At 48.4% G+C, this 121,896-nt stretch overlaps 2 protein-coding genes across 8 annotated transcripts in view; one reads left to right on the top strand and one right to left on the bottom strand.

Annotated features, from left to right (window-relative positions):
* The first annotated feature begins 2,983 nt into the window (after positions 1–2,983).
* Positions 2,984–76,657, top strand: CD247 (CD247 molecule). Of its 2 annotated transcripts, none has more exons than XM_042975418.1 (8): positions 2,984–3,227; positions 69,679–69,782; positions 70,753–70,809; positions 71,324–71,404; positions 72,599–72,634; positions 73,431–73,487; positions 74,157–74,198; positions 75,430–76,657. In XM_042975418.1, exons 1-8 carry the CDS (start codon positions 3,119–3,121, stop codon positions 75,493–75,495), a joined length of 552 nt encoding a protein of 183 aa, XP_042831352.1. In that variant the 5' UTR covers positions 2,984–3,118; the 3' UTR covers positions 75,496–76,657. The 2 variants fall into 2 exon arrangements, with proteins under 2 accessions (XP_042831352.1, XP_042831353.1); XM_042975419.1 differs by having other exon boundaries at positions 2,985–3,227; positions 72,602–72,634.
* Positions 76,658–89,147: 12,490 nt separating this feature from the next.
* The window catches only part of POU2F1 (POU class 2 homeobox 1), a 179,602-nt gene continuing 146,853 nt past the window's right edge, over positions 89,148–121,896 (bottom strand). For all 6 annotated transcript variants that reach the window (XM_042976643.1, XM_042976638.1, XM_042976639.1 and 3 more), the window contains 8 exons: positions 117,022–117,195; positions 112,696–112,837; positions 111,130–111,275; positions 109,418–109,597; positions 107,833–107,938; positions 96,196–96,538; positions 95,118–95,206; positions 89,148–91,640 (listed from right to left, as the gene is read on the bottom strand). In XM_042976643.1, the coding sequence (XP_042832577.1) occupies positions 91,330–91,640; positions 95,118–95,206; positions 96,196–96,538; positions 107,833–107,938; positions 109,418–109,597; positions 111,130–111,275; positions 112,696–112,837; positions 117,022–117,195 (1,491 nt within the window). In that variant the 3' untranslated portion in view covers positions 89,148–91,329. The remainder of the gene's footprint in view (positions 91,641–95,117; positions 95,207–96,195; positions 96,539–107,832; positions 107,939–109,417; positions 109,598–111,129; positions 111,276–112,695; positions 112,838–117,021; positions 117,196–121,896) is intronic.

Raw genomic sequence — 121,896 nt, 5'->3', positions numbered from 1 at the left:
GAGCCACCCAGGTGTCCCTGAGCGTCCCAATTTCTGTATACCCTCCCAACACTAATTGTCTTTTTTATTTTAGCCACCCTAGGGGGTGTGAAGTAGGATCTCACTATGGGTTTTTCTTCTTCTTCTTCTTCTTTTTCTTCTTCTTCTTCTTCTTCTTCTTCTTCTTCTTCTTCTTCTTCTTCTCTTCTCTTCTTCTTCTTCTTCTTCTTCTTCTTCTTCTTCTTCTTCCTCTTCCTCTTCTTCTTTTCTTTTACCCAGCCTCCAATTCCCCTCCCCTCTGGCAACCACCAGTTTGTTCTCTGTATCAGAGTCTGGTTTGTTGTTGTTGTTGTTTTTTTTTTTTTTGGTCTCTTTTTCTCTTTGTTCATTTGTTTTATTTCTTAAATTCCCACATACGAGTGAAATCATATGGTATTTGTCTTTCTCTGGTTGACTTATTTCACTTAGCGTTATACCCTCTACATCCACCCATGTTGTTGCGAATGGCAAGATGTCACTCTTTTCTGTGGCTGAGTAATATTCCGTAGTATATGTATACCATATCTTCTTTATCCGTTCACCTGTGGATGAATACTTGGGTTGCTTCTGTATCCTGGCTATTTTAAATAATGCTGCTGGGGCGCTTGGGTGGCTCAATCGGTTGGGCGGCCGACTTCGGCTCAGGTCATGATCTTGCGGTCCGTGAGTTCTAGCCCCGCGTCGGGCTCTGTGCTGACAGCTCGGAGCCTGGAGCCTGCTTCAGATTCTGTCTCCCTCTCTCTGACCCTCCCCTGTTCATGCTCTGTCTCTCCCTGTCTCGAAAATAAATAAACGTTAAAAAAAAATTTTTTTTAAATAAATAATGCTGCAATAAACATAGGGATGCATATATCTTTTTAAATTAGTGTTTCCCTTTCCTTTGGGTAAACACCCAGTAATGGAATTACTGAATCATATGGTAATCCAATTTTGAATTTTTTGAGGAACATCCATGTTTTCCACAGTGGCCTCATCAATTCACATTCCCACCAATGGTGCACAAGGGTTACTTTTTCTTCCCATTCTCGTCAACACTTGTTTTAATTTTAGCCATTCTGGCAGATGTGAGGTGATATTTCGTTGTCTTTTTTAAAATTTAGTTATTTAATTTTATTTTAGAGAAGAGAGAGAGCAGGGGAGAAGGGCAGAGGGGGAGAGAGAGAATCTTGAGCGTGGAGCCTGACACAGGACTCGATCCCATGACCCTGGAACCATGACCTGAGTTGAAATCAAGAGTCGGATGCTCAACTGACTGAGCCACCCAGGCGCCCCTCATTGTGGTTTTAATTTGCAATCTCCTGATGATGAGTGATGTTGAGCATCTTTTCATGTCTCTTGGTCATCTGGATGTCTTCTTTGGAAAAATGTCTATTCAGGTCTTTTGCCCATTTTTAATCAGTTTTGGGTGTTGAGTTGTTTAAGTTCTTCATGTATTTTAGATATTAACCCCTTATTGCATATGTCATTTGCAAATATCTTCTCCCATTCAATAGGTTGGTTGCCCTGTCGTTTTGTTGATAATTTCCTTCACTATGCAAAAAATTTTCATTTTGGTGTATTCCCAATAGTTTTTAAAAATAGTCCCAATTTTGTTCCTGTTTCCCTTGCCTGAGGAGACATCTCGAGAACAATGTTTCCATAGCCAATGTCACTGCAGTTTTGCTTTGCATTTATCTAATAACTAACGATGTTGAGATCCTTCTTGTGTGCTTATCTTCTTTGGAGAAATATCTATTTTGATCTTTGGCCAATTTTTTTTAATGTTTATTTATTTTTTAGACAGAGAGAGACAGAGCTTGAGCGGGATAAGGACAGAGAGAGAGAGGGAGACCCAGAATCTGAAGCAGGCTCCAGGCTCTGAGCTGTCAGCACAGAGCCCAACGCAGGGCTTGAATTCGTGAACCGCGAGATCATGACCTGAGCTGAAGTCGGCCGCTTAACTGACTGAGCCACCCAGGCGCCCCATCTTTGGCCAATTTTTAATTGGGTTATGTTTTCTTATTGTTGAATTGTAGGAGTTTTATTTGTGTGTTGATACTTTTAGTGGAATGGATTGATTCGTTCACAAAGAATTGTAGTCTTCTTAAGATTATCAAAGACCATAGACTTTTCCATATACCCAGGTCCCTTCTGCATCCTTCAGTAATGTTTTAAAATTTATTTCATATAGATCTAACTAACGCTTTTTATTACATTTGTTTGTAGGTATTTATCTTTTTATTATTGTAAATTATGCCAATGTTTCAATGTTGACGACCAGCAAAAGCATTTGAAATACTATGTGGTTCCAACTCAGGCCAAGTTTGGATCTGTAACCTCAGATCTACTCCAGCCATTTGCTTTACAGGTAAGGATGCTGATGTCTAGAGACGCTGAGTGAGTTACTGAAGGCCACACAGCACCTGGGTGGTAGAGATAGGCACCAAAGCCCAGGTATTCTGTCTCTGCATTTCTCCTGGATCCAGAGCTCTGCCGTCTCACCAACATCTATAAAATATGTAAGTCCAGGGGCGCCTGGGTGGCTCAGTCGGTTAAGCGGCCGACTTCGGCTCAGGTCATGATCTCGCAGTCCGTGAGTTCGAGCCCTGCATCGGGCTCTGTGCTGACAGCTCAGAGCCTGGAGTCTGTTTCAGATTCTGTGTCTCCCTCTCTCTCTGACCCTCCCCCGTTCATGCTCTGTCTCTCTCTGTCTCAAAAATAAATAAACGTTAAAAAAAAAATTAAAAAAAATATGTAAGTCCAGGAAAATGTCCTTACACGCATTGGGAACTCCTGTTCGCCTAGGGACTGGCTTCACCCATCAAGATAGGAGTTAGATAAAAATTAAACAAAAATTAGGAGAAAAGGAGAGTAAAACAATGGTTAAATGAGAGAAAAAGCAAGATGTAGACACACACACACACACACACACACACACACACACACACACACACCTCAAACCCTCAAACCTCCAGAGCTTCCTGCCTATGAACCGAAAGGGGGAGTGCGTTTCTTGGCCTTGCTGGCAGGTGTCTGCCTTCTCAAAGGCCCCACAGTCCTCTACTTCCTGAGGAGGCAACAGCACAAAGCAGAGACACCGTCTCTCTTCTGGGTCCCAGCCATGGCTGCCACAGCCTCGGCCTCCTGGTGCCACCCTGGGGGAAAGGACAAGGTGATGTGGAAGGTGCTTGTCATCATGGCCCTGCTGCAGGCACAGCTCCCAGGAACAGGTAAGGCCGGTCAGATGGATGGCAAGGAACTTCCAGAAACTCTTCTTGCGTGTGTGTGTGTGGGGGGGGGTATGTAGCGGAGGGGTAACGAGGAGCTGGCGTCTCTTTCGAAGCTGAGCAGGTTGGATCTGCTCCCTTACAGCCAAGCTGGGCATCGGCTCAGACCCAGCTGCTTCAACGCACACCTGCCCCCAATACAGGTGTTTCTAGTGCTAACAGAAGAGAGGACAGTCCATGGAGGGGAAAGGACAGGGAGGAAGGGGGCAGAGGAGCGACTGAGGCAGGCCCAGTGCGGAGAAAAAGAGAGGGAGTATTTAACAGACGCTGGATGGGATGAGAACACGTCAGCCAGGCCACTTTTCGTACTGCGACGCTCGTCTCGTCTCTGCGTCTTCTCCTCGTACCCCCTGGCTGGCTCCGTCACTTGGCCTCTTTCCTTTGTCCTTTGCCAACAAAAAACACTTCTCTCGGTCAGACAGGGTCACGGCTGTGAGTCCGGCTGACTTGAAGCACCTGGACGGGGCAGGGACTGAGCAGCGATGTCCACGAAGGACGGAAGGGGCCTTCCTCGGGGCCCGTGTCTACACTCAGCTCTGTCATGGGTGTCCCTGCCCCCCCACGGCCAGGGGCTGCCCTGGGACACACCCATCGTGGCTCAGTGACTCACCCACCACCCTCACTGCAAGCAGCCCTCTATCTGAGGCCAAAAAGCTAGAGACGCTGACAGAACGTAGGGACGGATGAGAGGATGTGACCTGTTAAGTCGCCGTCGTGCATAACAACCGACCAGTGAGAGAACTTACTCCTCACCTCATTTTCGCTCGCGGGAGCTGGGCTTTTCTAGACTCCTTTCACTCCCACCGTGTTGTCTAGGCCAAATTATGAGGACCACATGTGAAAAGAAAGACAAAATAGACTGTCTCAGGAGATTGGTATCATGGCATTTTTACCAGAAACAGGAGCAGCTGTATTTGAACCTAAAGAAACAGGAAGACAGGTCACAAACACATGTCCCTTCTCCACGTCACCGGTCACCTCAGTGCGGGAGAGCGTTTGGCGACAGTGCTGAGAGGGCAGGGGAGGCCCCTGGTGCTTCTGTTCCTGACAGGGAACATGGCACAGCCCCAGCCTGACACCTCAGGGGTTCTGAAAACTCTGTAAGGTCACGGCGTTCTTCTCGGAAGAGCCTTGTTCGGTGTGAGTCACACGGCCATGTGAGGTGAGGGCCCCAGAGCAAGTCCCGGGCCCGTCCTGCGTGCGGGGGACAAGAGGGTCCCTGATGCCACAGTAGCCAGTGGATTCAGTGATTTCAGGGGAACAGCTGATGGCAATGGCTTCAGACCCTGGGCTTCAGGCCACGAGGTACTTCTACGTGGTTTCCTCACCGGTCTGTTTGTGTTGGCCTCGGGGCCAAGGTAGCAGCAAACTAGAGTTAGATGAGGGGAAAAAAAAAAAAAAAGCTGCTTGGGTGACGGTGGCTGCCACGAGTGACAAACAAGACCCCACCCAGCAGACGAGATGCGGGCCTTGCCCAGTTCCACACACAGCGGCCAGGAGGAAGAAACAGGATGGACAGGATTTTCCATCCTGCGAGGCCCCTTGCTGTGCTGGTGTGGGGACGGCCCTTTCAGCTACTCCCCCGAGAGGGTTCTTCCAAGCGTTCAGCCCAGTTGAGGTGAGGTGAGGAGAGACTTGGGCCTGTAACCCCCAGGGCTGCGAATGGCATCGTGTTGCCTTTACAACTTTGCTCCGCGGAAAGGCCGCTGACAGAATTTGAGCTGAGGTCTCTCTTTTCTTGCTCAGTGAAGTCACCTATCTCCGAACTCTTTAAAAAAAATTTTTTTTTTAATGTTTATTTATTTTTGACAGAGAGACCGAGCATGAGCGGGGGAGGGGGAGAGAGAGGGGGAGACACAGAATCCGAAGCAGGCTCCGGGCTCTGAGCACAGAGCCCGACGCGGGGCTCGAACTCACCAACTGCGAGGTCACGACCTGAGCCGAGGTTGGACGCTCCACCGGCTGAGCCACCCAGGCGCCCCTCCAAACTTTTTAAAAGTCTGCCTTTTAGAGATCTTTCCATTTGCCTTTTATGGAAATGCCCAGATCGTGAGGATCAAAGCAAATAATGACCGAGCGTCTCTACGGGAGGAGGTCTCCCTGGGTGAGAGTCTGCCAAGCCGGTCGCCGGGGTCTGAGGCTAGTCGCGACAAAGGTGGTGTGCCTAGCGGCAGGGGCACGCTTTTGCCTGCAGGGCCCTCAGCTACTCAGTACCCCTACCTCCCTACCCCACTGTGGCCAAGAATGCTTCCAGCTGGTCAGTGTGGCCACTGTCCTTTCTCCAGCCAGGAGATGCAGCGCGGCCACAAACCCTCAGGAAAAGCAGGCCCCCAGGCTGGTTTGCAGCTCTACTTTCAAGGAGATGGCTGGATGTGGTGGCAAAAGTCAGGCCAATCATAGATGGAGTCCCGGTGTTGCCACTTTCCTAGCTGTGCAACGGTAGGCAGGTTACTTAACCTCTCTGGGCCTTAGTTTTCTCCCCTCTAAAGTAAGGATAACTTTCCTTGCAGAACTGTAAAGATGAGAAATGAATGTAATATGCTCGACACAGAGCAGACAGCCAATACATGGAAGCTGTATTAATTATTACTATTATTACATCACGGTCTGTTTTCTTGTTCTCAACATCTAGCAACAGGAAATGGAAACCCATGGTTAGAATTCTTAATTTGCTCTCAGCTGGGTTGTAAACAGCACTGGACATTTTCTCCATCTGTTGAAGTCCCACTCATCCTCCTTTTGATTTCTGAGCCTACAGCACAGGCACATGTGAGCGGTGGGGGGGGGGCAACTGTGAACAAGGATCAAAGCTTGGGCAGGTCACCGGATGAGCGTTCGAACCGCCATTTTTCTTTTTTAAGACACTTATTCTGTAGGGGATACTCCCCCAAAGTGAAAACATGCTCCCAAGTGTATAATCTAAATAGTTAGGGGGAGGAAATTAGAGGGCAAAGTCCACCAGCTCGTCACTGGTCGGGATGGCCACACGGATCTCGAAGCTGAATGCTTGGCAGGGGTGTCCAGTGACTGGGTATTTAAATGCAAACGTCTCGAACGCCAGATCTCTGCTTAAGCTGCTCAGGGCTGGACATGAGGGGAACTCCTAAGCGGTGCCAGGACAATGGCATTTTCACCAATATTTCGACGTCCTGTCACTGGCACTGCTCATCCAGATGAGCTGCTTAAGTTCTCTCCTTTGGCATTTCTCCCACTTGCTGGCTTAGAGACCCCACTGCTGTGAAATGTCCCCCAGAAACAGTTCTGGGAAGCTGTCGCTTAGGTAACTGACCACTGCTGTATGTTTTGAAAAATGTTTTTTTTTCTTTTTGCCTTTGTCTTTAAAAAATAAGATTTAACTTTTACTGGATGTGCAGTCTTACTTTCGAGAGTCCCCCAGGCATCGTGTCTTGTGTTTTATTTAGAACAGTTAAGGCACTTCTTCGGGAACTGTTTTGCATTAGAGCTGTCCAAAGACACCCTTCGGGAGTCTTTTTCTCCTGAGCCATATGTACCTGTGGTCAGCTAATGGATTAAATAAACAGCAGGGACAGCTCAATATAGACTTCTTCTCTGCTCGGGCCAGGGCGAGTTCTTATTAACACTGACCTGATGGTAGATTAAATCAATTTGAGCAAACATTCAATCTGCTTAATAAAGAATCCAAACCAGTCACTTGGCACGTTAGTTGAAACAAACTGATCTGGTGAGTCACCACCTTTCTTAGCCATCCCTCCCAGCCTGCAGAAAGGAGTCTATGTTCCCCAAGGGAAAAGACACCTCAGTCTTGTTTAGAGAGGTGCCTAGCGCTTAGCGCACTGCCATGAGTTGAGTCCACACGCAATAAATACGTGTCAAATGAATTAAAGTGGGTGAACGAAAGAATTCTAGATGTTTCCACGTAATTATGTTAACTTTAATGGTTTACGAGGAATATATTGGAATGGTGTTATTTGGACTTCCCTTCTAGAGAATTTAGCATTTATTTTTTTATTTTTTTATTTTTTTTTGAGAATTTAGCATTTAAATCTAAACCCACCTACCAACCAACCAAACAAAATTTGGCTGGTGGAGGGGACAGGACAGTTTGAGGGAACAGAGTGACTCAAAATGAGTTGCTGGGATGGTTTAAGATACAATCTGCTGTTATTAAAATTTTTGATATAAAATTTCCGCTATTTGTTTTTGGACCTACAAACAAGATAATTTCATATGATTCAAATAATATTATATCTCAAACATAAACGAATGAAGAAAGACGTTCGTTTTTCTGACTTGGCTTAAACCCTAAGGAAAAAGCAGAAAATAAACAAGGCTATGCACTGTGGGAGAATGTTAAGTAATAAACTTAAAAAGGAAAAAAAAACTCATTAATGAGAGGCACCAGGAGAAAAATAAGAGTTTGTGGATGATGGCAAAAATCACAGTATACAATTGCCTCAAAATATGGAAAGAAGAAAAAAGCAGTTTAGCCGGTGTAGTCTGATTTGGTCTGAGTTACCAACTAAACGTTCCAAGTAACTATCGCTTCTCTTAATTTGAGGTATTTTCACAAAAATATCACAAACTCATTGGAGGAAGTTACGCATTTTTTAAATCCAAAATCTTACAAGCTAGCCCAATAACTTCAATTTTCCTTCTTTATGTTCCATTCCAATATTTTAAAAAGAGTGTACACGAATCTTTTTATGGTTGCCATCATAAAAGCATTTCCGTGTGCTTATTTTTCTTAATAATCTATCGTGAGCATTTTTTTTTTAGGCCTAGCCTTCACGATGGTTTTTAATTGCTATGTAAACTTCCAGAGTTTATGTAACGTAGTTTCCTACTTCTTTATTGTTGGACATTGGGCTGTTTCTAATTTTTGTTATTATAGCTAAGCCTGCAAGAAAATCTTTACATACATAGCTTTAAAATTGTCTTTTGAATTATGTCCTTGGGCTAATTTCTCCCGGGTTGACAGTTAAAAGAGTAAGTTAAAGAACATTTCGCAGGATACTTTAGGCTTCTGTTGAAAACGATCCAGTGGAGGAAAGAGAACTGTTTCCTAACTCTGACCGTCTGCAAGTGTCCTGTCTTCTCTGGGGCAGCTACACAGTGGAGGGAGAGAGCGGGCCGTGGAGCTAGAAAGATCTGGATTCTGAGCTGCCGCCCTCAGAGCCTGTCCTTCCTCTATAAGATGGCGGCAGTCATGTCTGCCTCCCGCAGGGTACTGGGGAGCAGAGACGCCACTCAGAAGTGCCGCTCACAAAAGGTTCCCCGAAAAGTCGTAGCCAGTCAACATGTGGGCCCCAGTCTCGCAACCTGCAAAAGACAACAAGCGTCATTTTTCCCAGGGCGACAGCTGGATAACATCTTTCTTCTTCTCTGTCGCTAAATCGCGGGGTGAACTTGGGCAGACAGCTCTCTCCGGGCTTTGGTTTCTCATCTGCGAGATGAGAAAAGGAGAGAGTCGAACGTGCCTTGCGCCTAGCAAAGGAATTGCATGTGGTCTTGAAATCGCACTTTTTGAGAACATTTCCTTATCGGCCCCCACCGCGCTGGCATTGGCTCCCAGGATTCGGAAACTAAACTTCGACTCCGTGCGGCTCCAAATACTTTTTAGGTCTGGACTTCCACCTTTATCACAATATCTCTAACTCTCTCGCGGGAGCCTCTGGCGTGAAAAATCCAAGGACGAGGCCCAGCGTTTTCTGGCTTATTAAAACCCTTATGCTCGTGCCCTGACTGCAGATGTATCGGGGGCGGGGGGGGGGGGGGCACCCAAGGACTTGGTTGGTAAGAAGTGACTTGAAGAGAGAGCAGATTGCTGTCTGAAGCAGCGGGACTGCAGTGGGGGAGGTGTCAGGAGTTTCCACCAACCACTTTGCTTGCCTGCTATGATTTGTGCTCCTCAGCAACTGATTTTCAGCTCAAGGTGGGGGGGAAAACTAAATAAATAGAAAGCATTAGAAAACAAGGACAGGCAGGATCCCTGCCCCGTCCAGACCGCCGCTCTCTGAACGCAGTCATCCCTTTATAGTTACGAAGTGACTTCCTACACCCTTCCTTACTGGGTCCTCGTTGCCATCCTATGCGGGCAGCACATGAAGCGGTAGGATTCTCTCTTTGTGAACACAGACAACGAGGCGCCGAGCTTTGATGACCTGGCCTAAGAGTAGAGCGAGGCCCCAAAGCCGGTTTCTCTGACAACCTTGTCCCGTGTATACATTCTCGAGTGTTCTCTGCAGCCTCTTTCCCGGGTGCTCGCTCGTCATTTGACAATGTCATACCCCTGGTGACTGAACTCTGAGGCCGACCTGTGAAGGCGTTCCTTTTAATAAGCATCCTTTACTGTTTTCCTCTCAATTTTGGAAGAAATAATAATTTTGATGCTGTATGTCCTCGTGTAATAGGCTTTTTTTTTTTTTTTTTCTGCCGAGTGTACGAAATATTCGGTAGTTGATACGGAATTATGCTTCTCTCTGGCACGTTACTACAATTCTGAGCTCGGGTTTCCCACAGATTTGGTAAAATCCTTCTTCTCTGTTTCACTGTTAAGAAATAGAGCCGTTTGGGAGCTTGTCTTGGGAGGGATGGCCCTCAGTTTGCAACCGACACAGGTCTGTGTGTTCGCCTTCCGCAGCCCCGCCGCCCTACGTGTATGTGAAAACCAAACGTGTAAAGCTAAATGAGGTTAAATCGTATTTGAGAGGTTTAGATTCTAAGTAATAGCCTGTAATTCATCTGTTGGATAAAAACGTGTCTTCATACAGTGTGTAAGGTTTTACGTGTGAGATTTTAAAGAACAGTACAGTGTTACACACAGACTGAGTGGAGATTGGTTTTTTGGCTTGTTTGTTTTTGTGAAAATCCTCAAGGAGTGGGGGAATTGCCTTTGAATGACAAACGTCTGTGAGCAGTCTTCAATGATTTCTGCCCTGAGTCCCTTTGCATTTGCTTGAGCTGAGCTCAGGGAGGGCAAACCCTTTTGCTGGTGACTGGAGCAAAACAAATCAAGTTAAGAAATCCGCTGCAGAGAAAAGTACGTGAAGCATTGAAGAACCACCTATGTGAATTTCTGGTACCTTCCCAAAGCTGGCCGGCAGGACGGCTGGGACAGGAGTGTTCAAGAGCTTCCACAGGACATTTGCAGGGCGCTGGGCTAAGAGTGCATTGCCTTTGCAAGCCTTGGGGTTTGGGGAGGACAGCCCAGAATGTAAGCCGACGCCACCATTTAGGATATAACAAATGCCTACTTCTCTCTGTCGCTGTAGATACTAGAAACTCAGCGCTGCGTTTCTGTGTTTCGCCAGGTCCCCTCCATGCGATACCCCCGCCTGGGTCTAAGACATAATGTGACGGCCCCTGAGTTAGAACTGCCCTTTCATCATGCGGGCTGAGGGTGGTGATGGAGAATTGGAGAGAAGAGGTGTTAGGGGGGAAAGAATAGAAAAAGACAACCTGGGGCGCCTGGGTGGCTCAGTCGGTTGAGCCTCCGACTTCGGCTCAGGTCACGATCTCGCGGTCCGTGAGTTCGAGCCCCGCATCGGGCTCTGTGCTGACCGCTCAGAGCCTGGAGCCTGCTTCGGATTCTGTGTCTCCCTCTCTCTCTCTGCCCCTCCCCCGTTCATGCTCTGTCTCAAAAATAAATAAACATTAAAAAAAAAATTAAAAAAAAAAAGACAGGGCCCAGAATGGCCAGAGCGACCTGCTCCGGGGAGAAGGCAGCTGTTACCAGGTGACTCCACCATGGGAGTAGCCTGTGCCCAAGCCCGGTCCTAGCAAACGCGTGTGCCAGTGCGTGCTGACCCAAGTGCTCTGGTGGGGGTGCAGGCGCCCGTGCCCTACTGTGCATGTGCTGGTGTGGGATGCCATGTGCGAGTGTGTGTTTGTGTGTGTGTGTGTTCTGGTGTGTTCCAGTGTGTGCGTGCATGCACTGGTGTCCAGCGTTCACGCACTGCTGTGCCTGGTGTGCGTATGTGCCCGTCTGTGCACTGACGGACACGTCCCGGGCACGTCCTATGTGTTTCCGTGTGCACCAGGGACTGGTTTGGTGTGCCTGGCACGTTGGTCGGACTCACAGTTGGCAATCTAGGGAGGTGCACACTAGAGCTGAGACGTCTCTGCGCACCTTCCAGAGATTCTGTGCCGGAGGGGGCGAGAAGTCCAGACTAGAATCGCTAGGATCCTGGAGAGGAGGGGTGGCCTCCTTATAGATGCAGAGTCTCCAGGTCCCCCAACTCCCCTCAGAACGTCCCCACCTCCCGACGTGAGCCTGCTGTCTTTCCTTCACGCCGTCCTGTCCTTCTTCCTCCCAGCTCCCTCCACTAAGACGCTGACTACCTACTGTGGAAACCCGTAGGCCCCCTTCCAATCAAGCCCAGATATGCGTGACTCTCCTGGGCCCGCTCTTACCCGTTTGTTACCAGCAGTCAGGTGACAAAAGAAGGTGGAAAATGTACTGTTCTCAGAACTCAGAATTAAAAACCCAACCCAGAGAGTTCCCGATGGTGAGTGTTTCGCACAGTGGAAGCCCAGTACGAAAACAGTTTCAGGAACTTCCCCGTCAGCAGAAAGCGTCGCGAGCTCCCCCAGTTCTCACCAGTTCTTTCCACGGTGGCCATCTTCTGTGTTTTGACTAAAGTTGTCCAAATGCGTGTGGTGCTTTTCTTTGTTTATTTCTGCCCTCGGAATAGAATGGCAAGCAATCCAACCAGGTGGGTTTGGCCTACTTTGGCCATCGAGAGTTGGTGGCACCAGACCGACAATTATTTTTAATATCTGATTGTTCAAACAGATACTTGAACAATCTGATGGTTCAAACTTTTGATTGTTCAAAAGTCCAGGTCAGCTACTGGACTTAGCAATGAGTAAATAGTAACCAAGCACATCTCCTGCACCCAAAGTCAAACAACCAGTCCTACAGATGGTTGGCCAAGCAGCCCAGTGACCAGGCCAGTGTCTTAGAGATGCCCACTGAGTCACTGAGAGCCCATAAGTAAAAGAAAAGCTTCCCTGGCCCAGTGGGTCACGTTGTCTCAAAGTCTTAATTTACCCACAGGCCTGCTTCTGTACGGTCTGGCCTAATTGTCGTCATTTTGTGAGCCTGTGCTAATTTCCACGCTGAGTTTAGTAGCAAAGGAGGGGTATATCGGGAGATACCACCCAGGGCCGTTTTGAGTTAGGCCAGAGCGCTTCAGAAATTCCCCCTTTGATGTCCTCAGATTAGAGAGAAATCTTTGTCTTTTCTCCCACTTAACTATCAATGCTTCAAAGCTCAGACCTATATAAAATACACACATGCTTTCTGGACAAAATGAATCTTGTCCGTTTTCTTTGGATTTTAGTGGGAACAATAAAGATTGAGCTACAAAAGGTTGGCAAAGAGGATTATTCTTTTTCTTTCTATTAAGGGTAGAGGCTTCAAAAAGAACAGCTCAGAAAGTCAAATAATTGTATCCACTGCAGCTCACCTATCCATCTCCCTGCTGACCTGGTGTGTGAAATCCCCTTTAAAAAGTTGGCCAGCTCTCACCTGCCCATTGCAAATGCTGTATTGTTAAATGCTCCCATACATAATTCCACAAGGGAGGCTGCTATAAAGCAAATTCCTTCCGTTTCAACAGAGCGCGCCTCGTCAAGGATAGCTCTTTGGGGTGAGGGGAGGGGTGCCTCTAATTTTCAAAGCTTTGTCATCTCATCTTGGGGAGGGAGCTGCTTGGAAACCTCAAATGGGTTGTGAATAAAGTTATAATCACGAACTCTTGCAATCTAAAGGGCCCAGCAGGGGAGAGAATGTGGAAGGGAAGATTTAGAGAACAGTTTTTATCTTCAATTTCTTGATTTCGTTTGTTTGGAAAAAGCAACATCCGTTAGTTTCTAGCTATGGTTCTAAACACAAAGTCTCAGCCTTGAAGTTGATCGAATCCCTAGTTTGTTCTCAGACCATAGCTTCCTCAGAAGATTCCTGTCAGCCATTTTGAAGAGCACAAAATGTCTCCTCTGCACCAAAGAATAAAGAGAGGATTTGGCTCTTTAGGCATTTTTAATTTGGGGGTTGAACATCTTTTAGCAGCATTCAAGCCGGGAGTGATTTCAATTAAAAAAGAAGAAGAAGAAGAAGAAGAAGAAGAAGAAGAAGAAGAAGAGGTGCCTGGGTGGCTCAGTTAGTTGAGCATCCAACTCTTGATGTCGGCTCAGGTCATGACCCCAGGGTCGTGGGATCCAGCTCTGCATCAGGCTTTGCACTGAGCATGGAGTCTGCTTAAGATTCTCTCTCTTTTTCCCCTCTGTCCCCTTTCCCCCACTCATGCTCTCTCTCTTTGTAAAAGAAAGAGAGCTTATTCTTGCGCTTATTCTTATGAGAAATTAATTTCGCAAAGTCGTCAAGCATGCGCCTCGCATGTTGTTTAACTGCCTTGTAATCAGAAGTGGCTTGTGGTAATATGATTAGGTTGGGGTGGGGGGGGGTCCAACGCTGCCAGTGAATTTTACCTTCAGTGACAGGAAGAGTAGATGGAACCTCTCTGGGAAGTCTTTCTATGTGTGGCTGGCCTGATGTGACAGAATCACAGAATATTTGAGCTGGGGAGGATAGATATCTCCAAGTTCCACTTGGAGATTTTACCAGGGAAGAAACGCTTGCCTAAGAAATCAATAAACCAGCTGAATGTCACATAGAAAGTATGTGGCAGAGTCAGCACTTGAACCCAGGACTTTTGGATTCTTACTCCAGCCGTCAGTCCTCTGGGCCTTCAGGTTGCCATGTTGTAAGTAAATGGAGCTTCCTGAACTGGCCGCTTGGGTCTTAGGTGCCCATGAAGATGCATGGCACGTTGGAATGGCGACCACCAGGAGCTCAGGTGACTGGGTGGTGTTAGCTCAGCCTGCCTATGAGGCCCTGATGGTGGCTGACCGGCCACCTCTATGAGCAGAAAACATGCTTAGAAGCGTGTTATCAAATCATTTAGGAATGGATGGATTTGTTTTCTAATTTAGCAATTTTCATCAGTGTACGTTTTCACTTATCGGATTTCCATAGAACGAACATACCTATTTAATTTTCTTTTTAAAAAAACGTTTACTTATTTTGAGAGGGAGAGAGAGCACAGGTGGAGAGGGCAGGGAGAGAGAGAGAGGGAGAGAGAGAATCCTAAGCAGGCTCCACGCTGTCAGCACAGAGGGGCTCCATGTTGCGAACCGTGAGATCACGACCTGGGTTGACATCAAGTTGGATGCTTGGTTGACTGAGGCACCCAGGCGCCCCACGTTTAATTTTCTTAAAGAGGGACATGCCCAGATTTTCCTTTCGGTTGTTCCCCAACCTAGTGTGAGCAGGACGGATTCTTAGGACTTGGGAGGATTTCCCTTCAAGGGTTTTCTGCTAATGCCATTTCACCCGGGATTCCCACCCTCCTGCCGGGCACCCCCCCTCGGGAGGGAAAAGAAAATGCCTTTGTGTGGCTGAATCAGTGGCATCTCTGACTTCTCCGCTGAGGTTGTCCAGGGCCTGCGGTGACCACAGGGACAGTGACCCACTGATAGAAGATTCTGGCAGCCAAACTTACCTCTTATAGTGACAGGGCATCTGTTAGGTTAACCTGGTTGGGGAGAGAAGATTAAAGCTAATGAGAGACATTCAAGTAATTTTCCTGTTTAGTGAAGAGAGTGTGTTTTAACGATATGTTTCATTGTCAGAAACATTATCAGAGGTTGAAAGAAAATTCAGAGCAGAGTCATGCGCCTTACTTCATCCTGAATGTGTTTTCTGTGCAAGCAAGACAATGCTGCTTGTAACAAGTCCCAGCCGCCGAGCTCCAAGAACTCACAAGGGCTGATGGATGTCTGGCTGGTTTAGTGAAGTGACAAGCAGCAAGAACAGCTAACACCTGTTGAGAGGAACTCGCTCGCTGTGTGTTTTTCACATGTTTTAGGTCAACCAATCTTGTGGCACTTTTATTGGTCTTCGTTTTGCAGGTGGGGGGACGGAGGCTCAGCGGCGTGTGGGTAGCACAAACCGGAGCTGGGCTTTGACCCCAGGCAGCCTGCCCCTCCCCCTCCTCCACAAACCGTATTGCTTCTGGGTGGGGGATAAGAGCCTGACATTTGTCATGAACTTCAAGGGAGGAGCTGAGGGCTGCTTGCCACCCTCAAGGGTGATGGATGGAGAAGGGAGTTGCAAAGGGCAGGTCCGGTGGAGGCAACACAACGTCCCCACCTGAGGAAACCAGCAAACACCTGCGAATGTTCTCGGTAGCCCCCCACCCCAATCCCTGGACCCTCCTTCCCCACTCTCAGGGTGGGTCCTGGGGTAGAGAGCCTGGGGGCATCTTCCACTCAGGGCCCTCGGGACCCTGACGCACAGCCTGCCCCCACGTCCTGCTGGCCTGGTCTGGTCCTGACGACGCTTCTCAACTTCTCCTAAGACTATCTGGCAAGGTTCTCTCTACGATGGCTCAGTTTATTTGTTTTGAACGCTAATTGCCATTCGCCATGATGCGGCTCAATGAGGAAAGGGAAGAGGCATGTTAACATGCGATAAAGACACGGGTCTTTGCCACCAGGCATCATTAAGGGAAGGACACTTGCAGCTTAAGACATTCATTTCCTACCTGGGTGACCGTCGAGCCCCTGCTGAAACGGCCGGCAGAGATGCCGATTGGGGGGTTGCCGAGCCAGCTCTGTCTCCTCCCTCCCTCCGGAAAATGGAAGAAGTCTGTCAGAAGGGAGGGTACCTCCCATCTCGGGAGCACCGGGGTTGCCCTTTAGAAAAACATCGCCAGCACATTCTGCGATCTCGAAATGAATCTGAATGGTAATTCAAGCTTCGGGGCTTGTTCTGGACTTTAGACAGTGTCTCTGTCTGCTCCAGAGCCTCCTTTCTCCTGCTCCAAATCTGACATCTTGGCTCCACCATAGCAGTGGCCTCCATTGGCAGGAGGAGAGGCCACGGTGGCAGCTGGGGCTGGCCCCTCCTGCCCTCCGTGTGGTCTCCTTGGCTGGGGAGGGAAGAAGAAAGAGTTATGTTTCCAGGTCACAGCTGCCAGGGGCCCCAGCTGTGAGGCAGGGCGGTTCTGGTTTTGTTCTGAGTAAAGAAATGCTTCAAGCATGTTCTCCTGGGGAAGAGTCACTAGAAATTGGCCACTTCTCTCGGTAGCTTTCTGCAGTCAATGAGCTTTTGAGAAACTGGATTAAGGTCCAGCCCTGACTTGCCAGGAAAGTGTGTTTCAGTCAAGAATACATTCTCCTTCTAGTGAGACCTGTTTGTTTACACACAGGTGGATAGGGGACTAGGGATGACCTTGATTTTCTCTGTTGTTGCAAAAAAAGTGTGTGTGTGTGGTTGTGCACGTGTACACATACGTGTGAGAGAAAGAGGGGGGCAGGGGTGGGAATTAGGAGTCAGGGAAGGTACAGGAAGATGTACCCAAAGGGTATTCATGAGGGGCACTTGGGTGGCTCAGGCGGTTGAGCATCTGACTCTTGATTTCAGCTTAGTTCCCGATCCCAGGGTCGTGCGATCAAGCCCCGCATCAGGCTCCGTGCTCAGGGTGGAGCCTGCTGAAAATTCTCTCCCTCCCTCTCTCTCTGCTCCTTCCCTGCTTTCATGCATTCTCTCTCTCTCTCTCAAAGTAAAATATTACAAAAAAAAAAAAAAAGCCTAAACAAATAAATGAAAGGGCATCCATGAGAGAAAAAAAATACAATCTCACGATTCCTTTTCTTTTTGTTAGCAACCATTAATCTGGCACATGGTCTTCCTTCAGGTAGGGGCCACTGTCTCTTTTTGTGAGGAAGCGGCCCTGTAATGCGTGAGAAGGACTGGGCTTGGTGCCCAGGACCTAAGTGCCCGATACATGCCAGCTCTTAAGGTCGCTGCACTGTGCTCTCCTTGATTGCTGGCCCATGTCGTCATCCGACTCTTGTATTATTAATGAACTGTTCGTGTAGTGACACGTCGCTTTTCCAACGGAAGGATTCTTGACACAGGGATTCGGGCATTTGTTTCTTTGTGCTCCCCGTACGCCTGAGGTGTGAACCACTGGGGTCCCTCCGATGACACCCAGCGTCAAGCAGTGCTCAGCAAACTTTTTCTCGAAAGGACCAGATAGTAAACATCCTGGGCTTTACGGGCCACGTGGTCTTTTTCACAACTACTCAACTTGGCTGGCAGAGCGCAAGAGCGGCCACGGACGATATGTAAACCCACGAGCGTGGTGATGTGCCAACCAAACTTTATTTACAGAACCCACAGCCCCTCAGATCTGGCCACAGGCCACACTTTGCCAACCCCTGGTTAAGAGCAATGATCAGAAGTCAGATGCTTGGGCCCAGACTCACCTTCACTACGTCTTAGGCCCGGTTTTCCATCTCTGGGTTTGAAAGGAGACCCCAACAGTAAAGGTCTGCCCCCCCTCCCCCCGGAGTCTCTATTCTCAGGATCTCAGCGCATCACAACATGTGGCTCAGCCGTGCTCAAAACAGTTCTGCTCTGCGCAACAAGCCTTTACGGGCAAGAAAGGCGAGCGGTTACGCGAAAGCATGTGTGTCTGAATCGCCAAAAGTGCGTCGAGATCAGCAGATACAAGTTCATTAACAGCACATGGACACGTGGAGGCCACTTCTCTAATTCACGCCAGAAGCTCGGGTCATAACGAAAGAGTGGCAGATGGCGTTTTAAACCTATCGCCCTCGGAATTGGGTTGAGTTTGGAAGTGAAAATCCAGCGTCCTGTTACTTAAGGAAAGACAGAAGCAGACAAGAATTAAAGACCAACAGAGTTTGGCTCCAAGTGGGAAGAATTATTGGGGGACGATAAAGCATTGTGTGATGTCCAGCTTTTGTCCCTTGGAAACCGGAAAGCTGTATCGTCGATGCTGTCTGCCTGATCGTCCTCGCCTTCTCGTTGTAACGGGAGGCACCGTCCTCTCAGAAGCAATACTCTCCTTTGGGCCATGAGTAAAATAAGTCGAATCCAATCTTTCATTTCATGCCACGGAGAGTATTCCTCCAGTGTGGCATAGGAGATAGAAAGTCACCCAGGGGAAACCAACATAGGCAGTGATCATGGGGGGAAATGGGGTACCAAGAACCCATGCAGCCCTTGAAGGAGAAGCCCTCTGTGGGTGCGTGATCATGTGGACGATTAAATCATACTTGGCCGTTTTGCCAAATGCTTTTACGTAAATTCTTCGTGAAAAATCTACAGCCCTCTGGGATGTTCCAGCAGAGCTCCCTCTTACTGGTAGAGAAGCTGAAGCTTAAAGAAGGCGATTTGTTCAAGATCGGTGATTGGTAGATTTGGACTTTGAATTCCATTCTTCCGGATCCAAACCCAAGCTCTCCTCCTACGAGTTCATGTGGGTGGGTGATGTATGTATATACCTGTGGCCCGGAGGGGTGGCATGGTCTCTTCTATAAGAGACCTTATATAAGGTCTCTATATAACCTTATATAGAGAGAATGCGTGTTACTAAAATTTGCACACGAGCTTCCATTATTACACATATTTTTCATTCTCTGATTCTTCTCCTCCTAGAGGCTAAATTTTCCATTCCTGGTTTTAACCCAAAGAAAAGCTAAGTAAATTCCATAGACCACTCTTGAATAAGACAAACTGGAAAAAATACACAATGCCCACTGACTGACCTGATAGGATGTGGACTCCCTTAGCCACAGCTAACCCTACCGACGATTTCCCAATTTCTCTTTCTGACATTTAATTAGTGTCCACTTGTGTCAAATCCCTTTGGATTGAGTGCTTGCCGCAGGGTTTCTCAACCTCTGCACATCTGGGGTCAGATGGGTCTTTGCCCGGGGTGGGGGGGTTGTCCTGTCCATTGTAGGATGTCTGGGAGCATCCCTGACCTCTAACTAGATTCCCATTAGCACCTTCAAGTTGTGACAACCCAAAACGTCTTCTGATATTGTCAATATCTCAGGGGGCAAAATCTGCTCCTGGTTGAGAGCCAGTGACTGAGGTCATAATTTTTGTTTGTAATCACTGGGTGATGGGTTAAGCTGTGATGGGCCATCCAATCTGACTTCATTTTGGCCATTAAGTTGACCAGCACAGGAGGCGGCCAATTACTCCATTGCTAGTCACTTCCCCAACAGCGGTTGAAATGACGGCTTCGGGGACGCCCTGTGAGCATGGCTTTTGGAATGGCTCTTCCCAAGGGGGACAGCCGTAAGCCGTGCAAAGCCCTCACTTGACATTGGGCATCCACGGTTGGCAAGTGACTCCTTCGTCTTTCATCTGCATTTCCATCTAGGTGGCGAGATGGAGGGAGGTCGGTTTCGGTAGAAAGTGGAAGCAGGATAGACTTATGAGGCAACCAACCCTAGACTGAAATTCTGGCGTTAGTACTACCTAGCTATGTGACGTCAGGCAAGGTGCTTGACCTCTATGAAACTGCCTTCTCTTTTATAAAATGAAGACAACTCTGCCTGCCTTGAAGGTTGCGGGGGAGAACTGCAGATAATGCGTTATCTAGCCCAGAGGGCACACAGTAGCCCTACAATAAATGTTTTCTGTTACCATAAATTAAAAAAAACAAATGCCTGAACAGATGAGTAGAACTACCAAACGGAGTGCCTGAGGCACCCCCATGGAAATGCCAGAGGCCATGTCTGTCTGCTCCTGACCTCAAGGGTCTTCGGTTGACCCCTGAAGCATGTGCTCTTCTCCCCCAGCCCCTCAAGGCCCTCTGCACCTGACCTCACCCCGACGTCCCTGCTCCTCTGACTCTTGGGGGACCTGAGCATTCCAAAATGGAGGATTGGAAGATGTGGACTCATGTAGACAGAGCCAAAGCATTGTTAGTTTTGCAGCTCATCTGTCCCGGGGCGTAACCAACCCCAGTTAGGAGCCACAGAGTGACAGAAGTGTGACCAGATGGGCGGACGGGAAGGCAGCTCTCTGAGGGCAGCTTAGAAGCTGCTGCCTTTGGCCGGGGGCTGGAGGAGGGGCTAGAGGGCAGGAAGTGATGGCGGAGAGCCGCACAGGCCAGGCCAGCCCTAGGTAAACGATGAAGGAGGCTTTTCTGGAACCATCTCTCTTCCCCTTCTGTGTCACGGAGTCTCTGCTTGGTAAAGGATCTCCTACGTCCCAATCACTATTTCACCAAGAAAGGAGCTCTGAGAAGGGAGGTGGCCGTCATGAGGCTGGTGGCGGACCAGAAAGGCGCTGCAGGTGCAAGTCAGGTCACGGATGGGGGGGAGGTGCCCCTTAAATGGGGGTCTGAGCTTGTTCCCGGTGAGAGTTTGTGATTCTAGATCTGCAACCCAGGACCCACTCTCAGTCCAGTGCTCCTGCTATGCCAGGCTATTTCCCTCATCCTCGCATCTTTTTTATTTTTTTATGTTTATTCATTTTTGAGAGAGAGAGTGAACACGAGTCAGGGAGGGGCAGAGAGAGAGAGAGAGACAGACAGAATCCGAAGCAGGCTCCAGGCTCTGAGTTGTCAGCACAGAGCCCGACGCGGGGCTTGAGCTCACAAACCATGAGATCCTGACCTGAGTCGAAATCCAGAGTCGTGCTTAACGACTGAGCCACCCGGGTGCCCCCTTTCCGTGTCTTAATTTAATTCTAAGTTCCAAGCTAACAGGTATTCAAAAAGATTTGTTTCCAAAACAAATACCAGCAGCACTTACAATCTTCTTGTCTTTATTTATTTAATGTTCCTCCTAAAAGTAGTAATTTACCACCAAGAACGTTCCCCGCCCTGTAGACAATGAGAAATGAGCAAAACATGACCTGGAATGAAATCATTATTGTACTATATGCTAACTCATTTGGATGTAAATTTAAAAAAAAATAAAAAATAAATAAAATAAATAAAAAGGAAAAAAAAGAAAACAACATGACCTGGAAGTCAGCCATTTCACCGCCCATTCTATTTAAAACTGGGATGGATTTTAGTTTTTGCTTTTAGAACCTAAAACCCACACGGTTTAAAAGAAAATGGTTTTCATATTCTAATGATGACAGGGTCAAAGCACACTTACCGTGGAAAACTTGGAAAATACGGAAAAGGACAAAGCAAAAACAAAAATCATTTTGTCAAAGTTTGCCACCACGACTCGTTAGTATGTTGGTGACTGTCCTTCGAGGTTTGAATAGGTGCATTTAGTTTTGCAGCTGTGTTTTTCACGGAACAATCAATCCTGGCCATCTTTCCCTGTGGTCAAACGTTTCTCCACATCAATTTTAGTGCCTAGAGAGCTACCACTGCCTGTTGTTGGACGTTTAGATGGCTTCACATTTCGACACATGATGATGGTGCTGCTGTGGACATTCCTCTGCATTCATCCGTGTCCACAGTTGGGGTTATTTCCTCGGAATAAATCCCTGGCGGTGGAATTGCTAAGTCTCCCCTCGCCCACGTCCCTTCTCCTTGGGACCGATCTCTGGTGTCATCGTTGACGGTGATGTTAGAGTCCTGACTTCCCTCTGATGGTCTCACGTGGGACAAGGTATCTACCACACCCTTCCCGGCTGCTCCCAAAGCACGGAACTGGTGACCATTTGTGGTCATGGTGGTCAAGTCCGAGACCCGTGTCGTTCCTCCCAGGCATTCATGACGGTGACCGAGGACCGCAGTGGACACAGCGTTCTCCTGCAAAGACGTCTCTCAGGGAATGCAGGCAGACCGTCTAGAAACAGTCCCCATAGCTTGACCTTCCAACCAGCTCGGTCCCCGTTTGGACGGGCGGTATCCCTGCTTGTGATTTTTGGCCTCCCGCCCTGTGTCCGCCTCTCAGCCCCACTCAGGGGGTCGTGCGTGTCAGCCGGTCTGGTTCTTTTCTTTCTCAGCCCAGCACCCCCTCAGGTTCTTTCTCCCTACTCCCTTCCCGACTCCACAGAGAGCGGATGGAGCAGGCTTCAAGGCCAAGGTGGTGCAAAATCTCATTTCAGTGTTCGGTGGTGAGCTGTTGCTTTAGAGCAGACCCATAGCCAGGTGCTAACCACGGGGGGAGGGGGGAGTTGGGGGTTTGGATGGCACACGGGGCTCCCGTGGTCCTGCTTCCGCACAGGCAGGCCCAGCTAGGCACAGCGGTCAGAGTCAGAAGTGACTTCAAGGTCATCAAGGCCAAACTCTTTTCCAACATGGCTATCGCTCAACAGAGTCCCGGGTGGGTGGAAATCCAGATTGGATTGGATTGGAAACACTTATGTGAGGAACAACTCACTACCCGCCTACTTTCTGCTTTGTTCCACGATTCTTGCCGTGTGAAACAGAAACGAAACCCACCGTCAATGTTATTCGTTCATTGATTTATTCAACAAATATCTACTGGGTCTCTAGTATGTGTCAAGAACCGTCCTAGGTGCTTTGGGAACAGCCGTGAACATACAGATCAAAAAAAAAAAAAAAAAAGCCTAGACCTCACAGAGCTCGTTAAATATTTAAAAATAGTTTAAAAAGATTTTAAAGATGGAGACAGATAATAACCGAGGTAAGTGGGTGATGCGTGCAATGGTCGTGAGAAGTGCTAAGAGGAAAGGTAACACAGGGAAGGTGCACAGGGAAGGTCAGGGTGGTGGTGGAGGGGATGGGCGTACGGAGGGTGTGCAGGGATGTCCTTGCTCAGAAGGGGACACGAGAGTCCACCCCAGGAGGAAGTGAGTGGACATCTGGGGAAAGCCTGGCATGTTCCTGGAACTGGGGAGAGGTGGGCCAAGTGAGGGGAAGGCCAGTAGGACGTGGGGTCAGAGATACTGGGTGCCAGCCGGGACTCCAACGAGAGTGGCAATTGCTTACGGGCTTGAAGGATGCTTCATACCCAATGAGATGGAAGTTAAGGACCTGGACGGGCAAACAGATGCAATTTTGTGTTTTAGCACCAACACTCTAGCAGCTGGGCTGGAGTTTGCTGAGGGGGAATAAGAACGGAAGTATTACTTAGTGTCATTTGTTCAACAAATAATTATTGAGCTCTTGTGTGCTAAACACCGAGCTAGATGACTTCCGGCATCTAATGAGCGCTTAGCCAGTGCTGGGCTCGAGGCCAGGCCCGACCCATCCATAATTGCAACTGTGTCTGTCTCCCCGTTTTACAGATGAAGAAACGTAGGCTCAGGGAGACCGCACGGCTAGCAAATAGCCAGCCTGGATGTAGCCCAGGGACTGTCCCACTGCAAAGCCTGCGATCCTGACCACTGTGTCATTGCTGGGAACTTTTTCTCACACTGGACGTTGCAAGTCTCTCTACGACAGCATAAGAAGTCCAATTCCAGGTGGTCACCTGGGCCCCCTGTCCTCTCCTCTCCTCCCACTGTGTCTGTGGAGGGCCCCCCCCACCCCACGCTAGGCAGGGACACAAGACCCAAGCGGGCGAGAGCTGAGTTCCAGCCGCACTGGGGCAGGCCACTCCCCCTCTCTGGACCCCGGACTTCTTTGCTCTAGGATAAGGCCTTGGAATAGGTCTCTAATCCTCCCTCCAGCTTTAGCGTCCAATGAGTACAAGATCTGATGTGATCGTCACCTTACCCCCTGTATTTGATTTTTTTAAATGTTTATTTATTTATTTATTTATTTTTGAGAAAGAGAGAGAACATGAGCAGGGGAGGGGCAGAGAGAGAGAGGGAGACACAGAATCTGGAAGCAGGCTCCAGGCTCCGAGCTGTCAGCACAGAGCCCGACGCGGGGCTCAAACTCAGGGGCCGTGAGATCGTGACCTGAGCCGAAATTGGACGCTCAACCGACTGAGCCACCCAGGTGCCCCTCCTCATATTTGATTATCGACGAGACCTTCACACTCAGCACCCATTGCTTGAATATTCTCCCCCCACCCCACCCCCCACCCCCCATCTGCTCATCTGACCCTCACAGCAGACCTGAGAAGGTAACAGGTGAAAAACTCATCCCCGTGTCATAGGAGGGCAAGCTGGGGCCCGGTGGGCTACACGATTTCTCCAAGTTCCTGCTCACACTGGTGTGGAGGAGCCACTCCAAACCCTTCAGCCAACCCAACAGTCTCTAGAATGTTCCAAGTACCTGGCCATTGCCCACGCAGAAGGAGACCATCTGATCCTTTCCAGAAAAGATGGAACCAGTCCCTAAATTGTTGGCAGAGGCTTTGCTGCAGTGGCCCCAGGGATCTCGACTTAATGGTTGGTGTGATACAAGAAACAGAGAGCAAATGGCTCCCTAGAAAGCGAGTTTTATTTGCCAGCCACACTACCCCGACCCCTTCCATCCTCCACAAGCTACTCCTGACCCACCTGCATCTTCCTGCTTGTCCTGCTCCCCTAATGACCCCTGGGGAGACTCAGCCCGCATCACCCTATGATAGCCCTAAGCCATGTCCTCATTTTTCAGCCCTTAGTGCCCTCACAGCTGAGCCCCAGAATGTCCAAGGTCCCCGAGGCTGCACCTGCAGACACAGATTCGGCGAAAGTAAGAGCATACCGGTAGGCTTTACCGCTTCTAGGCCTGAGCAGGATGAGTGCTTTTGTAAACGTGGGATGAGTTAATGATTCCATATAATGATTCCGCCCAGCAGACACCCATCTATGGAGAAAGCCTCTAGAACAGAAAGAGTCTCGGCCTTAGGCGGCCACCTTCTGGGGCTGGGTTCTGCCACTACCCCGCTGTGCGACCTTAAGCATTTCACTTGATGTCTCTGATCCTATTTTCTTCTGTATGCTATGGAAGGTTTGGACAGAGATAATTAGTAAGTTTCCTTCCAGCACTGGAACTCGGCTGTTCTGGAAAAGGCAGGCATGAAATACATCTACATTCACGTCATGAGCTGGAGCCTGGTTGCCTTCTGTGCTTATCAGTCAAACTTCTCCCCCGTTCTCTGATGACACCATTATTATCAGACTTACTGCCTTAAGGAAGAAAAATGAAAAAAGGAATCTGTGGAAGGGGAATGGTAAGAGGAGGGAAGAGAATTTGTAAAAAAAAGAAAAAAAAATGGCAACAACACTGGGGTGCCTGGGTGGCTCAGTCGGCTAAGCGTCCGACTTCAGCTCAGATCATGATCTCACGGTTCGTGGGTTCGAGCCCCGCGTCGGGCTCCATGATGACAGCTTGGAGCCTGGAGCCTGCTTCGGATTCTGTGTCTCCCTTTCTCTCTCTGCCCCTCCCCTGCTTGCACTCTCTTTCTCTCTCTCTCTCTCTCTCTCAAAAATAAACATTTTTTAAAAATTTAAAAAAATACAGCAACACAATGACAAGCCTGAGTTCTGAAGGCAGACTGTCAGCATTCAAATCTCTGCTCTACCGCATTCTAGCTGTGTGGCCTTGGACAAGTTACTTAACCTCTATAAGCCTCAGCCTTCTCGTCTGTAAAATGGGCAGCATAACACCTATCTCACATGGCTGCTGTGATATGACCCATGGTGCCCTTGACACTGAGAGAGGGCTCCCCTTCGAACAGCTGTTTCTTATATGCCGATGCTTTGCTCTGTGAGGCAGACGGGGAAGACGGACAGAAAACAGACGACAAATGAAGAAAATGGAGGGCGGGGGAGGAGGCGGGAAAGGTTTGAGGGGGACCGTGGAATCATTTTCACCTGCCCAGAAGTGGAGTGAGATGGACCCCCAAACATCCCCCCCACAATGCCTTCCTCTGTGCCCCCAGCAGACCCGTGCACCGCCCCCCCCACCCCTCACTTCCATGACTGTGAGGCCTTCTCCTCTTGGCTGACACCCTCCTGGGTGCCCCTGGACAAGGCCTCCTTCCCACACACGCACACACACACACACCCACACACACCGGAGGGGTCCCTTTGAGATGGATCTGAGTGGTTTCTCACCTCCTACTAGGGGGACCTGTTAGTTCAAGAAGGAGGTTTAGGGGAGCAGGGTGTCCCCCACCTGGGGCTAACCCTGGCTGGGGAGGTTGTTTATGATTTCAAGCTGAAGACAGCCTACGCGTGGAGAGGAAAATTCCCCTCCTTGCTAGGTAAGAGGCTTCACAGACCTCGCCAGCCTGTTGCTTTCATTTTATTTTTCTTCGTGCACACCTAAGCTTCTAAATTTTATAAGCCACGGCTTACTTTTATCTCTGAAGGCGGTGGAGAATGTTGGACTCAGCAAAAGTCAGTAATGGCCAACTGGGAATAATCAAGTGACAGCGGTGAGGTCTCCGCTTTGCTTTGGTGCCGCGAGGGTTAAGCCCTCCTGTCCACAAGCAGCCTGCCCCAGCCATGACCCCGCTCACCTCTTCTGTCCGTCCCCCTCCCTCACAAATGCCATCGTGAACATATTCAGAATAGTGACCAGACAGCCTTCATGTGTCAATTGGTTTATTTATTTATTTATCAAAAAAGACCTTTTTAAATGTTTATTCATTTTTTTGAGAAAGAGAGAGACACAGAGCACCAACCGGGAGATCATGACCCGAGCCAAAGTCAGACGCTTAACCGACTGAGCCACCCAGGCACCCCTGCCTCAGACAATTGTGAGATAGCAAATTACAATTTTAATCCTCCCCCACTCCCCACCCCCCCCCCCCCCCCCGCCGCACCACCACCGATGTTTTTATTGTGGGGAAAAAAAGCACATAACATTTACCATATTAATAACTTCTAAGTGCACGCTTAGTGACATTAAGCACATTATATGGTTGTGCAACCCCCGCTAATGTCGAAATGTCCCTTTTCATCTTGCAAAACTGAAACTCTGTACTGGTGAAACACCAGCGCCCCCGTCCCATTCCGCCCCAGCCCCCGCGACCACCGTTTCGACTTCTGCCTCCGTGAATTTGACGACCCTAGGTACCTCCGACGGGTGGCCATATAAGATACTGGTCCTTTTGTACCTGGTTTATTTCACTTAGCATTACGTCCTCAAGGTTCACCCGTGTTGTGGATTGGTCAGAATTCCCTTCCTTTAAGGCTGGGTGATACCCCACTGCCTGGGGGGCGCGCTTTGCTTAGCCCTGTATTTATTGGTCAGGGTTTGCCTGCACCTTTTGGCCAGTGTGAATAATGCTGTTAGACACATGGGCGTACAAATACGTCTTCAAGACTCTGCCTTCAGTTCTTCTGGGCAGAGCGCTAGACGTGGGATTGCTGGATCACATGGTAGTTCTGCTTTTAATTTTCTGAGGAATCTCCATTTCCTTCTGAGGAAACTGCTGGATGGAGGGAAAAGGCAGCAGAGGTCCGAGGGTGGGCACCTGGATTGTTCTCGGAATTTGAGGCCGTGGGGCCTGTGCGGCACACGGGTCCTGTATGCACGTATTTGCCCGAGGGACGTTGATTGCTTTCTACAGTGTAGCTCTGTGCTGGGAGGGACGCTAAGAAGGGCAAGTCACTTTCCAGTGGGCCCAGAAGGCCCGAAACGGGTCCGGATGGGGCCATAGGCAGCGGACCCTCCTGTGCACAAGGCCAGTTTCCTCACCGGGCCTGGCTGTCCCAATACCTGGGGGCGGCCACAGGTCAGAGGCAGGGCTGGGTGGCATTAGGCCTTGTGTTTCCCCGCATTTCAAAAGCCTCTTGAAGGAACAAATGCATCCCAGTTGGAGCCTGGAGGCATCCCCTGGGCTTCAGGCAAACAAAAGCCCCCCTCCTCCTCCCCAACCTCTTCTTCCTCCTCCTCCTCTCCTCCCTCCTCCTCCTCCTCCACCGCTAGGCTCCTGCTCTTTAAAAACCAGTGGGCCAGGAACCCGTCGGCCTCTCCTGTGGGCCAGTCGCATCACATTTTATGGATCTCAGTAAAGAGGGCCCAAGTCCCTGTCTGGTGTCACTCTGGGTTTGTGTCCCTGCGTCGCTGCTGTATCATTTTTCTGGGCAAACAGAACCTCTAGGTGAGCAGCCCAATTTTGCTCCTCTCATCCCTGAACGGGGGTGGGGGTGGGGGGGATAAGGGGATACCCCTGCGCGGAACACCACGGCCAAACCACATGGATCGAAAGAAAACGAACAGAGTTGACTGAGTAGACGGCATTGCTGGTGTGTCCAAGGGAGTATCACCGATTCACCAGGCAGGCAGGCCATCTTTAACTGACCCTGTTTCCAGACCCAAAAGCCCGTGGTAACATTTCATATTTGCAAAGAGGGTGAAATGTGGGCGCTTTTACGGTTGCTGTTGGTGTGCTAAGGGAACCTCACGGATATTTGAACCTCTCATCCGAGAACACAAAATCTGTCCCTGTAAACACGGAGTATGGAGGGGGGCACAATCTGAAGAACCTATTGACTGTCCCCCATTTGGGTACTCCGTAGTGACACATCCCTCTTGGGAAAATCCTGCCCTGGGTTCGGACTGGTCTTTTGCAGGCTGTCGGGTATGCAAACCTCACCAATCCATTCTGTGCTTCTCGGCCCTGCTTTCCAAGTCGCCTCAGGTGTGGATTCCGGAAGCAGGAACGGAGCTGCCCTCGCCCCAAAGACAGCCAGCCGGTCCTGCAGGAGACCCTCGGGGCCGGCGTCCTCCCTGGTGTCCACCAGACTCTCACTTTCCTGAGTTTTTATTAAGAGCCACTTGAACTTCGAGAATATGCTCCTACATGCGGCATAAAAGCACGCGTGCACACGCAGAAAGGGAAATATTTATTGGCTCCTTCAGATAAGGTCCCCCCCCCCCAAATTCAAGGAAAGTCTTAACCTGATGGCATCTTAGCACCCGAATTATTATTTTTTTTAATGAAAAAATTTTTTTAACGTTTATTTATTTTTGGGACAGAGAGAGACAGAGCATGAACAGGGGAGGGGCAGAGAGAGAGGGAGACACAGAATCGGAAGCAGGTTCCAGGCTCCGAGCTGTCAACCCAGAGCCCGACGCGGGGCTCGAACTCACGGACCGCGAGATCGTGACCTGAGCCGAAGTCGGACGCTCAACCGACTGAGCCACCCAGGCGCCCCCCGAATTATTTTTTTTTAGCTTTCGTTAGAACACGTGATAATAATGGGGCCATACTCTGGTTTCCACTTTACAAAGCTTTCTCATCGTTTCATCTCCTTTGTGCCGAATCATAGACCCTTTGAAAGAGGTGATGATCATTCCCATTTGGCAGATGGGGAAGCTGAGGTTCGGGGAGGCTGAATGGATCACAGCTAGCAAGTGTTATTGCGGGACCGGGACCCACATCCTCTAACCCCCAGATCGCTCTATTCAGCCATGCTGCCTTGTCACAAAAACACACTCCATACGGCACCGTTGGAAGAATGGTATGTGGCACCGTTAGAGTAGGAGGTCGGGGACCAGCTGGCCAGGCTTGGCCATCCGTTTGAGCGTGGGACCAAGGCGCCGGGCGGAGACCGCCAGTGGGTCCCGGGAGCTGCCCGTGCCCCTCACAGCGTGGGTCCAGGAGCAGCCACCTGGAGGGGGGGCTTTGTCGCCTGGGGCCCGTCCTCCACTGAGCTACCTTTTTCTACTTCACGCAGAGGCTCAGGGGCGACTTGTGGTGGCCCTGCATGAAGTGGTCGGAGTGTCTCACGGGGGCGGGGGTCGGGGGGGACGATTCTGTGCTGACCCTCTCGGCAGGCAGCCGGGCCCACAAGCCAGAGAGAAAGGATGTGGTAGCGGAGACTGGCCTCTGTAGCGTGGGAACCAGCGGCGTGCCAGCGGCGACAGGTGCTGCGCCACCGGGCAGGTGCAGTGCGGGACGCGGGGCGGAGCCAGTGGGGGTCTGCGCCCTAGACCCAGCCCTGCCGCGCACCCCGTCTGCTGCATTCCCGTTCTTCAGTCTGCAAAGTATTTTCACAGCGGCGATCCCCGCTGATCCCCGCTGATCCCCGCCACGGGCCTCAAGGCTTGGTGCATCCCCGTTTCGCTCCGGTGCTCAGAGAGGTCAAGTGACCCGCCTGTGGTCCACAGCCCTCCTGCCTCCAAGGCCAGGACACTTTCCACCTCCCCGAGACGTCACTCGTGAGCTGTGGCGTCCCGCGTCCCCTCTGAATTTGGTTTCTCATATGAAAAATGAGGGGGTTGGTGCAAGAACCAGTTTCTTGATTTTGCTGCGATGAAAACATGTTTTCTTTCCGCTGACTTTTCCACGTTGCTCATTTCTTCGGCCTGGCAATACCTCTTCTCTCGTCGCCTCTCAGGAGCGGCCGAGCTGCTGCCACCTGCCCCTCTGGGCAGAGGGTGTGTCCTTGAAGGGGTCCGAGGGGCAGTGTGGACAGGGAGGGAGGGGGAGGGGAGGAGGCCCAACGACAAATTGGCCCCCTCCCCGCCCCAGCCCTCAGGTCATTTTCTTTTTGGTTAATGACCTTGTTGTTTGACCTTCTGGGCAGCCCCATGGCTTCTTTCCCCACCCCCATCCCATGGCCATCTGGTCTGCTGGGCTCAGCCAGAGGGAAGCAGGGAGCAAAATTCATCTTGTCCTTGATGGGGAATAGCTGAGATGAGCCGGACCCAGCCAGAGGGCATGTGGGGACTTAGGCTGGAGACAGCCTTGAAAGGAGGGCTTCCCGAGCTCTGCCCTCCATGTCCCCCGCCCCTGCCCCGGTGTCACCCGTCAAGGAAGCCCTGACCAGCGGGCCACTCCTTCCCTGTGCCTGCCAGCACTGCGGCTGCAAAGAGACAGACAGGGCACCGGTCCTAGGGAGATCTTGGGGATTCAAGAGAGGCAGGTGCACACCAGATCACCTCCTTCAGCCTCCAGCAGGGCGCCCCAGGGCCTGAGATCCTTCGGCTGCTATTGCACCATAAATGCTCCTGCGGCCCCTTAGGGCTGGCACCCCGCAAGGTCAGCTGAGGGGCAGGGCCACCCCACCCTCATAGTGCCGGCCACCCACAGGTCTGCTCAGGCAGGTGTCTCCCCTGCCACCTCCAGCCACTGGCCTGCCTCTGTTTCCTTGCAGTGGCAAAGGTGGGGGCTATACGTAGGCCACGTTCTCAGGATGTTCTGGCCAGAGGGCTCCAGGCCTCCCCCGCCTCGGGAACTCCGCAGTAGCCTCTGGGCCCCTGGAGGGGAAGGAGCAGGGAGGGGGCTGTGGGGGGCCGGGAGGCGGGCCAGTGGTTGAGATGGAGGTTTAGGATCCTCTATGACCAATGGCAGGTGAGGGAAGGAGAGAAAACAGGCGCGGAGAGGGGCAGGGTGGGCGGGCTGCATCCATCTGATGACTGGAGATAAAGAAGTCCGTCTCCCGAAGGACAACCTGCTCCCAGAGAAACAAGAAGAAAACAAAAGGGGGCCACTGGCCTCTGTGCCAGAGCATGAGGAATGATCTGGAAGAGCCACGGCTGCAGCCGGCACCCCGCCCGGTGTAGCTTCCACCCCCAGGGCCACTCTGCCTCCCCCCCCAACCAACCCCATCAGCTGCTGGGCCGGCCACCACTCAGCAGGGCTGGGTCTGAAGGCCCCGGGCCCTGCCTCACACGTGGTAGGACAGCGGGACACCTGTTGGCGTGATCTGGGAGGCCTCTGCTCGGGACCCTCCTGCCGTCACTGGGGCCAGCACAGTGGGCGAGCCATGTCTCGAGTCCCTCAGGAAGAGGCTGAGGCTGAGGCGATTCTGTGCCGGGAGAACTGGGCTCACATCCCGAACTCTGAGCCGAGGAGCACTGCTGTAAAGGGCCGTGCAAATGTGAAATACTTACATGGTCACTGTCATTGTCATCGTCCTGAGGGGGCCCGTCATGCCCTACCCCCACCCCCAAGCCGGCCTCCAGAAGCAGCCGCAGTGATCTCTGCAAGTGATGTGGGCCTTGCCGCCTCACAGAACAGCCCCTTTACCTACTGGCTGTGTGACCTTGGGCAAGGAACTTAACCTCTCTGAGCCTCTGCCTGTCGTAAGACGGCAAGACTATGACCCATCTCCCTGGGCAGATTCTGAGGGGTCAATGAAATAAACATTTATAACCGGTGCTGGGAACACAGGAGAGAGTAATAAACACCAGCTCCCCTGTGGAGAAAAAACAGCTTGAACGTTTTAAAGGGCACGAGGACGTCCAAGATTGGTGACAAAGCAGAGTAAGAGCCAGAGGGTGGCCATTTTTAGGGTCTAAGCACCCAATCGAGAGAGGCTTGATTTCCTCCCCTGGGCACTATAATTTATAAGCTAAAGGTATTGGTTAGCTGCTCTGTGGGCACAGCTGTGGGGTCACTGGATCGGATTGGGCAGCTCAGGGCCCATGCCGGGAGCTGAACAACGGCCTCTCCCGCCCTCCAGTTTTGTACCTCACCCCCTCGAGCAAACTTGGGCGGCGTGTGCCCATCCCGCCTCCCCTGCTCAAGGTGGGGCAGCTCCAGGCTCTGTTCCAGAGAAGGGACATAAGGCCCTGTGGCCATGAGTCCAGAAGGATTCCTGAAAGTCACTCCCATCCTCCACCGTGCCTGGAGGCCCAGGGCCTGGGCCTCCGTGGGCTGCTGCCTCCATGGCAGCTGCATTTCCTCTCCCGTCTGGGGTCAGTCGCACCCTCTTCAAGGCCACCGCCTGGCCTGGCCTCCGGAGGCCTTGCTTCTGGCGAGGGCGCGAGACAGGAGAGGGACGCTGGCAGGGGTGGCCAGTCGAGATGTTGTTGAGGGACGCCGGGAGAGGAGGAAGGCTCACTCAACCCCAGCCCCGCAGAGGTAGGATGAGATTCGAAACAAAGCCCACGTGACCGTGAAGCCAGTGCTTGACCGTGGAGCAGCCTCGTGGCTGGTGGGGGCAGGTCCCCAGCCTTCCTTCTTTTACCATTAGCACCTGCAGGATTTTGTGAGCACTGGGGAGGGTGTACGGGTTCTGAAAGGACCCAGAGGAGGGAAGGACATGTCCTCTTGACCCCTTCGTCCCAGGACAGCAGAGATCAGAGTGGCCCCAGGAGGGCGGGCAGGGGGGCTGAAGTCCTGGGGGACTTTTGGCCAGACGGAGGGAAGTCCTCTGATTCCCGCTGAGACCGCTCGGATGGACCCTTCTAAGGGTCGTCCAGTGGGTGAGGGTGGGGAGGCCGGGAAGGGAGGGGGCAGGCCACCCAGGCAGGGATCACCCCCCAGTGAGAGGTACAGACAGCTGCTGCGGCTGGGCACCAGCACTGGGCTTCGGCCCCACCTGCCCTGAGCCTCAGTGTGTCCCCAGTGACGAGGGCAAGCAGGGACCCCTGACCAGTCTCCCGGGACTAATGAAGCGAGGATCCTGTGATCCCACTGCTTTTCCAGGAGACAGTTGGGACAAGGGTCCCATCTGGAACATGGGTCCACCCATGTATTACGCATCCGTCGGCCCAAGAAGCCATTTCTCAAGCCCCTGGTGCCCGGTACCAGATTGCGTCGTGAACTTAGCACATCTATCCTTGAGGAACTTAATGGTTTCGAAAAGAAAGAGGACATTTCACACGAAAGGATCAGAGCAGTAATTCTGAATTGTTCTTTCAGCCTCCACCCCACATTACGGAGGGCCCCAAATTGCGTGCTTCCCCGCGTGCTTACAAAACTCCCCCTTACCCTACTTCCAAATCTCTCCCGGAGTCAAGGAAGCTTTTGGAAAGCAAATGAGTGACAATGAATTTAGGCTTTGACTCCATTTTACGTCTTTTAAAATGTTTAGTTGTTTATTTTGAGAGAGAGAGAGAGAGAGAGCATGCATGAAAAAGCATGCACACAAGCGGGGGGAGGGGCAGAGAGAGCGGAGGGAGGGAATCCCAAGCAGGTTCTGCACTGTCACGACCCAGGGCTCGATCTCACAAACTGTGAGATCATAACCTGAGCCAAAAGCAAGAGCTGGACGCCCAACCAGCTGAGCCTCCCAGGCGCCCCCTCCATTTAACATTTTTTATACAGTAAGTTATTTCCCAGTTTCTGTATTCTGTTCTAAGTAACAATTTTCTTGCGATACCTCCTAGCGGGTCGTGGTTGAGAACCAATAAGCTAGACTCCGAGTGTTGAGCCATACCGTAATTGTGCTCTCTGTCAGCCTGATCGTTGACTTGAACAGCCCCATGAATCTTACGTGTGAAAACGAGCGCTAGTTAGATTCACGTTACAAAAATTCCCAAGTATGATAAAAAGCCAAGAAATCCCAGCCGGTTACAAATTAAGTGAATTCTTCATAGCCAAATCATTTCCAAATCAAAATTACAAGAAAGATTATCGTATCTTTTTATACTAAAAGCACTATATATGTTATGTGACCTTCACGCTTGATTTAAAGCAGGGTGGGTCGAAGAGTTAAAAGGTTTAAAAGGGGCCTCTTTAAACCGTCCTTTAAAACAAGTCGCTATTTTCCCTACCGCCACCCGAAAGGGTATTCTGGAGTCACTCTTGTTGGCGTGCCCCAGAGCCTGCAGTATGAGGTTCAGGGGGCTCTAAACTAGGCTTTGGGAGCTGGAGGGGTCTCACGTTGGCTCATTGGCTGGTTGAGCAGGAAGACACCGCAGGAGGTGGGGGGCAGGACTGGGGACAGGGGTGGCCTCTGGGAGGTGAGGAAGCCCCGGGTCGCGTGCCCCTGCCACAGCGTTCTTTGCATGGTAAACACGAGTGTCGTCTCGGTGCTTTCTCCAGCGGAATGAATACTATGTTTGCTCTGTATTCCTTCCCAAGCTGCTTCCCATTTTCAGGAACCCACCGAGACCTTTCCGGTTCCTCTCTATTCGGCACGTGTTGAGCAACTCTAAACCAGAAACCCCCTGTTCAGAGGCGCGCAGGACTGCCTGAACCGTAGGGCTGTCCTGACAAATTGCCTCTAACCTGCAGGCCCGCTGCCTTTTCAGCTCCCCGGGGCATCTGCCCGGCGGGGTCCTGGCCTCTGTTGACCCTGGGGCATCAGGCCCAGGGCCGGTGGCTATTGGGTAACAAGGCACATTTTTGGATTCTTAGGACCCCCTCTGCACAGAGCTGGATGTTTTGGTTTGGGGCACGGGAGACAAAAAGTACAGTTGGGGAGCTCACACCCACCCGGGAGAGGCAAGATTCAAGGTCAGCAAGCAAGTAAAAAGGTGGCTGTGACGGTCCGGTTAGGGAAGGAGGAGCTCAGGGCACCTGGCGAGGAAGAAGTGACCTTGACTGATACACTGGATCGACAGGAGAGAGGAGGGGGTCCCAGGGGCAGTGGAGGCACAGACAGGGCAGGAGCTAGTGAGGCCCCACGGAGGGGAGACCCGGCAGAGTGAAGACATGTAGACCGGGAACATAAGTGGAAAGTTGGGTGACCAGAATATGAGACACTGAAGCCGCGTGGTGAAGGCGGGGGGGTTGCTATGTGACGTAAAAACAAACCAGAACTGCCCCGGCGGTCTATCTGAAGGTGGGGGCCGTGACCGCCATCAGGCTGCAGTGTGTGGTGGATGGAAGCGGATGTGTCATGTGACGTAATTGCCACCATCTTGTGGTCACAGAATCATGGTCAAGGTAACTCGATCGGCAGGCCTGCTGGAGCCTTTGAGCTAATCTAGACTGACATTTAAAAACAATTTTTTTTTTTTTAGTTTTCATTCCGGTTCATATTCTCCGCCATTTTCAAAGTAATGCACGTTGAATTTAGAGAATTTTAAAAGTATAGGAAAGAGGGAAGAATCAAATAAGGCCCTACGCTGTCACCCATCACCGTGGGGCGGCTACTGCCACTGGGGTCGCCTATTTCCTTCCAGTCTTTCTGTTAATGCTCTGGCTTCTTACATGGTTGGGATTAAACAGTGAACTGTCCATGAGCCATATGGGCTTGAATCCTTTTTTTTTTTTTTTAATGTTTATTTATTTTTGAGAGTGCGAGCGGTGGGGGGCAGAGAGAGAGGGAGACACAGAATCCGAAACAGGCTCCAGGCTCTGAGCGGCCAGCACAGAGCCTGACGTGAGGCTCGAACTCACGGACCGCGAGATCATGACCTGAGCCGAAGTCGGACGCTTAACCGACTGAGCCACCCAGGCACCCCTGGGCTAGATAGAATACTTCTAGTAATCGTGTGGTTTAATGACCAGGATCTCACTACCTTTTAAAGCATATTATGCCTATTTATTTTATTTTTATTTTTTAGAGAGAGAGAGAGAGTGCAAGTCGGGGAGAGGGGCAGAGGGAGAGAGGGAGAGAGAGAGAGAGAGAGAGAGAGAGAGAGAGAGAATCTCAAGCAGGCTCCACGCTCAGTATGGGGCCCAACGCAGGGCACCCTCCCACAACCCAGGGATCATGACCTGAGCTGAAATCAAGAGTCAGACACTCACCCGCCTGAGCCACCCCATCGCCCCTCTTGTGCCTTTTTAGAACACAACAGTGGGGCACCTGCGTGGCTCAGCCGATTACGCATCTGACTCTTGCTCTCAGCTCAGGTGTTGATCTCAGGCTCATGGCTTCCAAGTTTTGCAGTTGGTCTTTTAACCAAGAAGTCATCGGCTCAAGCCCCATATTGGGCTACATGCTGGGTGTGGACCCTACTTAATAATAAAAAAAGAAAAAAATAGAGTATTAAGAATGGGGCTTTTTTCATTTATAAAGTAATACGTGCTTACCTTGAAAGTACGCAATACTCAAAAATGTAAACACTTAAATCACCCATAACTCTATTGTCCAGAAATCATCTCCTCTTTTGTGACATTTCCTTCTAGAGTTCTTCCAAAACCGTGTGTGTTTTCAAAACAAAACTGGAATCACGCCACGTGCAATTTGGATCGTGCAGTCTTCATTTATCATATCATAGAAGTTTCCATTTTCTGACAGTTGTGAATGCTCTACTCACCTAGAGTTCATTACTTAGCATGAGTCAGGCCATACAAAGCATTTTACGTATATTAACTCATATTATCTCACAACAACCCTTGGAGATAAGTACTACTTTTTAATGCCCACCTCAGGGACAAGATAAACTAAGGCACAGAAGGTGGGATTTAAACTAGACGTTCATGGGGCACCTGGGTGGCTCAGTCAGTTAAGCGTCCGACTTGAGCTCAGGTGACGATCTTGCGATCCGTGAGTTCGAGCCCCGCGTTGGGCTCTGGGCTGATGGCTCAGAGCCTGGAGCCTGCTTCCGATTCTGTGTCTCCCTCTCTCTCTGCCCCACCCCCATTCATGCTCTGTCTCTCTCTGTCTCAAAAATAAATAAAAATTAAAAAAAAAATAAACTAGACATTCATATGCCAGCCTGCACTCCTATCCACCAAACTCCCCAGCACACACACACACAGACACAGCACATCTATGCTTTCTTCCAGGAAACAGCCTTTCAAATATTGAAAGCATCCCTGAGGCCCAAGCCTTACCTTTCTCAGGCTTAATAGCCTCATCTCAGCCATCGTTCAAGGCTGGGAGGCCCTTCGCCATGCTAGCCTTCACTCGGGCAGGCCTGGCGTTTCTGGGTCCCTTTGACTGGGCAACTAGACACAAAAACATGGTTGCGGGGACTTCTGCCCGAGGCAGGTTGCAGCCAGCCTCTCTACCTGCGTGTGCTGGACGTAGACTCTGTCATTGTAGCCGGAAGTGCATTGGCTTTTATGAATGACAGCCAAACTGTGATGAGCAAAAAGTATTTCTTCCAACTCCCTTGGTTCCTCATGGCTCCACAGCCTGGTTCTTCCAGCCTTTTGATTCTTTGCCTGGTTCTGCAGAGCACAGCCCAGAAAAAGGGAGGGTCAGAGTTTCCAGGGGCCTTAGCGTGGCTGGCTGAGGACTTTCATGACACCTTGGTGGGGATCAAAATGGCGGCATCTCGCCTGCCTGGGGGCGTCCGGGCAGGAGGGGAGACCCAGAACCTGGAAGGAGGCCGAGGCTGCCCCAGGAGCACCTGTGATTCTCCAGAGGGCTTCCAAGTTGCGCAGTTGGTCTTTTAACCAAGAAGTCACCAGCAGTCACAAGAGCCGGTCCGGAAGAGTCCGAGTGGGTAGGACTGGTCAGTAAGGGAGGCGTCTTCTGGGAGAGTGTTGGAATCGTGCAGACGGCACGTCCGCGGGGACCTCTCCCTTCCCCAGCGCTGATCAGTTGAGACTGGGGTCAAGGCAGCCTCCAGGTAGAATTGCCAAGGTCACGAGATTTAATCCCCAGTACCTTCTGCCCAGGCGTCTCCTGGCCTGACCAGTCCTATTTTCTCTCAGGCTCCTGATAAAGGAGGGCGAGGAATCCAGTTAAACAATTTCATATTAAGGCTTTAGTGGTGCTTAAGGCGTTGTCATCTCAGGGTAATTTCTACTTTAACAGAGACCTCTCAGACACCCAAACGCCTCTGTCTAAAGATATTTCCAGAGACGGAGCTCCTTGTAGCTTCCTCCCCCCCCACCCCTACCCTCAGCTTACAACAGGGTGGCCAACCCTGTCTTCCATCCATAAGAGCCAAGACTGGAAACCTGATGGTGTGCCTTTGACATTTTGTGCCTCACCGTCCCCATTGGGGAGAGGAGGAGAACGACAGCATCCACCTGTCGGTTTTTACGAGAAATAAATGAGCCACACGATGCATCCGAAGCTCAGAGAATCGAATCTGGACCGCAGTCAGCCTTCAATACGTGTGAGCTATTACTGTCGCTGCGGGTTGCTACTTGGGTTGGAAAGCCGATTCACATACATTATGCCATTTTATCCTCGTGTCAACCCTGGGAATTCAGAGTTTTATTGCTCCCACTTTATAGATAAAGAGCCAGCTCCCTGAAAGGAGCATTCCCTCCGCAGGGGCAGGGCTTGGCCCTGGGCCTGGGGCCCCGGAGGACTCACAACCCAAGCTCACCAGAGCTCAGAGAAAGTCAGCAGCCTGGGAAAATTGCTATTTCGACACACGGTGTTGTAGTGACGGGGGTAGGGTCACCCCTAACGCTCTGACTTCTGAAGGGGAGAGCGGGGTGGCTGTCTCAGTTCCAAACACGTATAAAAGCAGAGAAAATGGTAAAATGAATCTCATGTACACATTTCAGTAAGTATCTCTAAACAATGGGGACCTTTTTTTTTTAATTTTTTTTTTTTACATTTTATTTATTTTTGAGAGAGAGAGAGAGAGAGAGAGAGAGAGCACAAGTGGGGGAGGGGCAGAGAAAGAGGGAGACACACAATCCAAAGCAGGCTTCCAGGCTCTGAGCTGTCAGCACAGAGCCCGACGTGGGGCTCGAACCCACGAACCGCGAGATCATGACCTGAGCCGAAGTCAGTTGCTTAACCGACTGAGCCAGCCAGGCGCTCCCCCCCCCTTTTTTTTTAACATAACCACAATTCCGGTATCCTACTTAGACAATTTACAATAATTCCTTAATATCATCAAATATCTACTGTGTATTTCAACCTCTCCAACCTCCTCATTTTTCTTTTTTTCTTTTTTTTTTTTTTCACTTTTCCGTTTGTTTGCATTAGGAGCTAACTGGCTTATGTCGTTTCGTGTCTTTTGTACTTAAAGCTTCCTACCCCCCACCCCCACCCCCTTTATTTCCTCGAACTGTGTTTGCTGAGGAAGCCGGGGTGTTTGTCCCATAGGATTTCCCACGGTCTGAATCTCACTGATGGTTTCCCCGTGGCGTCTTGGGACTTGTTCCTCTGCCTGCCGTCTGTTTCTAAACTGAAAGTTGGATCTGGAGGCTTCATCAGATTCAAGTCTGATAATGTAGTGAGATGTCACTGATGATCATGCCCCGAGCTGCTGTTTTGTTGGGGGTTAGGTCTGCTTTTGTTTATTTGGTGGAATATTTCTATAAAGAAAAACTTCCCGGGGGCGCCTGGGTCGCTCAGTTGGTTGAACATCTGACTTTGGCTCAGGCCATGATCACACGGTTCGTGGGTTTGAGCTCTGTGCTGACAGCTCGGAGCCTGGAGGCTGCTTCAGATTCTGTGTCTCCCTCTCTCTCTGCCTTTCCCCCACTTGCACTCTGTCTCTCTCTCTCTCTCAAAATAAATAAACATTTAAAAAAAAAAAAGAAAAGAAAAAAGAAAAGCTTCCCTTCATGAACTATTTGGTTATCCTGATACTCAGGATAAATGCTTGATTCCTTCCCCTTAGTTACAATAATTTGTTATTTTTAGATGAAATGACAGGGGCAATGTGTGTGCTTTGATTCTAAATAATTCTGGGAGCGGGGCATGGGCAGGGGTCCAGAAGATCTGTGGCTGCTGTAACAGGTGCACAGAGGTTCCCTCTACTACTCTACTTGTACGTATGTTTGATACACTTTATTACAAAAAGCAGTGTGTGGGTTGGTTTTTTTTTTTTTCTTTTTCAGTAAAAAATTCAGTAATGGTTGAGTTCCCTGGCATCCTCCAAAGATGAGCAATAAATGTGTTCGTTGGTTTTTTTATTTAAAAAAACATTTTTTTAATGTTTATTTATTTTAGAGAGACAGAGCGTGAGCAGGGGAGGGGCAGAGAGGGGAGACACAGAATCCGAAGCAGGCTCCAGGCTCTGAGCCGTCAGCGCAGAGCCCGACGTGGGGCTCGAACCCATGGACCATGAGATCGGGACCTGAGCCCAAGTCGGACGCTTAACCGACTGAGCCACCCAGGCGCCCCTGTTTGTTGGTTTTAGTGTCATGATATCTGCCCTGGCTTGAAACATACTTAAGTGTTTTGATTCGTTGTACTTGTTTTTCTTACTGATGTCGAACTGATTTTATCATTGGCCAGTGGGACCCTCTTCCAGTTGGCTCCTTTTGACATAAGTCCAGTGGTCTTTGATAGTGTCCTTGCGTACAGTGTGACCAGAGTCCCATTTGTGTTGTACATTTCCTACCCAGACCGGGGGCACTTTTCCAAGGTAGGGCTGCTGTCTTTTGCTAAGGGTGTTTTGTGCCTGGCCGCTGTTACCTAAAAAGATCTCTTGGAGGCTCTGGTTTAGACTCTATGGCCAGGGGCAGAATTTTCCTCCCCGCATACCAAGCAAGTGTACCCCAGCCAACCTCCACCCCACTACCGCTACCCTCACACCCCCAGCCAAGCAGGTGTCTCAGGACGTTGACTGTGCTGGTGGGTGGGTGGGTGGAGGGGAAAGGAGATTAAAATCTGACTTTAAAGGCTCAGGCAGTAACTTGCTTGAGGTTGGCTCCCCCTCCCCAGCGCCAGCCCCACCCCCCCAGACTCAGAACCAGGTAGAAGGAAAGCAGGGCAGTGAGAATATTCAGTATCTCCATCTATCTATATTTAGGCAGATTTATCTCGCAAGTGAAATCAGAGAGAAACATTTAAGGAGGGGGTAGTGGGGTACCTTGGGTTCACATAGCTTGATCTAATTTGCCGGGGGTGGGGGGGGGTGGAGATTGGGGGGGTTACAGAGCAGGCAGAACCCCCCCCCCCCCCAGAGACGAGTGTAAGACAAAAAAGGCATAGAAGGACCAAACGGGCACAGGCCAAGCACAGCCTTCCTCTGTGTGAAGCACCACCGCGTAGAGGAAGGAGCGAATTCGTCAGCTGCCAAGCACACAGCTAGACTCTACCCGTGTGACCAGGAGGCCGGTGAGAGGTGAAACCACCCGGTGATGGAGTGAGGGGCTGCAGCACGAAGCAGGGAGACCCCCTTCCCGGGGAGAGTTGCCCAAGCGTGGAAGATCTCGGGTCAGGAATGTCTGGGCCGGGCGTTCCACTGTGTTCCACTGTGGCCAGCGGGCCACACGCTCATGCAAATTGCACGTGGCAGAGGAAAGGAGGCCCAGGGCTCCCAGCTGGACATACCAACGGTGTGAGCTCGGTCTGGTCAGGTCCTTCATTTTGTGTGTTTGTTTTTTAACAATGGGGATAATAACGACCCCTCGTCCTCAAGGCTGTTGTGGGGGGTGAAGGAGTAGGTGAGCTGGGAAGGCCCACGAGTCACCAGATGTGCGTATGACTAAGCGAGCCTCACATCTCTGCTATGACCTGTGAGCACAGGGTCTGCGCGCGGGTTAGAAACAACCACAGCTGTTTTCACGACAGTGTCCAGGTGGAAGCTGCTCTCGGATGGAGGTGGGACGATGGAAATGACCAGAAGGGAGGATGTGGTAAGCAGAGGGAGGGAGAAGCCAAGCTTGCCCCTGGGCACCGGGTGGAGACTCTGGGGGACAGCTGGTCATTTCAGGGGAAAGAACCACCCAGAGGCCCTGATAGGGAGGCTGAATATAGATCTACCGCTTTTCAAGGCGAGGCCTTAGAAGACCTAAGACCATAGGGGTGTGTGTGTGTGTGTGTGTGTGTGTGTGTGTGTGTAAAAAGCAAATGGTGGCAGACACCTGAGGGGTCAATACCTGACTTCCTTCCAGGCCCGAGCACTCGAATACAGGCTTTCCCCGCCATCTGAAAGAAGGGTCCCACGAAAACTTTCGTAAGTCAAAGTGGCATAAAGCAAAAAAAAAATAATTATCACTAGTGTACGTGGAAACATTTTTTAGCGTTCCCAAGCTCGAAAAATAACCTCTCTTTGGCCTTTCTGATACCTGAGGGCACAGCCTGCTAATGGGTGCACGGGATACAGTGAGAAAAAGCACAGGAACTCACAGACGCAGGCTGCACAGGGCATTGCCCAGGCCAAAAGGAAGCTTCTCCAGGACGTGAAGTCACTGGGCCGTGGGACCACCACGCCCGACAGGAGCTGAGGCTTGATCAGACACGAGATAGGCAGCCACACCATATACACACACTGACAGCATTTCCTACGGATGCTTCTGTCCTTTTGATTTTTTTAAAAATTTTATTTAAAAAAAGTTTTTTTAACGTGTATTTATTATCAAAAGACAGAGAGAGACAGAGCGTGAGCAGGGGAGGGGCGGAGAGAGAGGGAGACACAGAATCCGAAGCAGGTTCCAGGCTCTAAGCTGTCAGCACAGAGCCCGACACGGGGCTCGAACTCACAAACCACGAGACCATGACCTGAGCCGAAGTCGGACGCTCAACCGACTGAGCCACCCAGGCGCCCCTGATTTTTATTTCTTTAAAGAAACCGTGATAAGTTAAATAAGCTGCAGAGGGACCCAATGTAGTGTTGGCAAATCCTAACAGAAGTGTCACGACACCAAAAAGTGATCGTGGCTGTGTGTAGTTGTCCCCTTGAAAACAATCCACACCTGTGCCTTCTTAATTTTGCTGCGTTTAGATAGAAAAAGTCAATTTTGCTAGACTCGCTTTCCCGATGCACACATACTACGTGTGAGTATACAAACACATTTAGCAATAGATAAAATTCACCAACCTGGGTTACTGCCGTCCGTCTCTTAATTTTTCATTGTGATTGTTTTCCAGAACATCATTGAAAATAGTGCCTTCCAGAAAATATAAGTGAATGTATATTTGATCTCAAAATGAGGAAATACTTTCTAAGCATATAAGTAAAAGCAAAGTATTTGATTACTTAAATTTCAATTTCTAGATGTCAAAAACACCAGGTGAGAGGTAGATGACAAAGTGGGAAAATATTCACAATATATGCGATGTGAAAGGCTGAATATCTCCAGTAACATGCTCTTAGAAATCACTTCTTTTTTTTTTAAGTTTATTTATTTATTTTAAGAGAGAGAGAGCACGCACACCAGCACATGTGTGGGAGAGGGGCAGAGAGACGGGGAGCTGTCAGCACAGAGCCCGACGCGGGGCTCAAACTCATGAACCGTGAGATCATGACCTGAGCCAAAATCAAGAGTCAGACGCTTAACTGACTGAGCCACCCAGGCACCCCTAGAAATCAGTTCTTAAGAAGACACATCGAAAAAAATAGTAATAAGCAAAAGTCATCGGCACACAATTCATACAACAAGGAACACACACGATGAAGAAAATGCACACACAAAATGCCAACATCACTAATAATCAAAGAAATGCAAATTTTAAAATTAGATTCTGTTTTATGTCTATTGGGTAGGTCATTTGGGGGCTTGTTTGTTTAATGAAAATACATAGCATTGCCAAGAATACAATGAATTAGAGTCTCTCAAAAAATTGCTAATGTAGAGGAATCTGGCTGGCTCAGTGGGAAGATCATGTGACTCTCTTTTTTTTTTTTAAGTTTATGTATTTATTTTGAGAGAGAGAGAGAAAGGAGCAAAGTGAGGGCAAGAGAGGGAGAATCTCAAGTAGGCTCCATCACCATCAGTACACTGGAACCTGATGCAGGGCTTGAACCCACAAACCAGAGATCATGACCCGAGCCAAAGTTGGACACTCAACCTGCTGAGCCACCCACGTGCCCTGAGCATGTGACTCTTGACCTTGGGGTCGTGAGTTCAAGCATCATAGGGGGTTTACAGTTTACTAAAAATAATAAATAAATAAATAAATAAATAACTTAAAAACAAAACAAAAAACATGTGCCCTGTGTAAATTGGCACTGTCTTTCTGGAAAGTAATCAGCCCTAAGCTTAAAGAGTCTCAAAAATATTTATTCCCTTCGGTTATGTATTCCCATGTGTCTTAATTTATTTCTCGAGAAATAATCATAGGAATAAAAATATCTGTGTTAAAAGATACCTATTGCAACACTAGAGTACTCAAAAATCTACAAAAACCTATACTTCTGGCAATATGGGGGGGTTGCCAAATAACTATACATAACAATACTTAAGAACAGTCAAGAATAGGCATTCTTGGGGCTATGACCCCAGTTTTGGAAAAAAAAAACATTAGAATAAACATTGGAAGACAATACAGCAAAATGTTAGTAGTGATTATGTTTGGGTGGGGGGGGTTGTGGGAAATTTTTATTTTCTCGTTCATGCTTTTCTATAGTTTCCAACATTTCTATAATTAACATTTTTACTCCTGTAATCAGAAAGGCTATATAGAATATAAAATTATCCTCCCCCCACTTTTGAATTGAGAAATCAAATTCATCCTAACATTACCCCGTGGTCTCCGGAAAAGCAGGCTGGTGTGGGAGGAGCAGAAGCGAGCCCCATGGCCCATCAGACACGGAGTGGAGGTGCGAGTCTGGATTTCAGGGGGGGGTGGCTGGAGTTGCAGGTCTGATTGTTGGAGTCAACAGCATATGCAGGTGTTTCGAAGCCCCGAGAAGGAAGGGATGAGTCACAAAGGCAGCGAGTTCAGGATGAGAAAAGAGATCCAAAGCCTGACTCTCGAGTCCCTTTGAGACACCGGGAGAGGCAGGGGCATTGGCAGGGGCCCAGGGACCCACTCTGGCACTTTGTTACAGGTCTTCAGTGACTGAAGGAACACTTGGCACTGATTTATTCTCAAACTTGACGTCGTTCGCCTGCACATTTTCCTTTATCTCTCTCCTTTCAGACCCAGTTCTTAAAAAAAAAGGGGGGGGGCAGGGAGGAATCATGCATTGTTCTTTTTTTTTTTTTTTAATTTTTAACAATATTGTTCTTGAGAAAAAAATCATGTCTGGATAACAAAACCATCAGATGAAAAAAATGCTGATTCTGGGGTGCCTGGCGGGCTCAGTCCCTGGAGCGTGCGACTCTGGATCTCGGGGTCGTAAGTTTGAGTTTGACATTGGGTGTAGAGTCTACTTAAAAATTTTAATTAGGGGCGCCTGGGTGGCTCCGTCGGTTAAGCGGCCGACTTCGGCTCAGGTCACGATCTCGCGGTCCGTGAGTTCGAGCCCCGCGTCGGGCTCTGTGCTGACAGCTCAGAGCCTGGAGCCTGTTTCAGATTCTGTGTCTCCCTCTCTCTCTGCCCCTCCCCTGTTCATGCTCTCTCTCTGTCTCAAAAATAAATAAACATTAAAAAAAAATTTTTTTTTAATTAAATCTTGTAAAAGTGCTGACTCAGTGCATGTGACCATCTTAGCGTGTCAGGGTATCCACATCAACAATAAGCTCTTAAGTGGACTGGGAAGCGATCCAGTCCTTCCTGGATCGGAAGGACGGGCAGAGACTTGACTCCCTTCTCCAGTGAATCCCTTGATTGTGCGGCTGGGCCTTCCTGCAAATCAAATGGGTCTCCGTCTTCCAATTCGACAGACCAGTCCTATGGGCCTCAGGTTTGAGTCCAGCACGTTCAGTGAACTCAGTCCCACAAATGTGTAATTCTCGCTTGCCAAAGTTTTTGAAAGATTTATTTTGAAACCTGATCACTTTTTTTTTTTTTTTTTTCCATTTTCAGCAACTTCTGTTTTTGCGGGCAGTTTGCGTCTTTTCTATGCTTGGGAGCGTAGCTTCCTTCCACTGCCTGGAAGGAAAGAGCGCGTTCTTTTTTTCTCATCCCCTCGGTTCACAACCGACCAGTAGGTGCAGGACTTCTAAGAGTGACCAGTTCGTTGGGAACAGAAGTGTTAACCCCTGTAGATTTGTGGGTTACAAGTTAGCAGAAGGCAGGGCTGGCGGTGGTGGTGGGCAGAGAAAAATGAGGGTTCCCTAGCCTCGGTGTCCCCTTCTTGGGAGCAAGGTGGCCGGGGTGGAAAGACCGGCCCTTCCCCAGGACTGAGCCCTGTGATGTGAGCCCAGTGTAAGTCGCCGGGCTGAAGCGAAGGCAGGTGGCTCAAGCGGTCCCGTCGGTCTAGCAGAGGCTGACTTTGAGGAACCTTCACATTAAACTGATTGATGGCTTCTCCGTGTCTGGGAGAGGTGTTTTGGCTCTGTGTCAGAGCCCCCATCAGACAGGCCTGTGCTATGAGAGGTTTGAAAAATGGCTTGGATGAAAAAATTGAGTCTGTTCAATAATAAATTATAATGATGATTGGTATTTATAGAGCATCCTTCAACCGAGGGAGCTCTAAGTTCTTTATGGATATTAAGTCACCTTTGTCACCACAGAGAAAAGATAATAATTTTGTCAATTCAATATTTTTGTGTCCCTTTTTTTTTTTTCTTTTATCGAGGGAGGAGGATGCTATCACAGGGGTGTTTTCTTACATTAATTTGGAAGCAATAAGTCTTCCTTTCATTTTTTTTTTCTGGAAATCTCTTCTTACTGAACACCACGTCAGAAATTAAAAATGAATAGTGATGCCTAAAATGCGTGTGTATGTGCATTTATATGTCTATGCGGATATAGTATCTATATAAATATTTAATTTTTATGGTCTAAACCTTCTCCCTCAGTTTTCATGAGCTAGAATTTATTAGCTGCTGAACAGTAGGGCTATTATTATTTGCTTTCGCACCTAAATGATTTAAAAGTCAATTATGAATTGGCTGAGGGGATTGGAGAACTGTGCACGTAATACGGCTCCGCGATTTCGATTTGTTACCAAATGTCTGGAATGAGGAAGTGTCCAGGGTGGGAAATAGCCCACAGACGTACCATAAGGATATTAAAGCGACCAGACAGAGGCCCTAGGTCACTGGGATGTGAGCAAGTCTGCCGGGTTTCATCTGAGTGGGTTAGGGGTGGGGGCAGACGGTGCTGCAGGAGGTATAAGCAAATACATAAATCTGAGAATAAAGCAGAACCCCAGGACTGGCCAAAACAGTGATCAAAAACCAGGCAAGCCCGAGAAGAACAGCCCCCAGCACTCTGGTCCGCGCTGCACAACCCTAGCAACAATTAGAGACAGCGCCAACCTCCGCCAGGGTCCCCCAGTGGGGTTGGGGGGTGGCGAGGGACATAAACCTTTACTGCGTTTCCCGTTTATCTGCAAAGTGCCGTGTTCTGAGTCGCCAAGGCAGAGAAGCAGGCGGGAGGCTGGTAATGACCCAACACGCAAGAATTATTTGTCGAACGGAAAACATCCCCCCTAGAATTCGTGTCTTTGAACATCCCAAATGGGAGATGGGAGTTTTCAGGTGGTTAAAAAGGATGAAGTACTTTTGGAACAAGAGCCAGGACTTCTGATGCCGTTTCACACTCACTAACCAAGGTGCTCCGGCCAGTGGGGCTGTGCTACCGGGTTATCACTCCCCAGACTTCTCAACAGTCCGACCCCTGAGCAACCCCATGTACATTACACACATACTCACATACACATAGATATGAGTACATGCATGTGTATGCACATGCTTATATATACACATATAAACACACGTTTTCCCTCATGAATGAAATTGAGTTCACATTTATTTTCAGCATTTGAGTGACTTTTAAAAAGTTGGGGTTAAAAAGGCAGGGCAGGGAAATCATCAGGCTTCGGATTATCGCGAAGTGTAAATTTCCCCAACATCATTAGTCCCCAGTCCTAACGTTAAAAAAAAAAAAATCCAAAGTGATACAATGTAAAGATGGACTCAAATGTCATACACAGAACCGACCGGCTCTGTTAGTCCAAAGACGAATTGATTTTTTTTTCCCTGAAGGAGGTCCGAGTTACCCCGGCAAATGGTCAGACAAGTGTGCGAGGGAGAGGGTTCTTTTCTTTGTTCGTTTGTCTCATTTGAGGTACTCCTAAACATGGTGATTGGTCCCAATCATGAGGTCTGCACCGAGCTGCAGGCTCCAAAGCATCAACCAAGACCCCCAGTGAAGTTAATTAAGTTTGAGTCTCGGGCTAGTAGATGCCAGAATAAATCTAATGTGTTGTCAGCGGGCTCAGCCAGAAGAGCAGAGCTCCAGTGAGGAATTTCTGTGCAGTAAATATCACTTAAATTCCTCTCAAAGTTGGAGCGGGTGTCAAAGTCCAAAAAAGCAATATTCCTTGGCAACTGCTGTCAGGAGTGTGTTTGTGCCTGGCCATGTATCATCTGAGCACTCAAATTAGCAAAGAAGAAAGATAGGGAGTTAATATCACCCAGCTGACTGCTCCAAGAACTGCTTTAACTGTAGCCAGAGAAATATGGAGAGGGCATGGCCAGTCATCGATGACCTCCAAATGACTAGATGCTCAGAATTTTCTGGCAGCCCGGGCTAGATAAATAATTCCTGCTGTGAAATAAATAAACTCGCTGCAATATTTCAGGGAAACCAACGCTTTCACTTCTTGTTCCCTCGGCTACAAGGAGCTGAGGAAACACTACAGGTGCAGAGCCAAGGAAGGTGGGGAGCCTATCTGCGGCTTTCTGCGTTCTGTCTCGCTGCCCTCTGGCTGGGGAGAAGTTGGTGGCCCCGGGAGGCTGACGAGGTCGGGGTGGGGCAGTGGGAGTGCTTCCAGAACTCTGAACACGAGGCTTGTAAGCCTATTCCGTGTCTGGACAGATCTTTGGAAGGGAAGGATGGAGACAGGAAAAGAAGGGAGAGAAAGGGGGAGAGAAGGAAAGAGGACAGAGGTTCATGGCAGATGAATATTGCAGCCAGTAATCGTGCTTCCCTTGTTGTTTGTCCTTGCTTTTTTTTTTTTTTTTTTTACATCAACTTGACAATTTTTGCCTTTAAAACAGAGATGAGTGAAGTTTCAGGTTAGTGCTGTCACGGGTTGCCAGGTGTTTTGGAGCCAGAAAAACTACAGGCAGAATTCTTCCCTTTTCCCCATCTTCACTCACCCTGCTTGCGTGGCTTTCTGCTTTCAGAAGGGGGGACGGAGTGGGGTGCTGAGAAAAATAGTTTTGGGGAGTTCAAGGTATTGGGGCCCCAACTGCTTTTGGGATCAGCGCGGGTGCCCAAAGCACCCAGGAGGCAGCCAGTCCTGAGCCCGAGGCAGCTTCTCTCCGGGAGTTTGCTAAAGGAGACTATTTCAGAGCCACTACTGGCTGATGCAACCCCTAGAGATGTCCGGTGCTGAAACTAAATTCCTCCTCCCCAGAAGAAAAACAGGGGTTGTTTAGGAACCCAACACACAACTCACAGCAGGCAGGCAGCCTCTGTATTTGGAGCTAAGTGTTTGTAAAAACCCAGTAAGAAATGCAGGCTAGGCAAATAAATAAGCTGCCTTCAATACATCACAAATTGGGATGCAGAACACTGTGGCTTCATGCTGAGCTCGGGTGCAATCCCGGGGTGATTTTGTTTCAGAAGAGTGGCATCTGGCTGGGGGGAGATTGTAAGCTTATTATTTCCGGTTGTAATTTAAGCCTATCAAAGGAAGGGCACTTAACAACAGCTTTATTAATGCCCAATAAAAAGGCAATTGCTACCTGCCACAATTGGCACGTTCTGGAGAAAAACAATGTACAGCCAAACATTCGACTGCAGGGGTTTCTATTTTGGGGGGCAGTTATTAAAGACGTGTGTCTTCTTAGCCAGAGTCAGGATTCCTGGGGTGTTCCGTGGTCTTGTGGAATGAGAAGGGCATCTCCAGGGCTGTGTGCTTCTTTTATTTTTTTATGTCTATTTAATTTTAAGAGAGAGAGAGACAGAGCACGAGCGGGGGAGGGCAGAGAGAGAGGGAGACACAGAATCCGAGAAGGCTCCAGGTTCTGAGCTGTCAGTACCGAACCCGAACTGTGAGATCCTGACCTGAGCCGAAGTCGGATGCTGAACCGACCGAGCCACCCTGACGCCCCTCCAGGGCTGTGTGCTACTAAGCCAGCAAACAAAACATTATAAACAAACCTTTTCTGTCCTGTTTTCCCCTGACCACGCCCCTTTAAATTGGGTGTGGTCTTCACAGAAAAAGAAAATGTATTTAGCTGAAATGAATCACTTAATTCATTAATTAATTCAGGCAGTAGGTTGGCATTCTCCTTAGTTTAATAACCTTAGGATATAAATTTATGTAGACTCAGATCAAATTCCAACCATTCATTTCAAGGAGGTCTGCTCTTTTTAAGCTTAAAAGTTAGATTTTGTTTGAAAACCTAATGACTCTTTGAATTTGGGGTTCAGCTAATAAGTTAGCCCAGATTTAGTTCAAGTTCGCACTAAATTGGAGGCCGATGTGCAGGATCAAGAGAAGAGAGATGCAAATTGCAAACCCAGGTTCTAAATATCCCAGCAGGCTGCCTCCGTGAAGACGACTTTCATTTTTTTGTGTGAATTAGTGTGTGTGTGTGTGTGTGTGTGTGTGTGTGTGTGTTACCCTCCCCTTCCCCCCCTTCTCCTTTGGAAACCAAGAAATGATTGGGGCGCCTGGGTGGCTCTGTTGGTTTGGGCGTCTGACTTCAGCTCAGGTCACGATCTCAGAGTTTGCGGGTTCGGGCCCCGCGTCGGGCTCTGTGCTGACGGCTCGGAGCCTGGAGCCTGCTTCCGATTCTGTGTCTCCTCTTTGCCTCTCCCCCACTCCCACCCGCACTCTCTCTCAAAAATGAACAAATATTTAAAAATTTTAAAAAAGAAAGGAAAGAGAAGAAATGATGACTTTTTCAGGTCTCTGCTTCCAGCTACGGAGGCTTTGGGTATTTGAAGTCAGATGGGAGGCAGGAATGAGCAGCGCTTAATTGGGTGCTGCTGCAAAGGGCAGCCGATGGCAATGTGAGTTTGCTGTCTGTACCTGGCCTGTCTGGGGAGTAAGAAAGGCTTGCTGGCCCAGGTCATAGGTCATGTCGCAGACCTGCCTGCAATTCCCTGGGGGACTCCTATACTAGAGTGGACAGGGTGACCTTTATTCTAAGTAGTCCAGGGCAGTTCCTGCCCTGCTCGGGGGACACACAGAAAAGCTGTGCAGATGCTGGGAAGGGTGACCTGCTGACCGCCCCCGGAGCACCGGTCTAGCCAAAGGAACAGTCCCCAAGCCCTTAGGGCCAGGGCTGCTGGGCAACATGTCACCCCAGGCTACCCGAGGTGCCAGGCTGTGATGCTGCCTCCAAAAGGGACCGTTTGTGTATGAGGAGAGGTAGAGGAGGCGAGGATGACAGAGGAAGAAAAGGCTGGGAGGGGAGAATCGGAGGAAATGTGGGGAGGAGACAAACAAGAGAAAACTAGAGGGAAGAAGACAGGACCGGGCGGGAGGCAAGCTGGAGGAGGGCTGGATGGGGCCGTAGCCGCAAAGGCCGGAGGGCAGATCTTCCAGGCTGGGAGTCTGCCCCTTCTGCCGATCGACCGCTCACATTCTTCTCTGACATTACAGACAGAAGGAGGCCAGGAAGTGGCCCAGATGCCTCTCCTCTGTAAATGGGGCTGGAGCTGACTACCCTCTGCAGGCCCCAGGCGCACCTCTCCCCCGCCTGCGGGGCCGGCGATCTTCCCCGGGCACTCAGGCATTCAGATCCGCTCATATACACACGCAGAGATTCCCGGGTCCCAGAACAGCCGCTTTGCCAGCATCCCTGCCCGTCACAGGGATGGGCTCCCTTCCCTCCGCCACACGGGTCTAGCTGCAGGGCCACACTTGGTGCCCGGCAGGCACGGGCCTCCTCTGCCAGCCCGGAGACCAAGCTGTGTTTTGGGACCGCTTCCGGAAACACTGGCCCGTGACCTGGCCAGTGGTCCAGCGTGGTCCTGGCCCTGGGATGTGAGCGGGGAGGTGGGGCCCCGAGTGGGATGAGGAGGTAGATGTGCTCCCATCAGCTTCCTGGGCTCCACACGGGCTCCGCGCTGCTTGGCCGGTGACGGAGGCCGAGGCCTCTGCGACTTGTACCGCGCTGAGTGTCCCGCTGGCCCCGTGCAGCTTCTGCTGTGCCGTGAGTCGTTTGCACCAGCCTTTAACGCCAGCGTGCCATCAGCTACCCACATCCTGCTGGTGTATGCCTGAAGAATGCAGAGTGAGTTAGATGCTCAGTGACCTACAGTGTGGCTCAGGATGAGGACGGGGGTGGTTAATACAAGGCATCAAAAATGTACCGTTACCACTCTCTCTCTTAATTCAAGGCGTCATATTCTTATATGAGAACGGGGAAAGGCATAAAAAAGATGTAAAGCACCCACCGTTTCAGAAACCGAGATGGAACGCTTTGCTGTATGGTCTTCTAGTTGCTTTTCTACAGGGATACCTGAATCTGTCTCTACTTACAAATCTAGAGGTGGAATCAAACAGGGAAACGAGAATGGCGGGAGGGTGCTGCACCTGCCACCTTCGGCTCTGGGAGCGGACCTCACTGATCCCTGGTGGTCCTGGGGAGGCGCCCTGCTGACCAAACTGAGATAACTGGGGCCAGCGAGAGGGGAGGTGACGGGCCCAAGGCTCGCCAGAAGGGGGAGGGCCCATGCTGGGGCCCGAGGCCACAGGGTGAACCACGTCCCTGGGAGACAGGTGATAGCCCAACAAGCCCTCAGCCCACCACCGCCCACGTCCCCCAGCACGTCCCCAGCTGCAGGGGCGCACGCAGGCTTTGTGGGGCCTTTGATCCATGCAAACGAAGTACGTCACAGGCGAGCGCTGGCCGGGCGTGGGCTGCTGGGCACGCCGAGGGTTGCCAAACTGACAAACACACTCCAGGAAAGCCTTCCCCCTCTAGCTGGGCTTCAGGCCCACCAGCAGCCCCACGGCCTCACAACCGACCTGCACGGGAGACTTGGAAACGCACAAGGCCCTTCTCCCTCCTGGCATTCACCGTCCCGCCGGCCCTCCCCCTCTCCCCCCTGCTCAGACTCAGAGGAGCTCAGAAACAGCTTGCTACAGGCCGCAAGACAAGTCAGCAGCCTGGCCGGGTGGGAAACGGGGTCTTTCTCTGGCATCTTCCCGCACACAGGGGGCAGATTTCTCTGACGCTTACTTCTGTGCCTCAACGTCGAAGACGTAAAGCTCTTAGTCTTAATCTTATTTCTTCTTGTCAAACTTTTGAAGGGATTAGGGGGAGAGAGCTGGAAACACAGAAATGAGGGAGGCAGCCCTCTCCGGGCTCAGCCTCAGAGTAAGGGTTCAAGCAAAACCTATCAGACTTGATCAGCTATTCACTCATCAAACCCTGATGACTACCTGCTTCATGCTGGAGCTAGCTAGGGACTGGAGAGTCAAAGAAGAATAAAATATATTCCAGATGTCGTGGCGTTTAATTTAAAAAAAATTTTTTTTAACGTTTATTTATTTTTGAGACAGAGAGAGACACAGCATGAACGGGGGAGGGGCAGAGAGAGAGGGAGACACAGAATCTGAAACAGGCTCCAGGCTCCGAGCTGTCAGCACAGAGCCCGACGCGGGGCTCGAACTCACGGACCGTGAGATCATGACCTGAGTCGAGGTCGGATGCTCAACCGACTGAGCCACCGGGGCACCCCTAGTGGAGTTTAATTTTTAACGGGAACAGACCCATCATCAAATAATTAGCAAAAATGTGTCAAGAACTGCTTTGTCTGAAAGGTCAGAAATATTATCCTATTAAATACTACTTATCTTTAAACGGAATGTTAACTACATTTTCAAACGATATGCTCAATATGGTTTTCTTCAACCCCCAGATTCATTATCAGGAAGTTTTTCTAAATTTAAAGCGATGTGTCCAATTGTTGATGTGAAAAAATACAAGCAACACGCTACAGCCTGGAAATACAGAGAAAGTACTGGATTTCTTGTACCCTTTTCTTTTCTTTTCTTTTTTTTTTTTTTTTTACAAGGTTCACATTTGGATCCCTGTAATTTAGAGGTACTTCATCTGAACAGGTATCTGAAGGTTGAAGGAAAATATATTGAATGTATTATTTGAACATGTCACTAATATTCTGTGTACCAATAGATTTAGGGGTGCCTGAGTGGCTCAGTTGGTTAAGCGTCTGACTCTTGATTTCGGCTCAGGTCATGATCTCGCAGTTCGTGGGAGCCCACACTGAGCTCTGTCCTGACGGCGTGGAGCCTGCTTGGGATTCTCGCTCTCCCTCTCTTTCCGCCCCTCCCCCACAGGCTCACGCACTCGCAGGCCCTCTGTTTCTCTCAAAATAAATAAATACGCTTTTTAAAAAAACCAATACATTTAACCCATGATTAATAGACTAGAAACAGGTGCCCACTGAAGGGAGCTTAGCTCTGCCTGAAGGAAGCACAACAGTTTTCCCAGAGGAGGTAACATTTGAGCAGAGCCTTGAGAGATGAGTGAAAGTTTGCCGAGCTGGAGAGTCTAATGGAAGGTTGGGGTAAGCACAGGCATACTGGAAGCAGTGGGCTGGTCAGCCCCTCAGGCTGTCCTGGCAGGGCCGGGGGCCTGCTCACCCCGGGTCCACCCATGAGCAAAGGCCCTGCCCACCTTCCTCCCTCCAGGCCTCGGAAGCTGCCACGTCCCCTGCCCACTCGCTCACGTCCCATGTGCACCGGGACAGCGGGGACGGTGGAGCGCACGCTTGGGAAGCGACACTTTGTGATGTCTCCTCATTACGAGATCTTAAGTATTTTTCTTTCTGATGGCCGGCTTGAACACTGATCACAGCTGCAAGGAACCACAGAGACTGTTATATTAAGGTCCTCGTTTCGGAGGCAAAGAAACCGGAGGGAAGCAGCTTCCCCAAGGACACACACATTGCATGACAGCATTAGCCAAGGCTCCCATACAAATGGTCTCTCTTCCAACTCGGAGGTTCTTCGATGGGTACGGGGCAAAACTCGTTTTACCGCATTAATGACCACTACGCAGCCAGTCAACGAATCCGTGCCTCAGTTATCCAAGCAATTATGGAATTACTGAGTCCCGAAATTCCTACCACTGGGCTTCCGACCGACAGCAGTAGGAACAGAAGAGCGAGGAGCCGTGGTCTTCGCCCTTTAGCAACCTGCAATCTACTTGAGTAGGAAGGAGCCCCTTCCACACGATGAGAGTAACAAATAAAGTGCTCTTTGCACTAAAAATAACTGATGCGTGGCAGGTGCGGAGGGCGGGGGCTCTGGAAGCCTCGGGGGCAAGACGAGGGCGGGGAAAGGCCTGCAGCAGATCCCTGGAGGGGCAGGGGGAGCCAGAACTGGACGGAGGGCCATAGGCAGCACCTGGGAAAACGGAAGTGCGCTCGTTTCTGGCCACGGCTGCGCTGGCCTATGCTCCCGGCTGGCTGGCTTCACTTCAGCAGTTCTCCTCTAACAGGGTGGGTGGGTGATTTTGTTCCTTCTCCATCCAGGATACATCAGGGAAGGGGATATGGGGGCAAGATGCCAGCTCGGATTTGGCTGCAACATTTCTTTGTTTTTTCCCTCCTTTGGTGGTCATTCTGGTCTGTTTGGGAACCGGGCTTGTTGTCTGTGACCAGCTAACAAGGGGGACTAAAGCATGCAGCGGACCACCCGATCACCCCCATCCCATTTCCACACAGCCCTGAGGAAGACACTCGGAGTCCCTGAATTGCCCAGAGCAGCTGCGACTCCCCTAGCAGGAGCAAAGGACGCCTCGGAGACAGTGCTGATGCAGCGTGAGATGCCCACCCCGGCTCCCGGCCCTCCCCGGGCTGGCATCTCACACCAGCTGCTCAGAATCTCCCAAGACCCAGGTGGCTGTGAGGTCTTCCTGGGCAGGCCCCCCCCCCCCCCCCCCCCGCCGGAAGCCGGTCCTTAGCATGTGACTGGATGTGAAGAAGGCAGGGCAGGACCATCCCCGTCAGGATATTTCCAGCAAAGTCAGCCCTGCTAGGTACGACATGATGTCCACCTGCGATCACACATCGGCACGAATAAACGTGGGGAATGGACACGAGACGGATCTGCAACGTCACAGTCGTGGCTCCCCCCGGGGGTCTCTCTGACAAAGGAGATGGAGTGTGTATCAGTCCCCATCAGGGTGCTCTGTGTCTATGACGGAGAGCCTCGGGGCTGCCCTCCCTCAGGGAGCGGCCTGTCCACAAATGCTCAGGTGGGGCGGAGGCACTCAGAGAATCTTCCAGAGCCAACCAACCCAGAAGGCACTGGTCCCGGAAGCAGGGTGTACATGAGACTATGGGGGCACATGTGAAAACACAGATCCCTGGACCCAGCTCCAGAGACTAATTCAGCAGCTTGGGGGCGATTCTGACACAAGGCCCCACACCAAACCGGGGGCTCCAGGCCAAGAGGAGCAAAGAAACCCTTCTGTGCCCAGGAACGAGCTCAACTGACTTTTTGCTGTCTTGCCAAGTCAAAATTCTCTGCATCTGTATTTTTCGTAAATACCTTCTCAACGGGACCTGGTCAGCTCAAGTCAGGGAAAACCAGAAAGTCGCCACCTCCTGGGCCACTGGCCTCCCCAGCAATGGCTCCTCACTGCTGTCCCGGGGTGGGGGAGCACCCCCTCCCCCCACCGCACAGCGGCGGTCCCGGCGCCTGCTGTTGGAGTCCCCAGAGCAGCGCCCCATCAGAGGGCGAGCTCAGATCCAGGGCTCTGCCCTGGCGGGGCGTGTGCCCCAGGAAAGCCCGGAAACAGCGCTCAAGCGGGGCTCCAAAATGAAAGCAGCTGCCGATCGTGAGAGCGGCAGCTTTGACGACATGTGGAGTCCCCCTGTGTGAGAACAGAGAGACCCCCTGTGCTTGCTCCCGCGGGAAGCGCGCTGGGGGCGGAGGCCCAGCCGGCGGGGTTCTGCGTCTCGCTCCTCCAGACCCCGCGCGCCGGTGGACACGGGTGGGCATTCCCTGGGCGAGTCCTCGCCCGGTCGCCGTCCCCACCGCAGGCGGACCCCTGGCTCTCAGGAGGGACCCTCGCATGCCCACCACCCCCCCCCCCTCCGCCGATGTCTGGGAAACAGCCCCGCCCACCCCGGCGTCCCACCGCCCCCGAGGGCTCGGGGGCCGGGCGACCTGTGAGCGCCGAGAGGGCTGGGGCGGTGCGGTTCGGGGGGAAAGGGACCGCAAGTGGGGGCGGGCGCCTGAGTGTGTGAGCAGTTTAGATGGGAGATCACGGGCGATAACCCGGGCCCTGGATGGCAGCTCAACAGGAAACCTCGAGGAGGAGACGGCTGCGGGCAGGGGGGGCGGGGCCGCTGCTCCCGTAACCGCACCGACGGCGACCGCCCTGGGGGTGGGGTGGGGGGGCGAGGCCGGGAGCCCGCCCAGGCCGTCCGCGCGGGCGGGGCCTCGGCCCCCCTTCCCTGGGCCCGGGTTTCCTCTCCCTCTTGGCCAAGGTTGCCCTTTATGGATTCGGCCGGTGACTCCGGGGCTGGGGTCGGGCAGGGCCGGGCTTTAGGCGTCGTCGGAGTGAGGAGCCCCGCGCCCAGAGCGCCTGGGTGGGCTCTGACAGCCCGGGCGGGGGGCGCCCCCGGGTCAGGCCGCGGGTGGCGGGGGGCCGAGGAGTGAGTGTGGGGATGGCCGTCTCTGGAGAAGCCTCTGGAGCCAGTCGTTCTTCTCCTTCCCCTTTCCAGGAGGCGGCCCAACCCCACAGGCCAGGAGCGCGTGGCCTCTTTAAATCCCGGGGCGCATATTAGCAGTTTACTCTGGCCCAGGAGTAAACTCAGGCCCAGGTCTGATTTAGAACCAAAACAGTGTTTCCTCCCCAACCTCTGAGAAACTTGGTGCAGTGAGAAGTGCTCCTCGAGGCCTCATCCTGTGCCTGTGCCTTGCCCCAAGCCTGCCACCATGTCCTGCACAGTGCGAGGGCCTACAGAGGTGAAAGAGGAAGCCCCAGGCTGGAGGGGGCGTGGGGCCAGCAGGCGTCTGCTATGGGTGCCAGGGGAGCCCTGAGGAGGTGGGTGACTTCAATGGCCTGGGGCCTGCAGGACAGCTCCGAGAGCACGCGGAACGGGCTGCAGTTCCAGCACCCCCCCCCCCGGGTCTGCCTTCAGCTGCCCAGGCCGCTCAGCTGCAGATGCCCAGAAGCCTGCTCGGCCTCTTGGGTGCCCGCCTCGCTGAGGGCTGCGGCTCTGGTGGCCCAGGCTGTGGCCAGAGCTCCTCTCATCTCCCGCTTCCTGGCAGACGGGCTGGTGCTCCTGTCGGCCTTGGGGAAGGGACAGACCTTGCCTCTCATTCCGGCAGCACTGGATAATAATAGCATCAATAATAATCATGCCTGCCGGTTGCCGGCATTAGGGTTCTCGTGTTCCTACGTGAATGTAACCGTATTCCCGTTATAGTGAAAATGTCTGTATATTGGAGTTTCTTCCAGACCCCAGTGAGTGATCACTAGAAATGCACCGAGCCTCAGCCTAGTTCGAGGATGAGTCCCTGTGCGTCCACTTTTGCCCAGCCTAGGACTGTGCCGCCCACATTTCATGTGATTTAAGGGCTCACGACATTCGTGGGAAATAAGTAAACTCCTCCCCTCCTCCTTTCCTGGCTCCTCCTGAATTAAGGTGTGGAGAACATTTTTTGTGTATAAAGGTGTTATCAATATCAATGTCGATATAGGCATAGATGTAGAAACATTTTTATGGTGGCAAAGTATACAAAACAGAATTTTACCGTTTTAGCCATTTCTAAGTGTGCAATTCAGTGGATAAAGTTGTTTGCAATCACTACCAACTGTTTCCAGAACTTTCTCATCATCCCAAACAAAAACTCTAAGCAGATATAGATTTCTGTATGTATAATTATACATACGCAGCCTATATAATATGTCTTTCTTTTTTCATTCATAAGTCCATTCTAGAGCTTGCTTTTTTCGCCTAATTATCTTGGAGCTCTTTCCACAGCAGCACATACAGAACTATCTGTTGTGTTTTGGGTTTCTTAAACTGCTACATATGTAGATACCAAAATTTGCTAATTAGGTTCCTAGCTGGTGGATGTTTCCATTGTTTCCGTTTTTCTGGTTTTGCTCCTGCAAATAATTATGTAATAAACATCCGTGCGTGTCTACGTGCGCGCGCATACTATGAGGGCTTATCTGCAGAATAAATTCAAGTCTCAGAGAAATGGCAAAATCATGCCTGGAATTTTGACACGAGGGGATGTGATAGAGTGGATTTCTTTTAAATCGTGTTAATGTTCGAGAGCATAATGTGAGGGCTGTGTGCCGCGTGCGGACGAACAAAGGCCTGGCCTCTCATCCAGGCTCTGCTGATACGCGACTCGGGACCTCGGGAGAGTCACTTCACCTCCCTGACCTTCAGTGGCTTCATCTGCAAAATGGAGCAAATAAGACGTGCCCAGATCAACCAGTCACGTGGGCCTAGGGTCCACCCGAGGTCATCGTTTTAGCCAGATCACCTCCGTTAAGGCCTTTCTCCAAACACAGTCACATCCTGAGGTCCCAAGGCCTTCAACACAGGAATTTTGGCGGGGACACAATTCAGCCCATAACAAAGAGCTGGGTGCTGAAGGCATGTTACTGAACGATGAAAAAGCACAAGAATGAAGGGATTTGGATCCTCTCGGTAGAAAGACACCCCTTTCTGTGTGGAAACCATAGCTTGGTTTATGGGGCAAGGGCAGGAAGAGATAAAGATTACTACTTTCAGATGAACTTACACAACTTGTGGATGATCTTCACAGGGCAGTCGGCATCCTGGCGGCCTAGCCTGGATTTTAGGCCTGGCCTGCAGCTTGCCTGGGCATCTCCAGGCAACCTGCCCCCCCCCCCCCCCCCAGGGCAACCATGAACCAAGTTTATTCCAATTGACTGTTTTTGTCTGTTAAATTGTATTCACATTCTTGAAATTCCAAAAATAATGTGTATTTGTTATAAAAAGAGAGAAAGCCCTACAATTGCTCCCACTCGTTCAGAGAAAAATCTACTGGCTGAGAAGTTTCTAACTAATCCCCACTCCCACCCCCCACCCCCGCCCCACCCTCTTACCCTCTAACCTTCATCTTCGAGCACTCTCTGTCTCTCATGCCACCCTGGCCACATCTATCTCCTTGCTGTTCAGATACACCAGGCCTGGACCCACCACAGGACCTTTGCTTCTGCTCTCCCTCCGTCAGGGGTGCCCTTCCTTCACATAGCTTCACAGCTGAGGCCTTCTGACTATCCGTGAAAAATAGGATCCGTCTCTCTCTCTCTCATTTTGTACTTTCAGTAGTAACCAGCAGTGAGATTAAGAGTCTCTTTATAATGTTTATAAGCAACTTGTTTTTCCTCCTCTGAGAATCGCCTATTTATATCTGTTGCGGATATTTCTTTCGGACTAGTTGTCTTAGCTTTCATTTTTCAAAGTATTATTGATTGAATTCTAAGCCTGTGGAAAGCTTGAGGAATGAAGCTGTTCATCACGGAGTTATTTACAATGGTGAAAAATTGGAAACTAAACGACCTTCAATGGGGAAATGGTAAATAAATAGCAGAAGAATTATTACACAACCATTAGAAAGGATATTCAGGAAGCCTATGAAATAACATGAAACATGGGATATAAATAACTGGCATAACATGAAAATATAATGTTAAATTATAATGCTAACAGGAAACGACAGATTTTTTTTTTTAGGGAAAAAAATTTCACATAGAATAATTATAACTTATAAATAACAAACACTTTGGAAGGCAATCTGCCGTCAGGTTAATAGTGGCTGTGTTTGAATGTGGTATTATGGGCGACTTTGATTATTTGGTACTTTCCTGCACTTTTATAACGAGTCGATTTACTTGAAAATAAGAAGAAAAGTGATCATAGGAAAATTTTTAAAAATGATTGCACAGAATCAGAACAAACTTCGTGGAAACAATGATACGCGAAAGCAAGTATTCTTCCATAATCCTGTTACCTTTAAGAAACCCAACACCTTTCTTCCCCTTTGCTGTGGAATCCGTGTCTATGGGAATATATGATTTGTGCGTAGCTATGACCAGACATTTAGCTTTACAATGAAACACGAGCGTTTGAAATCCAACATTTGAGGAGGGGAGGTCGAGGAGGCCGTGGCAAGTCAGAGTAGCAAGAAATTATACGGTACCACGTTACGCAGACTCGTTCTCTAGGTCACGGCTGTCTCCAGGTGCGTCAGCCTCTGGAGGCCCAGAGTAGCCTCACTTTGGTAGCAAGCCTTCCGTCCCTGTTAATCCTCTAGGCCTCCCAGCCTCCTGCCCCCTCAAACGAAGGCCAAGGGTAGACTTAGAAACACATCAACACATCTGCTAATGTGGCGTGATCCTCAGAGAAGGAGTCTGGCCATTCTCAGCCTGGAGAAGAACCCCTCTCCCCAGCCCCGAGGGCCGGTGAGTTGTCCAAGCTTAGAGCCAAAGGGTGGTTAGGATTCTGGACCAGATAGTATCTGGAGAGCCAGACAGGCCTGAGCTCGACCCTGGATCTAGACCTTTGGCACGTTATGAACCTCTCTGAGCCTCAGTTCCCCCAGCTGTACTCTCACAGTCGCTGTAAGGACCGAATGAGAAAACCCACATACGCTTCACCTGATGTTTATCGTCATGACCCAGGTGTCTATCTTTCCTGCCGCAGTGAAAGTTGTTCGGTGAAAGGGAGCAAACCCCCTGGCAGGGGAGGTCTGGGTCCGCGAGCCGGGCATCACACCCCGCACAGGCACCCCAGGACTGCTGCCACTCTGCCTTCCTGAAAACACATGACTTCCTGTTTTCTAAATTTTTAGCCTGCGATGTCATCACCAGTTGTGTCTTTGCCTGGGGGTGGGGCTGGGCAGCAGCCCGACCCTGGGCTCAAGTTTGGGGCTGCAAAACGTGGTCAGGGGGCTTGGGATCCGGCTGGTCCTCCCAGAACTGTGGGCTTTATGATGCCGTTAGCGCCTGTATCCCGGGAGCTTAAATGTATTTAAATGCATTTAAATGTCACATACCCTGTGAGAGAGCTCTGCAATTATTCCATAGTCACATAGCTGCTTAAGTGCTGGAGCCACGACCCGGACTCAAGTTCTCCACCTTCAAAGGATTTATTCTTGCTGTGATACCTAAGTGCTTCCTATTAAGGGCGAGACCAGCTAGACACGGGAGAGATTTTAAAGGGCGTTATAGAACGGGGAGACTTTGTGTTCTTTGTGCCTCTGAGGGCAGAACTAGGCCCAAGGCTGTTTTTTAACAACTCTGAAAATCAGAGCTCTCCACCAGCGATTGATGAGTGGTGAGCTCCCTGTCACCCAGGGTATCCAAGCAGAGGCTGAAGGTGTCAGAGAAGAAATGCCTACAAAAGGCGGGAGGCTCTCTGGAGAGCGGGAACTCCGGAAGCACCGGGAGAAAGGGGAAAGACCAGGGAACGAGCAGCAGATGCTCTTGGGAACTTCTGTGCTGAGCGAACTTTCTGGGCTTTCATCTCCTTGTCCGCAAAACAGAGTCGGCGGTAATTCTGCCCATCTCATGAAGAGTTGGTCTGAGGATCAAATCAGATCATGCGAGGGCGAAGAGTTCTCTAAGCGGTACGCTGAGTGCAAACGCAAGCTCCCTTGGTACCCTTTCGTGAAGCCGGGAGCGATCAGAGCGTCCGCACCGGAGCTCCCGGTGTCCCGGGCACGTCACACCGATGCCCGTGCGTCGTCCGATCTTATCCTCAGACCCGCGGAAGGTGGGCATCTCCATCCCGAGCTGGGGAGCGGACCAGGTTCTGTCCCCAACCTTGGCACGCGAGAGCGAGAAGTGGGATGCCCGCTGCTGCTGTGGTGGCGAAGAAGGGCCACCTGAGCCCGTAGCTGAGCGCGTGGCACTGGGCCGGGCACTTCCCCGGGCCCTGTTAGCTCAGCGCATCTGCATAACTGCCCTGTGAGGTCGGTCTTGTTAAACCCCTTTGGCAGACGGGGTAAGCGAAACTCAGAGAGGTTAAGAAAGCCGTTCCCCCAAACACAAAGCCAGGAAGAGCCAGATTCAAAGACTAAGATTGAATCGTAGTCTTTCTGGCTCTACGGCCTATGCTGTGCCGGATGAGGAGGGAAAATGGGCAAGTGAAACCAAAAGGTATCACCTGTGCTTTCCAGGGCTTGTTGGACGGGGGACACAGGAAAGGCCCCCACGCTGCTGGGACGGCACGTCAGAACCCGGCGAACAGTAAGGGCGGTGAATTCAGAGCTGGGTGAAAACTCGGTCCTGCACCCACCGGTGAGGCGCACCCGAGGCAGAGAGGCGAGAAAAGCACCTGGCGTCAGGAGACCCAGTGGTCTCATCCAGCTCTGCCACTAGCCTGCTGGTGGCCTTGAGGAAGTTACTTTACTCCTCTGGTCTCAGTTTATTGCCCCACGTTGCACTGGGCCCAATAATAGACCCCTGCCCACCTTCTGGGCTCTCATAGACTCGAGCTCGATCAGGCACAGGAAGTAATTTTAGAAGTACAAATCGGGGTTCAGATGCAAGGCATCTTACCAGTTGGCTTTGAGGGAGCCGGGGGGGGGGGGTGGCCCTGCTCCCGGAACAGGGTATGTTGGGGGAGGAGCCTGGCTGGAGGTGGAGACGGGCTAGTGTGTTAAACTAGCTTCCAGGAACGGCAGGCCCGGGTAGATGGACACCTGTGTTCCCTGTTCTCAGCAGCTCCCAGTCTGGCTGGGAGACAAACAGTACAGTTCAATACACCTCACCCAAAGCAATTAGACTCTGTAAGGGCAGGTGCCTCCCTCGGGTGCCCTCTGGGGCCCCGGAGTCTTCTGTTAATGGTCCGTGTCGAGAAACTTCTCGAACTCGGGACTTCTATAGAGACAAAGAGGTGTATGGAGACGGCTAGGCTCACTCTCACTGAGACTCATGACACTTTTAGATGCAGTGAACCGTAGGTGTAGATACGCTGGGATCCGTCACTGGTTGTCATGGCGTCTCCTCTGGGCGTCTCACCTGTTCCAGGTCCTGGGCCACATGGCAGGCCCAGGCCGGAAAGCTTCAGTTTATTATGCTTAAAGTCAAAGTCAGAGTAATCCGGGTGGCACCGTGGGGGGCTTCAGAGCAGGAAGTTGCAGTGGGGGGAGGGGGCGGGGGTGGGGGGTGGGGCCGGGGCCTGAGGCCAGGGCTCAGGGTGCATCGTCTGTGCGCACACGAGATCAGGCAGGTTTCCGACAAGGCCTGTCCGAAGAGAAGGAGAACTCCTAGGGATGATGATCGGGCGCTGTCCCACGTATTGGCCGCCCGCTACGGGTCATCTCCATGCGTCCATGGTCTGGTCTGTGGGCCAGGAGGCCAGGTCCAGCCGAGTGCTGAGCGCCACTGAGATTTTCAAAGAGGAGGGGCTGCTGGGATTCTCTGCTCGCTCCCTCACTTGCTGGGAGATAGGGTTCTCGTACGGGACAGTAACCTGCTGGCCCACCTCATCGATGCCTGCCTGGTGGCTGACAGTGTGATGGCAGGGGGCTGGGAAGTGACCAGAGTCCAGGGTCCCAGTTCAGCCAGGCCCTGGCCATCCTGAGCTGTATCAAGTCTGTGATGGGGATTGCGGTGAGCAGGCCGGGCAGTGACCTCACGACCGCGGACAAGGGCAGGCTGTGCGCCAGGCTTCTCCTCTTTTCCCCCGTGTTCCAATCCCATATCCAGTACTGCACGTGCCTGGGTGCAGAGGGCCAGCTCTTCCCAGGCTCCAGCTTGCTCTGCTGGGCAGGGGTCATCAGGTTATGCTCTGTCCTGGAGTAAATAGAACCACTTAAAATACCCCCCTCTCGGAGGACCTGGAGCTCCATCTGGGAGCACCTGCCTGACGCCTCCAGCCCTACGACACCTGGACGTGCTCCGGCCCACCTGGACTTCAATCTCCATGTTTGCTCCGTGTCCAGATGCAGGGCTCTGGCGTGGTGGGGACTTGTGGATGGGGTCACCTGCTAGGCCTGGGGAAGGTGGAGGGGGGAAGGGAATTGGGGCCGAACCCCCTTCTTTTCCAGATTAGCTGAGTGTGCCCTGTGCACGGAATGGCCCGTGGGGGTCCAGGTTGGACAGATGAAGGCTCATGGGGTCAGAGCCCATCCCCAGAGCTCTCGTCCTGCAGCCCGGCCAGAGGCCGTGTTCTCCCACTTTGCAAATAGGGCTTGTCCCCTTTCCCTGGCTGGCCACCGTCACCCCTAGGCTGTGCTGGGAGGCTATTGTTAGCTTGCCTTTGTTTTCTTCAACCCTACTCCTCAGATGGGAGGGCAGCATTTTCTGAGTGGGAAATCACGTGACTGCTCAGAAGGCAGCCCCCTCATCAAATGCCCGCTGGTTCAATGGTGACGGCCCCCTGTGCAGGATCTGGTTCGCTGTGTGGCTGTGAACACCCGGAAGTTAGGGGCGCCAGTGTCTCTCGTCCTACCCAGTTGAAACAATTTTATGCAATTTATTTATTTAAAAAAAAAATTTTTTTTTTTTGAGAGGGGTTGGGGAAGGGCAGAGGGAGAGGGGGAGAGAGAGAGAGAGAGAATCTTAAGCCATCTCCACATTGGGGGTGGACCTCACCATCCTGAGATCAGGACCTGAGCCAAAATCAAGAGTCAGACGCTCAACCAACTGAGCCACCCAGGAGCCCCTCTCATCCCACCCAGGTTAAACGTTCCTGATACTATTTGACCCTTTCTCTCTCTCCAAAAAAAAAAAAAAAAAAAAAAAAGTGTTGGTGGTGGTTTGGGGGGAAAAAAATCAGCGACAATAATAGCAGACATGTTATTATTACGTGCTGGGCCCAGCACCCCGTAATAAATAGCTTATTTAACCCTCACTATCACCTGATGAGACAGGTCGTGTTACTGGGGCAGAGGGCAGGAACTGCGATAAAACAATTCCTGTCGTACAGGAAAGCTGTCGCCTTAGGCTTGTTAAACACCTCCCTCCCTCCGGGACTGAATGGGATGCGGGTTGCAGAATGCGCGCTAATGGATCAGGAAATGAGGCCGCCGGAGCTCTGCCTTGGGGGTGAGGGTGCAGGGAAGAAACCGGAAGCAGGAAGCAGGAAGTATCTCTGCTTCATGCTTTTGGGTTGGCATCCCGGAAAACTACGTGCTGTTCGAGGGAAGCCCCCCTAAGCTGTAGCCGTGAGCCCCATGAGGGCAGGGACTCAGAAGGCCTCATCCCGATGTCAGACATCATTGTCCTTATGGAGGAGATTTACAAGAACACCTCCCAACACGTTTTTTTCCCTTTGTTTTCACCACACCCTCAGGGTAGAGGTGATTACCCACCATTTTGCAGATGAAGAAGCTGAGGCCCAGAGAGGTGAGGCGGCTTGCCCAAGACCACACAGCTGCTTTGTGGCAAGGGGAGGGCGAGAATCTGTCTGACACCCCACCCGGGGCCCCTTCTATTTCAACATCCTCTGGCACTGAGCAGATGCCCAAGAAATATTTGATCAGTTACATAATCGAGTTAGGTCCTGGGTCCCTTTGGGGAAGCTTCCAGGCCCCACTGCTCCCAGCACAGGCACAGCTGGACTGGGTGGAGGAAGATCCTTCCCCGGGAAACGTGTTGGGGTCAATATCCTCTCCTTGACCAAACCACACACAGCATACTTGTCATCGGCCATAAAATCACGCTGCTCTTTAGAAAGAAAGGAAGAAAGAGAGAAAACCTGTCCCTGTTACTTATCTCTGGGGGAGGCAACCAAGTCCCCTCCCCCACTGCGCTGGCTCTGCACAACAGGAAGAAATATTTCTTCTCATTTGTTCTAAATTTACTGTCCAGTCATTTTTCTGTCCTCATTTTATGTGACAGGCAGCTGAGCGATTTTTCTCCCAGCCCTTTTTCTGAGTCTCAGCCACCCCCATAAATTGCCGCCGACACCTCGTCTCCAGTCCCCAAAGGAAAAAAATCACCCCCCGCGTTGGTGGTCTTTGCTGGGGGCTGGCTTACCTCCTAGAGGGTTTCAGCCGCCTACCTGTGGCCAGCAGGGGACTTCTGGCCCTGCCCCGGGGGCCAGTGGGCAGGCCAACCGTGGGTGGACCCCCTCAACTTCCCTGAAAAGCCCAAGCTATCTAATGAACGTCTACTCTGTGCTCCAATGTCCAGGGTAGAGGCTTGGTGGAGGGGACTCTCAGAACCCGACAAGTTACGTGGGGGTGGGGGGGGGAGCGCTTTGTGGGAGGCAGGCTCTTGCACCTCCATCCGGTGCAGAATTTCGGGTGCAGAGTCAGCCATTGAGTGGCCAGGGGCGAAGGTGGGGGGATAGGAGCCCCATGTCACGCCGAGTGGAGGGGGCGTGTTGGGCCCGGCAGGCGGGAAGAGGAAAGGCAGGTGGGTAGGAAAGGACTGGTGAGCCCAAGGAAGAGCAGTATGTTTCCCACCGGAGCAGGAGAGGCAGCGTGGGGAGGGTGTCGGGGAGCTGGGCCCGGATCGGGCCTGAGCCCGGCCTGATGAGGAGTTTGGACTTGGTTCTGAGTGACCGGGTCATCAGTAGTTTCTGAGCAGGGGCTGTGGGAAGGGAAGTTTACAAAGAGATCAGCTGCCTGGGGCCCAGAGGGGGTCTTGAATTCGGGCGGGAGTCGCAGGCTTGAGGATCCGGGGAGGGGAGGGGAGGGGAGGGGAGGGGAGGGGAGGGGAGGGGAGGAACCCTGCCGCCCCCCTGAGTCACACAGCACGCGGGAGAAGCCCAAACATCGCTCCAGGAGAAAGGTGGGCAGGGCCGGACCCAGGGGAGGAGGGCGCAGAGCAGCACAGTCCCGGCCGCCTCTCGCGCTGTGTGTGTGCTGCTGGGCAAACCTGAAGTTCTGTGTGTGTCTCTGCGTCGTGCTGTTGGGAGGTTCTGACAAGTTATTCCGTTAAAGGGGTGCCTGGCACATGGTAAACATTAAAGAAATGTTAGCATTTTCACCCTGTTTAACAGAAGAGGCGGCTGAAAGGGTGACTAACGTGCCGCAAGTCACCCCACTGGTAAGGGCAAGCCAGCGCTCAAGGGCAGGGTATCCGCTCCCACAGCCCCGACCAGGGGGCTGCAGGCGGCCACCAGAGGGCACTCCGACCTTGGGAGAAGCCGCCACTGTGGGCGGAGCTTAGCTGGCAGGGGCGGAGACAGGTAGCGGGCCCGGTACACGGGCGGAGTCGCTGCAAATACCTGGCAGGAAGTACGGTCTGAAACCCAGGTCTCACGGTGCAGCGAGCTTTGAAATAAAATTGCTTTTATTTAGCCAAGACATTTACTATATCTCCTTCTCCAACCCCGTTGCCCTAAAATGCCAGCGTAAGGGGCGCCTGGGTGGCTTAGTCGGTTGAGCGTCCGACTTTCGACTCAGGGCAATGAGCTCCGGGCTGGTGGGTTTGAGCCCTGCACCGGGTTCTGTGCTGACAGCTCAGAGCCTGGAACCTGCTTCGGATTCTGTGTCTCCCTCTCTCTCTGCCCCTCCCCCACTCGCACTCTCTCTCTCTCTCAAAATAAATAAACACTTAAAAAAATATTAAAATACCAGCGCCAACTAAATGGACAAAGGTTGATATGGCAGCGGGGATTAGCGGCTCACAGGCAGTTTGGGGTAGGACAGGCTAGATGGATTTCTGAGCTACATTTTGTAGGGTGCATCCGATTCTACCAGATGGCAGAGCCGCAGGGAGACAGAGGGAGAGGATATGTAGAGGGAACAGTGCATGCAAAGGCACAGAGGCAAATGGTCCGGAGGAGCAAGGTGTGACCCCGGAACTGTAAGTGTGTGGGGAAGGGAAGGGGTTCAGGGACAGGGACAGACAAAGCTGAGGCCATGGGGCTGGGACTGGTGAGTAGTGAGACTGCCGGGTTCAGGCTGGGGGGGGGGGTGGCTCACCAAATGTACCTTTGTCTACTGCTTACGAGACTCCTTGGGGCCCAGGGGAGGGAGGCCCAGCCGCAGACCCCACTGCCCTGAGTGGGAGACTGCTCAGTGCCCCGCACCGAGGAAGCAGAGTCAGGAAGGGGGAGTTAACCCCGGTTCCCACAGTCCTGATGGATGATCTCATCCGAACGTCAGTCCCGTTCTCTCCCTGTGGGTAGGCCTTAGGGAGCCACACACCTGACTCAGGTGGTGCCATTCATCCAGACGTGGGCATCTAATTGCAGAGGCTTCCAGAGTGCACGGTTCATTTGGGCGCTCACACACGGCTGGGCTGCAGCGGGCCTGAGGCAGCAGTCCTGCGTCCACTGGACAGCTTCACTCCCCCGCCTGGTTTCTGCTTCCCTTCGGTCTTCCCCAGGATCTGTGACCCCACCAGGTGTCACGTCTGGCTGTTGGGGGAGGCTGGGTTTTTCCCTTGGTGCTGGTCCAAGGGTATGGGGGAGAAGCTGTGGTCGGATGGGGTGTGGGGAACGGATTCAGCCCCCCTTGTCATGGTTTCCCTGGCCAGTCAGTTATGGGGCCACCCTAGGACGGTGGGGACGTGTCCTGTCACCCTGGGCCTGGCTGATCAGTCTCATCTCTTGGCACAGAGGCACAGAGTTTTGGCCTGCTGGATCCCAAACTGTGCTACCTGGTGGACGGAATCCTTTTCATCTATGGCGTCATCATCACTGCCCTGTTCCTGAGAGCAAAGGTGGGTACCGTGGACTCTGGGGAGCAGGTGTGGGCTCCCCTACTTGCAAAGTCTCAAGCATGGGCGGGGCCCGGAGCACGGCGTCCCCGGCAAAGCAGGGACCAGCCAAGCGTGCCCCTTGGGTGGGCTGGTGTCTCACTGAGCCTGACAGAGTGGAAGGGACAGCCTGATGCCGGGGTCTTCGAGAGGAACCATACAAACGTGTAGACATCCCAGCGTCCCAGGGCAGCGGTACTGCTGGCAGAAAAGGGGCTTTAGGGAACTAAGAGCGGGAGGTGGGGACCTACGGTCCCTCCCCAGGTCCTGTTGTCCTGCTGCTGACTGACGCCCCGCCAGCCTGTCTCTGGAAACCTCAGGTTCCGCGTCAGGAAGTGAGAGGGTGAGCCCAGAGCTCGGGTTTCAGCGGGTGCCTTGCAGAGTCTGGATTTCTTGGAAGGGCTGGGGTGGGGCTGGGGCTGGGGGGACGTCGCGGTGCCAGCAGAGGGTGGAAGGAGGCTGGGTCCTTGTTATCACTTGGGTCCCCCCAGCCTTCTGCTCTTTTGGATTGTCGACTTGGGCAAAAGATGCTATCTGAGGAACAGTCTTATTAATTTTCTGTTTGAAAGTTGGAACAGCGCTGTCCTAGATGATCTCTCGGGTGGTTTCCAATGCTGTCTGTAGGATCTGTGAGATCTGTTAAGATCTGCGCCTCAGCGGAGAGAACTGAGCCGAGAGCGAGGTCGTGTGTGCCTCGGGGCAGGTCCGCAAGGACACTAAGCTGGCGCCAAGCAGGGACGCCTGAGGTCACGATGGGAGTCGCGACCGTGCGCAGCCTCCGTCCACCTTGGAGTTGATCTCCGAGGCCCCGGGGGGCGGGGGGTGGGGGGGCGGTGGCGAGGGCAGCGCCGCCGCCCGGGTGGGGGGACCAGCGCGGTGGCCGCACGCGTCCCCGGCGGACCCAGCGCTCTAACCTCGCCGCCCCCTCTTCCAGTTCGGCAGGAGCGCGGCCGCCCCCGCGAGCCAGCAGGGCGCCAACCAGCTCTACAACGTAAGTCTGCCCTCCCGTCGCCCCTCCCCGCCCCCCCCCCCCCCAGGGGACCGCGGCAGGGTCCGGGCTGCAGGCTGGCGGGTTGTCGAGCTTCCCTAGGGCCCGGGAACACGGGGACCGTAATCGTACCCGCCGCGTCCACAAGGTCCTGCTTAGGGCGCGCTGGCCGGTGAGCCCCTCCCACCCGCAGGTTGCAGGGGCCCCGAGGCGGGTGGGCGGGGACGTCAGTGGGTCTTCAGGGCCGCAGGGAGGAGGAGGTTTCACTCTCCTGGGGCAACGGGACTTGGGTTGAATCTATTTACACACACACACACACACACACACACACGGAGTCAGGGGGAACGAACGCACGTCCGTTCTCTGAGATGCGGGTACCCTGCCGGACCGGCTTCCACCCCAGCCCCAGGCCTGCTCCTTTCCTTGAGAGCCACGCCCAGAGGGAACTCCCAGTCCCGCCGGCCCAGCCCTCAAGAGGGTGTCTTTCCAGTCCCTGAGCCTTTCCCGTCGGTTCTAGGAGCTCAATCTGGGAGGAAGACAGGAGTATGAAGTTTTGGATAAGAGACGAGGCCTGGATCCTGAGATGGGAGGAAAACAGGTAGGCATTCCTGTCTCTGCCTGTGTGTGCCAGTGTGGGTGTGCTCAGCGGCCGCAAGGAGAGAGCTCCTCGGTGCCTGCGCGCTCTTGCCCCCTCCCCCCCCCCCCACTCCATCCTATCCCGTAAGGGCCCTAGGGCACTAGCACAGGTGGAGCCATTGCTTCCATGCCCTTCTCTTCCTTCCCCCAACCGCCCCCCCCCCCCCCGGGCTCCATTCTGCATCGCAAGGGACCTCCTGTATGTGAATGTGACACCCTTGTATCCAAGGTCCACCCGCTTGCCCTTAAACTTCTTGTCCACCCTGAGATGCACACACAGTGGGGCCATCTGCCCCCCAAAGGAACAGATCTGGTGAAGAGGGCCATACGGGAAGGGCCCGAGGCCACTGGACAAGGAATTCTGGGTCCCAGGTACCCCTTGGAGCGTGGTGGGGCTCCAGGCTCCTAGGGGCTCTGTTCTCTTGGCTGTGAGCTCCACAATCTGTGGGGACAGGAGGCTGGATAAGGCTAGGCGAGGGCCCTCTTAAAAGCAGGGCTCAGCCCAAAGGCCCGCTGCCCAGGTTTTAGGGTGGCCCTCCCTTGTTGTTTCTGGTCACACCTGTCTACCCAGCCCCCTGTGTCTGAGCCCTGTGCCGGGCCTGCCGTTGCTAGAGCGGACGGGCGGGGAGGAGAGGAGACCCTGGCAGTTTCCTTGGCCCCTGCCTTCCAGCCTCAGCTCTCCTCTTCCCTGGACTAGGAGGGGTGAGGAGGGGTGGAGACGGAGGGGTGAGCAGTGCTCCCTCACTGAGCAGTGGCTGGCCCTGCTCCGAATGAAGGTACTCAGTACCTTTCCTTTTCAGCCAGAAATCCCACTTAGAAGTTTGTGATACGTATGGCACTATGTCTGCAAGGGGGCACGCAGGCTGGCTCTCAGCCGAGACCCCGCGGCCTGCCCTGGGCAAGGCTGGGCCAAGGAGGCCATGCGGGGAAGTGAACCCTGTGTGCAAGGGAGTGTGCAGTGTGCCCTAAGAAGCAGAGGCTGAGGTAGAGCTGTGAGGCTGGGGGAGATGGGGGCAGGGCTGCAGGAGGGAGCTGGTGGGGAGCGGGCAGGCAGGTGGCCCCGGGTGTGCGGAGGGGAGGTGCAAGGAGGCCGCTGCAACCCTCCTGCCTTGGGTCCCTGCTTCTCCACCTCTAACCTTCCCCTTCTCTTTCCCAGCAGAGGAGGAGGAATCCTCCGGAAGTCGTGTACAATGTGAGTACAGGAGGGCAGGCTGGAGGGGGGCTCCTGGTGACGGCATCACTCCCTGCCCTGTGCCTTTGCCCCGCTTGACCTTCCTATGCCAGATGCCCCACCTGCTCGCTGCCTGTGGCGGCTGGCTGTGTACAGAACAGCCTTCTCTTGCCTTCCCTCCCTCAGCCCCTGAGTCGGCCGTTGGAGTTCCCTGCGGATGGCCCCGGGGGACGGCCAGGTCAGGCTGGACCAGTATAGGGTGGCAGGCCCCTCTGAGGGGCTCCTGCTTCTAGAGGCTGGAGTCTTGCTGAGCGTTGCCTCTTGCCCAAAGGTCAACCTCCCCCTCTGGGTGTGCATCTGATTGTGGTTTTCAGACTGTTGATGTGGGTCTGCCATGAAGCGGACCAGAGAGAGCTGACTCTCCTTCCTTCCTGCAATTGCTTGATCCACAGCCCGTGGTGCTGGCTGTGTAAAGAGACAGCTTGCTCAGATACGTGGTCCTGGGGGCTCCGGGGGGCCCTCGCATTGTCCACATTCATGTTCTTTGGCTAGGATTCCACATTTTATCTTTGAACCTAACCTGAGCTTCTCAGCTCAGTGCAAAGGGCTGGCAGCTCAGAGAAGAGTCCAAAGGGCCGAGGAGAAGGGTGAGGTTGGAGCTGGTCGGGGACGGAGATGCTTATGTGAATAAGGACCGGAGCTTTGATTGTGCGAGCTCCCCGCCAGTAGGGAGTCGAGAGGCATCCTCTTGTAGGGGAGCCCACTGTCTTCTGCATAAGGCAGTGAAATCGGTGTCCCGTGCCCTCTTCTTTTCCAGGCACTGCAAAAAGACAAGATGGCGGAGGCCTACAGTGAGATTGGGATAAAAGGCGACGTGAGTGCTGCTTCTTGATCCCCGAGAATTGGGTCAGGATGGGGATGCTCCTCCCAAGGAGCTCCTCCTCCGCTTCCAGATGTGCCTGCTGTAGGCCTCTGTTCCCACCCATTCGCCTACATTCCCCTTATCACCTGCAAAAGCCCCTGCGATGGTTGCCAAGGGGCGAAGCATTGGCCGTACATAAGATGCTAAGGAAAGGCTGACGTTCTTTCAGGGACCGAGTCCCGGTTCTAAGACACACTACGCTTTGTACGAGCAAGTCAGATTTGTCGCCATCAGGAATTACCATGGTGTGCTCTGAGCCGGAGCTCAGAGCACTGTCTGCTTGCCATTCCCTGCGAGCATGGATAGCAGCCAGGAATTCTGGGAGGGGCAGGGAGGCCCATTTGTTCCAGGTGACAAGCAGCGTGGCCAGCCCCCCACGCAGCCCGGGATCCTAGGACTCCGATGTCCCGGAGGGCCTGCATGGCTCACAGCAAACCTGGGCCCCATCGGAGACGATCCTCACCTTAGTCTTCGGGCCTGAGGACCTTTCTAGCCCAGGGGCAGGGGTACCGGCTGGGAGACCGTCACCTCTGATTCTCTGGGGGCCCCTAGAGTAGAGGCCTTGAGCCGGAGGCCACTGCTGACTCTCTGCCTTTCTGCCCTTTTGTCTCCCTCCCACAGAACCAGCGGCGGAGAGGGAAGGGGCATGATGGCCTCTACCAGGTAAAAGCGGATGCGGAGCCTCTGGTCTGGGCTGCGGGCCCTCGGTCCCCGGGTGCCGTCTAACCAGGGGCGAGGCTAGACGCCCACGTTCTGCTTGCTGGTGGCACCAGCTCTCGCCATCAGCCGGGCAGGGCGAACCCGAGGCCCCTGAACCGGCCGGGCCCTGGGGCAGGGCTGGGATGTAGCGATTGAAGCATGGCTCCCACGGTCGTGCCCACGGGAGCCCCCGGGGCACTGGCTACGGAGGAGCGGCAGCTGCGCAGAGGCCGTGCGGTCTTGCCAAAGGGTCGATGTAGGCCGAGGACGCCACACGAGCAATTTCCTGCCTCTTCCTGCACTGCCCCACACCCTTGCAAGAAGCCTTGCCTGTGCCCCGGACCCTCAGACCTAATACGACGGGTGGATGGGTGGGAGAATTGAAGGACCAAAAAAAAAAAAAGAGAGAGAGAGAGAAATAGCAACTTTAAAAAGAAAGTGTCGTAGTCAGGTGTCTGGTTTATGCAAATCAGTGTGAATAATTATGCAAACGAAGGAGAGCCAACCTATTTCTCTAAAATATAATCCCCAGGGGGATTTTATTCGGCTACTTCTGGCTCCCCTGGGCCGTTCACAGTTTGCTTGACGGGCTCCAAGGTTTCAGGCTGCCCAGCTTGCCTGAGTTCAGAATGACGTCAAAAGGGCCCCTAGAATTTTCCTATGTGTGGCTTCCTGGATCTGTCTTCTGGACCAGGGAGAGACGTCGTAGTGGGACTGGGACCAGGACAGAGGACATAACTGTAGTGGGGTGGCCTGGGAACAAGGCTCTGGGGGGGACGGCCGAGGTCAGGGAGCCACTGTCTCCTTGTGACAAGTCCTGGCTTCCTGGAGGCCCAGGTGTCAGGGACAGCAGACTCTGGAGCAAACCCTGATTCCAGCTCAGTGTTTCGGGAGGGTGGGGGCTCTCCTTCCTCTTTGGTCCAACAGGAGGTTCTTCTAGGCCCCAGACACTGTAGGGCTCAGTGCTCGGGAAGCTGGGAAAAACGTAAGAATTTAGCTGGAAAGGAATTGCTTCCAGGTCATTCCTAGCAGGACATAGAACATATTTTTTCTGTAGCCTTCTGGGGCCAGGCCCCTACCTGGGGCACGAGGGGATCGTTCCTAGGCCTCTGGAAGCCACTTGTTGGCCTCCAGGTAGCCTAGAGCCCACGCGGACCTCTTGACCCACTTTTCTTTTCTGATTTGCTTTCACTAGGGGCTCAGCACGGCCACCAAGGACACCTATGATGCCCTCCACATGCAGACCCTGCCCCCTCGCTAAGAGCACCGGGCATTTCGCCAATCACAGGCCAGACCTGAAGACACCCAGATTGTGAAAGACACAGGATAAAGCGTTTATAACCCAGTTCACTCGTATTTCTTCACCACCCAAGTATTCCTTTTTAAGAATAGGACGCTTCGCGTTGTAACATTTGGTCACGTCCATTTCCAAACCATCATGCACGGAACGTCGTCCCTGGACTCTGCAGGGGAGTGCGTTCCCCCAGGGCTACGGCCCCGTCCTTGAGGAGCCCGTGGTGAACCCCGAAGGTTCTCGGGTCTTCTGGCTTGTTGGGGACTGTGGACAGGCCCCCGTCCTGGAGGCTCTGGGCTCTCACCTGGGAGACGGGTGCACCCTCCTCACAGCCATGTTCGGTCCATGTTTTGTCAAGTCCCCAGGGAAACTCAAATGTTAGCACATATCCTAATAGGCTCTATTGTCCTGTCCGTATTTGAGTGGCTTTGCTCCTGCTGTAAATCCGGCGTCTGTTGTCAACCCGTGCCTTCATGTCAAGGTGACTTGTAACTGGGGCAAAGGGGCTGTCGTGCATCCCTGTGAAAGGTCTGTGCAGAGGGGACAATGGGAGGGGAGCCGGGGCACGTCTGCAGTGGATGAGGTGGGGAGGGGCAGGGGGGTCATGGAGCCTCCGTGGGGGGCACGGGGTGGGGTGCGGGGCACACAGGAGGGGGCCCTCCTGGGTCAAGCGTACATTCCCTCCGGAGAGGTCAGCGTCTGTGGCCCAGGCACTCAGGGACCCAACGAGCCTGTGCCTGCCCCCGCAGAGCTCACACTCTCCGAGGGGAAGCGAGTTGTGACCAGAGCGGCCCGAGGGGACATAGCAGGTGCCCTTACAGGTGTGACGCAAGCAAGCGTGGGGGCGAGGGAAGGGGAGGGACCACACTCTGTCCAGGCCCTCGCTCACATCGTGCCCCAGGTGAGAGACGGACGTCACCGGGAAGGTCTCGGCGGGAGGCTCAGCCCCACGCAGACCCGCAGAGGCACCGCCCCCCTGCCCCGAGGGCCGTGGCGACTCTGGGGAACATCGCCGTGTGATTACGGGGCACGCGACTGTGAGTGGACAACCCTCTCTGCTGAGTTTTAATTTATACTCGTTTGCTGAAGCCTTACTCTTTCGCATAATAAACGCTTTGGTGAAAATGTGTGTATTCGGGCTTTATTTTGGCAGTCCGGCCAGTGACGGTAATTTAGTCGTCGGGCAGTCCGTCCGGTGCCCTTGTCAGGGGACAAAACTGACTTCCGGAGAGCAGCGTGGCTCCCTGGGGGGCACAGGTGGCCACGGGCGTGCCCGGGGGCCCGGAGTGCCTCCATCTGGGTCGGTGGCCGCGCCTGGAGGCCTTGAGTGCAGTACCAGTGGGCAGCGTCAGGCTGGGCCAGGCCTGTGGGGGGTGGGGGGGGCAGGAGCGCAGGGCTTCCGGCTCCGTGCCCAGCTGGTGGCAGAGGGAGGCCAGCGAGCAGCCAGTCAGCAGAGTCTGGGACTTGCAAACAGCCACTCATGCCACTGCCCCAAACCTCAGTCTCGTGGGGTTCGGGGAGGGCCGGAGGACGACAGAGGTCTTCTTCTGTCAGGTTCCCTCTAAAAGTAGTGGCTGTACGCGAGGCCCCAACTCATCAAGCTAGCAGTTAATATCGGGTCGTGTTTGAGATCAGAAGCCAAGATCGTGGCTGTTAAAAGCCCCCCCGAGCACCTAGGATTCCGGCAGGAGTGCTGTGCATCTCGGGCCCCGGGTGAAACGCGTAACAACTCCCGAAGGGAAGGCATCCAATTTGTAATCCGGCCTCGTAGGGGGAATTCAATTCCATTCAACAAATATTTACCCTGCACCTACCTATTTTCCATGCCCAGCACTTTACAAGCCACCCGGGAGGACAGAGAAGTACCACCACAGGCTTAGGGGTTTGAAATTTTGCCGCTGGATTCCAGGCGGATCACAGAGAAGAGCAGCATCCCACGGCTGTGTCGCGACACCCAGGGCCAGGCGGGGAGGGGTGGCTGCCAGCGAAGGGGTGCAGACAGAGCCCGCTAAGCTACCGGAGAAGCGGGCAAGTTTCACGGGCGGAAGGCCTCGGAGGAGGGACAGAACGTAGGACGGCTGATGACAGCCAGCCCTAATTATGTAACCTGGTCACGAGGCAACGGGACGGGAAATGGGTGTTGTGTGGCGTTAGCGGCCTTGAGTCTAAGGCAACAGATGGCCCCTTTTGGGTTGCCACTCCCTTTGTCTTCTACTCACCGGGCACCCGAAGTCGGATTCATCTGTTAGTCAAAGCGAGTCAGCCTCACACGTCAGACCTAGTTTCAGGGTCCGCGGAGTTACACGCAGGCCGTGTGACCCGTATGTATGGCTGGCTTGAAAACAAGAGTTTGGCCCAGTTCCGTCAACGATTTGGCTCAAGAGGCAGGGAGGAAAGCCAGCAGCGAGGTGTGGGTGCCACAGCTGACCTGGGTGGGCAAGGGTACTTACTGGACCACAGGCAAGACGCCCGCACGCACAGAAGAGCCAGCCGGGTGAGAGCGACAAGTGCTGGGGGGAGGAGCCCCAGGGTCAAGGGGAGGCATTCCCAGGTGCCGCCCAGTTTCTGCCCTTCCTAGGGCCTGGGGCTCCCCCCTCCAAAGCACAGCTGGATTCCTTCCATCCCAAGAAGCTACTGATCGGCTCAGATGTGCCGCCAACTTATTTTACGTAAAAAAAAAACCCAACTCTTAACATAAACATCCATGGTAAGATGCAGCCCTGTTTCGTAAGTGTTAAAATAGGAAGATGGGTTTTAGAACAAAGGAAGGCCGCTCACTTGCATTGAGGAACCACGGACGCGTTGCGTGTGCATGTCAATTAAAATGGAAGCTTTCGGTATTTTTAAAAACCTGCATCACTTTGTCGTCACTGAAGCTAGGTAGGGTGTGGATATTTCTGATCAAGTTTTCTTCTTCCTGGAGTATGCCCTAAGAACAGAACGGTCACCGAAGCCGGGTTGGGCAGGGACAAAAAGGGCAGGTGATCAATTCAAGCTAAGAGGAGGTCCCAAGGGGACTCTAAGCCCGGCCATTCGGTCGGCTGTTCAGCTGTAGCTGTAGACCTTGTCCCTGTCCACAAGAACTCATGATGCATTTTGGCAGCCTGGCACCGGACATTTCTGTGACCCTACGACTGAGTTCTAACTACGGAGGTCCTGCATCTTCGAGCGCTCGTTTTTGGAGAAAGGAAAGGCAGCAACAGAGCAGATGTCATCGACACCCTCTCGCGGGGAATTCAGCTTGGCCGATGCCAAGCGGAAGTGGGTTAGCGCGTAACTCCCTTTTTAACAAGGCCTACAGGGTGATGATAATCAGTACTTTATCCCCATTCTGTAGGGATGGCTTTTGCCTTCTGGGGTCTTTCTCATGCTGGCGAGAGCGAGCATGTCAGTCTCTACCAAACAGAAGATTTGTTAAGGACTCCGCAAATTGCTTTAAGGGATAAACTTCCCAAACTTACATGCAAGTTACAAATCCGAGGGGTGGGATAGCAGCCTAGCCGGGTTACATCCGGGGACAAGAGGAACCGAGATCGGCCTTCCCATTCCGGGCCCTTCAGAGGGTGCAAGCACGTCTTGAGACAACAGCGGTCTCCTACTTCAGGGAGCACATCCCGTAGACCCGGGTCGCACACGGTCGCGAGACAGGGAAGTTAGCCTCCCAAAGCTCTTCAACAAGCCGATGTTTGCTTTCTGTGGGAAATTCGCTTTAGGATTCGGATTTTCAGGGGCACCTGGGTGGCTCGGTCAGTGGAGCATCTGACCTTGGCTCTGCTTTGTAAGTTCGAGCCCCGCGTTGGGCTCTCTGCTGTCAGCCTGGGGCCCGCTTCAGATCCTTCGTCCCCATCCCTCTCTGCCCCTCCCCGGCTCCTGCTTTCTCTCTCAAAAAATAAACATTAAACGAAAAGAAAAAGCCTCAAATTTTCATTCAACAAACTGCATTCCAGACGCTAAACGTGAACTCGTATAAGCTAGAGGGAGTGGAGTTGTGTGCCCTCTGACAGGAGAACCAGATGCCAAGTCCGGGGCTAGCTTCTTTCAGAGAACCCTCAGGGAGTGGGTGTTCAGGATGTGGCAGGAAACGTTGGAGGGGCACCAAAGAGTATAAAGAGCGAAGGGTGGAAAGGTCAAATTCAATACCTGGCCTGCCATCAAAGACACAAGAGAAATGGGAGCCCTGAAGGGTGATCTTGCAGGACCAGTCAAGGGCCTGTGGCTTTGGTCACACAAAGCCCTGGGGTGCGAGGAGACTACCCTGAACCCTGAGGGTCTGGGGAGGGAGAGAGGTGTGGCGGCCACAGCACTCCAGGGGACACAGGAGGAAGCGGGCGGTAGGACCCAGGGTGGGGGTGGGCTAGGAACCAAGGTGCCTCCAGTGCCTGGGACCCCTGAGAGCCCCTGCTGGAAAAGACCAACTGGAAGGCGTATGCGATGGTCTGTGTGCGGGAAGCGTCCAGAATACCAACACGACGAGTGCAAGGAAACTCCAACAATGTGAAAACACTTGGAAAATGGTTTAATGATGTTTTACAACAGAAACGAACTGTACAGTTACAGTAAGTTTAATATATATATAAAAATTACAGCAGACAAATGCATCTACACAAAATCTACCATTTCATTCTGAAACACTGTCACCTACGCAATCTCTCCCAAGCCTACAGCCCCGGTGGGAGGCCCCAGGAGGGGGAATCATATAAAGGGCACTTTTCAAGAGACAGCACCGCTCATATTCCCCACCACCTCCTCAGGCCTCGGGAGGCACATCAGCTAATTCCCCAAAATGTGAAGTTGCTTGCGTTTTGGGTTTTCAAAATCCAGAAAACGTGTGTTTCCCAGGGACCCAGATAACAAGGTCCCCCGAAATCCGGGTTATCAGCAGATTCTTACAAAACATTCCTATCCGAGGGGAAATGGCTAACCAGGCACTCTGGGGCAGTGAGGCTATACAAGAGCCACCCAGATTGCAAAGTTACCTAAGGAGAAATGTAAAAGGACTCCCAATCAACTACTTAGGAATTGTCACTGCCTCATTAAAGCTGCTGGACAATTTTGGAAAGAATCATTTACACCACATCGTAAGTTTCCACAAAAGAGAACTCAAACTCACATTTTAAACTTAAGTACATAAAACAAAAGTTTTGGGAGGCCAAGGGGCCAATACCCCTTATGACCCTCCCTCGACAACAGTGGAAAAACACCCCTGAATCAATATTAAAAAGAAAGAAAGAAAGAAAGAAAGAAAGAAAGAAAGAAAGAAAGAGTCAAAGGAAGAAAAGAGAAAGGTGGTGGTGGTGGGGGGAGTTAAGATATTTAAAGACAGAGAGAGAAAAAAAAACCCAAAACATCTTTAGGAAAACACGATCACGGTCTCTTTAAAACAAAACAAAATCCCTGTCGGGAACGGTAATCAGCAAATATGCAATCCAAATTGAACCCGGTGGAAGTTTATTACTGAATATTATGTACACTCAGAACTTTTTCATTTTCTTTTTTATTATGAACACCTAGGCAGTGAAAACTGTTATGTTAATACATACATAGACACACCCAAAACATACAAAAATACTATTATTTCAAACTACTAAGAATAGGACAGTTCAGTTATTTCCATGCTATGACTTTAAGAGCATTACACTGAAACAAACAAGAAGTTAAACGACATTTTTTTTTTTTTAATATCCCAGAAATATACCAAAATATACATCTAAGCTTTGGAATTACTGAGGTTACACTAATGCAAGTGCTGGGTAATCGTACTTAATACACAAGTCTAAGGTTCTGCAGGAAAGAAATCATCTTTGGTATCTGCATCAGGCTAATATTATTAACATTTGGATTTTGCTTTGGGATAGAGCTTGTATGACCCTAGAACCAAATACCCGCCCCGCCCCCAATCAACTGAGATTAAAAAGATCCATGTAAAAAGTTCCTTCATTTGCAAGCCCCCCACCCCCACCCCCGAGTTAAAAAGTCACAGGCATCTACCTAGCACAAAGGTTGTGAAATACAATGCATAGTTGCACAGTGGTGCTGCAGAAAGGAAACCAACTACGGTAAGGAGAAACGAAAAGCTCGATAATCATTCTGCACGTTTTCTCACAAACAGGGCAGAGCCACTTCCAAGCAGTTCCAGTAAAGGAGAGAAGAAAAGGCTTAGAAGGGCACCTTGGCGTGTACTCACTGTCATGACCCCAGAGGTCCAAGCACCCAGCAGAGCAGCCAGTCCTGCACCAGTGTCTTCAACGTCCCCCCACTCTGTGGGTCCGGCGGCCCGGCAGCAGGCCTTGGCCTCCCAGCTCCCCCGTGCTAAAAGCCCCTGTGGTGACCGTGGTTGCTGGGGGGGTGGCTCATCACGGCGATGGCGGCTTTTTTATTGTTTTGGAAAATCTGAAATGCCAATTTGTTCCACGGCACATTCACAGGTTGGCCAGAGCAAAACTACCGAGGACGCACCTCTGCAAACCCGAGCACATGGAAAACAGACCCCCTGCCCTTCCCGTGGGTCACAGCCCCCCACCCCCACCCCTAGCCTCACTCCTCTAAATGCCAGGACGCCACAGACTGGATTGATGCTGAAGACTTCTCTTTTCTTTGGTTTTTTTGTTTGTTTTGAGTTTATACAATCATTAAGGAATCTTTGGTTTTGGCTGGAAATTTAAAAAACAAAACAAAACAAAACAAAGAAACCACCCTCCCCTGGCTTATAGCAGCAGTATTAAGACCTGGCAAAGCTTTCTTTCAACACTGGGGGTGGGAATTGAAGGCTGGGAACTACATTCAAAGAAAAGGTGAAAGGGCTGGGGATGCAGCTTCTAAAGAGCCCGTCGGATACAAGATTGTCAAATAATAATAATATTAATAATAATAAAAACTTAAATATTTGGATTTATTATTATTATTTTTTTGGTCATGACAAAGGAAAAAAAGTGAAATGTGTATGCAGCAGTCAGCTTAAAGGAGCCTTTGGTGTCTTTTTCCCTTCCACCCAAAGTCCTGAAAATGAGCAGAACCCTGAGGCCGCAGAGGGGGACAGGACGCTCCCACCCCAGCAGGCGGGGGCAGGGAGAGCTGGCCAGCCCCCGGAGACAGGGTGGCAGGGAGAGCGGATGTTGAGAGACCTGCGAAGACCCCCTTGCAACGAAAAGAAACAGAAGATTGCAATTTGCCCTCGGTTTGCAGTAGCTTTTCAGCAGCGACATTCAGAGGCTTTAGGAGGTCCCACCCTAGGCTGCAGGTCCTGTGGTGCTATAGGCCAGAGTTCAACGTTACTTAGAGGAGGGGGGGCGGACTTGGCAACTCTGGAGGGTTGAGAAAGCTACAGCAAGTGACTCAATCACGAGTTAGAAATGAGGTATACAACAGTCCTGGACTTGGGGTGGCCGGAAGTCCCACCCTTACTCACCCAGCCTTTGCTATTACCATAGAGGGAGGAACTCGACCTGCGGTCTGACGCGGCTAACGCGGGAGGCCTCCCTCCCGGGACTGAGTAACGCGCTCAGGCGGACGGGAGAAGCCGGGAGAAGCCCGTCTGCCTCTCCCTCCGTCTCCGTCTCCGGGGGGCCACACCACCGATGCCGCAGAGAGCCAACGCTGTGACACGCCTGCAAAGTCTTCCGCTCCCCCCGCCCGCCCCCAACATTTGCAGTTTTAAACACACCCGGGCTGGCATCGGTCCACTGGATTCTTAGAAAAGTTCCGTGCCTTCTGCAGACCTGGGCAGGGTGAGCGCCACAGACGTGGCATCCCCACACGCCTACAGCTACAGCCTTTCCTGACAGAACCCCCTCCGTTTCAGCCTCTGAAAGTGCATCTCCTTTCCTGCTGCGTTGTCAGACTCACGGACGGTGGGAGGGGGCCGGGGGCCGGGGGGGGGGCACGGCCTTCCCTCCACGGGGCTCTGTCCTTTTTCACGGTTTCATTCGAAGGAGATTCTAATTTTAAAGAAGCGTTTGGAGGTCTCATTTTTCACACGGCACTGTATCCGGCTGTCTGCCTGCAGACTTTGGGATATAATGTTAGAGAACTCAATGCTGCTGCCAGGTTATGAAAGAAGCCTTAAAAGCTGCTTTTGTAAGGTTGGGGCTGACTTAAAACAAGGATGAAAAAGTAAACAAAGAAAACGCGGGGGAACTTTGCAGCAGACCTCAATGTTTTTTACAGTAAATTAACTTTCGGGGTCTGACCTTTTTGACAGTGTCCTGGGTCTGAACTAGAAGGTGGAGCCGGGGGAGGGGGGGGGGCTGGAGCCCCGTGCCGAGAGGGGGCAGATGCAGCGACACAGAAAGAACCAGACACCGCGCCTGCCCTCCGCGACCCGTGCTCAAAGTGGTGTTCCATCACGCACACCTTGTTTCCCGTAACTTCTGTTTCAAGTGCTCTTATCTTCAATATCCCTATCACCTACTTACAAACCTATCTAGCGCTTTGAAAGGTCACACAATATTAATACCACTTTTATATAATGTCAGAACAATCAGATTATTAATAAAGCTTTCATGAAGTTCTGCAACCTGATCAATTTTTGACGGAATATTAAGAGAGTAATAAATGTCTTTTCCCTCTCTCCCTTTCTGTGTCCCATCAATAATACACCAAGACAATGAACTTCTCAACTCCCTAGAACCCATGTATAAAACCATTCTGGAATAATACAGCTCCCTGGGAGAATAAAGGAGTTTTGGTTTTCCATGTAATCCTGCTCTTGAAAATGCTTATCCTTTTTAAGTGACAGAACAGAGACAGCACATCTAGGGATCATCTGAACTCAAACAGGCTGTACTGGTTCTATTTATAAGTGTTAGATAAAGGGAAATAAAGAAAAAAAAAAAAAACCTCTACCCCCATATTTTACGCCGCCCCCCCGCCCCCCAATTTGCCAGCAATTCTGAGAACATCACTGCTACACTGAGCAACTCTATCCATCTTTACAGAGCCAGCAGAGCGAAACAAAATTCATCTCTTTTCCGAAGCCAGGACAACCAAGACTTCCTTCAAAATGTGGGTAAGGGAGGAGAGAAAAGAGGGGAGAGAAAAAGGAAAGAGACATAGGTACAGCCTTTCCAAATTTCAGCCTTTCACTCCTATTCTCTCTGCCTGTTTTGAAAACTTAAGACTGAACAATGACATAGCAGTGTCTTTGGTACCTAAACCAAATCCCACTCGGGTTCGGTGAGACGGATGGTTCATTTAAAAATAACCTTTCTGGAGGCAGAGTCCATACCTGAACGTGGAGAGCCACGGCAGTCTGTCCCAGAGTATGGGCAGAAAGGGTGCTTTGACACTGCCCAAGCCAGCATCTCTCATCCACATTCCCACCAGGAACACCACTCTCCTCAGTCTCACCAACCTACCAGTCCCCAGAGGTCACGCCTTATCACACGCGTGAGGCAAGCAGGCTGGCTTTCAACTGCTCGGGTCGGTTTTACTTCTGTTTGCGTTTTTGGTCTAGATGGAATTAGCCTTGGCATGAGAAAAGGAAGGAGGGCTTTGCAATGTTGCCAACATGACAGAGGGTGACAAAAAAGAACCTGTTCCACTTCAGCTTTCCTAGTTGAGGATGCAGCACTTGTCTTTCCTTTCCTAATTAAATGGCGCATGCCTGCTCCGGCCTCCGTTTCTCAACCACACACCCACAGGGATGTCCACACACGCGTCCTTCGCCCAAGCTCTTGCCACACGGAGAGGTAATGAATCCTTAGGAGGGACTGGCGGGGTCTGGGGGCAAGGGTGGCCATAGGAAGGGGCACACATGCCTTAGGGGACCCTGAAGCTAAAGCACCGCCCATGTGTAACCCACACGCTGCAGTGCAGGTCAAACCACGGAGAGGCCGACGAATCCCAAACCCACTGCAGAGATAATCAAGTTTCCTTTGGCAAGACAGATACGAGGAAAAACAAACACACATGAGCAACATTTTCCTTCTAACATAATCAATTTCTCCTCTCCCCACCCCAACCCTCCCTAACCCTATAAATTGTAACCTATAAACAGGATCCCAAATACATACAGCATCAATCATGTTTATCAACCGTAATAAACATCAGTTCAACTAAATGCTACAGCTAGAATTATTTCCACTATTTATAAAGGTTTTTTTCTTTTTTCTTTTTTTGGTTTTTAGATTAAAACCAGGTCTGTAACAATGCTAAGCTACGCTGAGGTATTTTATGAAGGTGCCAGAAGCTAGCTGTTACCCACCAGCGTTACCCTCACAGATTAAGGTATCACCATTCAAAAAGAAAACGAAGAGGAGGAGGGGGCTGAAAGGAGCTCCAGATCACAGAATCAAAGTAGGATTCACTCAATTACTGCTATTAGAAAAGGCGGAGAGAAGCAGAGCCAAAACAAGGACCTAAGTGCTTCACGAATGAGGACAATTAGAAGAAAGCAACAGCTCACAAACCATATGGAAATCTGGGTGTAAACTGGACAAGTCTTGAGAAACAACACATTCCCTGCCTTCCTGATGAAATCCTCTCAAATGATCTTACTGGAAATCTCCGGGGTGTCCCATTTAATCTCTTTGGATTAACGAATGAGTGAGGCAGAACAGGGCTGGTATCAGCTTTTAATGATAAAAGCGGTTTATTTATCCTACTCCTGTTCAAGCTCACATTTATACTATGCCAACCTGCCTAATAGCGGATCTTAGTTATTTCTCTTAAAAGAATGGCAAAGATTCTTTTTCCTTCTCAAAAATGAAGGTAAATGCTAAGAAAGATTTACCATCTTAAAGTGTCATCTTCAAGATGTTTTAAGACTGAAAATGACTTCAAAATGGCCAGGGCTATGATTAGATGAACAGTGTCATACATTAAATGCTTTTTATGCGCATATACAAAATGAACTCATCAATGGTTATGATCAAATGAATCCATCAACTGTTGCCCATTTGAATAACTTTAAATTTCAGGTCTTGAGAGCCATTTTCTTGGTAGCATGCAAGGTCTTTTAATATTTTCAGCTGCAATAAACACGGTTTGAAGAATGAACTTTAAATTCATCAATTTTAGATGCTGAATCGATGGAAAAGAATTTGGCCAAAATCTCATCATGAACTGTTGAGGCTCTTCTTCGACTGAAGGTTATCAAACCCTAGACTGACCTCTGGGGTGCCCCTAGGGGGTCTGACCCCGGCGGATACTGCCAGCAGGAGGTCTGGGCAGGCGCCACTCCCCACCAGCGCTACCCACCAGCCCTGGGGCTCAGTGCACCCGGACGTCTCCCGGCTGGCACTTCTCCCTTTTCTTCCTATCTCAACGGGTTTACTTTTTTCTCGGTGAAGAAAGTTTGGGGAGGATGACATGGATTGGGAACAACTGTAGACTATGAACTACAAAGAGTTTCTTCTGTACGTTTATTATATACACTGACTGCAATGTTTACTATCAGGGTTTGGAGCTTCAAGTATCTACAAATATGATTTCCTATATATGCAGATGTATCCAGCTTTCCCAGCAATTTAAAGAGAAAATTTAATGTTAAAGATTGGGCTGACCTTAAATCTTGTGTCAAGAAAATATCTGTGCTTCTGGATAATACAGACAAGATCCCCCCATCTTCCCAAATACATGAGGGATAACAGGGAAAAATAACATAAAAAAGAGGTATAATTGTGCTTTTTTTTTTCCCCCAACAATGAATGAATTATGTAGAACAAAACAGCATCGTCTCACAAAAAGTCTTTTAATTAACCTTATTTTCCCTTAAAAAAAAAAAAAAAAAGGATCGTTAACTTCTAATAATGCTACCATGAAGTACAAATAGGTATGGTCCTACACGAAATGAAAGTTGGATTCCTTTGGTTCCGTTGCTGGAGTAAGAAGTTGAGTAAATCGGGATGGTATTGGTCTTTCTTATCAGATAAATAAAAGGAAGCGTGTATTGTGTCAGGTAATAGAGATGAACATTTTGTTAATTCTAAAAAGCTGCTTATGTAATTCGGAAACATTTAAACTAATATGTAGCACTCAACTTATTTCTTAAATCAGGAACAATAATATTGTTCCAATAAGAAGCCCTTTTCTAGGTCTTTCTGCTCTGTCCTTCAGATTCACACAGGGTATAAATAAAGTTCATGACCAAATTGCACTGCTTGTGATAAGCAGGATTCAATTACATTCACCACTCCCTGGGGAGGGCCCATTACCATGGGCAAATACAGAAATATAGTATCACTATAAATGCATTCAGAATTAGTCTTTGGTTTAATATGTATTCACCAAATTCAGGGAGGAAATAAAATCTGCATAAACATGGTGGGGGGGGGGGGGTGAAGAAGAAGAATGTACAATGAGTTCTGATGACCCATCTGGCCCAAACGCTTAGAAATGCAGAAACTACCAAACACCTCCTTTTGGTCAAATGGCCCCCTTCATTTCCAGACTTTCCCACACAAGGTGGTTCAAAGTCAAGTCTGAGTACCTTAGCTTAGGAGATTCACTCAATTCAAAAAGCATTTCTTGAGATGATAACTATAATATAAAGTAAAAAAGGACTAAAGGTTGAGTCATGAAGCCATATGACCAGCAAAATGTCCAGGGATGGTGGTGGGGAGTGATTTTAAGCTAAATACCTATCAACAAACTGTTTTAGTGTTTCCTGTGTACACGTACAAATGTACCTTTCATTTTACAACTTGTCTTTAAATAAGAAAAGAACGAGAACATTTTTAAATGTTACCTTTGTCTAAGGATTTCTTTCTTTTAAGCACGGGTTTTTATGCTGGTTTAAGGTTTATCCTCATGAAGTGATCCACACACACGCGAAGAGGCAGAATCCCCTTATCCCAGGCTGACTAGAGAACACAGACAGGGCAGAGAATAGAAGCCCATCGTCCTGACATTTAAAGCTTAGTATCTTTAAAACATTAAAGTCCGTTGGTGAACCTTGTTTAGGAGCGGGAGCATCTTTTGAACCACACAGGAAAACACACACGCAAGCACAGCCTTTCTTTGCCCTTCCTTTTAATCCACTGGGTTTGAGTCTCTTAGGACTCCACACTTCCTTTGGCAGCAGTTTTGGGAAATTAATGCTATAACCTCTAATCTGGGACGGTGGGTATCAGCATTTCCCTCCCTGAATCCTTCCTCCTAACTTACCACTCCCAGGGGAGGGACTCATTTATAATGGGCAGCTACTATTAGTGATAGCCCTAAAACCATTTGCACAGACTAAAGTTAGAGATGTCAAGTTGGGATACAAGATTAAACTGAACAACATCAGAGAAGATGGAGGAGAGAAAAATTAGTAACCGACACTGCCATTCTATTTACACACCGAACTAAATACACTAGTTAAAATCAAGTTAATGTCTGCCCAGAGGATATTACAATTAACCAACATAAAAGATTAAAACAAGCAGCAACTTTTATATAAAATAAAGACAAATGAAACAAGAAATTGTCAGTAGCATCTATCTCCTCAATGTGTCTGAAATGCACGTTATAAACTAGTCCATTAGTACAGCAGCTTGCTAAAAATCGACTTTGGTTCAAGCTTAGTTAAAAAAAGAAAACAAACAAACAAAAAAACGACAACATAAAAAAAAACACACCACACATAAAAAAAGGTGGATGGACATTATTTGTTAGTTTCCCTGCTTGCAGTTCACTGATTTTGGAGGGATTTTAGGGAAGGTGAACGGTGAGAAGAGGAAATTTAGGTTGATAATTAAATACTCCGTGAAATAAAACAGGAAGACAGAAGCAACAAAAGAAAAATTAACAAAGGGACTAAATCCGTTTCTGGCCATTTAATATCAAGGTGCCTGTCTCCCACTTGGACGATCACACACAAAAATACACGCTGTATCTGTATCACTGCCTTTCCCAACACTGTGAAGAGACAAACACACAGACTCCAAGCTCTCTCGGGGACACAAGCAGAGCAATCAGAACGAAAACGACCTGTCCACTCTCTCTCAGACCCTAGCTCCAAAGGGGGGAAAGTGCAGTCTTGGGCCACTGGAGATAAAAGCAGGCAGCCACAGATACCAGACGGGAACCTGATCTCCAATAAGAGGGGGGGCTCAGACGAGCCGCATCGCAGGGATCCAGTCGTCCGGGAAATGTTTTGGGACAGACAAACATCATAATAGTACGCTGACGCAAAGGGGAATTGAATTTCCAAGTTACCCTCATTCCTCTTCATCTACTTCCATAAACTCTTCCTTTCGACGGGCTCATTTGCATCGTCTAGAAACACCCTGAAAACAATTCCGGAAGCTAATCACTTTCTACAGCGTATAGCGAGACGTGTATTGCCGTTCCGATCTACCGAGCTGGAGCGTCACTAATAAACCAAGGAGACACTTGAGGTGTGTGCAAAGTTCCTGCTCAAAGTCCTTCAAAGGTTCTGAGACCCCGTGCCCAGCTAGTAAGTGCATTCTCCAGTCAGGGAAGCAAGGAGAGTCTTAAGGTTAGAGGACGTTACACGTCGTCCAGTGAAAAGGAAGTCTGCGGCCACCGGAAAAGGTGGGAGCCTCAGACCCTTCCCATCACACCTCTTTGGGGGATATGGACTCGATGGCAACAGTCTAGGGGAGTTCCTTCAGAACACAACAGAGGGGAGGAGCTTCCCGATTTCAAGAAGTCAATTCGCTCTCTGCTAAGTAAGTGAAAGGAAGTCTGAATGAAAAACTTTCACAAAATGGAAACAAACAAACACACACACCAACAGTAGGAGCATTTCTCAGGAGACAGGGAATCAGGAGAACCACCAAGTCAGGTGTCTGCAGTAGTCTTTGCTCTTCGGAACCAGATCCTGCCCTGCGACACACGCGGCCGTCTCCACGGACAGCAGACGCCGCCCCGTTGCACCGCAGGATCTGGGCCTCGGGGTCATTCAATGATCCGGGGTGAGTGAGAGCTACAGTTCAGCAGGAATCGCTTCCTACACAAAAGTGCTCCGAAGGCACCACCTGATGGGGGAGGGGGCGTGTGTGGAGCGGGAGTGTTTGCACACACTGCCATCAGCTTCTGCACCAAGCCTCTTGCATAAGTGGCAAAAGAAAATAATTTTCTAGCACCTCTGTAAGAGTCATCAAGGATAAGGAAACCAGCAAGAACATTCCCCGCAGTTAAGAACGTAAGTCTCCCCTTACCCCCAAACCCTCCCTCCCCACAGTGTGGGAGCTCACTGAAGTAGGATCCAGGAGCAAGAGATAAACATGTCCAAACTATATATATATATAAAAAACAATAACAACAACAACAATAATAATAGAGATACAGTAATACAGGCCTGCCTAAATTGTACCAGTTAAGAAAGGAACCCCCAACACAATTGATACGATTATAAACACCTTGTTATGACTTACTGGCCTGTACAACAGACCCATAAAAATGATTTTTTTTTTTTTTTTAAGAAAAAAAGAAATTTAGACAAACAAGAAATCCCCTTCCTATATCGGAATTGGTAACCCACCTTAACTTGTCATCATGACTGCTGGAAATGATAAGTAGTCCTTTCACTTATGTTTTTGTTTTTGATTTTTTGTTTCTGCTTTTTTTTTTTTTTTTAATTTTTGGTTAGAAAGTTCTCCAATCCATGAAGCAATCCTGAAAAGACAGTGTTTTATTACAAAATTAGGCAAATGTTGTCCTGTCTCCATCCTTTTTTTTTTTTTTTTTTTTTTCCCTCTGGTAGGCGTTTTTCTCCTTTTCTCCCTTGTCTCCCTTGCTTGCTGTTGAAACATGGCAAGAGGAAGCCAATCACATTGTTCAGTCTCGGCCTGGCTGGCAGGCCACTCGCGCGGCAGGTGGCAAAGGCTGGTGGCAGGCCCCGCGCGGCCCCGCTCACTGTGCCTTGGAGGCGGTGGTGGTGGTGGAGGCGGCCCCGCTGGCAGAGGCCACCGTGAAGAGAGAGTTCTGGATGGACTCGGCGGACGCGGAGGTGGCGTGGAGGCTGGCTACAGGCCCAGAGTTCCCTGCGGAGGCTGCGGCGGCGGAGACCAAGCTCACTGGGTTGCTGGTGAGCAGAGAGAGGTTCTGAGGGTTCAGGAACAGGGGGGCAGTCACGATGTTGGGGGCTCCTCCCGCATTGGCAAATACCAGGTTCCCAGTCGCATCCAGTGACGTTATTGGAAGAGAGCCACCAGAAGCGAGAGCTACAGACAAAACCCCCCCCAAACAGGCAGAAAAGAGAATGTTAAAACCATTCTAGAGAAGCCAAGTAACACATCAAGGGTGCTGAGGCTTCGTACAGCCCAGGTGGAAACGGTGCAGCCCTTAATTGACTTGTGTTCTTCACATACTGCCATCCTGTCAGCAAACGAAGTTTCCTTATGATTTTGAAAGCACCTAAATAGGCTGAAATTCTAACTAATTTAACGAGCACAAGCAGGACAGGGGAGAGGGGAGAGTTAAGAACTGTCTAATGAATCAGAGCTACGCTGCCATCTCAGAACCTCAACTCTATTCCATCTTCCTGCAAGTATTTTTAAATCTGGTCGTTTTGTTTTTAATGAAGGTTGCCGATTGTAACCCTCTTCCACTCAGAAGACAGACTAGCTACGGTGATGGGGGCGTTAAAATAGAATTAGCTTTTATCAAACTCACTGGCATTATTGATAAATTTGAGCATTTTGGTACGACGGACAAGATAAGAACCACCTTTCAAGATGACCTTAGTTCTAAAATAATTACATATTACCAAATACGGTGTAAGGTGAAGTTAATTTTTCACTTGCTGAGGCATCACATTTGATTCCTAGGACTTACACAAAGGAGAATGAGGAGGGCAGTAGAGATGTACGGACGCGGTGGCCTCAGGGGGTTATCTAAGGTTGGGACTTGCTTCCATGCATGAGAATTGCTCTTTTAATGCTGTTCCATTACAGCACCTGAATTACTCTTCCACAGAAGGCATTAATGGACTTTACTTTTAAATAACTGGCACTCTCATTTAGTATCTTTTTCTGTTATCTGGCAACCCTTCCAATATCCTCCCACCCATATAACTACATTTTCACATGTAGGTTTGAGGGGGTTTCTAATGGCATTATTTGGTTGATATCTGGGGCACCCAGTTGGCATAGTCAGAAGAGCATATGACTTTTGATCTTGGGGTTGAGCTAGAGCCCCACTTTGGGTGTAGACATTACTTAATAAATATTTTTTAAATTGTGGGGGGGGGGGCACCTGAGTGGCTCAGTGGGCTGAGCACCCAACTCTTGATTTCAGCTCAGGTCATGATCCCAGGGTCATGTGATAGAGCCCCAACGTCGGGCTCCGAGCTGGGCACAGAGCCTGCTTAAGATTCTCTCTCTCTGTCTCTCTCTGTCCCTCTCCCCTGCTCACACTCTCTCTAAAAGAAAAAAAAAATAAGAAAAAGTAAAATTCCAATAAATCTAGATTAAAAACTTTTGGCTGATTTCATATATAACGAAAGCTAGAGGGACTGACTTGGACATGATCATACAAAGAGCACAGATCGGTGAGATTTGGTGCAGCTTTCAGTTTTCTGAGATTCTAGGTTCAGGGACATAGAATAGTTCTAGATATTCCCAGACAGTACTTGTTTTATACTCAGCTGTGCCCTGGGGAAGGCATTTGCCTTTGTAGCATCACTAAAGCCCAGAGGTTTCCTCATGTAAGAGCAAAAGTGATTTATCACAAATCTTATGCCCAAAAGAAATCCTTGTATACCAAAAGGTTTACGGCTCTAACCATCAATTTTACATATGATTTCATCAAGGAGAAAGTCAATATAATGTAAGGTAATCATTCTAATGATATATTAGAAGAAACCATTCTAATATATATACAAAGAGTATTTAGAAATATATAATATATTTAGAAGAAATATGTATTCAGCCATCTAAATGACCAAATTGGTATTTCTCAGATATATCTGGTCTACATCCACAGTTCCTGAAAACACTTCAGAGCCAAAACCATGAAACGGGTCTTGATATCAGTGAAGGTGACTTTTGGATGCCACCCAAGGGCGGGGATGGGTTGCCCCTAGGACCAACCGTGTGATCTGAGGGTTGGAACTTTTAGTCCCACCCCCAACCTCACATGATGGGAGGGGGACATGGAGTTTGAATCAGCCAACGGCCAATGACTTCTTAGTCAATCATGACTGTGTCATGAAGCTTCCATAAAAACCCAGGGGGACAGCTTTGGGGTCTTGTCTGGAGAGCCTCCACTCCTGGAGAACCAGAATACTTCTATGCGCCACTGAGCCAGACCTCAAACTCCACTGAGGACAGAAACTCCTCTGTTTGGGACCTCATCCTATGTATCTCTTTATCTGGCTGTTGATTTGCATACTTTATCATATCCTTTAATGAACTGGTAAGTGTGTTTCCCTGAGTTCTGTGAGCCGCTCTAGCCAAGTAACAGAATCAATCTAAGGAAAAGGTTGTTGGAACCGCCAATCTGTAGCTGGTCAGAAGCATAGGTAATAATAGCCTGGGCTTACCACTGGTGTCTGAAGGGGAGGGAGGAACGGTTTTGTTGGACTGAGCCCTTACCCTGTGGAATCTGATGCTATCTCTAGGTAGACAGTGTCAGAGTTAAGTTAAAGTCTCAGATACCCTGCTGGCCTGCAAGGCTTGCTTGGTGTTGCGGGGCACGTTGAAACTGGGTCCAGGAAACCCAGAAGTGTAATCTAATCTAAGTCATGTCTTAGGTTTGTCTGTAAGTCATATTCTCTATAGTATACTGCAGAGATATCATCCATGAAACACTAATCTTAACTGAGGTTGGCTAAGAGCTTACTTTTGGCCCCAAGAGCTCTCATATAAGTATGAACCATTCAAATTTTAAGACACACACACACACACACACACACACACACTCTCTCTCTCTCTCTCTGATTTATATAGTGATGTCTCAAATTGTTTTCCTGAGTCAGGTAACATAGCATCTTAGCATATAAAGCTCAGAAGCTAAATAAGGCAAACCCTTCACATACAGAATGAATGGATTTAGACCCATTTTAGACTGGATAGCACGCGAAGGCCAAAAGAGACCCAATGGGCTTGGAAAAGAGACAATCCAAGAGAATATACATTCTGAACTGATGGGGATATACAAAGGGCAGAACCTAACAATTAAAAGTACTCTTGAAGTCTATATAATGTGCTCCAAGGATAATCCTTATAGGACCTTCTCCTATGTGGCTCTCATACGTGGGGGTGGGGGTGGGGCTGGGGACTGGGGAATTTATCTTGGTGGTGTTTACCTGGGGATGGGTCTTGGATGACTACTTAGATGAATTTATCAGGGGGAAATTCTGCCTCGAAGTCTATTCACATAAGAAGATAAATATCAGCATAACAATTCCTGTTATTTTATTTGTTTTTTTGTAATATTCCAAACTAAGCATATTTGCTGTTCTTACAAATTAACACCTATACTTCTTGTAGAAAGTAGAAGGACTTGTAGAAGTCCTTTTTTTCACAAGGACATTTTCTTGGTCCTCAAGTTAGCATGGTCAATTCAACCACCTTTCCCCATCACCTTTACCTCTAGCAAAGCAAACGTCCCTCATTAAAAACAAACAAACAAACAAACAAACAAACAAACAAACAAACAAACCCAAAGGTCTAAGTAAGGGGCAAAATTCTACTGACCTTGAATAGTTGCCAGTGTACTGTTGCTCATGAGAGCCGGGCTGAGAGCACCGCCCAGGGTCCCTGGATTGAGACTGAGTAAGGCACCTCTGAAAGTCCAAAAGAGCAGTCACTTTGTTACAATGTAGGCACATCTGTCATTTTGACAATACACCCAAAGGAATAAGAAAAAGGAAAATGCAGCTGGGGAAGTACATGGAAATATCTGTTATTCTCCTTCTGAGAATAAGCTTTGGTTACTGCCTTCTTTGACGCTTACTTGTACAAAGCGAAACGAGGATATGATCCACACAAAACCTAAAACCTGCAGAGTCATGCTGACTTTTCTTCGAATTACCTCATTCTTGGGGCGCCTGGGTGGCTCAGTAGGTTAAGCGCCCGACTTCGGCTCAGGTCATGATCTCATGGTTTGTGAGTTTGAGCCTCATGTCCGGCTCTGTGCTGACAGCTCAGGGCCTGGAGCCTGCTTCGGATTCTGTGTCTCCCTCTCTCTCTGCCCCTCCCCTGCTCGCGTCCTGTCTGTCTCTCTCTCTCAAAAATAAATACACATTAAAAAAAATTAAAAACAAAAAATGAATTACCTCATTCTTTTTTTCCCTCCAAAACAAAACGAAAAGATGCCAGAGAAAGGCACATATTGAAAAAGGAATCCTTCCTGTTCGATAATACAAAAAACTGGGGATCTTATTACTCTGCATCTTGCCCGTGTTTGAAAATCAGAAAGCAGACAGCTGAGAGAGCTCAGGTGGAGAATGCAGAAGAGTGAGCCAGGAATTGTGGGCTTCCGTCCGGGCCCCACCGCTGGGGCAGATCAGCTCTGGTGGCCTGGTTTCCGTGTCCTCACCTGGAAATGACGGGAGGATGGCCGCCCTCCCCGAGCGTTAAGAAAGCGGAGTCCGGCCGCAGGAAGGCCCTCGCACCCCCCCAGAGCCTCCCATTCCAAAGAGCTGATGGCTCTAAAGAGGGTTTCTTTTGCTTTATGCATCTCGGATGGAGACGGTCTCCCCTACGAGCGACTCCGGGGAGCACTGCCTTCTAGCGGTCTCTCAGAGGCGACCGAGGTGCGAACGCTCCTTACCCAGCTGCGAACTGCGAGGGCGCCATCAGGCCTGGGCTCAGTCCCGCGGCGGCGGCCATGGCGGCGAGACTGGCGTTGGCCGGCAGCTGCGCGGCCCCTTGGAGGGCAGCGGCCGCCGCCGTTTGCAACCCTGACGCCGTCACCATCACCTGGCTGGTGCCGAGAGGAGAGGACAGAGTGGAGGTGGTCTGCGTTGTGCTGGTCTCGCTGGCGCCGGATGCCTCGGAGGCGGAGGCCGAGGCGGACGGGGAGGGGCTCAGCGAGGGGGACGTGACTGCGGAGGAAGCTGGCGGCGCGGTGGAGATCACGGTGGCAGTGTTGTTGGAGGTGCTGTCTGTGGTGCCTGCAGAGAGAACCAGAGGAGAAAGTGCCCTTCGGTTGGCTGCTTCTGGAAGAACGGTGCTCTGGACGCAACTGTGAACAAGCTAATCTCCCATCCAGGAACCTCTGTGTCCTTCTTTATTAACCTCGTTTTGCGTCTCTATGGAAACTAACCACAAAAACAAACACTTTAGAACCAAAACCACGGACCCCGGTTTAAGAGGCAAGAGCAATAAAGCGGCCGTGAAAGAAACAGAGAACACAGATTTCCATGTCCAATTTCTTATTCAGAACATAAAGAACCACAGCAGCTCTGACTATGGAATACAACTGGTCTGGGGAAGAAACATATGAGCAAAAAAGCTACTTGGATAGAGTTGTCTCTATAGAAAAATCAAAACCGTGGCACCTGGGTAGCTCAGTCGGTTAAGCAACCGACTTCGGCTCAGGTCATGATCTCGTGGTTCGTGGGTTCGAGCCCCGCACTGGGCTCTATGCTGACAGCTCAAAGCTTGGAGCTTGCTTCGGATTCTGTGTCCCCCTCTCTCTGCCCCTCCCCAACTTGTGTTCTGTCTCTCTCTCTCTCTCTCTCAAAAAGAAATGAACATTAAACAATTAAAAGAAAAAAAAAGAAAAATCAAAACAACACAATGAAGGCAAGAAGAACTAAAAGTTACATATTCTTCTAAGTGTCAATAATAACATGTGAAAATAGTATGAAAATAACTAAGAGCCTATGTCTAGATGCTTTCTTTGCACCGAAAAGTCTAAGTAGTTCTTCTGCAACAAAAACCAGCTCTCCAAAAGCCTATTGTGGTAAATATTTTCTTATTCATGAAACAATAACATACAAATATATTATGAATCTCATAAAAGCATGAAAAATGAAGCTCTAGGAAACTGTTAGTTGAGAGACCTTAAAAAATCAAGATGCCAAATTTCTTTTTGTTATAAGGAGAACAACAAACATTTGTATACAAACGAGTGATTGACATTACAAATATCATCACTGAAACACACTCACTGGAATTACTTAATCAATGCTGTCCAACAGAAACACAATAAATATGTAATTTAAAACTTTCTAGGGGTCCAACTGAAAATATCAGGAAGAAATAGGTTAAATTATTTTCAATATTATATTCCATTTAACCCAATATATCCACAAATATTATCCTTTTAACATGAAACCAGTATCAAAAAAGTACTGATGTTTCTTCATACTAACTCTTTGAAAATGGTATTTTATACTTATAACACATCTCAATTTGAACTAGCTACACTTTATGTGCTTAAAAGCCACCGGTGGCTAGGGCCTGCCGTATTGGGTAGCACAAGTCTGAAATACGTCTAGAAGTCAGGCTTGTTGAGTCACAAAGGCAAGTGTGATGAAAAGAATGTTAAGTCTCTTTGCCTAAAGTAGAAATGACTCATAAGGCAGTCACAGGATAGAAAACCTTCCACAAAGTAGAAGATGCCAGCCGTCCCCAGTGAGCTGTAATTCTGATGCTATTTAGAGAGGCAAGAGAGAACAGGCCCTTTTATTTCAGTTATCAGCAATGCCACATATCACAAACACAGGCTGCCTACACTAGCTGGAACTTAATTTACTGAAACTTACTATGTTCTAGTAGATAACCAACCATATATATGTATAAAGCAGGACCTAAGTGGTATTTTCTCAGGATAGAGGACTCAAAAAGCATCTATAAATTTTCAGGATAATACTTCTGTGAGGTATAAAAAACTTGATACATTATAGAAGAACCAGACCAATCAAAACAAATATTTCAAACCATTGGAACAAAGATCTTAATGTAAAAGGTAACTTTTTGGTGATAAAATACATCATTAAGCTCAAGAAGACTCTTAAAAAATTCAGTTTGGCCCTTCTAAAAGACTATTTTCAAGCCTTCTTCTGGTTGATACTAAGAACACCTAGAATTCAACTCTTTTCTCATTTTAACTCTAAGGAAATGTTGCTTTCGCACATCACAGAACTGGGAGGAAATTAGACCTCTCTATTTCAGTATTGACTCTACTCTTCCCGCCCCCTATACTACTGCACAAAAGTGTTACAGGTCTCAGTGAATCCGGTAAACATATCTTTCTCATTGCTAATCAAAAGGGGAGCATTTACTCCCGTTTCTGCCCTTCTCAAAAATATATACCATTCCTCCTTTATTGCTGCCGTCCCTAAGTACAACTACGTCTACACGGATAATCATGGTTCCGTTATTTTCGCAGTTCTAAGCCTATCTGATCACTCTATCACTGAGCCTCTGATGCAGTGCTGGGTCCTACGTTGGGCAGAGTCACACTTTGACACCTGTAACAGATTCTATTTAGAAAGGTAAATGTCTTCTCTCCTTTCTCTTCTACTACTAAGACATTTCAATGTACTTTCAATCTTTTCTTGCCCGACGTCTCACCTTATCTACCCTGATTTTAACTATGGACACTACCTCCCTTTCAAAGTTCAGAAGGCGAAACCCTCCGTTTCCAGAAGACCCCTTATCTCGAGGTCAAAGGCTTAAAACAGGCTTTTCCTCCCTCTCCACTGCCACTTTCAGGCAGGTCATTCAGTGTCACTCTCCTGAAATCCCATGTGTATACACGGAAAGTCCCAGTCAAGGTCAGCAGCAAAGTTAACCTGGGCTGGAAGAGGACTCCAGACAGCGCAGGGCCCGCTTGGGATTCTCTCTCTTCCCTCTCTGCCCCCCCCCCGGCTTGCTCTCTCTTACAAAAGAAAGAAATAAACTTAAAAAAAAACCTAAAAATCTTCATAAAGACACCGCCGCCCTGTTTTCCAAAGTGGCTGTATGATTGTACATTCCCACCAGCAATGGATGAGGTTTCCAGTTTCTCCACATCCTTGCGAGCACTGGTGATTTTTGGGTTTTCTGATGATAGCCATTGAATGAGTACAAAACAGTATGGTTTTGGGGCGCCTGGCTGGCTCAGTCGGTTGGGCGGCCGACTTCGGCTCAGGTCATGATCTCGCGGTCCGTGGGTTCGAGCCCCGCGTCAGGCTCTGTGCTGACAGCTCAGGGCCTGGAGCCTGTTTCAGATTCTGTGTCTCCCTCTCTCTGACCCTCCCCCGTTCATGCTCTGTCTCTCTCTGTCTCAAAAATAAATAAACGTTAAAAAAAAAAAAAACAGTATGGTTTTAATTTGCATTTCTCTAATGAGTAAAAATGTTGAGCATCTTTTCATGTGCTCGTTAGTCATTTCTATATGTTCTTTGGCATAATATACATTAACATCTTTTGCCCTTTTACAAAATGAGGTTGTTTATATTTTTAATACTTAATTGTGAGGGTTCTTCATATGCTCTAGATGCTTCTTTATCAGATACAGGATTTGCAAATGTTTTCTCCAAGTCTGTGGCTTGACTTTTCATTTTCTGAAAACATCTCTCAAAGTACAGAAGATTTTGCTTTTGATAAATTCCAATTTATCATTTGCTCTTCTTCTATGAATTGTGTTTTTGGTGCTATATCTACAAACTCTTTGCCCTGTATCTACAAACTTACGCCAAAGTCATAAAGATTTTCTCCTGTTTTCTAGAAGTTTTATTTCTTACATTTAGGCCTTTGATCCCCTCTACTTAATTTCTGTGCATGGTGTTGGGAAGGATCTAAATTCATCTTCATGAATACGGATATCCAATTGTCTCAGAACCATTTGGTGAAGAGTATCTTTTCGCTACTGAACTGCTTTGGTACCTTTGTCAAAAGTCAACAGAATATAAATTTAAAGGTTTGTTTCCGGCCCCTCAATTCTGTTCCGTTAATCTACTGTTTGCCCTTATGCTAGCAGCATCCAGGCTTTATTGCACAGCTTTGCAGTAAGCTCTGAAATCAGGTATTTAAGTCCTCCAACTTCATTCTTTTTCAAATTTGTTTTGACTATTCTGGGTCCCTTCCATACATACGTCAGACAATGAGTTTATCAATTACTGCAAAAAAAATTACTAGAGTTCTGACTACAATTATATTGGGTCTACAGATCAATTTAGAGAATACTGTCATCTTTTTTTTTTGATACTGTCAATTTTTTAAAGTTCTTTCTTTATTTAGAGAGAGTAAGCGAGCACGTGCACGAGCGAGTGGGGTAGGGGCAGAGAGACACGAAGAGAGATGATCCCAAGCAGGCTCAGCGCTGTCAGCACAGAGCCCGATCTGGGGCTCGAACTCACAAACCATGAGATCATGACCTGAGCCGAAGCCAAGAGTCAGATGCTTTAATCGAATGAGCCACCCAGGTGACCCTAGAGAATACTGTCATTTAAAAAATACTGAGTCTTGGTGCACCTAGGTGGCTCAATAGATTTCTTGATTTCTCTTGATTTCAGCTCAGGTCACGACCTCACAGTTCATGAGCTCGAACCCAATGTTGGGATTCTCTCTCCCCCTCTCTCTGCTCCTTCCCAGCTCATATGCTTTCTCTCTCCAAAAAAAAACCCCAAAAAACCAACTACACCAAAAACCAAACCAAACCAAACACACACACACACACACACACACACACACACAGAAAAACAAAAAACAATCTTCCAAAAACCATGAAGCTGGAGCATCTCCGTTTATTTAGACTTTATTTCTCTCAGCAAATTGCAGTTCTCACTGTAGAAGTCTTACACTTCTTTTGTTAGATTTATTCCCAAGTATTTTATTCTTGAAGCTACTATGAATAAAATTATTTCTGTAATATCATTTTTGGTCCATTCACTGATAGAATATACAAATGCAACTGATTTTTGTAGATTGATCTTGTATTCTGCAACAACACTCAATTCATTTCTTAGTCCTAAATAAAAATCCCTTGGGATTTTTACATACACAGAATAATGCAAATAAAGACAGTTTAACTTCTCTCCTTTCAAACTGAATGTTTTTAATTTTTCCCCCTTGTTAAGCTGGCTATGATGTCTAGCATCATGTTAAATGGAAGTCGGCAAGAGCTTGCTTTGTTCTTGATATTAGGGGGAAAAGCATTCAGTCTTTCACCATTAAGTATGGTGTTAGCTGTAGGATTTTAATGTTCTTTTCCAGGCGAGGAAGTTCCTTTCTATTCCAGGTTTTTATCATGAACTGGTTGTTGGATTCTGTCAAATGCTTTTTTCATATCCACTGAGATGACAGTGTGGATTTGGCCCTTTCTCCTGTTGCTATGGTATATTGCATTATTTAATGTGCACTTATTATTAAACCAACCTTGCATTCCCGGGCTAAATCCCCCTTGATGGTGGTGTATGATCTTTTCTCTATGTTACTGGATTTGATTTGCCAAAATTTGCTGAGTGTTTTTGTGTATATTTTCATAAGGAATATATAGGTTTATAATTTTGTGTGGTCTCTCTGTCCAGCTTTAGTATCAAGGTAATACTGGTTTTCTACAGTGAGTTGTGTTTCCTCTATCTTCTGGAAGAGATGGCTGAAGATTAACTTCTTTAAGTATCTGACAGAATTCGCTGCTAAAGCCATCTGGGCCTAGTCTTTTTTTCTGGGGAAATCTTTACATTAATGATTCATTTACACTGCTGGCTTAAGTCTATTTAAGTTTTCTCCCTTTTTTTGAGTCAGTTTTGATAATTTGTGTCTTTCTCAGAATTTGTCCATTTCATCTAAACTGCCTTACTTTTTGGGGGCATAAAGTTGTTCATAATATTCTAGTATGCCACATAATAGACCAATTCCATTCCGAAACACATACACAAGAGAACTGGAAACAAGTCCACATAACACCCTGTACACAAATGCTCACAGCAGCAGGTATTCAAAATGGCCCCAAACTGAAAGCAACTCAAACGTCCATCAAGTCATAGATGATAAACAAAATGATGCTATATCATACGGCCATAGAGAGGAATGAAGTCCCGATACAATCTACAACATGGATGAACCTTGAAGAATGTTGTATTAAATGGAAAAAGCCAGACACAGAAGGCCATATATTACGTGATTCTATTTGTATGAAATGTCCCAAACAGGCACAACCACAGACAGAGTAAAGCAACCAGAAGGAGGGTGAGGGGCAAATGAGGACGGACTGCTAATGGGTGTGGGGCAGCATATGGTTCATTATGAAATCCTGTTTTGGAAAAAAAATAATTGGGGCAGAGCGTGTTTAGTTGAGATTATTAAAGGCTGTTCTGTTGAATTTTTGCAAGGCTTTGATACACATCAGAACACAATCTTTCTGGAGTAGCACAGCCATGATCATTCTTAGATCTATTCTAGAAACGTTTACCAGGGAGCTTCAGTGTGCCAAGCACTATGCTAAATACTGGAAAATGAGAATGTGTCAATCAGACAAGATTTCTCTTAGAAGATGGTAGAGTGAGGATATGGTTTTTCTTCGCTTCGTTCCTAAAATCCTATCCCAGATGATGGTTAAAGAAAAGGGAGTAAGAACTCTGGGGACAGGTATCAGAAAACTTGAGATTTTGAGAGATTTGCAGAAATGAGAAAGAGGTTGGAATTAGGTGGTAGGGAAACCAACTAGAGTCCGGAAGGACACAGTGGAAGACTATGACAGAGGTGAGAATTATTCACCTCAACAGAGCCCTGAGACCAAGCTCACTTGTCAGAGAGAGAGAATTACAACAGAAGGGAATGACATTATTCTGAAGAGAAATTACTGTATAGTCCTGACTTTTGAAATCAATGATTGATGATACGCTATTATCTCATGTACTTAAAAAAAAAAATCCACAAGGATGAGAGGAACAACACTAATATTGAAAACAAGCAAAACAAACGGAATTTCAAATGAATAATGTAACTACACTGAAGAGGCTGTATAAAAAGACCTACCTAATCTAAATAACTTCTGAGCACAGTATTCGGACTACATACCTTCAGGTTAAAGACAAGAACTCTAAACAAACATGGAACTCAAATTAGTAGGCCTTTTCTGTTCAGAAACGTGGGCTAGCAATTTTGAAACCACTGTGTTTTCACTACAGGTTTGAGCAGTTAACGATCTTGTTAAATAACAAGAGCCAGGTTTCTCATGGTCACTGATAAGGGAGTTAACATATGGAAAAAAGGAAGGCAACTAATAAATGTAGAAGAAATCACACAGTTATTTGAGAATCATAACAGATCCATGCAAAAATCATCAATGGACACTAGTGGACAAAGGTTTGAGAAAAAAAACAGGGTATCTGTACAGTCTCAAACCCCTCATTTACCATGAGGAATAAAATACTAACTATGCAATGGAGAATCCTGACCTATACCACCTTAATAAAATTATCAAAGTTAATACCAGCGGTAGTAGGATCAATAAACAACATGTGTGTTCATATCATGCACAAAGGAGAACTCAATATCACTTCTGTGGTATTCTCGCCCCAAGTGCGTCATCTGAATCTAATCAGGAGGAAATGTGAGACAAAACATCTACAAAGCAAACAGCTACACTCTTCAAAACAATCAATGTACTAAAGTACTACGAGGGACGCATATTGTCCCCAGTTTAATAAGACTAAAGAAACACAGTAACTGAATGCAATGCATGATTTAAGATTTTCTCGTGCTAGGGGCACCTGGGTGGCTCAGTCGGTTAAGCGTCTGACTTCATCTCGGGTCATAATCTCTCCGTTTGTGGCTTCGAGCCCCGCGTCGGGCTCTGTGCTGACAGCTCAGAGCCTGGAGCCTGCTCCAGATTCTGTGTCTCTTTCTCTCTCCGCCCCTCCCGAATCACACTCTGTCTCTCTCTCTCAAAAAATAAACAAACATTGAAAAAACAAAGATCTTCTTGTGTTTTAAGACACATTACTGGCACAACTGGCAAAATACGAATGTGAGTTGTTTACTAGATATTAGTGCTGACTCAACGTTAATTTCCTGATTTTTGGTAACTGTATTCTGGTTATATATGGTAATTTATTTTTTTAGATAATACACAATGAAGTAGTTACAGGTAAAGCAGCATGTCCACAACTTGCTCTTAAAGCAGTTCAGAAAAACACATACACAGAAAGAGAAACAGCAAAAGGAAAGAAAAAGCAAATACAGTAAGATTTTCACATTTGGAGAATCTAAGGGAAGAGATTTGGTATTTGTCTGAACTATTCTTGCAACTTTTCTGTACATCTGAAATTACCTAAAAATAAAGAATTTAAGAAAACTGTTTTGTACAAAGGTCCTCATTATAGCATTACTTGTAAGTGAAAACTTCATTCCTTTAATAATTACTGGGTAGCTTACATTCTAGATGGTATGCTAGATAGGAAGAATACAATATTGAACAAGAGAGATAAGTACTGTGGCTGGGAGGCTGAGGGGTTTCTTGGGATGCAATATTTGTGGGACTCAAATGGAAAAGCTGGTCATTGCAGGTAGAACTTAACCATCATAGCATTACATGGAAATGTTTACGAAATTCTGGTAGAACCATTCAATACAATAAGGGCAAACCAAAAGTAGAAATGTAGGGGCACCTGGGTGGCTCAGTCAGTTAAGCGTCCAACTCTTGATTTCGGCTCAGGTCGTGATCCCACGGTTCGTGGGCTTGAGCCCCACATCAGGCTCTGCACTGGAGCCTGCTTGGGATTCTTTCTCTCCCTCTCTCTCTGTCTCTGCCCCTCCCCCACTTACACTGTCTCTGTCTCTCAAAATAACTAAACATCGAAAAAAAAGAAAAAAAAGATTATAAAAAAAGGTAGAAATGTAAAAAACTGTAACAGGAATGACACTTACTGTAAGATGAGAAGTAAAAAAGTAGGACACATTAAACACTATTAGAATTGTCCATATATATAAAAAAATGTTTTAAAGGCAGGATAAAAATAGTTCATCGTGACTGTTTTGCCTATTTGAGTTTCTTATAACGTTCCAACTTTTTAAGAACTGAAGAAAAAATTCACTCCAGAAAAAGTTACCAACATTTCAGAAAATAGTTATAATTGAATCCACATAAATGGACTCAGTAACCGAGTTTAGGAAAATATGACTGGCCAGCTAGGATCATCAAAAACTGACAGAAAAGTTTTAGCTAGATTGAGTCTGTGTATCTCCTAAAAATTACCTTCTGTTTCAGATTTTTTGCGACATTTTTAGGAAATCTGCAAAGCTACTTGTTCTTAATGCTTGAACTGTTAGGAATTTTTCTGCAAAAGATGGTCACCTTTAGACCTAACGTAACAGGACTTACAATTTGTTGGGAAGGTGAACAGACGACGGCAGTCAGGGTGGACGGTGGGTTCCTCAGATGCAGGAATTTCGTGTTCCTGATGCCCAACACAACAGCAATCAATCACCACCAGTTTGCTTAAGCCGAAGTGCTGACTACTATGTACTCTCAAACATGGGTTCTTAACTTGCAATCTCTACTCCTACGGCATCCAAAAATGGCTTTTGTGAGGTGGGGGCTGATGGGGGTTGTCATTTATGAACATCCTTAGTATTTTACTAAAACTTGTGGGTGTGTCTCTTTTGTGAGGGGAAAAGTTTAAAGCTTTCATCAAACTTTCAAAGAGCTCTAAGACCCAAAAGAGGTCAAGAAGTACTACTCTAAATAAATAAAGTTATGAGGTTTCCTAGTAACTTAGCAACTTAACTATATAAAGCCATTCAGTTAGATCACAGAGCCAAAGAAGTGTTATAACAAACTCAAAACATGGGTGAAGAAAATCAAATTCCCCAACTCTAGGTTAAATTCAAGCTTGACTGTGAAATATCACAAATCCATTCGATGATTTATTAGCACACAGTCAGCCTGGTGAATAATTATAGGATGCCTTATGCATCATATATCACTAAAAAACTTATTTTATTATTTTTTTAGTGTTTACTCATTTTTTTGAGTGAGAGAGAGACAGAGAGCAAGTGGGGGAGGGGCAGAGAGAGAGAGGGAGACACAGACTCCGAAGCCGGCTCCAGGCTCTGAGCTGTCAGCACACAGCCCGACGCGGGGCTCGAAGCCACAAACTGTGAAATCATGACCCGAGCTGAAGTTGGACACTTAACCGACTAAGCCACCCCAGGTGCCCCTAAAAAACTTCTGATGACAACACTAAGTTGTTTTGTTTTATTGTTTTTTAAAGTTTTTACTTATTTATTTTGAGAGGCAGAGACTGTGAGGGCAGGGGAGGGGAAGAGAGAATCCCAAGCAGGCTCTACGCTGTCAGTGCAGAGCCCAACACGGGGCTTGATCTCACAAACTGTGAGATCATGACCTGAGCTGAAATCAAGAGCCATACACTTACCCAACTAAGCTACTCAGGTGCACCAACACTAAGTTATTTTATTTTATTTATTTAAAATAAAACTTTTTTTAAAAGTTAAAAAGTTTTTTTTTTTAAATTAAAACTTTTTTTAAAGTTTTTTTTTTAATGTTTGTTTATTTTTGAAGGAGAGAGAGCATGAGCGGGGGAGGGGCAGAGAGAGAGGGAGACACAGAACCCGAAGCAGGCTCCAGGCTCTGGGCCGTCAGCGCAGAGCCCGACGCGGGGCTCGAACCCACAAGCCGTGAGATCATGACCTGAGCCGAAGTCGGACGCCCAACCCACTGAGCCACCCGGGCGCCCCTAAGTTATTTTAAATGTACTTGGGACATGTGTTTTTTAAAGGAGGCCAAAGGAAAAAAGTTTATTCATTTTATAACGAATGCATCAGGCACTAAACTAGGCACTGAGATTGCACAAAGAATATTCAGATCTTTTGAGAAGTGCAAAATCTATTGAGAAAGACAGAAGTACAAAACATACAATCAGGTGGGAACGCAGGGTTTCCTGGGAAGGCTAAAGAGTATTTCCAGGAAGAACTGATACGTAAGCTGGAGCAGTTTCACTGCTTTCCGAAAGAAGTGCAGGCTGGGGTAGCGTTGTAGGCTGTGGGGATATTTACAAAAGGATGGATGGAACCTTCCCGTGTGTTGAGGATGAAAGGGACAAAAGACCAGTGGAAGATAAGATCCAGACTGGAAATAACCTTCGATGAACTGATGATCAAGCTGGATGCTTTTCTGAATACAAAAAGCTGTAGCCACTGCAAGAAAAGTTTTTAAGGAGAGGAGTTACTTGGAAAAAAGTTGGGAGGTTTGAAAGATAACTCCGGGAGCAATGTCGAAGATAAGAGTAATGTGGGAAAGAACAAAACAGACAAGAAAATCTTTATGTGAGAGAATTCTTTCTGACGAAATTAATTATGCCTGTTTTCTGGAGTTCAAGTTTTCATACGGGGCCTTTCAAAAAAAAGTTGCAGTCAGAGCCCCAATTCACAATTCAGCTCACAGTTCTCAGAGAGACCTGTCACGGGCCCACCATGTGTCCAACAGCTGCTCAGCCAGGCGGCTGCTTACCTGTGACAGACAGGCTCGTGACCGCAGCGCTGCTTAGTGGGAGGACCGGGTTGACAGTGAGGGTCGTGGCCGCACTGCTAGTCACAAGGCTTGGCGTGGTTGCCACCTAGAGGCCAGAAGTGAAAATACGCAAAAGCAGTTAAAAAAATCAAAACTTTAAATCCACATCAAAGATGTATTTTGCCTATAAAAATGTTCAAATTTCAGATACAACATAATTAAAAAGGCCTAAGAGGAAATAATTTTATAATCATTTTTTGATCTTAGAATTGAGGAAACAGACCGACGTATGAAGGTGGCTATTAGAAGATGGTTTTTCACTGATACTAGAAATGGCTCTGCCCAGGGTTTTAAAAGAAATAATAAAAAAAATTCCTTAATCCCAATAATGTGGAGTCAGATATACTACAGGCAAGGAAGGAATACTATGCTATTTATCAACTTAATCTACACAGGAAAACTATTCAACGGGATCAGGGAATCAGGGGTTCTTAGATTTCTTTTTCTTTTCTGACCCTGTGGGGACGAGACTGTCTTGTTTTTGTTTCTTAATGAAATGATAGCATGGAAAGAAGGTGAAGCAAAAATTTTAAAAACTGACAGTTTCTTTTTGAAAGAACAAAGTATTTCCACAGTTTTGTAAGAAATACTGTCTTCCTTTTAGTACAAATAAACCCCAAACACAAAATCGTCACCTACATAAAACAGAACTGTATCTAGTGCCTGAGAAGCTGTCATAACCGCGGTCTTAAGAACTTCATGACGAAAGCCCTGCTAATCAACAATCACAACCTTCACTTCACAGGTCCGCGGGCACTCTTAATGGTGAAGTTAGTTTAAAAAGCATCCCCGGATAGAATGACATTCAAATGAAATAAGACACATTAACAAGGAAAGCTCAGAAACGCAAACTCCACAATCTTTCCAGCTCTGGAATTTCTGGATGGAAGTGTGGACTCACGTTTGCGGTCGTCCTTAAGCTCAAGGGAGTTGCAGGAGTAGGGAACGCCCCCTCAGCCTAGAATACTGTTCTAGAGCAATCGGAAGCAATACTGTTCTAGAGCAAAAGTTACTCAATGAGCTTATCAGTGAAAGGCCTACATGTCTGAGGGTGAAGACAGGAGACGGTTGTTTTAATACAAGTTCAGAGCTAATCATTATCTCGGAATTTGCTGTCACTTAGTCATGTAACTTTAATAATACGGGCTTTAAAACCCAACGTGAATAAGAAGCAACTAAAGATTTTTTTTTTTTTTTTTAACCTAACTGGAGTCAGCAGCACATTTGCTCCCACAGTTGCAGAGTAACCTATAAACCACACTAGAGAAGAGAATAATGGAGCCACCATGAAATAGGAAAGAATTAAAATTGTTCACTTTAAAAAAGAAAGATCAGGAAGTTCTTGGCTTAACGACGACACGAGACTGAATGACCATGGCGACATTTAAGATACAAGTTTATACATACTTAGCATGAATACATATACACAATAAATTACTATTATGAAAGAAACTGATTTCACAGATCATTTGTAAAATTATATAAATCAGTCCCTGAGCTTGCGTCCTCTATTTTTTATCCTTACCAGTGAGGTTGGACTGGGGAAAATTGCTTTGATAGGTGAGCTGCTGGTCCCACCACTGCTCGGTGGGTTGATTCTTTTTTCTTTCTGGCGGCGGTTACAAAACCAAACACGAATCACCTCTTTTTCCATACTGAGCTGATCAGCAATCATGGTGATCTCTTCCGAGGTAGGCTTTTGATTCTAAAGGAGAAAAAACCCATCTTTTGGAATAACTTTTTTAAACTGCTGACATAAATAAACAAATGGAGAGGGACAAATGAGAGGATGAAGTTGGGATATATATAAAACCATACTGGCCATACTTTTAACAAAGAACTTTTATAGATAAACATTCTAATCAACATATAGTTGTTAAACTTAATCGTATCAAATAAGAATAAGTTGTATTCTTTTTTTAATGTTTATTTATTTTTGAGACAGAGACAGAGAGTGAACAGGGGAGGGGCAGAGAGAAAGGGAGACACAGAATCCGAAGCAGGCTCCAGGCTCTGAGCTGTCAGCACAGAGCCTGACGCGGGGCTTGAACTCACAAACCGTGAGATCATGACCTAAGCCAAAGTCAGACGCTTAACCGACTGAGACACCCAGGCGCCCCGAATAAGTTGTATTCTTGAATGTTTATTTTTTCATCTTAAGGGTTATTAATCTTGAATAAAATTCATAATCCATACAACTTTATACGTTAGTAGGAATTTAAGAGGTTGTCAGTGCTCCATGCACATGATTTCACTAGGACCACACGAGGTAGGCAATAAGCCTGCGGGGCAGGAAAGGCAGGAATTTCAGAGACAGGGACTTTAGCACAAGAAATCAAGTGACTTGACACAGTGAAGTCACAGTTATTGATATAGTTAATAAAAGCGGCAGAGTAGAGAGACTCCTGATTCAATGTTCCTTCCACTGTGCTCAAGCCTTTTCTAAATTAGAGAAGTTACAATTTTTTGGAAGCTCTGATTGTGACATTGCCCGGTACAGTAACAAACAAACAAAAAAAACAAACAAAGACAAAAGAGGCTAAATACCTGTTAGAACTAACTTTATTTTCCTTTTTTAAAGCTTATTTATTTTGAGAGAGAGAGAGAAAGCGCAAGTCGCGGAGGGGCAGAGAGAGAGAGGGAGAGAGAATGGCAAGCAGGCTCCACACTGTGAGCGCAGAGCCCAATGTGGGGCTTGAACCCACAAACCGTGAAATCATGACCTGAGCCCAAGTTGGACGCTTAACGGACTGAGCCACCCAGGCGCCCAGAACTAACTTTATTTAACCCCTGACATCCACGGCCTTTGGTGGCCTAGTCCCAAACGACTATTCTAGGCACACAGACAATGGAATTTAGTCAAATCGCACTATTTGTGCTTTGCCAAATCTGGGAGGTTTTTCCTCCCTGGATGCCTCTGCTGGTGCACTTCCTCTGCTTAAAGTGCTTTCCTCCCACTTCTCCCCCGCCTGTGCAGCTCCTGCGTATCCCACGGCAGCTGTGGTCTCTTCTGTCACACCGGTGCTCACGCAGATACGCGCCCGGACTCTCCTGAGCCCTGAAGGCCTCTGGTTCTGCTTCCAATGTTCAGTAACTTCCTTTGTCTTATGTTCTCCACTATGTTATAAGCATCTGTAAGGACCGAGGCTGACAAGTCCATCTTATACCATCTACAGCACCTAATATTAATATTATACAGACAATCACATGTACAGGAAAAGTAAAAACTTCACTAACCTCCAAGAAACTCTTCTCTAAGGCCACACGGATGTTGGTCTCTATGCTGGTGCGTTTCTTCCTCCTACGGTTCAAGCCCTCCATTCCCAGCCCTGGAGAATTCAGGGCACTTGGGCTGGAGAGACCTGAATCAGATGAGAGGTTCTCTGTAAGAAAGAAGAAAACACAGAAATCAAGTTAGCTGAGCATGACTCATGCATATGATACATATATTAACAGTAACAACAAAACGGACCAAAACATGTTAAGCTAAAAGCCAGCACAGAAGGGTTTTCATAACCCATATTAAAACGTCATTCACTACCACAGATCTTTCTAAATTCTTTGAAGTTTAAACAAGGTTCTGTCATTTAATAGTTTGATGACCCTGGTCACATCACAGGTGTCTCTGCGTTTCTTTACACCCTATGTAAAACGAAAGGTTCTCACCTGTGGAACTCAGTAAGATTACAGATGCTGAGGCCTCACCCACAGCCATGGATCAGACTGTTGAAGGGTGGGAATTACAGGTTTGTCTTTTCCAAAGACCTGACTTTTGTTCACATTTACGATGACAACCAAAGCCTAGGAGATCTCTGTGGTTCCTTATAGCTCTCAGAGTCTCTGATTCTGTGACTCAAAATCCAAATTTTCCGTAAGGAAACTCAGTATAAAACAAGTTAAAACTAGCTCAGCTAGTTTCAAAAGCTCAGCTTTTTATGTAGGAAGTATTTTTAAAAAAATATAATTTATTGTCATTTTTTAAAAAATATAATTTATTGTCAAATTGGTTAACATACAGCGTGTATAGTGTGCTCTTGGTTTGGGGACGTAGATTCCCGTGATTCATCGCTTACATACAACACCCAGTGTTCATCCCAACAAGTGCCCTCCTCAATGCCCCTCACCCATTTTCCCCTCTCCCCCCCCCCCCCACCCCCCATCAACCTTCAGTTTGTTCTCTGTATTTAAGAGTCTCTTATGGTTTCCCTCCCTCCCTCCCTCCCTCTCTGTGTGTGACTATTTTTTTTTTCCCTTTTCCCTTCCCCCACGGTCTTCTGTTAAGTTTCTCAAGTTCCACATGAGTGAAAACATGAGGGATCTTTCTCTGACTTATTTCACTTAGGATAATCCCCTCCAGTTCCATCCACGTTGCTGCAAAATGGCAGGATTTCATTCTTTCTCATTGTCAAGTAGTATTCCATCGTGTCTATAAACCATATGTGGCCATTTTTAGTAAAAAAGCAGAAATCTGATCAGTAACGAGTTTATGATAATTCATCAAGGAAGAACCAATAAATTTGTTTTTCAAGTGTATGTAAACACCTAGGACTTCTCATCCTCTTCCTTCAACTATCCCTAACGTGGCTCAAATACAAGAAATATTCTAAGGCTAAACATTACTACTGATTGTGTCCATTGTAATTACTAGGTTTAAACGAATTCGTTCTCTAATTTATGGAGTCATAATTTATATTGATCCTCCCAAGGTTAGTGAGCTTCAATGTTCTGCGGTACCAATAATGCACTAGAACACGTAAGCCCAGGTGTGACCAACTCCCCTGTAAAATTCGTACACTTACTCACCTGCATCATTGAGCCACTTCTCCAAAAGTGGCTTTAGCTTGCACATGTTCTTAAAGCTGAGGTTCAAGGCTTCAAAGCGAGAGATGGTGGTTTGGCTGAAGTCATTTCCATACAGCTTACCCATAGCGAGCCCAACATCGCCCTGCAGGGTAACACAGAGCAGGAGGGGGAGAGGGAGAGAGATTTGTCTCACTAACGTCCCAAGTCTTCACTCTAGGCTGCTGCCCCAGTAAATGATCTAGACAAAGACTCAACAATCATTCCATTTCCAGGGTCCCACAAAAGCATCCACCTTTAAGCTGAGCACAGTATTCAAGGAAGCCTGTCAGGCCTTGATTGGGACAAAATTCGTAACTCCCATTTTCTCTCATTTTGAGTCTCTTGTTACTTCACGTAATAATCAAGATTATCAAATATTTCCAAGTCTCAAAAGATAGTGATCTAACAAGCCCCTTAATGGATACAACTAAAATGATTTAAATAATCTTTAAAACCGGTTACCTGTTACCACTTATGGGGTTAACAGATGTAACTGTCTAGATAACTTCCGGTCTTTCTGAACTAACCAAAGTTCCTATAAATCATTTTAAATTTGAGAAATAATGCCTCATTCCCCATCCCCCTCAGCGCCCCCCCCCCCCCCAAACCCCAGGCCCATAAAGTATTTCTGGAAGCAGTGGAAAAATCTATTTTCCACCCTTAGTTTGGATTTCAAAGTTGGTTACAAAAACAGGTATCCTAAAAGACTACTTTTGTAACCATTATAGACAGAGAAATTCACAGTAGAGAGGTTTGACCCATTTAGTTAAACCTTCATGGGCCCTGGAAACTTGGTAACCTTATAGCAATAGAACAATGATCCCCTGAATATATTACAAAAGATGACTTTCTTTATAAGCCTATAACCTTTGAAATGTATACAATACTTTTCTTCCAGCTGAATCTCTCTTGTTAAGGCTGGAAAAGGCCATATCTTAATGGTTATTTCATATACAGGTGATAGAAACTCATGGAGTTTAAGTGATTCACGCTCTCATTTCAATTAGTTTAGCGGCAGGCCAGAAAGGCAACATTTCTAGCTCTAAGCACTACACGGCCAATGCCACTATGAAACTTAGCTCCCGACCAGTGTGGCAACACTTATTTTGAATTGGGATTATCCCAGTCCTTTGATTCCCCCCTTATCCCCACCAATCCATCTTCTGGATACTACACTGCCTATTAGCACCTACATTAGGTGGTAGTTAAGGAAAGGGAAAAAACCTTTTTTTTGGTTGTTTTTTAAACTCCCAGTTTCTTACTGGTGCACAACTTCTGACAAGAAGTTTAACAGAGGAAAAATATTCAAACTATGCGATAAAACACAATAAGGTACTGAGATTATCTGAACTTCAACTGATGGGGCTATTTAGATTTAATTAAAATCAAGTAAACTAAAAACTCGGTTCCTCTGCACCACTGGCTGCCTTTCAAGGACTCAATAGCCACACGTGGGTAGTGGCTATCGTACCGCACAGAACATTCCCATCATCACAGAAAGTTTTATTGACAACTCTGAATATACTATCTCCGAGTAGAACAGAAATGGACTGCTCATTGACTTCCTTCCAATTATAGTAAAACTGAAAGAACCAGAGCGGGGCGTAAATGCTATCTATTATATTTATATACAAGTGTATCTGTAGATACAGGCGTTCAGCATCGATCTCTCTACATATGTATTAAATCTTCATTCAATCAACAAATATTCACTAAGTGCCTACTGTATTTCAGGCCCTAAACATACTTTGTTTGTCATATATATTCATGTTCTGGGCCACTTTGTTTGTTTAGATGACAGCTTTCTAGAAAGCTGGGTGGGGCCAACTACACCTTGCAATTCTTTGAGTAGAAGATCTGTTGTCGTGGTCAGATGAAAATAAAGGTCTTCTGACACCGTATCTACATAATTTGCTAATAAGAATTTCTCAAAAACCTCTATGATATCTTTCTTTGAAAAGTAACAGAATTAGTAAGTAAACAAAAATAACCCATCAAAAATCACATCATTATAAAAATAAACAATGCCCTAAATGGTAGCTGTGCCTAAATAAAGCTACGCCATCAGCTCACTACAACTATGACAAATCCACTTGAGATTTAGAATACAATTTTATTTCATATTTAAATTATTTAAATGAATAAAAAGCAACAGGTCTCTCAGTTAATATACTAATTCTCATTAATTTGATAGATGCTCAGTTCACTGCTCTTGTAATTACCACGTTGGGTTCCTCCTCACAATTGTAAACGTTTTAAGCAGCTGCCTCATACATTATCTGAACTAAGTTGTATCTCTTTGATATTTTTTAAAAGAGCAAAAGGAAAAAAAGGAACAAAGATCGGGATTAGGAAATAACGAATGTGCTACACGCAACAGAAGTGTTATACTATGGTATGCCTCCCAAGTATACAGTGACATCTACAGCAATCCTTTAACCAATTAAGTAATTAGAAAATTACTGTTTAAAACCTCTAATAACGTGTCTATTTACTCAGAGAATAGGGAGTTTTTGTTTACACCAGCAAGTTGAAGGGAAGTTCCCCTGTGTGTATATATAAACAAACTGGATACAAAGCAACCTTTGAAGAACTACAACTGGAGTGTGTGACTTAAAAACAAAGGTTGATTTTCCCATCCTCCACCAGAAATATATGCTTTAATCCACGCAGTTAAATTTTGCGAAATGCTGCCACTGGCAAGTCAAAGTCATTCTGAAAAATAAGTAACAATTATACCAAATAGTAGGATAAAACCATAAAGCACCAGACCATAAGGAAGCTCCTTTATCTAACTAAAAGGGAAAGAGCAGGAGACGCAACACTGGCAATATGTTGGGTCAAATGCCACAGAAAGGCAAACCGCTAGGTGGGTCAAAGGTAAAGATTTTTAAAAGCCTTAATATCCTTGGCGTATCACCGAGGCAACAATCTCCCAGGGAACCTAAGAGTATGCTGTGCTAATAGCCTAAAAGCTGCAGCACTGCTAAATATGCCAACCTCATACTTGTTCAAGCTTAACCTACCTCTCTAGTTGTATCCTCAGCTTTCTTCTGGAAAAAACAGGCCAGATCGTTTAAGCGCTCCAAAAGCATTAAAACCTTTCTGAAGTGTAATGTGTTTCTTCACAACTGAAACCCCTCACAAAGATAACTGCATTTTTTCTAAAACTACACCTATTTAAAAAAATCATTTCATGTTTCTAATACACAATTAATTTCTTTGAGCAAAAACAAGTTACCAAAGTAATCTAAGGAATAAAAGTCTGTTCTTAAAAACACACAGAAAACAAACAGGGATAGATCCCTGGGTTTTGACCTACCACTGCTGCGCGTAACTTTACTTTCAACTTAGTGTTTAAGTCGTGACTTAACCTTCAAACAGTAATTATATTCTAAGAAAACATCAGGTTTCCCCTGATTGCATAAAAACACTCAACCCGACCTATACTTCAGTAACTTTTTTTCATCTAAGGATCTTCTATCATTTTATACCATTGTTACCCGTTTAATTCTTTTCCCGCTTTAAAACTATTCTTTGTGACAGATTAATCAGACAGTAAGTCAGTGGTAGTGCTTGGAACAAAAACGCTATATACCCAGATGCCTGTTTGAACCATTAAACTTATTCCACATTAAAAGCTGTCTGCTAGGGGACATTAAAAGAAATTAATTTGGATTTTGATTCATTTGGACTTTTCAGACTTACCAGATTCCTATTTGTTTAATTAGTGTCAATTTGGGCTTATTGTGTGTGTGTGTGTGTGTGTGTGTGTGTGTGTGTGTCTGTCTCTCTCTCTCTCTCTTTGGTCTCCTTCTCTCTCTCTCCCAAAAATCTGTTTTTAAACAAGTCTTTCAAACTCTTCCCCTTTCAGCTACTAAAAGAGCCCCTGCAATCTTTATTCTCTCACTCTTGCAGACAGAGCCCTAAGGCCTAGAACCAGATGTTCTACAAATAACAAAACCCTCACTACAGTTACAGCAGCCCCAAACATCTTTTAAGCTCTCACCGTTTATCGGTATCATCCGAATTATGATTTCAGAGGCCTGTGTTCTGAGAGAAATCGTACAGGTTTTAATCTAACATTAAATCATACGTTCATAACTGAATATACGATAACAGTCTAAATTTATGAGGGCAGGAAGTGGCTACGAAGAAGCCGCAGTCTAAAACCCCAAAACAGGGCCAGGGAATATACTGTTCCTCCGAAGCTTCCCTGGACACGTAAAGGGCATACCTGGACCTAGTCGGGGAGGGAGATCTAGGTTAAGGGTGGGTTCGTCCTACCTGAGTGAATCCGAGTTTGATTCGTCTTTGTTTGAAGGTCTTGGCAAACTGCTCAAGCTCCTCAAGGTCACTGGGCTCCTCCAAGCTGGGAGTATCAATTCGCTTTGGTGTTGACTGGCTCTGTGGAAGTGTCTGAATCGGGGTTGCCGCTATTGTGCGCGTTGGGGTTGCTGGCTGTGACAAGGAACAGAAGGAGAAGAAATAGCACACAAAAATGATACCTCGGTTTGTAACTGGAATGCGTCACAAGGGAACGACTTAAGGAAACGGCTCTGTTCACGAAGAACCATGAGGACCACGTGACACCGTGGGAGGTACGACATAACGTCCCGTGAGAAGGGCAGCGCGTGAGATTGTGCCTGCCAGAATTCCAGTTAAGGTTTCCGTGGAGGTCCATGGAAACAAATACACAAAAATGAAACCCATGATATGTGGGTTTTCAAATGTTCTGAATGCATGTATCTGATGCATATTCAGAGTATACATAATAAATCAGACTTTATTTTAAAGACTCTATTTCATAAATATGCCACTTAAACCACGAGTCTCAAAACAGCAGGGACCATATCTATCTTGTTTACCACTATCGTTATCTCCAACTTGTGACACGGTATGATAAAAATAATAAGAATAAAACAATTTTAAGGGGGAAAAGTAAATCATCTACAGTTCAAATAACTTAATAGCTTTGTTTTGTTTTCTTTTGTCATTTCCGTTGACCTGAATTTCTTTCCTTTTTTTTAATCCTATTTTTAATTTGTTGCACAAAGTTTATTGCATCTGTAAATGTTTCTCTTATAAATCGTAAACAATTTTCAAATCTTCAATTACAAGGCACGCATCTCACAGATCAGAGTAACCTTTATGATACGATCAAGACATTGGAAGGGACCATAAGGCTCAAAATCAAAGCAGTAAACTTTGTTTATACTCAGGTATGACTGGCATATAAAAAAAAGCTGTATATATTTAATGTGTACATCTTGATGAATTTGAAGATAAGCTACCTCCATGAATATGTACTGTCACCACCCACAATGCCCTAAACTTATCCATTACCTCCCTCCCTCGGATCTATATTCTCAACTTTAACTGTAATTATAGTATATATAATTTTATACTCCGTTTCATAATTATCATTTTCAAAGGCTGACTGAGGCAATATTATAATTTATTTAACAATTTCTTTGTTAACAGATGCTTCTTCGTTTATGTTTTCACTAACACAGTTAACGCCAGAATGAAAAATTTTGTGCACATGATTCTTTTCCCCACCCTTGTAATAGGTTGAGATAAATTCAGAAGTCATTTTCTGTAACTGGATAAAGGGTACACCACAAACAATTCTATAGCTTTTGATACACACCATAATGTTGGTTCTCACTACATGATGCTAGTTTCCTCCACATGGTTCGTGTTGGCAGTTTTTAAAAATGTTTTGCTAATTGAAGGAGTGCATGGTACTTCACTATCACCTTTATTTGAATTTCTCTTATTACTCAAAGTAAAAGTTTCCCATGTGTCATTTATTATCTGTATTTCTTTTATCGATTGGATTTATATCCATAACCCATGTGTATTAATGATCTCCTTGTCCTCATCCTCAAAGAGCTCATCAATTGTTATAGATTAAGCCTCTGTCTGTTGTATTAGTACGAATAATTTTTCCAATCTGCTTTTTTCCTTTTATTTTTCAGGGTACATAAGCTTTAAATTGTCATTTGGGTGAACTTTTTTTCCCTCCTTTCTAGTATCTTCTCTTGCTTCAAATCTAAGAGAGCTTTCACTTATTTCGAACTCAAAAATTCCTTTAATGGTCTGCTTGCTTCCTCTATATGTTTTAAAATATTTATTTAAATCTATCTACAATTTATTTGGGGACATGAAAGAATGATCTCTTTTCCTTTTAAAGAAAATACTCCATTTCCTTCTTACACAAACACAAGGCTACTCTGTTTTACTCACACGCCCCGAGGAGAGCCTGCCCTTGTGAGTCCTCATTAGCAGAAGGTACTACCCTGGCTGCAGCGTAATTGCTCTGTTGACCCTTCCTATGAACAGTGGCCACATGAGAGATTACAGGCCAGGGTTACAAATGAGGTCTCCGGCTAGGAGTTTTCTTGTAATTTAAATGCGTCAAATACCTCCAACTCTGACCTGGTTAGTAATAAGCTCTTTCCAACGGAACCAACCGGGCCAGAAAACTACACAATAGGCATCGCACAGGCCTACAACCAGAGTAAGCTGGTCTCTATCATCCTGCTTCAATGAAGACAGCCAAGTTCACCTCTGTTATGTGTTGCTGACACTGAGCAATTTTCAACCTGACCAGTCTGGAGGAGGAGTCCAAACCAGCACCAACCACGTGAGAATCCTCTGCAGCTACACGCTTCGCGGTGAGACTGGTTGACAGGTAGACGTGAGCCTCAACTACCAGACTGTTTGTTATTTCATCTCCAGGCTTGACGGAGCCCCGTTCTCAAATAGTAAAGGACTAAAAATGGCTTGGGTACCTTTAGGTGGGGTGGTTACAGATAAGTTACCCCAACTCCAGAAACCTCAGGTTGGACTGGGCCAGATCTAGAAACGGCAGAGTAGAAGTCAGTGAGCAGGAGTCAGGATGGCGCTACACCAGCCCTGCCACCGTGTGCGGCGCACGAAGGCCAGGGAGGAACTGCTGGAACAGGCTTTTGCAAGACTCCAACCTGATTTTTTATATGCGGCATATTCACAATTAAACGCACAATTTAAAAGTATGCGGTTTGATGTTCTGACAACCGTATGCAGTCACGTGACTGCCACCACGTTTAAGATACAGAACATCTCTATCCCCCACAGAAGTTCCTTTACGCTCTTTGCCCTCCATTCCCCATTCCTAGCCCCCAACCGCTCCCCCCCCCCGCAAGCACTGATACAATTTCTGTCCCTATGGTTTTGTCTGTTCTAAAATGCCATACACATTGAATCATACAGTATGCAGTCTTTTATGTTTGGCTTCTTTCACTTAACATAATGCTTCCAAACTTCATACGTGTTGGTAAATGTTTCAGAAGTATATTCCTTTCTACTGCTGAATAGCATTCCATCATATGGATGTGCCAAAAGTTATGTTACCTATTCATTAGTCGATGGACATTTAGGTTATTTCCAGTTTGGTGTGATGATGGGTAAAACTGCTTTGAACATTTATATATAGGTCTTTGTGTGGACATTCACTTCTAGAAGTAGAATTGCTAGGTCATAAGGTATCCTGTATAAGAAACTGCCAAACTGTCTTCCAAAGTGTTTGCAACCCCATCAATAATATATCAAAGAGCCCAGTTGCTTTACACTTGGTACTATCACAGTCCTTTTGATTTTGCCCATTCTAGTGGGTATGTAGTGATATTTCATTTGCGTTTCCCTGATGACCAATGATTTTCAGCATCTTTTTATATGGTTACTGGGCATTCACATATCTTCTTCGGTGAAGTATTTTCAAATATTTTGCACATCCCCCCTTTTTAAAAAGTCAGGCTTATTACTGAGTTTGTGAATTAGTTATAAATTCCAGACACAAGTCTTTTATCAGATATAAATTTGAAGGATATTTTCTTCCAGTTTGTGGCTTTTCTTTTATGCTTTTAACAAAAAGATTTTAATTTTATAAAATTAGTCAGTTTTTTTCTTTTATGAATAGTGTTTTTGTGTCCTATTTAAGAAACCATTATCTTACCCAAGGACACAAAGACTTTTTTCCTAAGTTTTCTTCTGGAAGGTTAGGTCTTATTACCCTTTTCAAATTAATCATTGTAAATTGTTTGCTTATTTGTTTTTGCCTACACATAACCAAAGACTTTCCTTTTCTCACTGAAATCTTTGGCACCTTTGTGGAAAATCCTTTGGCCATAGATGTGTGGGTCTACTGAATCTTCTATTCTATTTCATTTCTGTTCATATGCTGTTATCATGCTGTCTTCATTACTGTGGCTTTATATTAATTTTGACATGAGGCAGTCTTTCAACTTTCTTATTTTTCAAAATTATTTGATTTTTCTACGTCCTCTACAATTCCATATAAATGTTAGAAACATGATGCAAATTTCTATTTAAAAAAGGCTGCTGGGTACTGATCGGAATTGTGTTGAATATATAGATCAATTTGGAAAAGAATTCACGTTTTAACAACCGAAGTCTTCTGATTCATGAACACATTATAGCCCTCTATTTATTTAGGTCTTGATTAATTCCACTACTGAAAATTACATAGAAGTCTTGCAAATGTTTTGTGAAATTTATCTGTAAGCAGGGTAAATATTTTTCCTCTTAAGTTCAACTTCCAAATGATCATTGTTAACACCGACTTTGTATCCTACATACTTGCCAAACTCGCTTATTAATTCCAGCAGTTTTTGTAGATCCCTTAGGATTTTAACATAGACAATGATGTCCTCTGCCAATTAAAATGTTTTACATATTCCTTCCTAATCTACATGTCCTTTATTTCTTTTTCTTGTCTTACTGCACTGCTAAGACCTCCAGTAAAATGCTGAATAGAAGTGGTAACAGTTGGGGCACCTGGGTGACTCAAGTGGTTAAGCATTCAACTCTTAATTTCAGCTCAGGCTGTGATCTTACAGTTTGTGAACTCAAGTCAGAGACTGCTTGGGATTCTCTCTCTCCCCCCCTCTCTCTCTCTGCTTCTCCCGTGCTCGTGCATACATGCTCTCTAAATAAATGTATGTATGTATGTATGTATGTATGTATGTATGTATGTATGTATGTTTAAAAAAAAAAAAGTGGTAACAGTGGACATCCTTGCCTTATTCCTGATCTTGGTGGTATGATGTTGGGGTTTTTTTTGTAGATGCCTTTTACCAGGTTGGAAACCTATTC

Source organism: Panthera tigris, chromosome F3 (assembly GCF_018350195.1).
Source record: "Panthera tigris isolate Pti1 chromosome F3, P.tigris_Pti1_mat1.1, whole genome shotgun sequence".
Lineage (NCBI taxonomy): Eukaryota > Metazoa > Chordata > Mammalia > Carnivora > Felidae > Panthera > Panthera tigris.
The sequence above is the reverse complement of the archived record's forward strand: the minus strand, read 5'-3'. Positions and strand labels throughout refer to the sequence as shown.

Bases quoted from the DNA above. Each gene is read 5' to 3' on its own strand.
- CD247 (XM_042975418.1), top strand. From the start codon at position 3,119: ATGGCTGCCACAGCCTCGGCCTCCTGGTGCCACCCTGGGGGAAAGGAC. The intron at 70,810-71,323 runs GTAAGTCTGCCC...CGTCGGTTCTAG, and splicing joins GCGCCAACCAGCTCTACAAC to GAGCTCAATCTGGGAGGAAG. The intron at 71,405-72,598 runs GTAGGCATTCCT...TCTCTTTCCCAG, and splicing joins CTGAGATGGGAGGAAAACAG to CAGAGGAGGAGGAATCCTCC.